Raw genomic sequence first — 119,077 nt, forward strand, 5'->3', positions numbered from 1 at the left:
TTTCTTCAATCTTCAGACACATTCCCAGTTTTTAAGGATTCTCACTAGAACACATCCAATTTCATGAGCAACTTCCCAATTATCCTGGGGCGTAAGCTGTCTGGACCCAGCACCTTGGCTTCCTTCAATGCCTTCAACCTGTATCACCATCCCTGGGTATGTCCACCGGCAGGACAGACCCACCAGAGGTCCCGGTAAAGTGATATACAGTCAGGAGGGAGTGGCCCTGGGAGTCCTCAACATTAACTCCAGACCCCATGAAATCTCATGGCATCAGGTCAAACATGGGGCAAGGAAACCTCCTGCTGATTACCACCAACAGCTGATGAATCAATCCTCCTCCATGTTGAGCACCACTTGGAGGAAGCACTGAGGGTAGCAAGGGCACAGAATGTACTCTGGGTGGAGAACTTCAATGTCTATCACCAAGAGTGGCTCGGTAGCACCACTACTAACCGAGCTGGCCGAGTCCAGAAGGACATAGCTACCAGACTGGGCCTACGGCAGCTGGTGAGCAAACCAACACCAGGGGAAAAACCTACTTGACCTTGTCCTCGCCAATCTACCTGGCACAGATGCATCTGTCCATGACAGTATTGGTAGGAGTGACCACTGCACTGACCTCATGGAGACAAAGTCCCGTCTTCGTACTGAGGATGCCATCCAACGTGTTGTGTGGCACTATCACCGTGCTAAGTAAAGAAATCAAGGATAGTATCCGACTAAAAACAAGGACATATAAGGTAGCCAAACTTAGTGGGAGGATAGAAGATTGGGAATTCTTCAAAAGACAGCAAAAAGTAACTAAAGGATTGATTAAGAAAGGGAAGTTAGATTATGAAAAGAAATTAGCAAAAAATATAAAAACAGATAGCAAGAGTTTCTATAGTTATATAAAAAGAAAAAGGGTGGCTAAGGCAAACATAGGTCCCTTAGAGGATGAGACCGGGAAATTAATGGTGGGAAACATGGAGATGGCAAAAATGCTGAACAAATATTTTGTTTCAGTCTTTACAGTAGAGGACACTAAGAATATCCCAACACTGGACAAACAGGGGACTCTCGGGGGGGGAGGAGCTAAATACGATTAAAATCACTCAGGAGATGGTACTCAGTAAAATAATGGGACTCAAGGCGGATAAATCCCCTGGACCTGATGGCTTCCATCCTAGGGTCTTGAGGGAAGTGGCAGTAGGGATTGTGGATGCTTTGGTGATAGTTTTCCAAAATTCCCTGGACTCAGGAGAGGTCCCGGCAGATTGGAAAACTGCTAATGTAACACCGTTATTTAAAAAGGGTAGTAGGCAGAAGGCTGGAAATTATAGGCCAGTTAGCTTAACATCTGTGGTGGGTAAAATTTTGGAGTCTATTATTAAGGAGACAGTAACGGAACATTTAGATAAGCATAATTTAATAGGACAAAGTCAGCATGGCTTTATGAAGGGGAAGTCATGTCTGACAAATTTGCTTGAGTTCTTCGAGGATATAACGTATAGGGTGGATAAAGGGGAACCAGTGGACATAGTGTATTTAGACTTCCAGAAGGCATTCGACAAGGTGCCACATAAAAGATTATTACTTAAGATAAAAAATCACGGGATTGGGGGTAATATTCTGGCATGGGTGGAGGATTGGTTATCGAACAGGAAGCAGAGAGTTGGGATAAATGGTTCATTTTCGGACTGGCAACCAGTAACCAGTGGTGTTCCACAGGGGTCGGTGCTGGGTCCCCAACTCTTTACAATCTATATTAACGATTTGGAGGAGGGGACCGAGTGCAACATATCAAAATTTGCAGATGATACAAAGATGGGAGGGAAAGTAGAGAGTGAGGAGGACATAAAAAACCTGCAAGGGGATATAGACAGGCTGGGTGAGTGGGCGGAGATTTGGCAGATGCAATATAATATTGGAAAATGTGAGGTTATGCACTTTGGCAGGAAAAATCAGAGAGCAAGTTATTTTCTTAATGGCGAGAGACTGGAAAGTACTGCAGTACAAAGGGATCTGGGGGTCCTAGTGCAAGAAAATCAAAAAGTTGGTTTGCAGGTGCAGCAGGTGATCAAGAAAGCCAACGGAATGTTGGCTTTTATTGCTAGGGGGATAGAATATAAAAACAAGGAGGTATTGCTGCAGTTATATAAGGTATTGGTGAGACCGCACCTGGAATACTGCATACAGTTTTGGTCTCCATACTTAAGAAAAGACATACTTGCTCTCGAGGCAGTACAAAGAAGGTTCACTCGGTTAATCCCGGGGATGAGGGGGCGGACATATGAGGAGAGGTTGAGTAGATTGGGACTCTACTCATTGGAGTTCAGAAGAATGAGAGGCGATCTTATTGAAACATATAAGATTGTGAAGGGTCTTGATCGGGTGGATGCAGTAAGGATGTTCCCAAAGATGGGTGAAACTAGAACTAGGGGGCATAATCTTAGAATAAGGGGCTGCTCTTTCAAAACTGAGATGAGGAGAAACTTCTTCACTCAGAGGGTGGTAGGTCTGTGGAATTTGCTGCCCCAGGAAGCTGTGGAAGCTACATCATTAGATAAATTTAAAACAGAAATAGACAGTTTCCTAGAAGTAAAGGGAATTAGGGGTTATGGGGAGCGGGCAGGAAATTGGACATGAAGCTGAGTTCGGATCGGTCAATGCCCTGTGGGTGGCGGAGAGGGCCCAGGGGCTATGTGGCCGGGTCCTGCTCCGACTTCTTGTGTTCTTTAGATTTGTGGTTGGGATCAGATCAGCCATGATCTTATTGAATGGCGGAGCAGGCTCGAGGGGCCGATTGGCCTACTCCTGCTCCAATTTCTTATGTTCTTATGTTCTTAGATTCAGAACAGATCCAGCAGCTCAAAACTGGGCATCCATGAGGCACTGTGGGCCATCAGCAGCAGCAGAATTGTATTCCAGCACAATCTGTAACCTCATAGCCCGGCATATTCCTCACTCTACCATTACCAACAAGCCAGGGGATCAACCCTGGTTCAATGAGTGTCGAAGAGCATGCCAGGAGCAGCACCAGGCATACTTAAAAATGAGGTGACAACCTGGTGAAGCTACAACACAGGACTACATGCATGCTAAACAGCAGAAACAACATGCTATAGACAGAGCTAAGCGATTCCACAACCAACGGATCAGATTAAAGCTCTGCAGTGCTCCCACATCCAGACGTGAATGGTGGTGGACAATTAAACAACTAACGGGAGGAGGAGGCTCGGTAAACATCCCCATCCTCACTGATGGCGGAGTCCAGCACGTGAGTGCAAAAGACAAGGCTGAAGCGTTTGCAACCATCTTCAGCCAGAAGTGCCGAGTGGATGATCCATCTCTGCCTCCTCTTGATATCCCCACCATCACAGAAGCCAGTCTTCAGCCAATTCGATTCACTCAACGTGGTATCAACAAACGGCCGAGTGCACTGGATACAGCAACGGCTATGGGCCCCGACAACATCCCAGCTGTAGTGCTGAAGACTTGTGCTCCAGAACTAGCTGCGCCTTTAACCAAAGTACAGCTACAACACTGGCATCTACCAGACAATGTGGAAAATTGCCCAGGTATGTTGTCCTGACCACAAAAAGCAGGACAAATCCAATCCGGCCAATTACCGCCCCATCAGTCTACTCTCAATCATCAGCAAAGTGATGGAAGGTGTCCTCACCAGTGCTATCAAGCAGCACTTACTCACCAATAACCAGCTCACTGATGCTCAGTTTGGGTTCTGCCAGGACCACTCGGCTCCAGACCTCTTTACAGCCTTGGTCCAAACATGGACAAAGGAGCTGAATTCCAGAGGTGAAGTGAGAGTGACTGCCCTTGACATCAAAGCAGCATTTGACCGAATGTGGCACCAAGGAGCCCTAGTAAAATTGAAGTCAACGGGAATCAGAGGGAAATCTCCCCAGTGGCTGGAGTCATACCTAGCTCAAAGGAAGATGGTAGTGGCTGTTGGAGGCCAATCATCTCAGCCCCTGGACATTGCTGCAGGAGTTCCTCAGGGCAGTGTCCTAGGCCCAAACATCTTCAGCTGCTTCATCAATGACCTTCCTGCCACTCAGCCAATTTCCTAACCAGGTCAATAATTTGCCCTCAATTCCATGAAATAGGAGGGGGCCAATATTAGATTGTTGGGCGAACTCCAGAGATAACGGTGTGGGAGTGGGAAGAGAAGCCATTGCAGGTGATTCTCGGACTACTGGATAGGAATGGAACCAAGTGAGGGCAGTCCCATCCAGCTGGATGACGGAAGAGAGGCATTAAACCAAGGCTCCATCTGCCCTCAGGTGGATATGAAAGATGCCATGACAGATTTCGAATAACAACCGGGGACCTCTCCCCTGGGTCTTGGCCATATTTTTGCCTCAACCAACATCACTAAAAAAAAAATTCTGGTCATTATCACATTCCAAATTTTTTTCAGCCATGTGCTGAATGAATTAGGGTTTGTGCACTGATATAAAGGCTGTGTGCGCCACTGTTTAAAAAAAATCACAACTTTGAATAGAACATCTTTTTAGAAAACATTATTCAGGGTATATAACAAATATACAAAATAATGGATAATTGTAACAATTTAAATGTTATATTGGCTGATATTTATATAATTTATGAAATAGGTTTCTTAAGTTGCACTAGGATGGAGCAGACCAGTCTTGTTATATTTTTAATAAAATTATCTGATGGGAATGATTCCAATCAGCTTTTTGTTGAAACAGCTTAATGACTGATTCAAACAGAAATAAATTGTGTGCAATCAGAATTTTTAAATCGAGTCAGAAATACAAAACAGCTGTCAATTCAGTCAGTGTGAATTTGGGGATCGGGAACAGTTTACTTAAAGCTCCCCTCCCCCTCCCCCACCACCACCATTGCATCCTCAGCAGGGTTAAAAAAAGTTATTGCATTACAGTTGTACACCTTACAGGTCTCATTAGTTTTGGCTGCCTCTGTGTAAGGCAGGGAGCAGTTTGGTCATGAAGAATCTGAACTGAGGGAGGCAATGGACAAAGATAAAAAGAGACAATCCTTAGAGCAACTGAGGGCTTTTGGATAGCTGTTGTATAAACCAATTTAAATCAACTTCATTGTTTTGATTACAATGTACCAATGTGATTGAAAAGTATATTTTAGCACAATTGTAGAAAGATCTTTAATAACAGTATTACATATGATGTCAGATTTAATTTGTAAATATGAACTAATTGAAATTGATAAATGATTATTACAATGTCACATAATTTGGGTTCATTTGTAGTTTACTTCAGAAGCTAACGTCGAATAGGATGGTGACAAAAACTGTTAATTGCACTAATCGTAGATTCCCTCCAATGCTATTTGCTACTAATGCCTTAAATAAGTTTGTCTTTAGACTAAAGTAACAGTTCTCAACAATTTGCACTAGAGGTGAAAAGCTTTCATTTAATTGAACGCATCTCCTCACGCTTTACTGAATCCTCGTGTGCTGAGGTTTTCTGATTGAAAACTCAAAGCAGTTATATCATGAAGGGATGGAAATGTATATATACACTATTTGTCGTGTGTGTGTGTGTCCATCCATTGGACACTATACTATTTGTGGACACCGGTCTCTGAGCATCTGTACCACTGACCCACACTAGAAGCTGACATCCGCAGTACAAAGCTCCTGTCCAACCTAACTTTAACTCGCACCCTTGCTGCAAAGTGATCGGTTGCTGACATCACCTCAGCAGCGTCTCCACCAGAAAGCACTGATTTGGTGCGCGGACGGAATGATGACCTGTGCGGCGTACAACAAACTGCTGTGCAGCCGCACACGCGCGCAGCTTAGAGGGAACAGTGGGTCTCTTGTCTTTTTCTCTCTCTCAGCCTGACTCGTATCAACTTTTAGTCAAACTGCCTACCCCTTCCTCCCATAGATCAAAATCCACCAGCCTAACTTGGCAATGATCTCTGCTAAATCCAAATGAACAGAATTGTTACAGCAGCAATGAGTCTGAACAATCACTAGAACGTTAAAACTCTTTCATGGTCTTCAGTACCCTGGTTCAGATGCCCCATCAAAAGCCCAATCCTAATCTTCCAGCCCTGCTGTCCTGTGAATTTAATCCCGTAAGAAGAAAGTTTAGCTCAATGGTAGCATTTTTAAAACATTATAGAAGGTTCTCCCTCAGGATGCTGGATCAATTGAAATTTTCAAGACTTGGATTGATAGATTCTTGTTGGATAATGGTATCTAGGGATATGGAGCAAAGGTGGGCAATTGGATTGAGGTACAGATCAGCCATGATCTAACTGAATGGAAGAAAAGGCTCAAGGGGTTCAATGATCTACTTCTGTTCCTATATTCTGTGGTAGCACAAGTCAAAAATCATAAAACATGACCCCTTATTATAGTAGCTGAAAATAGTCTTATTGCTCAGTAGTGAAACCTGGAAAGTAAAATCCGTTTTATATACAAAAGATACTTGGATCTCCAGAGATAAATCTGTCTTCTTGCAACTTCATTTATTTTTGTACAAAATGTTTTATACTTGGAAATATTTAAACATGCACTTTTGTCTCACTGTGATGTGAACTTTATAAATATACAAATAAAATCATATAATAAATCCTTTAAATTCGTTCATTCCAAAAGGTTGGATCATGAATTAAACTAGTTAATAGATTTGTTAGCAACACAAAAAGGCTCTTCAGAAATAACTTTTAAGATAGAAATCTTTTGGTATTTTTTCAATACTGGTATATGGAGTACAATCTTCCATCATCACAAAGGTTCGGGTCCAAATTATGGAATATACAGTCCATGTCTGTTCTTGATCATTCAATTTGGTTGCTTATTCAGTATATTCTCCATTGTTTTCTTGAGATGGACCTGGATGGTTTGTGAAGGTCATGAGGAAGACGTGGGTCTCAGAAATTGCACACTTAGTTTCTCTTCGGAATGACTGTTGCAATAAGCCTGCAACTTTTTAGAAACGGCTTCTTCCTCTGAAGTACTTATTTTTTTGAGGTAAGAAACCAAGAATAATGGGAATTTTCTGAAAAAGAAAACAGGAGTTTTGTTTTGTAATCCCAAGATGGCAGTACTGGGGAATGGGATATTTTTCTAGTTTGATGCCCACCTTCAGCACTGAACACTAGGGTTAGGTGCATCACAGACCAGATGCAGACTAAGCATCCCTGCACATTGCCTCAACAATGAGTGGAGACCTCAACCTTAGAAGAGTATCCTTTACTGATCAGTATAAATTTTTCTCTTTCCCTCATAAGCCAATTTTGTCTCAATCCTGTGCCCCTAAGAACTGGGTTGAAACTGCCCAAACTCACTTTGATGAAAAAGACTCTCACGCCATTAGGCTACTGGATTTAAATTGAGCTCCGATAGGTGAAAGTACTTTCTCATATCTCAGGGCCAAAATGAACCGTTTATTTAAGTTTTCATGTTTTGGCCCTTTACATTGAAGAGATTAGTCTATGAAAACATGAAAACCTTATTAGTATGTATTTTCCCAAAGAAAGCTACGGACTAATAATTAATACATTAAATGTTTTGTTTTGGCAATCAACAAAAAACTTGGGAAAAAAATCAGGTGAATTTTGTGTTCACAAAGGATGGGGAGTGGAACATTCCCCTGCCACCTCACCTCAACTTTTATCATCCAACGTCAGCATCAAGGATGCCCAGATCAGGTATCGCACAGCCAGCTGCACAGTAAAGCTCCTTTTACTCCATCCTAGAAATGCATCTTAGTCTAAATTTTACAAAGCACCCCCTTACTTCAAAAGGTGTGACTGTTTTTTCCTGCTTCCATGCCTCTGAGCGAGATTCCCAATTTAGTGCTGAATTCAGAACAGTTCTAGGGGTTCACACCGATCAGGAATTGGATTGAGACTGACCAAACATTTCAGTGGATCCTATAGCCCATAGAGACAGGATGGAATCAGACTCCGACTCCTGAGGTGAAAGGACAATGTGCTAATCCACTGCTTCACCCACTCTTTTTTTAATTCATTCTCTGGATGTGGGCATCACTGGTGAGGCTGGCATTTATTGCCCATTTCTAGTTACCCTTGAGAAGGTGGTGTTTTTTTTTTTGCTTACTAGGCCACTTCAGAGGGCAGTTAAGAGTCGACCACATTGGTGCAGGACTGAAGATACATAGAAGCCAGACTAGGTATGAACAGCAGGTTTTCTCCCCTAAAGGGCATTAGTGAACCAGTTGGGTTCTTAAAACAATCCAACAGCTTCGTGGTCATTTCTAAAAATGGTACAAAATGATTTTTTTTTAAAATCTGGATATAAAAATTTCATAAGACTGAATTCAATTTCTCAAACTGCCATGGTGGGATTTAAACTCAAGTTCTCTGCATTATTAGTCCATGCCTCTGAATTACTAGTCAAGTAACATAAACACCACTGATAATTAAAAAAAATAAAATTCTCATAATGCATAAGCTCTCAAATGCAGAGTTTCATCCCATCAGTCTTGACTGAACTCAGAGCTAGGTCCTTGAGATAAAACTGCTCTAGATCCTTCTGATTTCATCATTAACTCTTCCATTTGCAATGTTAATGGTTATTTTAAAATAAGGGAATCTTAGGATTCCTAAAGTAAAACTTCATGCTGCAAGGTGCTTTTGACTTTTCTTTTATCGCAATGTTACTTACTTTAAGGAATTCTCTTGCTGCCTTTTTTCTGCTGTTGCTTTTGTTCCTGAACTGTGGAATTTTAGCCAATAAGAGACAGCTTCCTGCTTCCTTTCAAGCTGCCACAGAACTTGCACCAGATTATATATAGCTTCAAGACTATCTGCAATGAAAAAATCAAAGATTTTACAAGATATACTCGGGATATTAGACAAAAGACAAATGTGGATTTACAGAGTTAAGCAGGCATTTTTCTTTAGGGATTTACAAAATGCTTACATCTCAGGCATTTTTTGTATTTTACTCGCTGCTGGCAACTGGTTTGCTATCCACTATTAATGAGTTGTGCCAAATGTTGCAACCCAACTTAGAGACCACCTCCACCACAAGCACCACACTGTCAGTAACTACAAAGATCACATTTGCCCTGAACGTTTGTGAGACTAGGTCATTCCAGGCTGTCACTGGGAACATAATGTAACATTAGCAATCAAATGTGCACAGATAAATAAAAGGAAGTCACAGATGCATTGTTTACTAGAGTTAGTAATTTGATCCAATTCCCCATGGAGAACCGGCGACAGTATGATAGGGCATTATAAATTTTACAAAATGGCAGGATTCCTTAAGGTCCAAGGAGTCTTAAATTAAACCCATCCAGCCAGATATTCTCCCTTGCTCAATGCCATCAGCTATGTCAACAGGAAATGATTCCACTCTCATGCAGCGGGGCACAACAAATCACACAGCTCCCATACATGTCACCTAATGAAAGCAACACACCTTTCCAAAAACAATGTATGCACACAACAATGTTCAATATCTCCATGATTTTAATCAAAATCACATGTAGGTATGTGCCCAGTGCTTCGTACCATCTTGCTTCCCTTAGAGTGACACATGCACTTAGAATCTGGTCTCTGAATCAGAAGATTGTGGATAGCTTGGGGCTGCAAAAATTATGATGCCTAGCCCTGCAGTAATATGGGTACAATTACCGACTGGGTACGGTATTGGACTAGCAACCAGAATTCATGAGTTCAAATCCTACCATGGTAAGTTGTGAAATTGGATTCAATAAATTTGGTAACTTGTGGGCTAGCAGCAAAAAAATGACCATGAAAACTACTGGACTGTGACAAAAACCCTACTGGTTCACAAATGTCCTTCAGAGTGACTCTTAACACACTCTAACAAAGTCTTGACTTCAGTGAGGACAAACTTCATCGTGTCGCGCAGCACTACAAGTGTGGCTGTGCTAAGTGGGAGATATCAACCCAAAACCGGGCATCCGTGAGGCACTGTAGGCCATCCGCAGCAGAACTGTGCATCACCACAATCTGTAACATCATGGCCTGGCACATCCCTCACTCCTCAATCACCAACAAGCCAGGAGACCAACCTTGGTTCAATGCAACATACAGAAGGGTGTGCCAGAAGTAGCACTAGGCATAATTTAGAATGAAGTATGAACCTCGTGTAGCTACTGCACAGGGTTATCTGCATACCAAACACAAAGCAGCAGATTACAGACAGGGTTAAGTGATCCCACAACCAATCAGAGCAAAGCTTTGTAGCACAAACCATATCCAGTCAAGATTGATAGTGGATAAGTAGGCAACTCACATGAGGAGGCTCCATGAACATCTCCATCCTTAACCATGGTAGAGCATAGCAGATGAGAACAAGAGACACATGCTGAAGTGTTTGCAAGCATTTTCTGCCAAAGTGGCTACTCAGCCTCTTAAAGCACCTACCATCATAGACACCAGTGACCAGCCAATTCAGTTCATTCCATGGGACATTAAGAAGCAGCTGAGTGCACTTGACAAAGCAAAGGCTATAGGCCCTGACAACATCCCAGCTTTAGGCCCACGATCTGTGCACCAGAGCTAGCTGCTCCCTAGCCAAGCTCTTCCACTACAGCTATAACACTGGTGTCTGCATGATTGTCCAGATATGTCCTCACCACAAGAAAATAGGATAAATCTAACATGGGCAATTAGACCCTATCAGCCTCTTCCCAGTCATTAGTGAAGTGATGGAAGGAATCATCAATACTGCCATCAAGCGACACCTACTCACTAATAGCCTGCTCACAGATGCTCAGTTCAGGTTTTGCTAGTGCCATCTCAGCTCCAGATCTCATCACAGCCTTGATCCTAACATAGATTCAAGAGCTGATTGCCAGCGGAGAAGAGTGAGTAATTGCACTCGAGATCAAGGCAGCATTTGACCGGTAAGGCAACCTAGCAAAACTGAAAGAAATGAGGGTAAAAGAGAAAACCATCCAGTGACTGGAGTCAAACCTGACGCAAAGGGGAGACAGTCATGGTTGTCGGAGGCCAATCATAGCAGCCCCAGGATGTCACTGCAGGAGTCCCTCAGGGAAATGTCCTCGGCCCAACCACCTTCATCTGCTTCATCAATGATCTTCCCTCTGTCATAAGGTCAGCAGTAGGGCTGTTCACTGATGATTCAGTGTTCAGCTCCATTCACAAACTCTTCTAATACTGAAGCAACCCATTCCAGCCTACAGGAGAATGTGGATAACATTTAGTCTTGGACTGGCAAGTGACAGGTAACATTCATGCCATATAAATGGTGGGTAATGACAATTTTTAACGAGAAAGCCCAGCCATCTCTCCCTTCAACTGCACGACCATCACTGTGGCCCCCCCTTGTTAATGCCTAGGGGATTACCACTGACCGGAAGCTGAACTGGACCAGTCATATTAACACCATGGCTACAAGATCAGGCAGAGCCTGGGTACTCTGTAGCTAACCTCCTGACCCTTCAAAGCCTAACCACCTTCGATAGAGGTCAGGAGTGTAATGGAATACTCACCACTCATTTGGATGGATGCAGCGACAGCAACGCTCAAGATGCTAAACATCATCCAGGACAGAGCAGTTCACTGGATCGCCCCCATATCACTGGACTTAATATCCACCCTCTCTACCAGCAGAGCACTGTAGCTGCAGCACACTTGTTCTACAGGATGCACTTCAGCAACTCACTAAGGTTACAGCACCTCCCTCCTCTGTGACCCCAACTACTGAGAAGAACAAACAGTAGCAATGTCGTGGAAACACTATCACTTCCAAGTTCTCCTTCAATTCACACACCATCCTGTCTTGGACACACGTCGCTGTTCCTTCATAGTCACTGGGTCAATATCCTGGAATTCCCTAACTAACACCATCATGGGAACACCAGCACAACAGGAACTACAGCAGGTCCAGGAGAAGACCACCACCACCACCTTCTCAGAGCAACTAGAGATGGGCAATAAATGCAACCGTACCAACGACATCCACATCCCACAAATAAAAATGAAACACGCTGCTTCCCCGTCCCCATTCAGAGGCACTTCAAATGCCTGGAGCTTGCGGACAATATTTTAACAAGGTTGACCCTCGAGATTATGGTGGGGTCAGCACTCAGGACATCAGCCCAGCACAAATCTCACTCCACTGTGCTTCCGGTTGGGCATCGCCTGATCAGAAAATCCAGGTTAGAATTCAGGTTATCCAACAGATGCTGTATAAAAACAATGTTATTGTGTTAGTTGGGTTGCTAGGTAGACGTGGATAGGTGTCAATGTTGCTTTACTAACCTATGGAACTTGTAGGGGGGGGGGGGCCTCACTCTCTGCATTCCTTCAAGAGAGCTGGACTGGTTCCTGGCTGGGGCAGAGATCACATCATATAGAAGGTAAGTGTCTTTATAGATAACACTGGGTCCATGTGATCTCCTGGACTGGTTTTGATCAACTGAGTAGGTCGGAGAGGAATTTTAGAGTATTTTCTCCCTTATTGGCCCTGGGCTTTTTCTGTTTTTTGCCTCCCCAGGAAATTACATGGCTGCCAGGGGGGGGGGGGGGGGGGGGGGGGGGAGAGGAGCGCGAAGTGTTTAGCCATGATGATCCCACCATCATGGCATGGGGCAGGCTTGATGGACCAGCTGATCTTCTACTGCCCATCGTTTCTGTATGTTCATAAAAACAACGGGTGCCTGCATAAACCTTGGGGGGGGGGGGGGGGGGAAGTAAGTGTCAGTTCTTCATTATTTCAGGCAATAAGAAAGATACTTGGGTATGTTGAACTTATTGAACACTGTCCAAAAATTAATTAACACCTACCCTTATATAAACAGTTAAAAGCAAATGCTGCTCAGACAGACATTCAGATTGAGAGCTGTGGACAGTTTCCATATCCATCTAGAAGAAAAAGCTGACACAACCTTTTTAAAAAGCTGACAATTCGAGATCAGCCTTCAGAATAAGATTATGATATGTGGAAACAAATAGCTAGCTGTGCTTTGTAATTTAATTTATAGGTATACTCTTCACTTGCATTGGGATTGAAAAAAAACCAACATAAGTACACAAAAGCCTGAAAAACAAAAGTTGAAGGCACAAAGTTGGTGGTGTATTTCCAGGGGTTAGGGGGTACAGAAAGACAATGCATCACAGGCATGCTCCCCTGAAAATGCTGAATTTTATGCATTAAACTGATGCATTCTGGTTATTTTTAAACACTTCAATACTTCACAATTGATTGGTTTTTAATCTAAAGAAAAAGTAATATTTGAATTTTGCATCACTTGTCCAAAAGTTACCTTATCTGTCACTCTAACCCCTCCAAACCATGGTCAGAGAGAGAAACACTCCAGCTCATCCAGTTGCCCATCCTTTCACATTGGCTCCTCCTCCAACCCACTCAGTTCATACTTGCACTCTCCTTCAATTCAACCTGACACTATTCTTCTCCTGCATCCCCATTCAAGCTGGCACTCTCATCCTCCACTGCCTGCAGTAAGCAGTGGTCTGAATCACTTCCATTTGTAGCAGGACTCCATCAGAAGCAGCACCGAGTAAGGCCGGGTTAATGCTGATCTTTGTCAGCAAAAGCATACACTAACGGACCGGACCCACAAAACACTGTTGGCATGCATGGGACAATGGTTATTGTTTAATCACTGAAAACACAACCCTCAGTTCTAAAAATAATGTACCAGGATAAGCTTGTAGACTCAGCTGGAAATTTTGTAGAGCGTCTCGGTCCTGACCCCTTTCTGCCAGCTGCATTCCTCTTCCAGCAAAAGCCAAAGATTTCAGCTTTTGCAAGGTATTAATTTCTGTCAAGTTCTCTTTCAAGGTTTCAAGCTGATCGCCAGGTTCTCCTGTAAGAAATATTTAGAACCATTTACATCTGCAAATTTTATGCCAGTGTATTTTGTTATATTTGCATGTTTTTACTGGCAGATCTCCTGTGGCATTGCTTATGGTGAGCGAGTGTATTTGCTGTTGCATAATATTAGAGGCATTTATACCAGTGGTGGTGGTGGTGGTGGTGGATGATACAGAACATCGGGGCCATTGATTTACGGTGATGGAATATTTTTATTAAATGGTATTATGGGATTTTTACTGGAGCTTTGAGGATTTAATTTCACAACTCTGTCCATTGTTCCATTTATTACACAAATTGGGGTTGTATTCTCTGGAGTTTCGAAGGTTAAGGGGTGATCTGATCGAAGTTTCTAAGATATTAAGGGGAACAGATAGGGTGGATCGAGAGAAACTATTTCTGCTGGTTGGGGATTCTAGGAGTAGGACGCACAGTCTAAAAATTAGAGCCAGGCCTTTCAGGAGCGAGATTAGAAAACATTTCTACACACAAAGGGTTGTAGAAGTTTGGAACTCTCTTCCGCAAACGGCAATTGATACTAGCTCAATTGCTAAATTTAAATCTGAGATAGATAGCTTTTTGGCAACCAAAGGTATTAAGGGATATGGGCCAAAGGCAGGTATATGGAGTTAGATCACAGATCAGCCATGATGGCAGAGCAGGCACAAGGGGCTGAATGGCCTACTCCTGTTCCTATGTTCTGTGAAGTCTGCATTTAATTTTTATCCATTACCATTTTCAAAGTTAAGAATACACAACAAGACTGTATACAAGATGCAAAGTTAGAGACAGATGTCTGATATTCAGCAGTACTGGAGAGGGTGAGTGAAATTCAGCTGTACATCAGGGCAGTCCGGGGCTTTGGTAGATGTTGAGTAGGACCCTGGAATTTGGCAGTATCTTTTGGTTGTTTGGTTGGACGTCACCATCCATGGAGTGGGAACTTAACACACACACATAACTTTGTTTACGTTCTTGATCAAGATAGCTCCTGGGCTGGCAGTTCCCCTTGGAGCTCCTTTGATGTACAACTCTATGGTTGGCCATCCATTGCCATCCTTAGCCCTTTCTCCCCGTTCCTACTGCTTAAGTTCCCTTGGCTCTAATAGTGGGTGCATTTTAGCTCTAACTACAAGTTCAAGCTGCAAGTTTAAAGTTACCTGGGCCCACTGCCCATTCCCCGACCATGCCTGCTCTTTCTTTTCGTCAGTGAGCACTGGATCTTTGCTCAAATTTGGCCTCCAAATTCCTGGACTTCTCTTGACGTCAAGACTATGCTTCTCCACTGGACTACACTGTAAGACGCATCTGCTGTGACTATGATCTGCTATTCAGTTGCTTAAGTTTCTATGGTAACTTTGTCTAGTCTACAGCCCAACTCCCACCACTGCTGTTACCTGCTAAGCTTATGATGGTAAGCAACTGGTTTTTCAGCTTTATTTTGCTAGTGTGGTTCCTGGCCAGAAATTCACTTTCCTGGGACATAGTCCATTTTTCCACCGCTTCTGGATCTTATAGCGACCTCCAACTTCACCACCTTTTTTCTACCCTGCAATCGATTCTGTAGACGTCCTGGCTCTTCATTCCCACGGATATACCTCCAGCAGTGTGTCCTCTGATACTCTACCCTTCAAATAGCTTCTGGACTCATTTGCCCTCCACACCCGTCTCCGAACCTGGACATCAGTTCGTCGATGCTCCAAGCTGACTCCATCCTATCTACGTCAACTTTATCCTACCTTGGGACCTCTGACTTTAACTTTGGACTCCCTCCTATGGTCTTCTCTGTATTCCCCGTTTATTACGAGGACATATTTAACCTAATCTTGCTACGTAACCACGCCTACGTAACTTGAGTTTCCCTGGCCAATCATGTGCACGTTTTGGCTGCCGCTCCAGACCCGAGCTCATCACTTCTATTACCCCTTCACCCCCCCACCTCCCATTTTTTTTTCTTTTCTCTTTACCCATCCTAGTCCCCTCTCTCTCCTGTCATCATGCCTCCTTTCATTTATCCCCTCGGGTACTCTGTCCCCCCAAATCCCTAATCCAACCCTTCAGCACTCCTCGACCGTCCTACTCTCCTGCCACTGACCCAGGCTTGATTCCCTCTTGGATAAGCCTACAGCTTCCCTCTGTACCTCTTGGCATCCTCCGAAGGGCCCATCGAAGCACTCGTCGCTGCCTGCTTACGAGCGGGAACCCCAATTGCCCCATCCTACTCTCTCGCCGGCCTTCATGCGTACTAGGGACTAATCTTGCCAATCTCCTTCCCTGTCCAACTCACCCCACCCAACGCTGACCTTGTGGACTTTGCCAGTGCATCAGCTATCACCGCCTCTCTCTGCATCTCCCTCCAGAATGTCCGTTCACTTGTGAATAAGGCCCTTGCCATCCATGAGCTTATTGTGGGTGATTGCATCGACGTATGGACTTGCGGGAAACCTGGCTGATGGGTGATGACGCCTTTCCCCCTTAATGAAGTCCCCTGCCTGGCTATGCCATCCACCACTTGCACCCCCCTCACCCCATCCCAGACTGCCGCGGTGGTGGTGGTGTGGTCCTTATCACCAAATCCTCCGACTTCTCTGGCACCTTCTCCTCCTTTGAGTATCTCACCTCGTTCCACCCCTGCACCTCTCCTTTAAAAATTATCATTCTCTACCACCCACCCAAGTACCACACCAAGTTTCACACCGAGATATCATCATTGCTTTCCTCCCTCAGCCTCTGCACCGAGCGACTTCTGATCCTCGGTGATTTCAACCTCCATCTCAACTCATCATGCGCTCTCTCCTCTGAGTTCACTACCCTCCTATCCTTCCTTAATCTCTGCCTGCAGATAAACTCCCCTACCCATATTCACGGCTACCCGTTTGACGGTACCATCTCATGGGGCTTCTCTACTCCCATCCTGTCAATAAGGCTATCGCTGTTCACTTCCTTGTATCACTCTCCACCCACAGCCCCTTTCCCCCTCCCAATCCCACTCCCTCCTGTGTCTGCCCCTAGAAAAAACTCTCCCCCAACATCACTTACAACGGCACTTTCAAATTCCCAACTGTCTAACCTTTGGCCCTCCATTCACCACATTTTTGCAGCTACCGATCCGCTCAAATCACACTCACCTCCACCTTTGACGCCCTTGTCCCCATTAAAACCATTACTTTCTCTCTCACCCTGGTCATTCCCCCTGGTACGGCCCTCTTATCTGCTTCCTGAAGTCCAAGCGACGCAGACGTGAACATTTATGGCAGACAACTGGTTTAGTCATTCATCGCCAGATCTGGCTGAACCATATAAAGCACTATCGGGTTCAGCTCTCCTCTCCCGAAATTGCTCATTATTCCAGGATCATCCTGGGATGCAAAGATAACCCTGGCTTCTCTTCACTACAAACAGTCTTAAACTCCTCTCCCCTTTCTCCTCCAACAACAAATACGAGGAGCTCATGGACTACTTTGTCACTAAGATTGAGACCATCCGTTCAGCTGCTTCTGCAGATTCCCTCCCTTCCCCTAGCCCACCAAATCAAACAACCCCTATGGTTCCCCCCTGCCCTAGCCCTGAACTTGCATCTTTCTCTAGTTTCTCTCCTATCTCCCCTCATGACTTCTCTGAGCTCAACTTGACCATGAGACCCACCTCCTGCTCCCTCAACCCCATTCCTACCAAACTGTTGACCATCCAATTTCCCTTCCTGGCCCCCATCTTAGCTGATATTGTTAACGGTTCCCTCTCCTCACTTAATGTCCCCCTCCATTTTAAATCTGCCGCCTCCTCAAAAAACTCACCCATGACCCCTCTGTTCTTGTAAACCACCGCCCATCTCCAACTTCAATTTCCTCTCCAATGTCCTTGAACGTGTTGTCACCTCCCTAATCCGTGCCCATCTTTTCCACAAGTCCATATTTGAATCTCTCCAGTCAGGTTTCCGCCCCTGCCACAGAACTGAAATGGCCCTTATCGAAGTCACAAATGATGTCCTATGTGACTGTGACCATGGGAATCTATCTCTTCTCAACCTTATCGACCTGTCTGCAGCCTTTGACACGGTTGACTACACCATTCTCCTCCAATGCCTCGTCTCTGTCGTCCAGCTGGGTGGGACTGCCCTCACCGGGTCCCATTCTTATCTATCCAGTCGTAGCCAGAGAATCTCCTGCAATGGCTACTCTTCCAATTCCCGCACCGTTACCTCTGGAGTCCTGCAAGGATCTATCCTTGGCCCCCTACTATTTCTCATCTACATGCTGCCGCTCGGCCACATCATCTGAAAACACATCATCAGGTTCCACATGTTCGCTGATGACATCCAGCCCTACCTCATCACCACCTCTCGACCCCTCCACTGTCTCTGAATTGTCACAATGCTTCTCCAACATCCAGTACTGGATGAGCAGAAATTTCCTCCAACTAAATATTAGGAAGACTGAAGCCATTGTCTTCCATCCCCACCACAAACTCCGTTCCCCAGCCAACAATTCCATCCCTCTACCTGGCCACTGTCTGAGGCCAAACCAGACCGTTCGCAACCTTGGTGTCACATCTGACCCCGAGATAAGCTTCCGATCACATATCCGCTCTATTACCAAGACCACCTCCATAATTGCCAGTCTCCATCCCTGACGCAGCTCATCTGCTGCTGAAACCCTCGTCCATGCCTTTGTTACCTCTAGATTTGACTATTCCAATGCTCTCCTGGCCAGCCTTCCATTTTCCATCCTCCATAAACTTGAGCTTGTCCAAAACTCTGCTGCCCGTATCCTAACTCGCACCAAGTCCCGTTCACCCATCACCCCTGTGCTCGCTGACCTACACTGGCTCCCAAACCAGCAACCCCTCGATTTTAAGATTCTCAACCTTGTTTTCAAATCCTTCCATGGCCTTGCCCCTCTCTATCTCTAACCGCCTCCAGCCCCTACAACTCTCAGAGATCTCTGCGCTTCTCCAATTCTTGCTTCTTGCGCATCCCCGATTTTAATCGCTCCACCACTGGCGGCCGTGCCTTCAGCTCCCTAGGCCCTAAGCTCTGGAATTCCCTCCCTAAAACCTCTCAGCCTCTCTACCTCCTTTAAGACGCTCCTTAAAACCTGTCCTAATATCTCATGTGGCTCGGTGTCAAATTTTGTTTAATAACACTCTTGTGAAACGCCTTGGGAGGTTTTACTACGTTAAATGTACTTTTATAAATGCAAGTTGTTGTTGTCATGTTTTGGGTCAACTTTCTCCTATTATAAATTCCAATATCCACATTTATAATGGGTTTTACCTATGTGAACCTGTCACTCTGATTGTAGATTCTGGTCACGAGGTTCTGAACAAATTGCTCAAAGTGCTTTCTAAAATTCTTTTTCATCTGCTATTTTTTTTTCCCTCAGTAAGTGACATTTCTAGTGTCCAAAAAAAATTTAAAATGTCATATTTCACAATAACTTGATTACATTTATCCACTAAATTATCTTTTGTGTTTTTCATGCCTTCATTAAAGCTTAGCCACTCCCAAAAGCCTGGACTTAATATTTCAGCACTGTGACTCAGAGCTGAATTTAGATTGTGACATCTGACCATTTGCAATGTACCTAATTTCCTAGCATGCATTAGTATTGTTCAATTAGCTGTCCTGATGGAATATTCCAGCACTTTCTGCTCAAAAGCTTTTCAGAATTAATTGAGGTCAAATTTCAAAATCTTTATTCTGGTAAACATTATATTGATTTTTTTTTAAAGTGTGTGTGCATGTGCGTTTTTCAGAAAGTCCAATAAGCTCAGAGAGAGAATGCATTTTATTGTAAATTAGGTCTTTTTTCAAATAAAAAAGTTTAATTTTGATTCAAACAGCCTCTAATTATCTCACCTGATTATCCTGTTATGCTGATAGTAATTATAATATTTATATTTTCTAACGAACAGGTATCAGATAGAGTGAGAAGGAAGGAGCAGGAAGAGATGGGGGAAGAGAGAGGTGCTGACAGACAAATATAAAGAAAGGCACACAGGCAGTTTCTTCACTCAGTATTTTTTTTTAAAGTTGAATTTTGAAAGCAAACCAAACCTCTTCAAGGAAACTATGAAGGATGGGGAGGGAAACTAGTTAAGGATGAGGTGGGGGGGCTCGGGCTTCTCATCACCTGCCCTTGGGGAGAGTGAGTGTGAGTGGGGCAGAGGTGGATGGAGCATTAAGGGTGAGGTGAGTGACAACAGAGTAAAGGGGAGGGGAGAATACAGGAATTGAAAGTGTAGTTCAAACTGGAAAAGGTAGGGGTCGTGATGGGGATAACGGGGTGGTAGAAGGGGGAAGTGCTAGCAGGAAGAGGTAGGGGGCGCAATGGGAGAAAGAATGAGAAGCAGAGTAATTGGGAGGAATGGGAAAGGAGCCGCCGAGGCCACATTTTCCCCCAAACCCCTACCCCAAATACAGCCTGCAGCAATTGCTGACACCTTTCTCTGCCACACCACCCACCATCCCCCATCCAAAAAGAATGGCTGCAAAAGAATGGAAAAAAAGAGAAGCAAAAGATGAGAGTAAGAATGAGACAGAAACAGAAACAGAGAGAAAGAGGAACAAGACAACATCAGAGATAGTTAAGAGAGTGACTATGGTCTGCAACACCACAGAAGATGGACTATTGCAAAATTAAATAATCTATTATATAGTAAAAATGGTTAGTCGTCTCAAAATTGTAATGGCACTGTACCTTCGGGGGCACTATAAGCATAGCGTTAGGTGACAAATTGATAACAATGGGGTTGGTTACCAAACAAATGCACAGAAATCAAAACCATAATTGGCCTTCATTATTATTTGTTTCTTTATCTGTGTTTTTTAAAAATCATATATCCTTTTTAAAGTTGAGGATACATAGGAATATAGTAGGGAAGATGCAGATGATTGGTGGTAGATATGTGAGGCTTAGCAGTTGAGGGGACAGGACTGTAAGGTTTTGGAAGTTTTGAGAAAGTGTTGGAATGGTTCGAGGATTTGGCTATACTGTGGAGATGGAACCAATTTTAATTAATAACCAATTTTAGAGGTACATTTAGGTGATTTCATGCTTGTGTTAATTTTTTTTTAATAGATTAAGTTATTTTTTAGCTATACACACTGACCTGAGTGAGAGAAAAAGATGGCCAAAAACAGCAAGATATAATTTGAGCAATTTGCTTAGTTACTTTTATGGTACAAGTTTCGAAAAAAAGTTGAGGGGTTTGATTACTCCATTTTCTGCTGGTTATTTGTTCCTCAGTGTTACTTTTTGCTACTTTTGATTTGTTCATATTCAGTCAGTCAATCAAATATTTGCTTGGAAACTGAACAGATAAGTCAATGTTTCAGCCAATCACATTTTGTGCTTTGGAAGTATAGCACTTGTGAGGCTACGCTTTGTTATGATGCTATGGATGCAGGCTAGGCATAAGACTTACTTGATTCTACTGTCAACAAATTATGACCTTGGTAGAAAGGTTCCTTTAAGCAATGTACACACAAACGCAGCCCTGCACTTTGCCACAGAACATCACAAGTATTTTGATTTCAAGAATAGGTCGATCTCCATACAGTCAAAAATCAAAATCAAAAACTGTACCAAACTAGACTGCACTTTTGGTGGGTGCTCAGACTATTTTCTGTTACACTTTGATAATTTACTCACTGAACATTTTTAAACTTTAAAAAAAAAGTTAATTAACAAAATTTATTTCTAACTATAAGTATAGAATATCATTTACCTGAATCAGGAGGATACACAACTTGAACTTTAAGGAGCAAATTTGCACATCTGCAGAAAAATTACACACCATATCACTAATCTGGTCTTCTTGATAACACAATACTCAGCAATCAATACAGAAGTAACACACGAAATCCAAAGTATGGATATCCTCAATAGAAGCATCAATAAGTTCCTCCCACAAACACTGTACAATCAAAATGTATAACAGCTTCATTAAATATACATGGCAATGTACACTTAAATGTAAAAAGGCTTCATGAAATATGTGTGTGAATGTACTTTCTTGAGAATCCAACTTAAAAAAAAGTAGAAGAAAAGGCCATTTGGTCCATCAAATTCATACTCTCCAGCAGAACCTGTACAATTTGCATTGTCGTGGACTCTCACCCTCTGAATTAGGTGAATAATCACAGGGGAAAACTCAAAGATTATTACAAAATAATAATGAAATGCTTGTAGAAGGAAGATAAAAAACTCAAAACACTGCAAAAGACATTTGAATTACTACCAACTGTGAAAAAGATTGCAAAAAGCTGCAAAATTATCCCATTTATCCAAGATAAATACTGTAAGCTTTCAAAAAAATTATACACTATTCACAAACGAGAGACAATCAGTAAATGTTGCAGAATTGTACCAAATGCTGCCGAAAGGCAGAAATATGAGTGAAAACTAATGAATCTCCACTTATGGATTTAAAAAAATTGAGGGCATAAATCAAGGGGGAAAACAGTGCCACTCTGACCCTGCAACAGCATTCACCACCAACATGAAAGAGGCCACGAGACAGACCCAGAACAAGATGGGATGACAACATAAAAGTGCTCAACAGCATGGGCCTTACTCCCAATGAGGCACAAGTGAGAGCCCTGAACCATAATGGTTGCAAGAAGTTAGTAGGTGGCAACGTCCTGTTATGAATAAGGCCTTAGACAACGACAGTGGGACCCACACAGTGACCCTGAAGAGGGCAGGCAGGGAGAGATTGAGTGAGGAACTGAGCAGAGCGACTTCCAGCACATTCACTGCGGTACAAGCTCTTCCTTTAAAAATATGCCTTTTTTTGTTTTCTCTCTTCCTGTATTGGGAAGGAGAGAAAAAGAGCGCGAGAGAGAAGAAGGGCGCAGGGAAACGCCGCGCGAGGGGAAAAGTAGAGAGGAAGGGGGCAAAGAGGAGAGTAGGAGGAAGAAAAAGGGGAGAGGAGCAGGCAGAGGATAGGGGAAGGAGAAAAAGGAGGCAAATATTTTGGTTGGAGTATTACAGAAAGGATATCATGACACTGGAAAGGATGCAAACAGCTACCCATCTGATACCTGGTATCAGGCACCTGAACTACAGGAGGGATGACAGCAACTGAGCTTGTTTGCGCTTAAGAGAAGACCAGGAGGCGTTGAACCCTAAGAACTGTATACCATGCCCTCAAAAACGAGGTTGTATGGGATAAGGTCAGAAAAGGGAAGGTGAGTGAACAGGTCAGATATAACTATTTCACAGAGGGAAATGGTTGCCTTCCTGGTCAGTCCAAGGCTGATAGCAGCAGAAGTTTTAAGAATAAATTGGACAGGCATTTTCAAAGAAACATCAATGGAGGAAGTGAATTGTGTTGTTCAATCTTCAAACTCTGAGGCCGGCTAGTTGGACGGAAATAACCTTTTCCACCCCTGTATATTTCTATTTTCCTAGTGTACAATGTAAAATCTGCTATGACACAGTATGGAATATCAGCAAATGCTTTCTGTTTAGTTGGATTGGGTTTGATCAGTTTATGAATGCAAAACATGATATAACTTGCAATCCTGTAAAGCATAATGTTCTTATAACAGTAACTCACCGGCTAAAATTAGTAATTGATTCCTTATTATTTTTCATGAGAGCAAATGCTTGTCCTTGATATAAAAATGCAGTTGCTGACCATAAAATATAATTGAGGGTTTCTTTCTTCTTTGCCCGAAGTGTTTGTGACTCATTAAAGCATTTCGAAAGAGAACTCTGACAACTGGTGTTAATTTCCGGAACTTCAGTCCTTTCTGAGCAATCACCGGACAGCCATTCATTAACTCTAATTTCAACTGTTAATTTTTCTGAAAGCAAACTTGACATTTTGCAGGCAATTTCCTCACAAACAGTGATGACATCATTAAATCTGTGACATCGCAAGAGAGCTACTGCTGCTTCCAAATAGATTTCAGGAATTCTAGGAACGGTGTGGTCTGCTACCAGAACTATCTACGAAAGAACACAATACAATCAAAAACAATATATTCAAAAATTGGAAACAATTATGGGTTTCTAGCCCCAGATAGAGCAATGTTTGTTAAATTGCAGCCTGCAGTCAATGATAGCTCATTTCCCTACCAGAAAGACAGAGGGATGCAAATTAGAGAGAGATGTAAGAAAGTCATACGGAGAAAAGCAGGAGAGAGAGGGAGAGATAAGCAATAACAGGAAGACAGCAAACAGGTGAGAGAGTAAACATAGTCCATGACTTAAACAAAAACAGAAAATGCTAGAAAAGCTCAGCAAGTGAGGCAGCATCTGTGGAGAAAGAAACAGTTAATGTTTCAGGTCGAAGGCCTATCGTCAGAGCTGAAGTCTATGACTTAATGGCCCCAACATTTACGGGGAGGTGGGGAGGGTGCGGGGAAAACCCGACACAGCCAAGGACGCGGAGGTTCTGCTGAATTTAACGGCAGGCCCTCACTATAATTCTTTTCTTCCGTTACCACCTGGCAGCCATACAAATTGACAGGCTGGCCTGCTGCCTTGCGGGAAAACCAGTGGCAGGAGGCCGCAACCGGGGACCCTGAGGGGAGGTCGGGACAGGGAGGGAGCGAGAGATTGGGGCTGGAGGGGGAGAAGGTCAGCGATCGCGGAAGCAGGGAGAGAGAGGCTGTGTTTGGCAGAGGGGAGGGCGTAGACTTCCTCGAGGGGCCGGGGGAGCACTCCTGCTCCTCCTGGCCCACAAGGAGTGCTGTAAAAGGCACTTACTCTCTTGAGCTGGCAGCTCCCACCTCCCTTTCGCTGCCGGGTTTCCAGAGCCTTGGAAAATCCGGCCGGCAACTGTTAAATTTAAATCAGGCTCCCAATTGCACTGTGGGAGCCTGATTTAAATATGTTAATGAAGTTAGAATGGCAACGGGCGCATAAGCGGCGGGTTGGTGACGCATTTCCGCTTTAAAATTCTAACCCCCCCGCCACCTGTCGTGGGGGGAGGGGGGTCAACATTAAGGCTAAGGTGTGCAACTCAACAGGAGATCAACTAGTATATTATTAAAAGTGGATGTTTTCAGGGCTCCTCTACTTCATTGCTGCTACAGGCCATGTCCTGGCTTTGATGCAGCCATCACAGCCACGTTCTTGCATCCCCAGCTTAAGAAACCTAATCCGACACTTCCTGCATCCTGATTCGGCCAACCTGGGCGATATCACACCTTCCCCACTTGCTGCTTCACCATCTAGTAATCACCTAAAAGCTCCTTGTCCCAGCCTGGCCCAACCCCAGCTGCAAATGTGGGCTCTACCTTTGGCTTCCAAAGCAGACTCTCCACGTCCCAGTTCTATCATTGAGCTCTTAGCCTGTCCCTGGCCAGCGACGTTCCTCCGCCCTAACCCAACCCAACTAAAATCCTTGCCCATTATCGGCCCTTATTACTACTCAGTCCACTGGCAGCACCAATCTGACTGTCTGACCCTTGTCTGAAGCACCTCTTTGCTGATCGGCCTCTGTTCTGCCTGCCTTGCTGCCCCGCTCCCAAAAAGGAAATTACGTTCTGGGACAGTATGCTCCTAAGATCAACACGACCAAGTCAAAATATGCTAATTTATTGTCTGTCAGCCCTGCAATCAGTGCTCATGGACATCAAATGTATTTCTGAATTTAATTCATCCTCATGTTCAATTGTTATGTTCCCCCTTCCCTCCTGCCCCACCTTACGCAACTAGTCATCCTCTCCCACTTGACCCCCTCCTCCTTCACCTTTCCTGATTTCCCCTCCCTCTGCTCTCTCTCTCCCTCCCTTCGCTCTCCTCCATGGATCACACTCCTCATACCGGTCCTCACTAGTTGCACCACAAGCCACTCCCTGTGCGTTTCAGTTCTCCTCTGGTGGCCTCTTATCTTCCTTCTGGTCTTTCATGATGCTCAATCTTTTCTCTGACTGCCACCCCCCCGCGCTCAGTCTCTACCCCTGTTTTTCTTTCCTTCTCCCTCCTCGAATGTTGCTTCATCTTCTCTACTGGTTGACCTGTACCCCTCTTCTGCCTCCTCCCCACATCCCTCTGCACCCGCCTCTAATCTTGTTCTACTTATCCTCTACCTTCCCCTGCTGGTGCTCCTACCTCTTGACTCTACACCTCCTCTGTCTTCCTCTAACTCCCACTCCACTCTGCCTTCAATATTCAGTACTTTCTTAGTGCTACTCGAGTTATTCCCCCTCCCCCAATTAACGTCACTTGACCTCAAGACTTGGTCATGACTTCCTGTGTACAATACCAAGCAAGATCTACTGCCATTAATGATAAGGGCAGAAATTACTACAGTCCATTCGGAATGAGGTCTGGGCTTATAATCTCACACAATAGTATATTTTGGACTCAACATTTAACACTGAATCCACTTGAGCACCATCTCTCTTCACAGGGACCTTGTTTTCTAAAACCGTAAAAAAAGCCATGCAAACATCTTGTGTATGAAGATCAGCAAATATTTTTAAAATTACACTCACCTCCTGTTGGGATCCCTCAAGAAATGAAGCCAGTAGATCAAGATAGTGTTCCGCTGCCTCTTCAGCTCTAAACAAAACAATAGTTAAATTGCAGAAAGTGAAACTGAATCTAAAAATTGTCAAAATAAATTTGTGCTTCAGTCTCAAGATACAAAAACATTCCCTAGATGGCTCAACGAACTTGTTCAGCGAGTAGCTGAGCCAAAACAGACGGGGAAGATCCCAGGTTGAATTCCTCAGCTATGTCAAGTTAGTTAGTCTCAGCCAGGGCACCAATAAGGACATATAATTGATCTCAGTGCTTCTGAATTGAAGATTGGAAAGTCAGCCAGGGCTCCTGTTCCTGATCACTCTTGGTGACCTTTTAGTGAGGACAGGATCAATCAGGCCCCTGTATTCAAAACAGCTGATACACCCAGGCTTACACATTGATAACTACAACTTGGACAAGGAATCAAAGAATACCCTTTGGAATTGTAACCTAGCAAGGCATCAACGTCTCCAGGAAAAGAGGAGAAAACTGGCAAGATAAAGCAGAAAAAACGTGAAAATTTACTTTGATTTTGAGTTGCAATACTGAAGAATATTTCAGGCCAACCACCCTTCTCCACAGAAAAAAGGTTTAGCACCTCATATTTCACCTTTTCAAAAAAAAAATCTATTCTCAGGATGTGGATGTCACTGCCAAGCCTGGCATTAATTGCCCATCCCTAGTTGCCCTGAGAAGGTACTTGTGGGCCACCTTCCTGAACCATTGCAATCCATTTGTTTTCCATATGCCGTCTATACAGTGGGTATTTTGTAAATAATACCTTCCTATTTGGAGAAACCTTCTTGCGAGGGTGTGTTTCACATGCACCTGGTTTACACTGGTCAACAGGTGACATGTTGAAGGAATCCGTACCAGCTGTTCAGGTCTAATCAGAACTTCAGGATCAACATGGTTGCCATCTTCAAACTGATCCCAACTTTCCAAAGCCTACAAAAGAAAATTTAAACATATTCTGCATTTCAGTTCACTAGCACCTATTTAAAATTCTATAAACGTTATGCTAAGTTCGAATTAGTGCTTCTTAAGTTAGAAGATGGGAGGGAATTATTAATTGGATATACAAACTGGGTATTGAGTAAAAGGGCTGGACCGTCTATATTATATATCGATATCCTAATCACAGCTCCATGCCACAATCATGTATTAATTAGCTACTCATAACTAGACATTTTTCTTAAACTTTAAAGCAAATAGAATGAGAGTTCATTTTAGAGTTACTGAAACAAAATTTCATAGTCATAGTATATTGCACCATATAAAAAGAGGCCATTCATAAGAACATAAGAAATTGGAGCAGGAGTAGGCCAATCGGCCCCTCGAGCCTGCTCCACCATTCAATAAGATCATGGCTGATCTGATCCCAACCACAAATCTAAAGAACACAAGAAGTCGGAGCAGGATCCGGCCACATAGCCCCTGGGCCCTCTCCGCCACCCACCGGGCATTGACCGATCCGAACTCAGCTTCATGTCCAATTTCCTGCCCGCTCCCCATAACCCCTAATTCCCTTTGCTTCTAGGAAACTGTCTATTTCTGTTTTAAATTTATCTAATGATGTAGCTTCCACAGCTTCCTGGGGCAGCAAATTCCACAGACCTACCACCCTCTGAGTGAAGAAGTTTCTCCTCATCTCAGTTTTGAAAGAGCAGCCCCTTATTCTAAGATTATGCCCCCTAGTTCTAGTTTCACCCATCTTTGGGAACATCCTTACTGCATCCAACCGATCAAGACCCTTCACAATCTTATATGTTTCAATAAGATCGCCTCTCATTCTTCTGAACTCCAATGAGTAGAGTCCCAATCTACTCAACCTCTCCTCATATGTCCGCCCCCTCATCCCCGGGATTAACCGAGTGAACCTTCTTTGTACTGCCTCGAGAGCAAGTATGTCTTTTCTTAAGTATGGAGACCAAAACTGTATGCAGTATTCCAGGTGCGGTCTCACCAATACCTTATATAACTGCAGCAATACCTCCTTGTTTTTATATTCTATCCCCCTAGCAATAAAAGCCAACATTCCGTTGGCTTTCTTGATCACCTGCTGCACCTGCATACCAACTTTTTGATTTTCTTGCACTAGGACCCCCAGATCCCTTTGTACTGCAGTACTTTCCAGTCTCTCGCCATTAAGAAAATAACTTGCTCTCTGATTTTTCCTGCCAAAGTGCATAACCTCACATTTTCCAATATTATATTGCATCTGCCAAATCTCCGCCCACTCAACCAGCCTGTCTATATCCCCTTGCAGGTTTTTTATGTCCTCCTCACTCTCTACTTTCCCTCCCATCTTTGTATCATCTGCAAATTTTGATATGTTGCACTCGGTCCCCTCCTCCAAATCGTTAATATAGATTGTAAAGAGTTGGGGACCCAGCACCGACCCCTGTGGAACACCACTGGTTACCAGTCCGAAAATGAACCATTTATCCCAACTCTCTGCTTCCTGTTCGATAACCAATCCTCCACCCATGCCAGAATATTACCCCCAATCCCGTGATTTTTTATCTTAAGTAATAATCTTTTATGTGGCACTTTGTCGAATGCCTTCTGGAAGTCTAAATACACTATGTCCACTGGTTCCCCTTTATCCACCCTATACGTTATATCCTCGAAGAACTCAAGCAAATTTGTCAGACATGACTTCCCCTTCATAAAGCCATGCTGACTTTGTCCTATTAAAGCCAAATGCACCTGTGCCAGCTCTCTGAAAGTCCCAATTCCCTGCCCTTTTATCATACTTCTTTTGGACATTTTTTTCAAATATTTATCTATCTCCCTTTTAAAAGTTATTTATGGATTCTGCTTCCACTACTGTTTCTGATAGGGCTTCTCTTATTTATGGAAATAGTTGCTGCTTTCTAAGGATGTGAATCAATTGAGAGTTGGTCACTCGTCTCAGTTGATAGCCCACTACTTCCGATTCAGAGAGTCGTGGGTTCAAGCCGCAATCCAGGATTTGTACACATCATCTTGGCAGGTACTCCAGTGCAGTATTGTCACATTATATGGGGCATCGCTGACATTTTTAGGCTTTATTCCCAGATAAGGAAGAAGTGTCTAGTCATGATGGTTTGGCAATCATGCTGTGGGGCAAGCTTGATGGACCATCTTGTCTTTTCCTGCCCATCAATTTTGTATGTTCGTATGTTACCGCCATAGCTTACTGACACTGACAGGAGTCCCATCATATTCTCCTGGTCTTTGGATAGAAGAATAAACACCATAAGACCATGTGATGTACACCATAAAGGCACAGATTCAATTTATTAAAAGTTAAAGAGCAGCATGAATCCAAAATGGCAGAATCTACTTAATTAACAGAACTTTTAATTTACACCTCCTCATGGTCAAAAATTACAAAATCCACAACATTTTGCTCACTCTCTTAATAATATTAAATCTGGACCAGCATCGGGAACACAACATTTGAACAAGGTTAAGCCTAACCAAGGTTGTGTCTTTAAGGTGTTCACCTCTTATCTCGATAATCTAGAAGGATGGACAAGCTGAGAGCATGTTGCTTGGTGTTTACCTCCTGTATTTATCAAGTTGAATACTGGAGTAAAAGAAAACAAAATGGTGTCTTTCATAGTTGAATCAAGTTTATTAAACTAATGTGATGGTTCCATGAACTTCATACTCCCGCCAGATAAAAGGCCCCAGCAAGTGTTAGTCAGCACTTCACCAAAAATTTGATTAATTTCAGGACAAAGCAAGCAGTCTGTGTTCAGTGATTTCTACTTGCTTCGTAATCAAAACGTATTTGCACAGGAGTAACACTTTTAAAGTGACATTTTATATACTAGTCAGCAGCATATATCCTCTCCAACGTGTAAAAATAAGTTAGCAGTGAACAAATTTAAAGTGACCATCCAGGTCTCATAAATAAATAGGTAATAAAAATATGAAGACTTTCTCACAATTTAAATTATGACCAAACTCCTATTTGTTACAGTGCCTTCAGACGAAACATAACACGTATCCCCCATTTGACTGTTCTGCTGGTTTGTGTGGGTATTATTCAAAGATGCCTGATGCCCCGGCCGACAATCCTTCCCCAACCACCGCCAAAAACTGATGAATTGGAATACTGTTGTGTGCAAAGTGACCGCCACATTGCCTGCACTTTTAATGTGAAATAAATCTGTGAAATGCTTGAAGATGTTTCCGAGATACTAAATTGGGTTCCATTCTTATCTATCCAGTCGTAGCCAGAGAATCACCTACAATGGCTTCTCTTCCCACTCCATTACCTCTGGAGTCCCCCAAGGATCTATCCTTGGCCCCTTCCTATTTCTCACCTACATGCTGCCCCTCGGCAACATCATCCGAAAACACGTCAGGTTTCACACGTACGCTGACGACACCCAGCTCTACCTCACCACCACCTCCCTCGACCCCTCCACTGTATCTGGTTTATCACACTGCTTGTCTGAGCAAAAATTTCCTCCAACTAAATATTGGGAAGACCAAAGCCATTGTCTTTGGTCCCCGCCACAAACTCCATTCCCTAGCCACCGACTCCATCCCTGGCCGCTGTCTGAGGCTGAACCAAACCGTTTGCAACCTTGGCGTCCTATTTGACCCTGAAACCAGCTTCCGACCACATATTTGCTCCATCACCAAGACCACCTACTTCCACCTCCGTAGCATTGCCCATCTCAGCTCATCTGCTGCTGAAACCCCCATCCAGGCCTTTGTTACCTCCAGACTCGACTATTCCAATGCTCTGCTGGCTGCCCTCCCATCCTCCTTAACCTTGAGCTCATCCAAAACTCTGCTGCCCGAATCCTAACTCGCACCAGGTCCCGTTCACCCATCACTCCTGTACTCGCTGAACTACATTGGCTCCTGGCCCTGTTTTAAAATTCTCATCCTTGTTTTCAAATCCCTCCATGGCCTCGCCCACCCTATCTCTGTAAACCCTCCAAAATCTCTGCACTCCAATTCTTGCTTCTTGCGCATTCCCAATTTTAATCGCTCCACTATTGGCAGCCATGCTTTCAACTGCCCAGGCCCTAAGCTCTGGAATTCCGTCCCAAAACCTCTCCGCCTCTCTATCTCATTTAAGATGCTCCTTAAAACCTACCTCTGTCCTAATGTCTCCTTATGTGGCTCTGTCAAATTTTGTTTGATAATCGCTCCTGCGAAGTGCTTTTGAACGTTTTTCTACATTAAAAAAGGTGCTATAGAAATGCAAGTAGTTGTTGTTGTATATAAATCCAACTTTCTTTCAATACAAAAGATACTACTCAAACACCTGTACAATTACTTTGCCCTCACATTCTAAATTTAAAATGAAAATTTCCCTGAAATGCAGAGAAGTTGGATGAGTATCTCATTAAAAACAGCACAGAAGATTCCATGGAAAAGTAATGAACATGGGCGGTTAAAAACAAGACTAAATGCGGAACATTGTGGTTATGATTAAAATATTGACAACTTTTTTTATATATATATAAAACACAAATTATGTTTCTTTTAATCCATATGCAGCATCTGGACTACTTCACCAGCATGCAGAGAACAGTTCAATGTCTAACTGTATCGTGCAAACGGATGGTCATCAGCATCGCTAGGTCTTCCAGGATAAATGAATTCAGTGCAGAACCTGGTGCACGCCTTCAAAAAGCATAAACAAACATCGGCAAACAATTCTTTCGATAATATCCACCAGAGTGCAACTAGCTCCACACAGCAATGATTTTTAGCCCACACTGACTTGTTTAAAAGTTAAAGGAATGTAATCAACACAATGGCTCACCACATAGAGATGGTTAAGGGCTTCAAGCTCAGCTTCCACCATGTCGAGCTGTCGATACACCGTGGCAGCATGATACAACGCAGAAAGGCACTGGATGTCTGCTTGCAGAGCCCACCTGAAATATTGCAAGGCAGTTTGTGGTCTGTCCTAAAACAGATCAATTAAAAAAAATCACTTTGGTGCAAATCTAATCTGTTTATAAAATCTTACCCTTAAATATAAAACTGAAATATCTTTGAAATAAATCAAGTTTGTTGAAATTTTAAAAAATAAACACTTTGGCTAGGCTGCTGCGTTCAACACAATTTGCAGAGTAAACTGAAACAGGGATGAATACTGCTTTCATCTTTGGAAGGAAATTAAATTTAAGGAGGTTTCAAGGAGGACAGAGATTAAATGCAAGCTGTTCTTGGTGATGCTATGAGTGCAGATGTTGCCTAGACTGGGGTCCAAACATGGATCATGCAAATAATGTGGTTGGCAACACTCATTTCAGATCCTGTGTACTCAGTTATCATTTAAAAACTGCAAAGTAGCGTGGCCAAGATTGTGCCCCTATTTATAAAACTCAAATTGCCAGAGGCATTTTTTATGGCTTTATCTACTTGCACTTACACTTCAACAAATGGTATACTTCAACCCCTAGGTATCTCTGTTCCTCCATACCTTTTTAGTAAAGAAGCAGATGTTTTTGTTTCTAGATTTGATTGGTTCGGTGATTTAAATCGCTAATGAGAACATCAATGTAGAAATGACTTCCTGTAATCTGAATGAGCTAATTGTGTGTACATTGTGTATGGGAGATAAGGTCCGATTACAGGAACTGCTGTTCAATCATGATTCTATGTATAAACAAAATTAAAACAATTGCGCTTTATCAAAATTAATTCTCAGTTTAGCTTTTAGTATTCCTCAGATATTTTCCTTCACTCTTCCTTAAAAAACATTTTGTTTGCTGGTTAAATACAATGCAATCTAATTATTGATTTTGGGTACCATTTGGACTGAACTATAACCGATCAGAGTATAGATCTCCGCCAGAATTCTCTTGGAGCAAAGTCCCTCAGCTGCTTGCTGCAAGATATCAATGGCTTCCAGGTAATTATCTTCTTCCATTTTACGAAAACCTAACAAGGACACAAGAATCAAACAATACTTAGCAATCTCTCTGCTTGACAACAAACATCAAATCTGCTTGCTCTCAAATTTACTTCAAAAGGATCATCTGCATTGATAGTGTAGTCACTAAACCACTGTTTAAAATTAAAAAGGGAAAAATATCAATTCTTTTTGCAAGCAAGGACCACTTGTACCTCTATTTAGGAGGGAATATATATATAAACCGCATCAATCAACCAAATTTATTAAGTCTTTAAACTTCTAAAATGACTGCCAATGAGTCAACCAAAGCAGCAGGACAATATGGACAGGATGCACTCCAGAGCTGGGACCAACGTCCTCACAGGGAGATTAACTAGTGTTGGGGAGGGTTTAAACTAATTTGGCAGGGGGTGGGCAACAGAATGAAACACGAGAGAGAGGAGAAACAAGGTCCACAGAGGACTGGGAGGGACAAGTAACACTAGAGTAAAGAACAGTTCAGAAATAGGAGGGATCAGATAGAGGGCAAATGCAAGGCAGTCTAGGGTGAGTTAGGAGTGCATGTGCGTAAATGCATGCAGCGTGGTAAATAAGATTGGTGAGCTGCAGGCTCAAGTCGCCAAATGGGACTATTATATAGTGGCAATAACAGAGGTCTGGCTCAAAAGGGAGGATTGGGTACTTAATATTCCTGGCTACAAGGTATTCACAAAAGACAGGGAAGGAAAGAAAGTGTGGGTGGGGGGGTGGAGAGTGACAATATTGATCAAAGAAATTATTATAGGACTGGAAAGAGAGGACAGAGTTGAGGGTCAAAGACTGAATCTATTTGGTTAGAGTTAAGGAACAATAGAGGAGCTATTACTCTACTGGGTGTATACTATAGACCACCAAATAGTAGGAAGGAGATAAAGGAGAACATTTGCAGGCAAATTACAGAAAGATGCAAGAACTATAGAGTAGTGATAATGGGGGGCTTTAATTATCCCAATATAGACTGGGATATAACAGTGTAAAGGGCAAAGAGGGGGAGGAATTGCTGAAATTTTTACAAGAGAACTTTCTGGAACAGTGTTTCTCCAGCCCAACGAGGAAGAAAACAGTGTTGGATCTAGTTCTGGGGAATGAAGTGGGGAAGGTGGAGCATGTTTCAGTGGGGGAGCATTTGGGGAACATTAGATTTATAATAGTTTATGGAAAAGGACAAGGAACAATCAAATGTGAAAATACTTGACTGGAAGTGGGCAAATTTCAGTGAGTTAAAAAGGGATCTTGCCCAGGTGGATTGGAATCAAAAATTGGCAGGCAAAACAATAATTGAACAATAGGAGGCTTTCAAGGAGGTGGTTGTTTGGGTACAGAGTAGACACATTCCTACAGTGGGGAAAGGAAGGACATCCTAAGCTAGAGCTCCCTGGCTGACTAAAGATATAGAGATTAAAATGAAACAGAAAAAGGAGGCTTATGACAAATGTAAGGTTCATTATACAGTACAGAACCAGGCTGAATACAGAAATTAGAGGAGATCTAAAAAAAGGGAATAAGAGGGGCAAAGCGGAGTATGTGAATAGATTAGCGGCTAACATAAAAGGAAACCCAAAAGTCTTATAAACATATATAGTAAAAGGGTAGTCAAAGGAAGGATGGGACCAATTAGGGACAAAAGAGGAGATCTTCTTGTGGAGGAAGATGGCATGGCTGAGGTACTAAATGAATACTTTGCATCAGTCTTCACTAGAGAAAAGGATGCTGCCATTGTAGCAGTAAAGGAGGAGTGGTAGTGATATTGGATAGGATAAAAATAGATAAAGAGGAGGTACCTAAAAAATTGGCAGTACTCAGTAGAAAAGTCACCTGGTCCAGAAGGGATCAAATATATACTGAAGCAACTGGCATGTTGTGCACACATTGCTGTTTATACGATCTTGATGTGCACAATCTATCTGTTGTATTTGCCTACATCCTGCACTTCAAGGTAATTAACTGTATGTGGAGCAGTTTAGGATATTTCTAAGATGTGATATGGTGCTATAGAGATGTAAGTTTTTCGTTTCACAGGGAAGATTCTCAGAAGCAAATGTTGAAGAGGTCATAAAATGATTGAAGTATCTTAACAAATACATCAGTGCATTCATAAACGTGCTTCTTAGCAACTATTCGACTCATCTGGAAGAAGGACAACTCTGGTCAGCCCTTAAGGAACATATAGGTGAAGAGATACTGACAACGTTAATATTTTCCAGCCCACTCAATAAACTAAGTTTTTAAAAAAATGTAAAATCTAATCAAATTTTACTAATTTAGAATGTACTTCTTTTCGTTTAGAAAATTGTTTTAAAAACAGTCAGTTGTATGATATTGCAAAACACTTGCACCACAAGGTGCAATAAGAAATACTTTCCAAACAGTTATACAAGAACAAGTCTTAACACTTACACCAAATTTCAGCAAGAGCACTAAACTACATTTTCTGCACCAGATATCATACCACAAAAATATAAAAATAAAACGTGCGTGTGCACACACGCTGCTTGGTGGGGTGGGGTGGGGAGAAAGAGAGAAAGAGAAGAAACAGTTAAATTGCAGCAATTTTATTTTAAAGTATCACTGCAATGGGCTTAGTCAGGCAATAGAAAATATTTCTTAAGTCAGTAAACATTTTTTACTTGTTAAAAGAAACAGACTGTTTGGTTCAGCCTGTCGCACTGTCACCTCAGTCAGCAGGTTGTTCCTTCAAGCCCCACTCCAGGACTTGAACCTATAATCCAGGCTGACACTTCAGTGGTACGCTGAGAAATGCTGTCTTTCAAATGAGATGTTAAAACAGAGGCTCTCCTGCCTGCCCAGCTGGACATTAAAGAAAAACCCCGCAGTACTATTGGAAGAACACCAGGGAGCTTTCTGGGTGGTGGCCTGGCCAATATTTGCCTCTCAACCAACATCACCAAAACATCTGCTGTTTGTGGCACTTTGCACAAATTGGCTACCATAGTTTCCTACGTAGCAGCGACTACACTAGAAAAATAACTCATTGGCTGTGAAGCACTTTGAGATGTCACAACAGGTGCTATACAAATAAAAGTTATTCTTACAGGGAAAGATAGTGATACAGTACCACACAGTGGTGAGACAGAAGTTCACACCTACAATCATCCCAAACCTAAGTTTTCTATCTGTGCTGTCTCACTGCAGAAGTGGGAAGAAAAGAAAAAGAGAGATAAACTCACCCCAAGCAGTCCACAACAGTCTTTACAGGGTGCTATTGGCAAAAGTACACGAAGAACACTGGCAGAAAAATGATATAGGGCACAGAAAGAACAAAAAAAAACTTAATCTCTGATGAGAGAGAATAAATTTAGGATAGTGGAGAAATGGATCGAAACTTCTGTGCTAAAGGCTGTTTCTCAATCAATGGCTAAGTTTCAAAACTGTAGCCTGTAGTAGATCAACACATGGATGGAACGTAAAGCGTAATGTCATAAATAGTGTCACTCATTAATGTAATTCAATACTGCAGAAACCAACACATTGTCACTCAAACACAAAAACCTATTACTGGTCTCATATCATCTAATGAATTTAAAATTAGGCCCATAACTGGTTAGGCCGGTACCTCGAATAAACGTAGTACAGGTGTATATCAACTCTCCCAGACTGCTGAGACTCTGAACCAACATAAGATGACTTCCACTTCTATCTTTCAATAGGTCACCAGTTTTAATGCATTGCAACAAATCATCAGAATGTGTATTCAAGCCAGGGGCTGAGGAGCTCTAAAAAAGAGAAAAGATAAGTGGAACAACGGCAGTTTAAATTTTCTTTTACATTATTAAAGAACTATTTCCGAGACTGAAGATAGCATGCTCAATATCTACATTTCACAGACAAATATTGTTTTAACCAATTATTATATTTTATTTATATTTTTAACCAATTCTTATATTTCATCAACTGATTATAGAACAGTCTTCTAAAATGCAGGTCCATGTGGCCTACAAGGCAAATAACCAGCTCCAGCAGAAGAATGTTGAATTTGGCTAGATTAAAAGGAGATAAACCTTTGAATCCTAGACTGGAATGATATTTGAACTTAGTTGCCTCCTTCAGTCAGGTTCATCAATTTTTAGCTGGGTCACTGGAGTGCACCTGTTCTCCTTCTGCTAAACAATACTAAGTGAGACTGGGTCATCCCATCCACAAATCAGCAAAAATAACATTGAGTCAGAATTTACTGGAGCCAGCGAACGAATGACACTGCCCATGCCCATTTAACTTCCATGAGCTTTTGCACGGCAAGTTGCTGTAAGTGAAAGATCAAAACAGTGTGGCGCCCTCTCCAGGACATCTGGGATCTGTGTGAACAGGGCAAGCGACTGTGTATCTCCTTAACCAATCACTCTGAAGCACTGTTAATGAACAGCGCAGTCTGAACCAGGAAGTGTAAGTTAGAATTGTGAATTCAACGTCAAATCAGGTACAGAAAGCAAGAGAGGGAAAGAAAGATTGGATTAAGAGAGAGAGAAAAATGTGACGAAGAAAAAGCAAAATTAAAATTTTAATTTACTCTTTTAAAAAATCTCCAACAACAAATAAAAGCTGAAAGAAAGAGACTCTACACTTGTAAAAGTTAATTTTCAGTGTCAGAGGGGTTGTTTGGCAGTAATTAAGACGTATCACGCCGTCAAAAAGGGTACTTAGACTGAAATGGACAAGCCCTAGCTTTAGTTTAGTTCCTATCTACCATGTAAGTACAGGAACTTCACAGCGTTCAATGGTGAGGCAGACAACGAGATGCCGCTTTTGGGAAGCTAACGGCGGAGCAGGGCATCTCAGACAGCAACTTCCGGATTTTCACGTTTAACTGCACATCTGCGCTCGGCTGAAGTTGCTGTGCGATTTGGCATAAGTAACGGTGAGCATCATTAGCCTCACCGTTATTTTGACAGTAAATTCTGGCCCAATGGATCAAGAAAATGGTCATTAGTCTGTGTGCAGAGTAACAAACACTATTTCAAAGTTTCACTATCAGTTTAATTTTTAAGAAAACTGGTCACAATGAATTTTAATTAAGTTTAAAATATATTTGTACTTCCTTCAAGTTATTTTGTATTGATTTTCTAAATGAATCTTTTTAAACTGGATGTTGAAGCAGTGCAGCACAATGGAGCCCCACTGCATGGTGCAGCAGAGAAGCAAGACACGAGTTCCATCAACCGCATCTTCATAGGGAGATACAAAATGTTCCAGAGTCCAGGCCATCCTATTTCAGATTATTAACAATTTGAAAATTGCCTTCTTCTGTGACTGTTTCTGGGAGAGTTGCCTGTACTTCTCTGTGAGGAATGGTGTGAAATACACAATCTGCTGAGGCGAGGACAACAGCATCCCTGAACCCTAAGTATTCAAATTACTGGTATAACTCTGCATTTCTTTTCTTCTCCAATGTCTCTAGTGAGATTTAAAGATTTAAGCATGGGTATGGACTAGCTATGTGAAATGAATATTTTCAAGTCTACTGTTTACAAGATGATACTCAAGATAAGTGGTCTCCATTAACCATGCCGGGTTGTCTACTCTAGTCATAAATTAGACAATGGACAGAAGACAAACAACTGGCTGTTCTCACTCTGTCCAGGACAGTCACTGGGCTATTAATGGCCTATTCCTACAGTCCAGGGCTTTGAAATCTATTTTGATTGACATCTTTGATCAATTGTGAACAATATCTGTCCATTTTCCCTTTTACCAGCCTGAATTAAAGGGAGTATAACAGACTGGCAGCATATGTTCTTCAGTTCCCTCACTGCACCACTATAATTGGCCTGAAGCTATAGGGACTTCATGAAGTATCTGTCTTATGTAAGAAAAAACTCTTCAAGGACATGTGGTCCAAGCTACAAACTTTACTGCGGAGTTTTTGTTTTATTCGTTCATGGGATGTGGGCATCGCTGGCGAGGCCGGCATTTATTGCCCATCCCTAATTGCCCTTAAGGTGGTGGTGAGCCGCCTTCTTGAACCACTGCAGTCCGTGTGGTGAAGGTTCTCCCACAGTGCTGTTAGGAAGGGAGTTCCAGAATTTTGACCCAGCGATGATGAAGGAACGGCGATATATTTCCAAGTAAGGATGGTGTGTGACTTGGAGGGGAACGTGCAGGAGGTGTTGTTCCCATGTACCTGCTGCTCTTGTCCTTCTAGGTGGTAGAGGTCGCGGGTTTGGGAGGTGCTGTCGAAGAAGCCTTAGAGAGTTGGGGCAGGCATCCTGTGGATGGTGCACACTGCAGCCACTGTGCGCCGATGGTGGAGGGAGTGAATGTTTAGGGTGGTGGACGGGGTGCCAATCAAGCGGGCTGCTTTGTCCTGGATGGTGTCGAGCTTCTTGGAGTTGCACTCATCCAGGCAAGTGGAGAGTATTCCATCACACTCCTGACTTGTGGCTTGTAGATGGTGGAAAGGCTTTGGGGAGTCAGGAGGTGAGTCACTCGCCACAGAATTCCCAGCCTCTGACCTGCTCTTGTAGCCACAGTATTTATATGGCTGGTCCAGTTAAGTTTCTGGTCAATGGTGACCCCCCAGGATGTTGATGGTGGGGGAATTCGGCGATGGTAATGCCGTTGAATGTCATGGGGAGGTGGTTAGACTCTCTCTTGTTGGAGATGGTCATTGCCTGGCACGAATGTTACTTGCTACTTATGAGCCCAAGCCTGGATGTTGTTCAGGTCTTGCTGCATGCAGGCCCAGACTGCTTCATTATCTGAGAGGTTGCGAATGGAACTGAATACTGTGCAATCGTCAGTGAACATCCCCATTTCTGACCTGATGATGGAGGGAAGGTCATTGATGAAGCAGCTGAAGATGGTTGGGCCCAGGACACTGCCCTGAGGAACTCCTGCAGCAATGTCCTGGGGCTGAGATGATTGGCCTCCAACAACCACTACCATCTTCCTTTGTGCTAGGTATGACTCCAGCCACTGGAGAGTTTTCCCCCGATTCTCATTGACTTCAATTTTACTAGGGCTCCTTGGTGCCACACTCGGTCAAATGCTGCCTTGACGTCAAGGGCAGTCACTCTCACCTCACCTCTGGAATTCAGCTCTTTTGTCCATGTTTGGACCATGGCTGTAATGAGGTTTGAAACCGAATGGTCCTGGCGGAACCCAAACTGAGCATCGATGAGCAGGTTTTTGGTGAGTAAGAGCCGCTTGATAGCACTGTCGACGACACCTTCTATCACTTTGCTGATGATCGAGAGTAGACTGATGGGGCGGTAATTGAATAACCCTGATAATGACTTTCGTCGTTTTGAAATTATTTTAAATTACTGGTGAAAAATCAAGCATTCTACTACTGTACTCATGCCCACTCCGCGCTCATCTTGACAGTGAAATCCACCTCCTGCACTCTCGACCCTATTCCCACCAAACTGCTGAACACCCAACTTCCTTTCCTGGCCCCCATGTTAGCTGATATTGTTAACGGTTCCCTCGCCTCAGGTAGTATCCCCCTCCCTTTCAAAGCTATCATCATCATCATCATCATCCCCTTCCTCAAAAAAACACACTTGACCCCTCTGCCCTTGCAAACTACCACCCCATCTCCAACCTGAACTTCCTCGCCAAAGTCGTTGAACGTGTTATCGCCTTCCAAATCCGTGCCCATCTTTCCCGCAACTCCATATTTGAATCCCTCCAATCAGGTTTCCAACTCACCACAGTACCGAAACAGTCCTCATCAAAGTCACAAATAACATTCTACGTGACTGTGACCATAGTAAACTATCCCTCCTCATCCTTCTCGACTTGTCTGCAGTCATTGACGTGGTTGACCATACCATCCTCCTCCAACGCCTCTCCTCCGTCGTCCAGCTGGGTGGGGCTGCACTCGCCTGATTCCATTCTTATCCATCCAGTCGTAGCCAGAGAATCACCTGCAATAGCTTCTCTTCCTGCTCCTACACAGTTACCTCTGGAGTCCCCCGAGAATCTATCCTTGGCACCCTCCTATTTCTCATCTACTTGCTGCTGCTCAGTGACATCATCAGAAAACATGCCAGGTTCCACATATACGCTGACGACTCCGAGCTCTACCTCATCACCACCTCTCTTGACCCCTCCTCAGTCTCTGAGTTGACACGCTGCTTGTCCGACATCCAGTACTGGATGAGCAAAACATTCCTCCAACTAAATATTGGGAAGACCGAAGCCATTGTCTTCGGTCCCCGCCACAAACGCTGTTCCCTAGCCACTGACTCCATCCTTCTCCCTGGCAGCTGTCCGAGGCTGAACCAGACCGTTCGCAACCTTGGAATCCTATTTGACCCAGAGATGAGCTTCCGACCACATATTCGTTCCAGCACCAAGACCACCTACTTCCACCTCCGTAATATCGCCCGTCTCTGCCTCAGCCCATCTGCAGCTGAAACCTTCATCCATGCTGTTGCTACCTCTAGACTTGACTATTCCAATGGTCTCCTGGCTGGCCTCCCATCTTCCACCCTCCATAAACTTGAGCTCGTCCAAAACTCTGCTGCCCGTATCCTAACTCGCACCAAGTGCCATTCACTCATCACCCATGCTCGCTGACCTACATTGGCTTCCGGTCCAGGAATGCCTCTATTTTAGAATTCTCATCCTTGTTTTCAAATCCCTCCATAGCCTCGCCCCTTCCCTATCTCGCTAACCTCCACCAGCCCTACAACCCTCAGATCTCTGCACTCCTCCAATTCTGGCCTCGTGCATTCCCGATTTTAACCATTTCACTGTTGGTGGCTGTGCCTTCAGCTGCCTAGGCCCCAAGGTCTAGAATTTCCTCCCTGAACCTCTCCACCTCCTTTAAGACGCTCCTTAAGACCTACCTCTTTGACCAAGCTTTTGGTCACCTGTCCTAATATCTCATTACAGGGCTCACTGTCAAATTTTGCTTGATAATGCTTCGGAGAAGCGCCTTGGAAAGTTTTACTACATTAGAGGCAAAATTTATAAATGCAAGTTGTTGCACTTATTTTGTTGATGGATCTATTTGGCTGCTGTGGTATTTGTTTTCTAATAAAAAATTAATAGCTTCTAAGTCTGAACCTTATGTTACGCCGGTATGTTACTTTCTGCTGATTTTGAGAAGATCAGAAGTACAAAATTTGCAGCCTGTACCATTTCCAATGCATACCCCAATCATAAAAAGGTTTACTGAAAGCCCACAATGCCAGATATGTTTGAGTTTCAGTTAATTGGAAGTGCTTGCCTTGGAAGCTCACTTTTGCATTGAGTACGAGTAAAAGTTACCTGGAAGGCACCTAAATCCTATCAAAAAGCTAATATTTATTTTCCTTTACAGAAACAAAAAAAAAGACTCCTAAAAGCAGTCTCTTTCATTTAGCTTTTCTAAGCTACAAAACTAAATCCACTCACTCAATCTACACAGACTGACTTTTATTAGGAAATATTCTATGGCAGCAAAGATAAAAAGCTTGAGTCATGATGCAAACTATACTGTGTCAACACTGGCAAAATAATCCAATAAAACATAAAAAGAATCACATGCTGTTCTGTTTTACAACACACTTCTGAAGACTGTTATCCAAAATCAATACACCAGGTCTCTGCCAAATCATGCACCTTCCGTTCAACAATATAAACTACCTGCTCAGGGAGCCTTATGCTCAAATATAGAGGAGCACAAATTTTTTTTTTAAATTGCAGCTGCACATCCTGGTAAACTATTCATGGACAGTGAAAGCGACCATACCTACTTTACCTAGGCACAGCGTTAGAGTTACAAATTTAGATCTGCCGCAGATATTTACTCAGGTTCAGTGGAGTCAGCTACTCCCTTAAGCAGTCTGTTCATCTGCTTCTTACGAAAGCCGACTCCCACAGCCCTATGTCTACTAGCACGGTAGCAAACAACACCACCTGCACGTTCCCCTCCATGTCACACACCATCCCGACTTGGAAATATATCGCCATTCCTTCGTCGTCACTGGGTCAAAATCCTGGAACTCCCTACCGAACAGCACCGCGGGAGAACCTTCACCACATGGACTGCAGTGGTTCAAGGCAGTGGCGGCTCAGCACCACCTTCTCAAGGGCAATTAGGGATGGGCAATAAATGCTGCCCTTGCCACGGCGTCCACATCCCATGAACAAATAAAAAAAAAATCCAGGAGTGCAACAATGAAAGTCCCTCGTGTTCAGGTGTGGATCTCCACGGCAAATGATGTTCAATTTGATTTATAAGCTACTTAATTCCATAGAAGGCAAAACATACAGAACACTGCCTATAACGAGAGGCACTTGGTACGATCAGTATAACTTCTGTTCACACGCTATTCCAAAATACACTAGCCTGCTTTGGTGCACTGCTTACTTAACATATTGTAAACAATTTTACAACACCAAGTTATAGTCCAACAAATTTATTTTAAATTCCACAAGCTTTCGGAGGCTTCCTCCTTCGTCAGGTGAACGGTGTGGGTGGTTGGTTCATAATCAGCTGGATTTGTAGTTTATATTGTTGAACGGAAGGTGCATGATTTGGCAGAGACCTGGTGTATTGATTTTGGATAACAGTCTTCAGAAGTGTGTTGTAAAACAGAAGAGCATGTGATTCTTTTTATGTTTTATTGGATTATTTTGCCACACCGTTCACCTGACGAAGGAGGAAGCCTCCGAAAGCTTGTGGAATTTAAAATAAATTTGTTGGACTATAACTTGGTGTTGTAAAATTGTTTACAATTGTCAACCCCAGTCCATCACCGGCATCTCCACATCATACTTAACATATCACCATGACCTATCCCTGACCAGGGCATAGGTTCTTGCCTTGCATCCTGCCTCTTTGGTGTCTTTGTGTTCTAGTTTTTAAAAGCATCTCTCTCAGCCCCCCCAGAGATCAAAAAAGGTTTCCAACACCAAGGTGCGATGTGTTTCTCTGAATAACCAAACATGACTAATGAATCGTCCATTGTTTTGGTCTCAGAGAAGCAACTTCCCATCTCGCATTGTAATCAACATTCGTCAGCAGATCAATCTACAACTCAGCATGGAGGCTGCCTTGGGAAGCTAATCCCTCTTCGGCAAGCTTTTTGCTAAAAGAAAACACGTTAACATAGCTCACATCCAAGTCCTTTCCATGATAAAATGGTCAAAGTATCCTGAACCATGACAATAAACAATGAATCTCTAGCGTCTTGCCACACTTACTCTGTCTCTTAGTATGTGAAGTGCAGCATCAATCTTCTCCAGCTGATTATGAACCAGCCACAGCACACACTGTAAGTAAATCAGCTGATCAACTGACTGAATAAAAGCTGGGTCATGGATGCTCTGAAATATCATTCTCCACAATTTCATGATGTCCAGTCCATCAAAATGACTGCCATAAGCTTCTAATCCTGTTTTAAAAAATTACAAAGAGCCATGAAACACCAAGCAATTTTAAAAGTCTTGAATTGATAACATAATAAGCAAGCTTTCCTATCAAAAAAACTCAAGATTTAAGGTCAAGTGGAATCCAAAAGGAAAAAAGTATGTTTACAATGGTCATCACAAAATGAAACATAAAAGTTCAGTCTCACGCATCTTGTAAAGACTGCTTTAAGAACCTCATCAACAGATGTCAGCCTTGGTTCAGTGCATTCTCGCCTCTGAGTTAGAAGGCCATAGGTTCAAGCTCCAGAGACTTGAGCACATAATCTAGGTTGATATAAATGTGAGGTGGTGCATTTTGGTAGGAAGAACAAGGAGGACACATATTGCTTGGATAGTAAGAGTCTAAACGAGGTACAGGAGCAAAGGGATCTTGGGGTACAGATACACAAATTACGAAAAGTAGCGATGCAGGTTAATAGGACCATAAAAAAGGCAAATCAAGCACTAGGGTTCATTTCTAGAGGGATAGAATTGAAAAGGGAAGTTATGTTAAACTTGTATAGAACCTTGGTTAGACCACACTTGGAGTATTGTGCACAGTTCTGGTCTCCATATTATAGAAAGGATATAGGAGGTTGAGGGGTGACCTGATAGAGGTCTTTAAGATCACGATAGGATTTGACAGATGTAGAAAATTGTTTCCACTTGTGGGAGAGTCCTAAACTAGAGATCATAAATATAAAATAGTCAATTATAAATCAAATAGAGAACTCAGGAGAAACTTTTTTTACCCTAAGAGTGGTAACAACGTGGAACACACTACCACAAGGAGTAGTTGAAGGGAATAGCATATATGTATTTAAGGGGAAGCTAGATAAGCACGAGGGAGAAAGGAACAGAAGGGTATGCTAACTGGGTTAGGGAGGGAGGAAGTTCATGTGGCACAAACGCCGGCATAGACCAGTTGGGCTGAATGGTCTGTTTCTGCCCTGTAGTTTCGATGTAATGTTTCAATGCTGTACTGAGGGAATGCTGCAACTGTCAGAGGTACCTTCTTTCAAATGAGACTTGAAACCGAGACCCCGTCTCCCCTCTCAGGTGGACGTAAAAGATCGCATGGCACTTTTCGAAGAGGAGGCAGGGGAGTTCTCCTGGTGTCCTGGCCAACATTTATCCTTCAACAATCATCACTAAAACAGATTATCTGGTCACTTATTTCATTGCTCTTCGTGGAACTGTGTTTCCCTACATTACAACAGTGACTATACTTCAAAAGTACTTTATTGGCTGTAAAATAAAGTACAGCTTTGGGAAATCACGAGGTCATGAAAGACACTAAATAAATGCAAATTCTTTCTTTCTTAACAGGACCTGGAAGCAGGTTATTTGGCCACCTTCTCAGCCAGGAATTAGTACATAACTGTTTACTGGAATAGATGGTTTCAGCTGCAATTTTTTGAATCTGGAAAATCATATGGCAACAAAGAATTTATTTAAAAATTTAAATCAGAAGGTTACCATATTGAAGAAAACATTGTGTTTATTGAGGGAGAAGCCCCATAAGTCATATTTATTACAATTGGATGTGCCTGTGGTGCAATTATATAATTTGTATTGGAATGCTTCAGTTTGCACACAAACTTAAAAAAATGTTTCATTAAGTTAATGCCCCTTTCACATTTGGCTATAAGGTAATGTGAAGGAACAATAAGTAACATCTTGCTGTGTGTGTCCATTTTAGGGGCGGGAGAGGGACAGTAAGCTACAAATATAAACACGGTAGTTATATCAAACTTACAACCAGTCCACTGTACTAAAAAGTTTATAACTTACCTCGGACAATTCCCTGATACATCAAGCAGTTGTCATTTTGACTGACGTCAGACAAACTGATATTTAAAACAACTGCATTGTACAGAATAGTCAGTTCCAAGGGAATGCTGGGTACAGTCGGTGGCAATCCTGCACAAAGACCATAAAGAATTGGTATGCACACAACAACAACAACAACAACAACTTGTATTTATATAGCGCCTTTAATGTAGTAAAATGTCGCAAGGCACTTCACAGGAGCGTTATTAAACAAAATTTGACACCGAGCCACACAAGGAGGTATTAGGACAGATGAGGTCAAAGAGGTAGGTTTTAAAGGAGAAGAGAGGGGTAGGGAGGCAGAGAGGTTTAGGGAGGGAATTCCAGAGCTTAGGGCTGAGGCAGCTGAAGGCACAGCCGCCAATAGTAGAGCAAGTAGAATTGGGGATACCCAAGAGGCAAGAATTGGAGGAGAGCAGAGATCTCGGAGGGTTGTGGGGCTGGAGGAGTTTACAGAGATAGGGAGCGGCGAGGCCATGGAGGGATTTGAAAACAAGGATGAGAATTTTTAAAAATCGAGGCGTTCCTGGATCAGGAGCCAATGTAGGTCAGTGAGCACAGGGGTGATGGGTGAACGGAATGAAAGAAAAGGTTACACACCTGATGAGCCATCAGACTCCAGAATATTTATCCATTGTATCAGCAATGAAGCAGGTGGCATAACATGCTGCCATTCTAAAATACTGTGCCACAGGACTCAATTACCATCAGCTATTCCACATATGGAGCAAGCTCCAACTTCAAATGGTTCCTCAGACAAGATATCAAGAGGTCATCAGTCAGTTCAGCAAAGAGAGAGAGAGAAACACACAAATCAACCAGAAGCACTCTCTTCCAGTGACCAGTTGATTTAACATCTGTGATAGGGAAATTTTTTAAGAGTGTCTAATTAAGGATGAAATCACCATGCATCTTGATAAAGACAAAATAGTTAGAAGTAGCCACCATGGCTTGCAAAAGGAACAATTCTTTGATGAGAGAAATGCAGTGGAGGTAGTGCACAAGCACTTTAGGAAAGTCTCTGACAAAGTGCCACACGGGAGATTATCAAGAGGATTAAGAGGTATGGAATTAAGGAGGAGGATAGTAAACTGGATTAAAAATTGTTTAGAAGGAAGAAAACAGGAGTTAAGGCTGCTTTTTCAGACTGTTTGGAAGTGGCTAGCGGTGTCCCACAGGGTTCAATTCTGGGATCACTTCGGTTCACTCTGTACATGAACAATTTGGATATAGGCTTAGAGGGAATGGTGTCAAAATTTGCACAATAAAAAAAGAGGTACAGTTAATTCTTTAGAAGACCAAAGGAACTGCAAAGGGATATTGATAAGATGAGGGAATGGGCTAATAAGTGGCAGATGGAATTCAATGTCAGTGAGAGGTGATACTAAATGTAATTATGCTCTAAATGGAAGTAAACTCAAGTGCTGTAGATGGGCAGGGGGATTTGGTTCACAGGACATTAAAAGGCAGCATCTCAGATTGATAAAGCCATAAAAAAAAACTAATGGTTTTATCATAAGAGGTGTAGAATATAAAATCCAACAAGTAATGATGAGCCTATATAAAACCTTAATAAGACCCCAGTTAGCGTACTGTCTGCAGTATTAGGCTGTAGACTAGAGGAAAGACATTGCCGCTTTAGACAGGGCACAATGCATATTCACTAGGATGCTGCCTGGTATGAGGAAATACTAAAGCAAAAAAAGACTTGAAAAATTGTTTTTTTTTAAATTAGAATAATGTAGCTTATGATAGAAATGTTTAAAATTATGAAAATATGGGACAGAGTAGACAGAAGCAGACTGTTTCCAGCAGTTAAGGGATCAAGAATGAGGGGCCATAGATATAAAATTACAAGTATGAGATTTGGAACAAAGGGCAGGAGAAACCTCTTTACAAAAAGAGTTGCGAGGTTGTGGAATTCATTTCCAGGGTTGGTGGTTGAGGTAGAAACTATGTCATCATTCATGATTAGATTGGATAGGTGGATGAAGAAAATGGGTTAAAGGGATACAGGAACAGGGTGAGTAAACAGGACAATTTGCTCACGTGGAGGGTAAATATGAACATACGAATTAAGAGGAGGAGGAAGCCATTCGGCCCCTCGAGCCTGCTCTGCCATTTGATAACATCATGGCTGATCCGATTGTAAACTCAATCCTACTTTCCCATCTACCTACTATGACCTTTGACTCCCTTGTTAACCAGGAATCTAACTAACTCAGCCTTAAAAATATTCAACGACCCTGCCTCCACTGCACTCTGGGGAAGGGAGTGCCACAGACTCACGACCCTCTAAAAGAAAAAATTTCTCATCTCCGTCTTAAATGGGAGACCCCTCATTTTTAAACTGTGGCCCCTAGTTCTAGTCTCTCCCTCAGCATCTACCCCTTCTAGTCCCCTCAGGATCTTATATGTTTCAATAAGATCACCTCTCATTCTCCTAAACTCCAGTGTATACAGGCCCCACTTGTCCAACCTTTCCTCATAAGATAACCCCCTCATCCCAGGAATCAGTCGAGTGAACCTTCTCTGAACAGCCTCCAAAGCAATTATGTCCTTTCTTAAATAAGGAGACCAAAACTGCTCACAGTATTCTAGATGTGATCTCACCAATGCCCTGAACAACTGTAGCAAAACATCTCTACTTTTATATTCCATTCCCCTTGCAATAAATGACAACATTCCATTTGCCTTCCTAATCACTTGCTGTACCTGCATACTAACTTTGTGATTCATGTACTAGGACACCCAGATGCCTCTCCATTTAAATATACTGCTTTTCTATTCCTCCTGCCAAAGTGGACAAGTTCACATTTTTCCACATTATACTCCATCTGCCAAATTTTTGCCCACTCACTTAACCTATCTATATCCCTTTGCAGACTCCTTAAGTCCTCTTCACAACTTACTTTCCTACTTACCTTCGTGTCATCAGCAAATTTAGCAACCATACATTCGGTCCCTTCATCCAAGTTATTGATATAGATTGTAAATAGTCGAGGCCCAAGCACTGATGCCTGTGGCACTCCACTCGTTACATGTTGCCAACCTGAAAATGACCAATTTATGCCTACTCTCTGTTTCCTGTTAGCTAACCAATCCTTTATCCATGCTAATATGTTACCCTCTACACCATGAGCTCTTATTTTGTGTAATAGCGCTTGATGTGGCACCTTGTCAAAAGCCTTGTGGAAATCCAAGTACACCACATCCACAGGATCCCCTTTATCCACGTTGCTTGTTACTTCCTCAAAGAATTCTAATAAATTAGTCAAACACGATTTCCCTTTCACAAAGCAGTGTTGACTCTGCCTGATTGCATTGAGACACTAAGTGCCCTGCTATAATCGCCATAATAATAGATTCTAGCATTTTCCCTATGAAAGATGTTAAGCTAACTGGCCTGTAGTTTCTTACTTTTTGTCTCCCTCCTTTCTTGAATAGAGGAATTACATTTGCTATCTTCCAATCTGATGGGACCCTTCCAGAATCTAGGGAATTTTGGAAAATTAATACCAATGCATCTACGATCTCTGCAGCCACTTCTTTTGAAGACCCTAGGATGAAGTCCGTCAGGACCTGGGGACTTGTCAGCTTTTAGTTCAAATATTTTTTTCAGAACCCTTTCCTTGGTGATTGTAAATGTTTTAAGTTCTTCCCTCCCTTTCACCTCTTGATTCTCAGTTATTTCTGGCATGTTATTTGTATCCGCTACAGTGAAGACGGACACAAAATATCTGTTCAATTCATCCGCCATTTCCTTATTCTCCACTATTCATTCCCCAGACACTCTCTCTAGAGGACCAACGCTCACTTTACTTACTCTTTTCCTTTTTAAGTACTTGTAGAAACTCTTACAATCTGCTTTTATATTTCTAGCTAGCTTTCTCTCGTACTCTAATTTCTCCCTCCTTATTATTCTTTTAGTCATTCTTTGCTGTTTTTCATATTATGACCAATCTTCCGACCTGCCACTAATCTTCGCAGAATTGTATGCTTTTTCTTTCAATTTGATACTATTTTTAACTTCCTTAGTTAGCCACAGATGGTACGTCCTTCCCCTAGAGCCTCTCTTTCGCACTGGAATGTATCTTTGCTGAGTGTTATGAAATATCTCATTAAATGACTGCCACTGCATCTCTACTGACATTTCCCTTAACCTAAGTTCCCAGTTCACTTCAGCCAGCTGTCTTCATGCCCTCATTATTGCCCTTATTTAAGTTTAAAGCACTAGTCTTAGACTTACTCTTCTCTCCCTCAAACTGAATGTGAAATTCAATCATATTGTGATCACTGCTACCTACAGGCTCCTTTACAATGAGGTCATTAATTAATCCTGTCTCATTACACATTACCAGATCTAGAATAGCCTGCTCTCTGGTTGGCTCTAGACGTGCTGCACTAAGAAACTGTCCCAAAAGCACTCTATGAACCCATCTTCCAGGCTACCTTTGTCAATCAGATTCTTCCAATCTATATGTAGATTAAAATCACCCATGATTATCGCTGTTCCTTTCTCACAAGCTCCATTATTTCTTCCTGTATACCCTGTCCTACAGTGTGGTTACTGTTAGGGGGCCTATAAAACTACTCCCACAAGTGACTTCTTGCCTTTACTATTTCTTATCTCTACCCAAACTGATTCTACATCTTGGTCTTTAGAACTAAGGTCATTTCTCTCTATTATACTCATATCATCCTTAATTAACAGAGCTACCCCTCCACCTTTTCCTAGCTTCCTGTCCTTCCGAAATGTCAAGTACCTTGAATATTCAGGTTCCAGCCTTTGTCATCTTGCAGCCATGTCGACACAAACTAGTTAATTAAATTCTATATATAAAGCTGTAAACATAAAAGTTAATTGATAGAATCAATAAACATAGCAATACCTTGGATTTTCTCCAGTAGTTTGCTGAAAGAAACATGGCTCTGACGCAAAATCTCTGTCCTATTTGCAGTTAGGGTAGAAATACTCTGGGGGGGAAAAAAAATTGGCATTGTAGCATTGGATATAATAAATGGTGCACCCTGTGCAGAGATGTAGAGGTAAAAGCTTCAGGCTGAAAAAGATGCAAGGAGAGCATTTCCATGGGGGTTCTCCCAATCATTTGCCATAGCTTTTAAAACAAAATGTTTCAACTGAAATTTTTCTACAACTTCTAAAACAGCCTTTGGCACAATACTGCATTAGCGTGTTGCATCCATTCTGTTGCTGTTTTTGTCATTCTTCTTTACATCAGCATCTACTATTTATTAGGCAGACAGCCAACTGTCAAAACGCTCAGGTCCGAATGCAAATCATAAAATGATTAGTGCTCAGCAAATGTAACGGGCAATTTCCCTTTACGACTGAGCTGCTACTTTGTCAGATAAGGGTGGTGTATTGATAAAACGTATTGTGTCATAGACATAGAATCAGAGAGTGGTTACAGCACAGGAGACGGCCATTCGGCCCATCATGTCCATGCCGGCTTTCTGCAAGAGTAATCCAGCTAGTCCCACTCACCTGCCCTATGGCAGGAGCCCTGCAAATTTTTTCCTTTCAAGTACTTATCCAATTCCCTTTTGAAAGACTCGACTGAATCTGCCTCCACCACCCCCTCAAGCAGTGCATTCCAAATCATAACCACTCGATGTGTAAAAAGTTTTTTCTCATGTCGCCTTTGGTTCTTTTGCCAATCATCTTAAATCTATGTCCTCTGGTCCTTGACCCTTCCGCCTATGGGAACAGCTTCTCTCTATCTATTCTGTCTACAACCTTCATGATTTTGAATACCTCTATCAAATCTCCTCTCAATCTTCTCTGTTCCAAGGAGAATAGCCCCAGCTTCTCCAGTCTATCCATGTAACTGAAGTCCCTCATCCCTGGAATCATTCTAGTAAATCTCTTCTGCACCCTCTCTAAGGCCTTCACATCCTTACGAAAGTGCGGTGCCCAGAACTGGACACAATACTCCAGTTGTGGCCGAACCAGTGTTTATTAAAGATTTATCATAACTTCTTTGCTTTTGTACTCTATGCCTCTATTAAGCCCAGAATCCCGTATGCTTTTTTAACCACTTTCTCAACCTGCTCTTCCACCTTTAAAGATTTGTGCACATATACCCCCAGATTTCTCTGTTCTTGTACCCCTTTAGTTTATATTGCTTCTCCTCGTTCTTCCTACCAAAATGTATCACTTAGCACTTTTCTGTATTAAATTTCATCTGCCACATGTCCGCCCAATCATCAACCTGTCTTATGCCCTCTTGAAGTCTATCACTATCCTCCTCAATGTTCACTAGCCTTCCAAGTTTTGTGTCATCTGCAAATTTTGAAATTGTGCCCTGTACACCCAAGTCCAAGTCATTAATATATATCAAGAAAAGCAGTGGTCCTAGTACTGACCCCTGGGGAACACCACAGTACACCTCCCTCCAGTCAAAAGAAAAACCATTCACCACTACTCTCTGTTTCCTGTTACTTAGCCAATTTCGTATCCTGCTTCCATTGGCCCTTTTATTCCATGGGCTTCAACTTTGATGACAAACCTATTATGCGGCACTTTATCAAACGCATTTTGGAAGTCCATATACATGTCAACCGCATTGCCCTCATCTACCTTCTCTCTTACCTCATCAAAAAAACTCAGTCAAGTTAATTAAACATGATTTGCCTTTAACAAATCCATGCTGGCTTTCCTTAATTAATCCACACTTGTCCAAGTGACTATTAACTTTGTCCTGGATTATCATTTCTAAAAGTTACCCCACCACTAAGGCTAAACTGACTGGCCTGTAGTTGCTGGGTTTATCCTTATACCCTTTTTTTAACAAGGGTGTAACAATTACAATTCTCCAGTCCTCTGGCACCACTCCCATATCGAAGGAGGATTGGAAGATTATGGCCATTATCTCGGCAATTTCCACCCTTACTTCCCTCAATTTCCCAAAGTGAATTCCTGAACTTAACTATACCAGAGAAGTGGAGGAAAGACAAGAGCAGCAGTGCAAACTCAAGACACCATTTACGATGGTCAATATTTATCCCTCAACCAACATCACTGAAACACATTACCTGGTCATGTATCTCACTCCAGTTTGTGGGACCTTGCTGTGCCCAAATTAGCTGACTCGTTTCCCTACATTACAACAATGACGTACTTAATTGGCTGTAATGTGCTTTGGGAAGTCCTAAAGTCGTGAAAGGCGCTATATAAATGCAAGTTCGTTGGTCTTTCTGATAAATAAGAATGAAAGTCTTCGTTTTCAACCCCCCCGTCATATACTGTGCTCTCTTTCCACTGACTCCATCCACCTCCCTATCCACTTGTTCAAGGTAAGCCAGACCGTGCAAAACTTGTGTCCTATTTCAACCAGCACTAATCGTCAAACCCCACATCCTATTCATCACTATGACCACTTATTTGCATCTCCGTTACATGCCTTACCTCCGTTCTACCTCAGCTCCACCATCACTAACACCCTCATCCACATTTTTTGTCACCTCTAGACTCAATTTCTCCAAACTCCATCTTGCACCTTTCATAAGCTCAAACTTATCCACAGCTCTGCTCCACTCTCTCTGAAACCTCCTGTGGCTTTAAATTGCCTCCCACATCCTTCCATCTTCCAACTCTAGCCTTTTGTGCATCCCCTCTCCTTTCATCTCACCACTGATGGCAAAACCTTCAGCTGCATCAGCCCTAACCACTGAACAACCGTTGCTAAAACCATCGAGCTCTCTCAACCTTTAAAAACTCATCTTTTTGACCAAGCTTTCAATCACCTCTCCTAACTTTCCTACAATTGGTGTCAAAGTACTCATATTTCTCTACATGAAAAGTAGAGAAATCTAAGTTGATGTTAATCGCCTGTGGCATTGTGCATTAACAGAAAAAAAAAATGTCTGGTCACCTCCCACCCTAATTCTTTGACGCTCTCCGGCTTTGTTTCTTTCTCTTTCTGTATAGTAACTCTTACACACTAAGCTTGTCTCCGTATCTTCGCATGACAGTTTTTCCTCACTTTTTGTAAGTATCTATATATGTCTCTACTCTGTGTGCCTTCATAAACACATTGTTTCTTTCGGTGTGTTTCAAATACACTTTCTCTCTGTATTCATCTTGCTCTTTTTCCTCTCACTTCCCACATCAACCTGGAGCCAGATTCAGGGCATCAAAAAGCCACTGAACACTTACGTCTCCTTACATACAAAGTGGGCGGGGCAGGAAGCTGGGCTTGATGAGGAAAAAGGGGCAAAGTGAGAGGGGGTCCTCAGGCTGGGAGGGAGGAGTCTGTTAGCTAGTCCCTGAAGCTGGAAGGGTGTCAGGATCTCGGGCATAGACTGATAAATGGCTCAAATGGACAAAAAGATGGCGACAATTCTTGCGAGAAACCTGAATGAACTGTAGCTGCACAGACTTGGAAAGTTTCACTCATTTTGCTTTTATATGAAAAAGAGTGAACGCCTTTAACTCAGCATAAAGACAAGAATGCACCAAAGCATATGAGAATCACATCCTAAAGAGCAAGTTTTCCATGGTTTGTAAATTCACAACCTGCGGGTCTGCAACCTATATTTTCATTAAGCCATATAAAGCCCGAATCCTGCTTCCACGCTTATCGCTGTTAGGCAACTCCAAAATACTCTCTACCTTCAGCTGTGCCACGAGATTGCGGTTTTCTTCTGTCCACAGCTCCAAACAGCCTTTACCACCGACACCGTCCATCACTCCCGGTTTATCCTTTACCACCGACACCGTCCATCACTCCCGGTTTATCCTTTACCACCGACACCGTCCATCACTCCCGGTTTATCCTTTACCACCGACACCGTCCATCACTCCCGGTTTATCCTTTACCACCGACACCGTCCATCACTCCCGGTTTATCCTTTTCCACTAAAACCAGATTAGAACCTAAAGTAACAAAGTCTCGGAATTTCCGAGAATAAACAGCAGGAAGTCCCGCCTCTCCACAATCCAACGGTTCCATTGGACGGAGCGCGCCCACTAATTGGTTTAAGGGCCCGTCAATCAAGAACACGCAGTACTTTGACCTTCGAAGAGCGCGGGAAACGTATAAACTGCGATCTTTGGTGGGTGTGGATGGTGCTCTCTTCATACTGTTAAATGTTACGCATTTAGACTTAATTCTGAGTTTCATAGAATTTAAAGATACATACAGTTCAATGTAAAAAGACACAATTGCAAGCAGTGCAGTTCAAACCAATACCCTGGTTAGACAGCACCTGGAGTACTGTGAGCAGGTCTGGGCACCGCACCTTCGGAAGGACATATTGGCCTTGGAGGGAGTGCAGCATAGGTTTACTAGAATGATACCCGGACTTCAAGGGTTAAGTTACGAGGAGAGATTACACAAATTGGGGTTGTATTCTCTAGAGTTTCGAAGGTTAAGGGGTGATCTGATCGAAGTTTATAAGATATTAAGGGGAACGGATAGGGTGGATAGAGAGAAACTATTTCTGCTGGTTGGGGATTCTAGGAGTAGGAGGCACAGTCTAAAAATTAGAGCCAGACCTTTCAGGAGCGAGATTAGAAAACATTTCTACACACAAAGGGTTGTAGAAGTTTGGAACTCTCTTCCGCAAACGGCAACTGATACTAGCTCAATTGCTAAATTTAAATCTGAGATAGATAGCTTTTTGGCAAAGGTATTAAGGGATTTGGGCCAAAGGCAGGTATATGGAGTTAGATCACAGATCAGCCATGATCTTATCAAATGGCGGAGCAGGCACGAGGGGCTGAATGGCCTACTCCTGTTCCTATGTTATGCAGACCTTATATACTATGATTCCCATTATTACAATTCCAAACACAGTATATATCTTCTAATACATTCTGTACAATACAAAGTGGGGTGGACTTACATGGTGGCCTTCCCCATACAGCCTTTGTGTAGGCCACACCTTGCTTCAGTGCGCCCCGCAGCACATACTCCTGGACCCTGGAGTGTGCCAGTTGGCAACACTCGGTTGTGGACAGCTCCTTCAGCTGGAAGACCAGTAGGTTTCGGGTGGACTAAAGGGCCTCCTTCACCGAGTAGATGGTCTTCCAGAAGCAGTTGACATATCTCGGTGTGCGTCCTGGGGAACAGCCCATAGAGCACAGCATCCTGTGTTACCGAACTGTTCGGGATGAACCAGGACAGATACCGACGCATCTCCCGTCACACCTTCTGCGCGAAGGGGCAGTCCACCAGGACGTGGACGACAATCTTGTCCCCGCCACAGCCTCGAGGGCAGCTTGTGGAGGCGCTGAGATTCCATGCGTGTTGGAAGGACCGCACTGGGAGGGCCCTTTCTCACCACTATCCAGGCTACATCCTGGTGCCTGTTGGTCAGTTCCGGCGACAAGACGTTCTGCCAAACAGCATCGACCGTCTAGTTGGGGAACTGTTCGATTAGATCCACCCTCTCCTTTCCCTGCAGGAATCCCAGAACGTTCCATGCCGACCACTGTCTGACGGCCTTGTGGTGGAAGGGGTTCCTCCTCAGGAACTTCTCCACCTGTGACAGGTGGTGAGGTACGGTCTAGCTGGACGGGATGTCCTGCGTCTGCTCAGCCAGACCCAGTCTTCAGAGTTTGGTAGACAGGTAGAACCTCAGCACATAGTGACACTTGGTGTTTGCGTACTGAGGCTCCACACACATCCTGAGGCAGCCACACACAAAGGTGGCCATCAGGATCAGAGCGGCATTGCAGACGCCCTTCCTCCCTTTATCTGGGGCTTGTACGTGCTGTCCCTGCGGATGCGTTTTAACTTGGATATCCAGACAAAGTGGAAGATAGCTCCGGTCATTGTGACGGCGGAGCATGGGCCAGACCGTGGCCACGTAGAGCAACACCGTGAGTACCTCACACCTAACCAGTAGGAACCTGATGATAAAGGAGGGAGCGCCCCCCCGCCTCCCTACATACCAAGCTTCATGTTTGGCCTTGGTGACCTGCTCCTTCCAGTTCTTGGTGCAGGCTGGGGCCCCCTGAACCAGATCCCCAGCACCTTCAGGTAGTCAGACCTGATGGTGAAGGGGACAAAGGATCGGGTCTCCCACCTGCCAAAGAACGTGGCCTCACTGTTACTTCGGTTCACTATGGCCCCCGAGGCCAGCTCGAACAGTCGCAGATGTCCATCAGTCTGTATACCGACCGCTAATCAGAGCAAAAGACAGTGACGTCGTTCGCATACAGGGAAGCCTTGAGAGCCTCCGCTGCCTGGGATAGTCACCCGCCCCCCCCCCCCAACTACTTGTGTCCTTCCTGATGGACACGGCAAACGGCTCAATACAGCATACAAACAAGACCGCAGAGAGGGGACAGCCGTGCCTGACTCCAGATCTGATCGGAAAGCTCTCCGACACCCAACTGTCGATTAGGACTGCACTACGGATGTCTGCGTGGAGTAGTCGGATCAAATCGCGGATTTCCTCCCCAAAACTCATTTGAGAGCACGTCAATCGTGTACATGTGGGATACTCTGTCGAAGGCCTTCTCCTGGTCCAAGCTGATGAGGCAGGTGTTCACACCACCCCCCCCCCCCCCCCCCAACGTCCTGCACATAGGCGATCGTATTCCTGAGCAGCACGAGGGTTTCAGAGATCTTCCTGCCAGGTACAGCGCTGGTCTGATCGGGGTGGATCACCAGTTCCAGAGCAGACTTGAGCCTGTTAGTGATGACCTTCAACAGAATCTTGTAGTCGACAATTAGCAAGGAAATGGATTGCCAATTTCTGATTTCTTCCCTCTTCCACTTCTGCTTGTAGATGAGGATGATGCTGCCTGCCAGAAGCATACCCCCATACACTTCCAGTAGGTCTGGGCCTATCCAGTCCCACAGAACAGAGTACAACTCAACCAATAAGCCATCGTTTCCACTCATCTCAAAAGGACCGGATGGCCTTTGTCAGCTCGTCCAAAGTCAGCGGCCAATCCATGCTCTCCGTCCTTTAAGACTTCCGTGATAGAGGACAGGAAGGTCTGGGAGGTTATGCTGTCTGTGGGCTTCGCATCATACAATCTGGCAAAAAAAGGACTAAAAACTGTTACCTACTTTGTTTACCCTTTCTTAAAAATGAACACAACTCTATATCTTTAAGAGGATTCTATCACTTGGGCTGATCGTATCGCGTTTTGTTAAACCATTTTTAGTACAAAGCTTAAAGCCACCCGCATTGCTGAAACTAGGAAGTTACATTCACTTTGTTAAAATCACATGAAGTGTTTCCAATTTTGTTTCATAACACTACAAACCATCATAGATCTACAAAAGTAAAATTTAACTTCAGCTCCACTTTGTTCATTATATTGTCATTTCGAAGCAATCAGCTAGATCCCCATTGGCCAAATACTAATTCTCTAGGTCCGAAATTGGCATTTATACAGAGTCTTTAAAATAGAAAAACGTCCCAATGCACTTCACAGGAGCATTATCAAACAAAATTTGACACTGAGCCACATAAGATATTAGGACAGGTGACCAAGGTCAAAGAAGGAGGTTTTAAGGAGCGTCTTAAAGGAAGAGAGTTAGGTAGAGAGGCGGAGAGGTTTAAGGAGGTAATTTCAGAGCTTAGGGCCTAGGCAATTGAAGGAACAGCCACCAATGGAGCGATTAAACGGGGATAGGCAAAAAGAAAGAGTTAGAGGAGTGCAGAGACCTCAGGGGCTTGTAGGGCTGGAGGAGGTTACAGAGATCGGGAGGGGCGAGGTCATGGAGGGGTTTTGAAAACAAGAATGACAAATTTAAAATCGAGGCATTGCCTGACCGGGAGCCAACGTATGTCAGGAGGACAGGGGTGATGGGTGAACAGGACTTGATGCGAATTAGGATACGGGCAGCAGAGTTTTGGATGAACTCAAGTTTATGGAGGGTGGAAAATGGGAGGCCGGCCAGTAGAAAGCATTGGAATAGTCAAATCTAGAGGTACAAAGGCATGGATGAAAGTTTCAGCAACAGATGAGCTGAGGCAGGGGTGGAGACGGGTGATGTTACAGAGGCGGAAGTAGGCGGTCTTGGTGATGGAACGGATATGTGGTTGGTATTTCAAATAGGACACCAAGGTTGCAGACAGTCTGGTTTAGCCTCAGGCAGTGGCCAGGGAGAGGGATGGAGTCAGTGGCTAGGGAATGGAGTTTGCAGTGGGGACCAAAGACAATGGCTTCATTCTTCCCAATGTTTAGTTGGAGGAAAGTTTTGCTCATCCAGTACTAGATGTCGGACAAGCAGTGTGACAAATCAGGAACAGTGGAGGGGTCGAGGGAGGTGGTGGTGAGGGTAGAGCTGGGTGTCGCCATGGTACATGTGGAACCTGACGTGTTTTCGGATGATGTCGCCGAGGGGCAGCATGTAGATGAGAAATAGGAGGGGGGGGCAAGGATAGATCCTTGGGGGACTCGAGGTAACGGTGCCGGAGCAGGAAGAGAAGCCATTGCTGGTGATTCTCTGGCTACGACTGGCTAGATAGCTGGACGACTGAGGAGAATGGTGTGGTCACCCATGTCAAAGGCTGCAGACAGGTTTTGACGTACTTTCAGCCCTCCTCAATTCTTACTTCCACTACCTCCACCCACCTCCAATAATGTTGTTTGTCATCAAGCATAATCCTCAAGAATGAGCACTACTCAATTTCCCAATAACCCCAACTTCTTTCTCAAAAAGGAAGTTCTCTCTGCAGAGATAAATGCAGCTCCTGAAGTGGAGACCTCTTGTCAGAACAGAATGCTGGCAGAGGGTATTGCACCCTGTGTGTTCCTCTTTTTCCTCTCTTAGGAACTGGCAGCATTTTGGTTTTAATTTCAGACCACATATGCTGCTTTTCTGGGTTTTCAATTTCTCACCTTTTACATGGGGCCGTTTTCGTTAGAACAGATTTTTTTTTATTCGTTCATGGGATGTGGGCATCACTGGCGAGGCCAGCATTTATTGCTCATCCTAATTGCCCTTGAGGAGATGGTGGTGAGCTGCCTTCTTGATTGAGAGGTGTTTTAAATTATTACAGGATGAGACAGAATAGAAACAGACTGAAACAGGTTAAGTGTAAGTGACAGCAGGAGAAACTTTTTACACAGGGGAAGAAAAGGATATGGGAACAGAGCAGGCACGTGGAATTAAGACTACTGTTTGTGTGGAAGATAAACACCAACACGGACTAGTTGGGCTGAACGGCTTGTTTTCGTGTTGTAATCTCTATGTAGTGCCTCTCCTTGCTATAGCTATTCATATGTTCTTTGTTTAGTGCTTATTTTCATTGCCTGACTATGTTGATCTATTACATTAAATATTAAACTGATACCCTCTTTCATCAAAATGTTCCTTCCATCTTTCATTTTTCAATTCTAAAGGGCCCAGTCCAGAACACTGACCAGTGTTCTTACCACAGCTGCTAATTATGTTGCTGTGTATTTCCAGCATTTTCCGTTTGTTTCAGATGCGCCAGCATTTGTTTATTTTTTACTGCAAGTAAAAAAAATCGATGTTGTGCTGAGTTGCATTTGTTCAATTTGTAGCTGGGGTAGAACATGTGTTAACGCTAACTGAAATTAGTGCATGAACATATACACTAAAATTGTTAGCAAAGTTCAGCAATTTTTTTATTTAAAAGTAATCGATAAGTTCATACGTGTGATTAGGTGGTAAAAATTACACATAGTCCTGATCACTTGGAAGAGATTTAGTGTGTTTAATGTGGTACGGTGCTACATTTGGGGGTCAGGTTAGAGTAGGAGGAAAATTAATGGAGGTGGCCAAAGGCACCATCAGAAAGCAATTTTTTTTTAAAAACGAGGCTTGTGAAGCTGCAGAGATCTAATGTGGCAGAGGGGGTTAGGGAGAGTTCCAAAGTGTGATGAAAGATGATAATGCTTTGATAGTAGGGCAGAGGGAGAGACGCACAGTAAACCAGAGATGGAAGAGTGAGTGCAAGAGCGGAACTAGAGGAAATTGCAGAATAAGGAAGGAACAAGGCCACAGGGGGATTTGTAATTGAGAATTTTGAAGATGAGCTGGGGAACCAGTGGAAGTCAGGAAGAACAGGGGCGATAGGTGAGAGGATACTGGCAGGGGGGTCTGAATGAGTTGCAAAAATTAATACTCTTAACAAAATATAGGATTCTGTTTTTGTAAATTAACTAATGGTTCGAATGGACAACAGAGTGTGGTTCCAACGTGGCATGCCTAGAATTAGCAACCACAATTACACATCTTAGCGATACCATTAGCTAAGGCACTGAATGAAGGCCACACACTTCCCTGCACAGAAAGGGAAAAAACACAATGGAAAGGCCACCAAGCCAAGCTCCAGTAGTTCAATTACAAAAGGGATGATGTGTGGCAGACAGGTGGTAAATAACGTAAAAGAATTGTAGCCCAAATCATCATGCAAAAATTTAATATTTACCAGAAATAAACACAGCAAACAAATCCTGTATTCAACTTTTATTTTTGAATTTGATGAAAAATATGCTGACATTATGGAATTTCAAAAACAAGCAAGTAATTCAACATTAAATTTGCAACACAAAAAAGCAACACACTACTATAGCTCTAAGTGAACAGCTACTCACCATTATCTACAGCAATCATGTTGTCTCATTGATTTCTGGGGGAGAAACTATTTAATATACACTGCCACAGTAAATCCTTAATATAATGCAGCTTTTTCCAAGTATTCCTTTGTAATCAATAAGTTGTTCATTGCTAACCATATTCACAAACCTTTTATTAAAAAAATAATTAAGCCTAAACACCAACATAAGGAGATGTTTGTGTTATGGTAACATAATTTAAGGTTACAGTAGGTATTTTGTCTTTTAAAATTGGCTGGGGGCAAAAATCACACATCCTTCAACATAAACCAGTTCCGCATTCTAGGATGAATTCTCTGCTCATGTAACAGGGAATAATTGAGGTATAAAAGAAAGCAAAGTACCTCCCTACATAAAAATCAACTGTTTCATTTCTCCAGGATTTAGTGATCCTCTTAGGCATTCCAAAAATTGATGCATATATTGCTATGAAACCCAGAATGTGATTTATTCAAACGAATGAAATTGCTATGCTACATAGCTTACAAGGATTCCACAAAATACGTATATGCATTCGGCTTTAGTCGTACAAAGTACGGCACGATATTTAAATGTGGAGCAATTCTCTAACAGGTTTACAATCTGGCCATCATTAATAACCATGTTAAAATGTAGTACTTGCATATTAAAAGTTCTGCACCACTTGTTTTTATTTTGTAATTAAATCTGATAGGCAATAAGAATTTGGCACTCTAGAAAAACCTACACTTTGACAGAAATGTAAGCCCCTTCCATTCCACAAGATGGGAACAGTTCTTAAATAACTAAATAAAATTATGACAGATACAAAATATACAAACAGAAGTGATATAGTTGACAGTAATTTTAATTGTCTCCATTTTTTGCAGTGATGTACTTTATGCATAAAAGTAGCAGACCCAACACAAGTAGTCTACATGCTTTTGTACTGGAACCATTTCTGCTAATTCTGTTAAGAATTTATCACCAAGCCTACAAAGTGTTAAATGCACACTTATCTAGTACAAATAAATTCTCAAGTAATCACTTGTCAACCCTAAGAAATGGCAAAAAGTTCTACTTTTCATTCACAGTGGTTCAACCTCTTTTTCACTAGTGTGTACAATGAAACTTCAGCATGTGTTTGTTGGGTACACAAGGCATTAAGGTAAATTGTGCTTCTTTTACAGCAGCAACTTCTGATGTCCAGAGATACAGTTCATAAAAGTTAAGGTTCATTTTCTCTTAGTATGCAATTTAGTTGAAATCTGTCCCATTTTAACTATCTCCAACAGTCCCTGCTGAGCCCTGTTGTAGTAGTGTTAATAACTACCTTGATTGTTTCAGAAGGAGCTCTTTAAACCACTTGTTGACAGCAACATCCACACGCATCATGAAGCAAAAAGTGATAAGAAGGTAGATACTTGTCACAACAAAGGCCAAAGCCTCGAAAAGAAACCTGGGAAGGTAAAGGAAAGAAAAAAAAAATCGCAACTTAATAAACCTGAGAAATGATCAGTACCCCTACTTTACCACAGAATGGACAAGTGAGAATACTTGATTGTTAACTACTGCATATGGGAATTATAACAAGTGGTGGTCTAGAAACAATTCATGCGTGCCACAGTTACAAGAGAGTTGTGCAAGTCTCACATTTGTATTTAAATAGCCTGTTTACTGTGGTCAAATATTGTAATACTTTCATATCACATCACCCTTATATTAGTATGGGCTACTGCAAATGCTGAGAACACTTTTACACTTTCTGTATCTCTGAAATGGCTTTCACCCATCTCCAAGAAATATTTTTCCAGCATCTTAAAATTATGAAATGGAGAAGGGGGGAGAGGGGGGGAAAGAGAAGGAAATAAATTTGTGGGTGAACCTGCAGAAAGGAAGGATAGTTTCACATTCCATTAAATATACTCCAAGCTTCCTAATTTGTACATCAAGTGCGACAGCCCTGCCCTGAATAATTATCTAGCACATCAATCATCTGAGAAGTAACTGGCATCCTTCCTGATCCTGAATAAAAAGCCAAGTCCAAGATTTGGTAAATGTTGAGAGTCTAACCAACCTATGGCTAGCCTCAAAATTGGTGCTGGAATCAAAAAAGATGTCAATTCCCATTCAGATGGCCAACACTCAACCCAAGCTGTCACTTAGGGCTTACATTCCACCCACTCCGATCCAGATAACCCTGTAAGCCAATGCCTGAAATGATAGGGTTGTCCTGGCTGGTTAAGCAATGGGAAACTTACCCGTGCACATGCTGGTTTTATTTATATAATTATATATATTATACATGTACACACATACATTTAATAATTTTTCTGGAGAAAATGCTCAAAGAGTGAACTTCTTGCACTCTCTCTCCTCTTCTGTTTCTTTCCACTCTTTCCAAGTGGCATTTTCCTTTACTGCACAGTTTTTCTATGACCTCATCATTTTAAAAGTGTATATTAATACAACTTCCTCATTTTGTCAGGTTCAGTAAATCCTCCACACCAGTTGTCCAGATGAAGTCATCAGCTCACTGTTGACCCAATCTTCAACAGTCATAATAAAAAATGTGTATCACTCTGTATTTCAAATTTTGTCCAAAAACATTACACAGAGTTTATAAAGATATGGAAGTTTTTTGAGCCCATACTGGTATAAAGGTGAGAATGTAAACCATTAAAACACTACACCATAACATCATTTCAATTTCTAACACGACATTGTCCTTAATAGAATTATAGAAAATTTACGGCAGAGAAGGAGGCCATTCGGCCCACTGTGTCCGCACCAACTGTGAAACGAGCCACCCAGCTGCATCCCACTTTCCCACATTTGGTCTGTGGCCCTGCAGGTCACGGCTCTTCAGGTGCACATCCAGGTATTTTTTAAATGAGTTGAGAGTTTCTACCTCCAACACCCTCTCAGGCAATGAGTTCCAAACCCCAACACCCTTTGGGTGAAAATTATTTTCCTAATTTCTACTCTAATCCTTCTACCAATCACTTTAAATCTATGCCCCCTGGTTACTAACCCCTCCGCTAAGGGAAATAGGTCCTTCCTATCCACTCTATCTTGGCCCCTCATAATTTTGGACACCTCAGTCAAATCACCCCTCAGCCTCCTCTGTTCCAAGGAAATCAACCCCAGCCTATCCAATCTTTCATCACAGCTAAAATTCTCCAGTCCTGGCAACATCCTCTTAAATCTCCTCTGCACCCTCTCTAGTGCAATTGCATCCTTCCTGTAATGTGACGACCAGAACTGTGCGCAGTACTCAAGCTAAGGCCTAGTGTTATATACAGTTCCAGCATAACATCCCTGCTTTTATATTCTGTGCCTCGGCTAATAAAAGAAAGCATTCCATAAGAACATAAGAAATAGGAGCAGGAGTAGGCCAATCGGCCCCTCGAGCCTGCTCCGCCATTCAATAAGATCATGGCTGATCTGATCCTAACCTCAAATCTAAATTCATGTCCAATTTCCTGCCCGCTCCCCGTAACCCCTAATTCCCTTTACTTCTAGGAAACTGTCTATTTCTGTTTTAAATTTATTTAATGATTTAATGCCTTCTTAACCACCTTATCTACCTGTCCTGCTACCTTCAGGGATCCGTGAATATGTACTTCAAGGTCCCTCATTTCCTCTACACCTTTCAGTATCCTCTCATTTATTGTGTATTCCCTTGCCTTGTTTGCTCTCCCCAACTGCATTACCTCACACTTCTCCGGATTGAACTCCATTTGCCACTTTTCTGCCCATCGAATCAGTCCATGGATATCTTCCTGCAATCTATAGCTTTCCTCCTCACTATCAACCGCACGGCCTATCTTTGTGTCATCTGAAAATTTCTTAATCATGCCCCCTACGTTTAAGTCCAAATCGTTAATGTGTACCACAAAAAGCAAAGGACCAAGTACCAAGTACCAAGTCCTGCGGCACCCCACTGGAAACAGCCTTCCTGTCGCAAAAACACCCATTGACCATTACCCTTTGCTTCCTGCCACTGAGCCAACTTTGGATCCAATTTGCCACATTCCCTTGGATCCCATGGGCCTTTACTTTTTTGACCAATCTGCCATGTGGGACCTTGTCAAAAGCCTTGGTAAAATCCATGTAGACTACATCATTTGCGCTACCCTTATCGATCCTCCTTGTCACCGCCTTGAAAAATTCAATCAAGTTAGTCAGACACGACCTCTCCTTAACAAATCCGTGCTGACTATCCTTGATTAGTCCGTGCCTTTCTAAGTGACAGTTTATCCTGTCCCTCAGAATTGATTCCAATAATTTGCCCACCACCGACTGGCCTGTAATCACTCGGTCTATCCTTCGCTCGCTTTTTAAACAACGCTACAACGTTAGCAGTCCTCCATTCCTCCGGCACTACGCCAGTATCAAATGAAGTTTGGAAAATGATTGTTTAAGCCTCCGCTATTTCCTCCCTGCCTTCTTTTAACAGGCTGGGATACATTTCATTCGGCCCTGATGATTTATCCACTTTCAAAGATGCTAATCCCCTTAATACTTCCTCTCACACTATGTTTATCCTATCCAATATTTCACACTCCTCCTCCTCAACTTCAATCCCAGTATCATCCCTCTCCTTTGTGAAGACAGACACAAAGTATTCATTAAGAACCATACCCACATCTTCCGCCTCCACACATAGTTTACCTTTTTGGTCTCTAATAGGCCCTACTCTTTCCTTAGTTATCCTCTTGCTCTTAATGTATTTATAAAACATCTTTGGGTTTTCTTGGATTTTACCTGCCAGTATTTTTTCATGCCCTCTCCTTGCTTTCCTAATTTCCTTTTTAACTTCACACCTGCACTTTGTATACTCCTCTAAGCTTTCCATAGTTAAAACAATATAATGAACCAATCCTACCCAGTATCTCATCTAAAGTAATTGCAGCAGCAATAAAACAGTCAAACAACTGTTATGTCAGAAGCACAGTAGGAGAAATGAAAAAGCAATAAGTTGCATAAAACATCCAGCTATAATTTTTTCTTTATTTTGGTTGGCCTTCATGTGTCATAAATAACCAGATTCAAAAAGGACATGCATTCATTTCCATTGGGGAAAAAAAACCTAAATTGGCTCCTTTTATTAAGTGTGAAATTGATTAATTTAAAATGTATGAAAAGATGGTGCTGAATTTGTACACACTTTTCTCCATTTCTGTGAAAAGTTCCACATAATGCACTTGCACAAAACAGACACCTGAGTCTAACGTTTACTCTACATTGTAAAATGGTTTACATTATATGAAAAGTTACAGCATCTAAATTCTTGATATCTGTACAATGATACAATAATGATAAATTATACCGAGGGCTTCTAAGCACGTTCTAATGCAAGAATAGTAAAAATCAATGCGTCGCCTTAAAAAAAAATTCTTGGAAATTGTGTAATTCAAGTCCTATGCTTCCTAATTGCTATTAGTTAACTACTCACTTCGGTGCAAAGATCTTCCACACCATTAAGTGTCTCCTCAATACAGCAGCAGCACACACAGAAGCAAGGAGCTGTGTAGAGAAAGAAAATAAAACAGCTTATTCTATTTTTCCTTAAAATCTCAAAAGAACGCTTTGAAGACAGACTGATTACAATTAAATGTAATGTACAAAGAATGTAAAACATTTAATTGTAAGCAGTCTGTCTTCAAAGGCAAAGCAGTTTTTTTGTTAAGGGCATCCTCTTGTCTACTGTTTTTCAATGTCGTTCACAAGATTTGTAGCAAGTAAAATCTAATAACTACGACTTGGTCAATTAGTTTAAACATTTCTATTTAATTAAAGCCAGTGCCCCCCAGTTGGTACTTAACTCAATATTTCCAATCTACACATACAAGCTATCTATTAAACAGAAACATTTTCTTCCCAGCATTATCAATAATGAAAATATTTATTTTTTCCCTTGTGGTAGATTTTAGAAGCATGCCATTTGTGTACTCACACTATTAACTTCTATTTTTCACCTCCAGATTCTAGTTATGGAATTTGCAGGAACTCTGGTGAACAGCAATGGTGTATGTGCACAAATCACACAACTTCTCTCCAATGCAAAGACTCAAACACTTTTTTTTTTAAAAACAGGATATTTCCTAGTTACTAAATGCAATAGTCATCTCAATCTTTAATACTTCAGTGTGAACACCATCACATAGCAACTGCATCAAGCAGCTTATCCACTGTCCGCCATGACACTTGCCTTGGGTGAAAAGTAAGATTAGAACAAAACTGCCCCCTCCCAATTGCACAGTACATAACTATTAAAAATAAATATAAAAGTAATTTTGAGGTAGTAACCTCATTTCACTGTTCAGATGAACAATGGCAATGCTAATGCTAATGGAACACTTTTGGTCACAGAACATCTAGTGTTCGAATCAAGTCCTCACAGTCCATTGGAGCATGATAAGAAGGGATAGTAGCTCCCTCTCCTCTCCCCTAACAATGTGCCTTTGTCTATATCCCAGAGCAGCAGCTCCGAATGCATCACTTCCCACATCAACCACTTTTATGCTGTCTCTAATTGAGATTGATAATTTAGTAACAATTTGTACAATGGTCCATGCCACAGACCTTGAGGCTTTCCAAACTCTTTCATATAGAGCCCTTACAGGTTTTAGAAACAGGATAATTAATTTCCACTGGTCTGAGCTGGATTCAAAACCAAGTCCAAGAGATGGATTGGCATTATGCCAATCCAGCTCAGTTTGTGCTAAGATTATTGTTTTGCAATTACTCCCAATTTATTTCTTGTAATAAAATAGATATTAGGAAATCAGTTAAAAGACAGTTACATTTCTTCAATACAAAGCTGCATGTCTTAAAAATATAATTATGGGCAAACTGTAGTGTATTGGAACAAATTTAAAATGCTATGTAAGAAGAGTATCTGAACATAACACAAAGGACAAAAACAAGAACACAACCATTGCACTGTGAACTGTATACTGCAGTGTTAGAGAATGCTTTAGTCTATGGGAATCTCTGGCTTACCTATTGATGAGTATAAATTATCTTGGTATTTTTAAGCTCCGAGCAACCAGAGGGTCAAATTAATTAGACATCTATTATCATTAATTGCTGACTACACCCTATTATTACATTACCTAATATTTAAAATATTTGCAATCTAATATATATTATGCAGTTCGTCAAATTTTATGGCAGTGGCTAATTCAGTATTTACTGACAGCACTATTGCAGAAGTACTGTAACTCAATGACTTTTGTATTGAACAGATAATATAAAAGTACCTGCACACCGTAGACAAACAAGTATCGCATTCCCAGTTGCAGCATGGCTACAGAAAACATCTGAGGATTTTCTCGCAACCTCATCTCCATCACCTGATCCTCATCTCCAGATTCCTTTTTGGTGCTCTTATTTTTAGAGTTTTTCACTTCACGAACAAATGGCCAAAGCAGCAACAAGGGACATCCAACTACCGCAAGAATATAACTGAAAAGTCAGTTAAAAGTTTCAATGCATTTATTGCAAGGCTGATATTTTCTCATTAATGTGCTTTTAGCCACCAGTTCTTTCTCTTTTATATAAGTTCATGCCTAGTAATCCTGTTACCCAAGAAGCTAGTGTTATGGGCAAACTGTAGTGTATTGGAACAAATTTAAAATGCTATATAAGAAAAGAGTATCTGAACATAACACAAAGGACAAAAACAAGAACACTACCAAATATGGTCACATGATATGCAGTATACCTTCAGGTGGCTTTCTATAATCATTTTTTTCCCCTTCTTTCCACTTCTAGAGATGTTGACTGAGAGTGGAGTATGGTTCCACAGATGCTAGCAGCCTGCTGGTGCCTCATTCAGTCTTGCAATTCTGGATGAGAAGCACTGGCAGGTGATCAGACTGTGGGAATATCACTGTCTTCACCCAATGTCCACAAAGAGATACTTTCCAGAAGGAGTCAATGGAAAGCAAGCAGGAACTATACCGATGCAATTTTTTGCTCTTCCTAGCCAAAAGGCGCTAATGCCTCTATTGCAGTGCCTCTATTGCAGCCCCAATTAAGATCAGTTAATTCAGTACAGTAGAAGGATCAAATCTGGTCAGTATGCCTGAGCTACACAGTGAGTAGCAAATTTACCAACTCCATCATGATCACCTTTATTATCTTTTCATTTGTCACACCACCTTGAATGCTCCCACTGGATAATTATAAAAGAAACAAACTTTACTTATTTTAAACTGTACTATAAAAGATAAAAATTGTTGGGAGTTTAACGCACTAATTTAATCTCAGTTCTGTTCATGTTTGTAAACAGCTTAAATACTTTTGCAGTTTATGACATCACCCTATCTACTTGACTGAATCACTGCCTTGTAACTCATGACCAAATCCTCCATTCATTCTAACCCCAGAACACAACATACCAGAAGAGTGATGTATAAGTAAAACCATTTCAGTGGGTTTAGAGCGGATCTGGCCCGGGTAAATTGAAATCAAAAATTGGCAGGCAAAACTGTTATCGAACAATGGATGGCCTTTAAAGAGGAGATGGTTCAAGTACAGTCCAGGTACATTCCCATGAGGGGGAAAGGTAGGGCAACCAAAGCCAGAGCTCCCTGGAGGATGAAAGAGATAGAGAGTAAGATGAAGCAGAAAAAGGGAGCGTATGATAGATGTCAGGTTGATAATACAAGTGAGAACCAGGATGAATATAGAAAGTACAGAGAAGTGAGAAAGGAAAGAAGAGGGGCAAAGAGAGAGTATGAGAATAGACTGGTGGCTAACATAAAAGGGAATCCAAAAGTCTTCTACAACCATGTAAACAGTAAATGGATAGTAAAAGGTGGGGTGGGGCCAACTAGGGACCAAAAAGGAGACCTATGCATGGAGGCAGAGGGCATGGCTGAGGTACTAAATGAGTACTTTGCATCTGTCTTTACCAAGGAAGAAGATCCTGCCAAAGTCACAGTAAAAGGGGGAGGTAGTTGAGATACTGGATGGAGTGAAAATTGGTAAGAGGAGGTACTAGAAAGGCTGGCTATGCTGAAAGTAGATAAGTCACCCAGTCTGGATGGGATGACTCTAGGTTGCTGAGGGAAGGGTGGAAATTGCAGAGGTGCTGGCCATAATCTTCCAATCCTCCTAAGATGTAAGGGTAGTGCCAAAGGACTGGAGAATTGCAAATGTTACATCCTTGTTCAAAAAAAGGGTGTAAGGATAAACCTGGCAACTACAAGCCAGTCAGTTTAACTTTTGTGGTGGGGAAGCTTTTAGAAACAATAATCCGGGACAAAATTAAGAGTCACTTGGATGGGTGTGGATTAATAAAGGAAAGCCAGCAGGGATTTGTTAACAGCAAAAGTTGATTGAGTTTTTTGATGAGGTAACAGAAAGGGTTGATGAGGGCCCTGCAGTTGATGAGGGCCCTGCAGTTGATGTTGTGTATTGACTTTCAAAAGGCATTTGATAAAGTACTGCACAATAGGCTTGTCAGCAAAATTGAAGCCAATGGAATAAAAGGGGCAGTGGCAGCATGGATATGAAATTGGCTAAGTGACAGGAAACAGAGTGTGAACGGTTGTTTTTCAGACTGGAGGAAGGCAGAAAGTGGTGTCCCCCAGGGCTTGGTACTAGGACTGCTGCTTTTTTTAATATATATTGATGACTTGGGTGTACAGGGCACAATTTCAAAATTTGCAGATGACACAAAACTTGGAAATGTAAACAGTGAGGAGGATAGTAATAGACTTCAAGAGGACACTGACAGGCTGGTGGAATGGCGGACCACGGCAGATGAAATTTAATGCAGAGAAATGCAAAATGATACATTTAGGCAGGATGAACGAGGAGAGGCAATATAAACTAAATGGTACAATTCTAAAGGGGGTGCAGGAACAGAGAGACCTGGGGTATATGTGCACAAATCTTTGAAGGTGGCAGGACAAGTTGAGAAAGTGTTTAAAAAAGCAAACGGGACCTTGGGCTTTATAAGTAGAGGCATAGAGTACAAAAGCAAGGAAGTTATGTTGAACCTTTATAAAACACTGCTTCGGCCACAACTGGAGTACTGTGTCCAATTCTGGGCACCGCACTTTAGAAAAGGCGTGAAGGCCTTAGCGAGGGTACAGAAAAGATTTACTAGAATGGTTCCAGGGATGAGGGACTTCAGTTACGTGGATAGATTGGAGAAGCTGGGGTTGTTCTCCTTAGAGCAGGGAAGGTTGAGAGGAGATTTGATAGAAGTGTTCAAAATCATGACAGGTTTAGATAAAGTAAATAAAGAGAAACTGTTCCCATTGGTGAAAGGGTCGAAAACCAGAGGACCCAGATTTAAGGTGATTGGCAAAAGAACCAAAGGTGACATGAGGAAAAACTTTTTTATGCAGCATATAGTTATGATCTGGAATGCAGTGCGTGAAAAGGGTGGTGGATGCAGATTCAATCGTGACTTCCAAAAAAGAATTGGATAAATATTTGAAGGGGAAAAATTTGCAGGGCTACAGGGAAAAGAGTGGGGGAATGGGACTAACTGGATTGCTCTTACAAAAAGAGCTAGAACAGGTTCGATGGGCCGAATGGCTTCCTTCTGTGCTGTAAAGATTGTATGACTCCTGCCACTGTTTGGTAGACGGCTTGGCCAAAAGTGATTAAGTTGCGCCAGTTTAAGTCCAGCTGTTCCATTAGTGGTGAACCAGTTAAAAATGAATACAACTTAGTTTAACTAGCAGCCAGCATTACTATATTTGAGATCACACATTCAAGTTTCAGAGCAATCTGACAGGTCAATGTACAAGCTACAAGTCTGAAGAATAGTATCAATTCTTATCCAATCATTTATGGTGGATTACATCTCTGCAGCAAATAAGCGCACCTTGGAGAAGTAGAAGCACAGAGCCTTTCATCTATGTACCAAGGCAGTTTCCAAAAAGCTAACTATGATCAACAACACAGGTTCAAGCAGTAAGTAGATGAGATGGACATACAAGGAAGATCCCAAATTCGATTCCTGATGTGTATTAAGTTAGCTGATCTCAGTTAGGCAAAAAGGTGGCGGGGGGGGCGATGGGGAGAGTTCTTACTCCTGATCACTATCCAGAACATAGGAACAGGAGTAGGCCATTTAGCCCCTCGAGCCCGTTCCACCATTCAATGAGATCATGACTCATCTGTGACCTAACTCTATGGGCTCGATGCTACCAGGGCTGCGGGTTCGCGGCGGGGGGGCTATTGGGCGCGTGGGTAACGCGCCCGGTGAAATTAGTCAGCCACCCGCGCGATCACAGCCCAATTGGATCCACTTACCTGGTCTTCCGGGTTCCCCACTGCTGATCTGCGCATCGGGCGGGCTGTGCATGCGCAGTAAGATCTGTCAGCTGGAGGAGCTCTATTTAAAGGGGCAGTCCTCCACTGACAGATGCTGCAACAAATAGAAAAAATTACAGCATGGAGCAGCCCAGGGGGAAGGCTGCTCCCAGTTTAATGATGCCTCACTCCAGGTATCAATACATGGGGTGAGGAGGAGGGGGAGGACAGAGATCTTCCCCCCGGCGGGCGGGAGGAAGCGGCCTGCCTCTGCCACCAAGGCCTGGCTCGAGGTGGCAGAGGAGGTCACCTGCACCACCAACATATCGTCCACCTGCATACAATGCAGGAGGCGCTCCAATGACCTCAGTAGGTCAGCCAAAGTGAGTACACTTACTCATTCCCGTACATTCCATCTGCCACATCACCGCCCCCACCCCACACCTCCTTCTGCATTGCCAACACTACTCTGTCACATCACCCCTCATACCCACTCAAACCTCATCCTCATCTTACCTGCACTTACTCACCTCGCCAGTACTCATCCCGCCACTACCACTCAACCCAATCCTCATATAATCTCATGGCTCTATCTCATACTCACCCTCTCGTGCATCTCTTTCACGCTCAGCCTCACTCAACCTGCCACTACCTGTGCTGCAGCCACAGGGCATGCATCACATATGTGCAGTAGGCAGCGTAAGGCAAACATGTCGTGAGCACGAAGGGGATGCACAAGGGTGTTTGAGGGTTTGTCATGGTTGTTACTTATATTGAATTTCTGACTAACTCACATTACATATTATATTGGCACCACTACTGCCATGTCTTTGCGAATCTTGTCTGGTTTGTGCAATAATGCCCTTTCCTGAGGATCGCTATGAAGACCCACAACTGATGCCACCCATTGTGTCACTGCAGAGTGGGTGTAGGTGCATTTGCAGGCATCTTTTGTGCAGACGGCTGAGAGACGTTGGCGATGTCCCCGGTGGCACCCTGGAAGAATGCGGAGGAGAAGTTGTTGAGGGCAGTGGTGACTTTGACAGCGACAGGTAAGAAGATGGTGCTCGGGCCAGCCAGGAGCAGCTTGGCATGAAGGAGGCTGCAGATGTCCACAACTACATGTCGAGTGACTCTGAGCCTCCGTGTGCACTGCTGCTCCAAGAGGTCCAGGAAGCTGAGCCTCGGTCTGTGGACCCTGTGGCGAGGGTAGTGCCCTCTGCGACGTATCTCTCTCTGCGGTAGCCCTTCCTCCTGCTGTACAGGTGGATGTGTCACAGCACTCTGTTGTGGAGCTCCATGTGTCAGAGGTGGACGGCGTGGATGGCGAGGCTGGTGATGCTGTTCGCCCTCCGAGGAGGTCATGACTGCAGCTACGGCGGCCCCCATCTGGAAGATGTACATCTGAGGGGGTCCGCAAGGTAGGTACATGTCTCTGGACCCCGGGGTAAGTGTGCAGGTTGGTGACTTTGATTGTCAGGAGGAGGGTGCTGGAGGCCAAACTTTGTCCCAAGTGACAGAGTGGTCTCCTGCAATGAGTGAGGGTCTCTCCCCACCTGTCAAATGGACCTTTGCAGCTGCCACAGGCTGACAGCTGCAACAGGTCCATTTGAACTGGGAGTGTTTCCCCCAGTATGGGAAACAGTCCCAGTTTGCTATAAAATCCCACCCCACCTCACATAATCCCTTAATCAGGTCAGTTAATGACCTGAACAAGCAAAATAAATACCTTCAAGTGGAACCCCGCTGGCTTTAATTGCCTGCGGGATTCCCACCAGCGGGGGATGCGCGCGCACCCCGGCGCGTCAGTGGGGAACCCGGAAGTGGGCGGGTTGGAGCCGGGCTCCGGTCCCGCTCCGGGATTCTCCGATTTTCAGAGCCCCCCCCGCCAGGAACACACCCAATAGCGGGTGCTAAAATGATGCCCTATATATCCGCCTTAGCCCCATATCCCTTAATACCTGTGGTTAACAAAAATCTATCAATCTCAGATTTAAAATTAACAATTGAGCTAGCATCAACTGCCATTTGCGGAAGAGAGTTCCAAACTTCTACCACCCTTTGCATATAGAAGTGTTTCCTAATTTCACTTCTGCAAGTTCTGGCTCTAAATTTTAGGCTACGTCCCCTAGTCCTCGACTCCCCAACCAGCGGAAATAGTTTCTCTCTATCTACCCTATCAGTTCCCCTTAATACCTTGAAAACTTAAATCAAATCACCCCTTAATCTTCGAAATTCCAGAAAATACAACCCTAGTTTGTGTAATCTATTCTCGTAATTTAACCATTGGAGTCTAGGTATCATTCTAATTAATCTATACTGCACTCCCTCCAAGGTCAATATATCCTTCATAAGGTGCAGTGTCCAGAACTGAACACAGTATTCCAGGTGTGGTCTAACCAGAGCTTTGTATAGCTGTAGCTTAACTTCTACCCCTTGTATTCTAGTCCTCCATATATAAAGGCCAGCATTCCATTAGCCTTTCTGATTATTTTCTGTACCTGTCCATGACATTTTAATGATCTATGTACATGGACCCCTAAGTCTCTTTGGATCTCCACTGTTTCGAGCTTTTTACCATTTAGAAAGTACACTGATGTATCCTTTTTAGGTCCAAAGTGGATGACCTCACACTTGCCTATAATAAAATCCATTTGCCACAGTTTTGCCCATTCACTTGATCTATCAATATCTCTGAAATTTTATGCTTCCATCTACACTGCTTACAATGCTGCCTATCTTTGTGTCATCGGCAAACTTGGATATGTGGCGCTCCATCCCGTCATCAAAGTCATTAATAAATACAGTGAACAGTTGAGGCCCCAACACAGATCCCTGTAGTCACATCCTGCCAATTTGAGTACCTGCCCATTATCTCTACTCCATTTGAACAGCAGGAGACAATTTCCTAACCAGGTCAATAACATGCCCTCAATTCCATAAGCTTCAACTTTAGCTAAGTCTCTTATGAGGGACTTCATCGAATGCCTTCTGGAAGTCCATATAAGCAACATCCATAGACATTCCCCCGACCACTACTTTAGTCACCTCTTCAAAAAATTCAATCAGGTTCGTCAGGCTTAACCTACCCTTTACAAATTCATGCTGGCTCTCTCTCTGATCAGCTGAAAATTTTCAAGGTGTTCAGTCGCTCTATCCTTAATTATAGACTCTAGTACTTTCCCGACTACAGACGTTAGGCTAACTGGTCTCCTTCTCACCTTCCTTAAATAGCGGAGTGACGTGCAATTTTCCAATCTAAAGGGAAGGTTCCTGAATTGAGAGAACATTGGAAGATTATAGTTAGGGCATCTGCAATGTTCTCACATACTTCCTTTAAAACCCTGGGATGGAAACCATCTGGTCCTGGGGATTTGTCACTCTTTAGTGCCATTATTTTCTTCATTTGCTCACGTCAATTATGGTGAGTCCCCAGTTCCTAATGCAAAATTAGTTTCCTTGGGTGTCCAGCATGCTACCCTCTTCCTCTACTGTAAATACTGAGGCATGTCTGCCATTTCCTTATTTTCATTTACAATATCACCATTATCAGTTTTTAAGGGGCCCACATTGCTCTTGAACACCCTCTTTTTCCTAATATAATTGTAAATTTTTTTTGTGTTGATTTTGCAAGTTTCTTTTCATGCTCCCCTTTTGTAGCTCTTACTATGTTTTGTCAGCTTTTGCTGTTCTTTCTGTCTCTCCCAGTCGCCAGGGTCTGTGCTATTTTTTTGCATTTTTGTATGCTTTTTCTTTCAGTTTTTTTGTCCCTTACCTCTTGTCGTCCATGGTTGGTTTTTTTTGGCAAGTGGAGCTCTTGTCCCTTAGCGGTATAAACTGGTTCTGTACCACGTAAAAAAATTTTTTGAACACCTCCCACTGATCTTCTGTCGTTTTACCCTATAAATAGATTTGCCCAGTTTACTGTAGACAGTCTCTGTCTCATTCCGTTGAAATCGGCCTTACCTAAATTTAGAAAAAACTGCTTGAGGTGCTGATGGGAAGGACAGGGTCAGGTTCAATTGTAATGCACCCAATGGTGGAATAGCCCATTAACACTGTCTAGCCTCAAACAAGAATGACTGTTAGAAACATAGAAGTTTACAGCACAAAAGGAGACCATTCAGTCCATTGTGTCTGTGCTGGCTCTTTGCAAGAACAATCCAGAACTAATCCCATGCCCTGATCTCTTCCAATTGCCCTGACCTCTTCCCCTGCTTCAAATGTTTATCCACTTTTCCCTTAATGGTCTCTGCCTCAACTATTCCTCGTGCTAAAGCATTCCATGCTGCACTAGCTCTCTGCATAAAGGTACTATGGATAACTAGAGCTGATGAAATCGTATCCCCAGCAAAGAGTCAACATCTTCAGAAATAGCAGAAGAGCAACATTTAAAAAAAACTCAAGTTCACAAAGTACTACAATTAGCTTCAAATTTACAACATGTTCAATCACTTCTTGAAAAATCAGCAATTTTTCTTAAACAAGGCATTTAGTTATTATTTTAGTCTCATGGAGACTATTTGTGAACTTGCTCCAGCAGATTTGTTTGAAATACTTCAGGAAATTATGAGATAGATTTTTGAAGGCACCCATAACCAGCCAATTAGCTGGTGACTTCGATAGCAGCTCTCATATTTCATGCCACAGTATTCTTTGCAAATATTCATTTAAAAATAGACTGTTGAACACTGTCAATGTTTTGAAAGCAATAAAGTAATTACCTGCAAACAGAATATGAGAAGCAAAGGTGTTCATTCCCACCAATAGTGCTGGCAGTATATTGGTGCTATGTCCTTCAACAAACCCAACAAAAGCTGCATTCCATTGGATAGCTGGGAATGTTGGCTGATGTCCAGTGGCATAAAAGAACTGCGTAGCTGAAAAGGCCCAGGCTGTAACTGCATACCAAGGGACAGAGAAATAGCCTTCAAAAAAATAATATTAATCAGTACCAAACATTGGTGGGGTTACCTATCAAAACCCAGTAGTAACTAATGATTAGTTTGAAAAGCAATTTCTCAGCCACCTGCTGAAACCAGTTTAAATACCAACATTTAAAAAGTTATGTAGGCAGGTTTGAACTATATAACTCATGAATTTTCACTATATTTAATAACAAGTTATGCATGAATATACCAATGCTCAACAATATACTTGTCTAAGAAAAGGCAAGTCACCCAACTATTTGGAGGATCCACTGCAGAAACAATTCAAGACAATTACAATTAAAGAGAGGAACTTCAAAAGTTAGTAGGTATTCTGTTCTTGGGATGTGGGAGACACTGGCAGCACAATATTTATTACCCATTCCTAGTTGCCCTGAGGACATTAACAGTTACCCATGTAGTGTGGAACTGGGGTTATATCTAGGCAAGAGTCAGAAAGGGTGACTGATTCGTTCCATGAAGGCCATTAGTGTACCAGTTGGGTTTTTAAACAACAACCTGGCTGCTTTCATGGTCATTTTCCTTCCTGATGCTAGCCCACAAATTACCAGATTGATTGAATTCAATTTCACAGTTGGACAAAATGAGAATTTAGAGTCACGATCTCTAGGTTACTGGTCTCATACCATTTAAACTACATTTAGAATGAGTAGAATTTTATGAACAGTTTAAGACTTGGGTTTGGATAACATTTTAAACACAGTATACAAATAACAGTAGATTATATCTGTTCCAAATGCCCACTAACAAATGATTGTAAACATTGGTCAACCGTAGCACACTAGTGCTTGAACATGAGGCATCTAACAATCTCCAACATGTAATCTATCGTTCTCCAGATGACATGTTAAGAGATTGGCAAGCTCATTCTCCTAAAACATTCAAGTGAGGATGTTAAGACTGGGATTCTTCTTGTTAAACGCCTCGTGCTCAAGCATTGTTGTGTTACCTGTTTTTTTTAAAAAATTTGTTCATGGGATGAGGGAATCGCTGGCAAGGCCAGCATTTATTGCCCATTCCTAATTGCTCTTAAGGTGGTGGTGGTGGGCCGCCTTCTTGACCCGCTGCAGTTTGTGTGGTGAAGGTTCTGCCACAGTGCTGTTAGGTAGGGAGTTCCAGGATTTTGACCCAGTGACAATGAAGGAACGGCGATATATTTCCAAGTCGGGATGGTGTGACTTGGAGGGGAACATGCAGGTGGTGTTGTTCCCATGTGCCTGCTGCCCTTGTCCTTCTAGGTGGAAGAGGTCATGGGTTTCGGAGGTGCTGTCGAAGAAGCCTGGGCGAGTTGCTACAGTGCATCCCGTGGCTGTTACATACTGCAGCCACTAAGCGCCAGTGGTGGAGGGAGTGAATGTTTAGGGTGGTGGATGGGGTGCCAATCAAGCAGGCTGCTTTGTCCTGGATAGTAGCGAGCTTCTTGAGTGTTGTTGGAGCTACACTCATCCAGGCAATGTAGAGCATTCCATCACGCTCCTGGCTTGTGCCTTGTAGATGGTGGAAAGGCTTTGGGGCATCAGGAGGTAAGTCACTCGCTGCAGAATACCCAGCCTCTGACCTGCTCTTGTAGCCACAGTATTTATGTGGCTGTTCCAGTTAACTTTCTGGTCAATGGTGACCCCCAGGATGTTGATGGTGGGGGATTCAGCAATGGTAATGCCATTGAATGTCAAGGGGAGGTGGTTAGATTCTCTCTTGTTGGAGATGGTCATTGCCTGGCACGAATGTTACTTGCCACTTATGAGCCCAAGCCTGGATGTTGTCCAGGTCTTGCTGCATGCGGGCACGGACTGCTTCATTATCTGAGGGGTCGCGAATGGAACTGAACGCTGAGCAATCAGTGAACATCCCCATTTCTGACCTGATGATGGAGGGAAGGTCATTGATGAAGCAGCTGAAGGTGGTTGGGCCTTGGACACTGCCCTGAGGAACTCCTGCAGCAATGTCTTGGGGCTGAGATGATTGGCCTACAACAACCACTCCCATCTTCCTTTGTGCTCGATATGACTCTAGCCACTGGAGAGTTTCCCCCGATTCCCATTGACTTTAATTTTTACTGATGTGGAGATGCGGTGATGGACTGGGGTTGACAATTGTAAACAATTTTACAACACCAAGTTATAGTCCAGCAATTTTATTTTAAATTCACAAGCTTTCGGAGGCTTCCTCCTTCGTCATTTTCACATCGTTCACCTGACGAAGGAGGAAGCCTCCGAAAGCTTGTGAATTTTTACTAGGGCTCCTCGATGCCACACTCGGTCAAATGCTGCCTTGATGTCAAGGGCACTCACTCTCAACCTCACCTCTGGAATCCAGCTCTTTTGTCCATGTTTGGACCAAGGCTGTAATGAGGTCTGGAGCCGAGTGGTCCTGGCAGAACCCAAACTGAGCATCGGTGAGCAGGTTATTGGTAAGTGCTGCTTGACAGCACTGTCGACGATACCTTCCATCACTTTGCTGATGATTGAGAGTAGGCTGATGGGGCGGTAATTGGCCGGATTGGATTTGTCCTGCTTTTTGTGGACAGGACATCCCTGGGCAATTTTCCACATTGTTGGGTAGATGCCAGTGTTGTAGCTGTACTGGAACAGTTTGGCTAGAAGCGCGGCTAGTTCTGGAGCATAAGTCTTCAGCATTACAGCCGGGGTGTTGTCAGGGCCCACAGCCTTTGTTGTATCCAGTGTCCAGTTTTTACAATCATTTGTTAGTGACTGAGATGTGCTACTATTTTTAAGGCTGAATTAGATAAATTCCTGATTAACAAGGGAGTCAAAGGTTATAGTAGGTAGATGGGAAAGTAGGGTTGAGGTCACAATCCGATCAGCCACGATCTTATCAAATGGTAGAGCCGGCTCGAGGGGCCGAATGGCCTACTCCTGCTTTTAATTCGTATGTTCGTATGTACTCCATGGTTGAAAGCCTGGCCACTTGTGTGAAGTACAAGAGAGGGACTAGTCCTTGGAGAACTGCATCCCAGCATGAGTCAACAACAAAACTTGCATTTATATAGTGTCTTCAATGTAGAAAAATGTCCCACAGTTCTTCACACAGGTGTAAAGAGAAAAAAATGGATATCTAGTCAAAAAAAGGTATTAGCAGGGGTAACCAAAAGCTTATTCAAAGGGTGAGTTTCAAGGAGGGTTTTGCAGGAGATAGGAGTAGTGGGAGATAGGGGTGATGGGATTCCAGTCCGTATCTCCAGGAAAGGATTGAGAAAACTGGGCAGATTTAAAAACAATACAAAATTCTCAGAATCAAAACTTTACAGCATAGAAGGAAGTCATTCACCCCATGTTTGTACCAGCTCTTTAAAAGAGCTGACCACTTAGAAAAAATTTAAATGGTATGGAACTATTTCAAATATTTATCCACTTGCCTTCAAGAAACTATATTATGGATTCTGCTTCAACCACTGTTTCTGCTAGGGCATGCCACGTTCTAAACAACCATAAAAAATTCTCCTAACCTCTCCACCTTTTGGTGGTGATAAATTTATGTTCTCTAGATACCAACTGACTCACCGGTGAAAATATTTTCTCCTTTTTATCTTATCAAAATCTATCATAATTTTGAACACGGATCAGATCTGCTCTTAACCTTCTGTTTAAATGAGAACAGCCCCAGTTTCTCTAGTCTCTCCCTACAGCTATAAGTCTCTTGTGCCTGGTTTCTTCTTTATGAAATTAAAACAGAAAGTGCTGGAAATACTCAGCAAGTCAGGCAGCATCTGTGGAGAAGGATATAGAGTTAACGTTTCAGGTCGTCGATGACCCTTCGTCAGAACTCACAAAGGGTCATCGAGCTGAAACAGATGCTGCCTGACTTGCTGAGTATTTCCAGCATTTTCTCTTATTTCAGATTTCCAGCATCTGCAGTATTTTGCTTTTGATTTTCCTCTGTATGAATCTCTTCTGCAACCTCTCCATGGATTTGACATCCTTCCTGAAGTAAGGCATCTTGATCATCCTGCACCATGGTGCACTTAAGGGCTGTGGGATCTCTTTGGGATGATTGGAATTTTTGATGCTCGAGCACATGTACACAATGCAATAGAAATATAAAATCCACATACAGGTTTTCACAGTTTTGAGGACATTCTGTTCCAATATAAAATCTGAATAAAGTGTTGTCACTTACTCAACAAATGTCTTTAATGACACATCTGTTGGACCAACTACATACCAGTGTTATCGGACTGTAATGAAAGGTTCCTTGCTGTACCATGTATCTCAAGGAAAGAAAATCCCTCCAAGAATAGCAGCAGGAAAGCCAGTGACATTCTCTCATTATGGAGCATGATAAGCAACAACGTCAAAAGAGCAAGGACGGTGAGAAGTGCAGCAGAATACACAGTTCCCAATCCATAAGCAGCCACTGTCTGAGTCTCAGTGCGGTTGGCATTAAAATATATTTTCATTGATTGTTGCATTTTACGGTATATCAGTGGGATTACATGTAGAGAATCAACTTCCATTTCAGGAGGACCTTTGTAAGAAGGGACAAGAGTTTCATCAGACTGCCTGCTGTCTTTTACAAACACAGTGATTGGATTCCATAGGACGATAAGGAAGCCTGTTATTATCAGCCCAAAGACAATGCCTGGGACCATTACTGCAATCTTCTTTGTCAGATCTTGAAGTTTAATGGAGGTTTCTTCTGGAGCAGCGCTCACAGCCCAATAGCAGCATAAGCAAAACACAATAAATGGGAAGCCCAAACGTACAAAAAACACAACCAAGTGGGAGCTGTTGAGGTTCCCATAATGAAGGAACCATTTTCGTATGAGGTAGACCAAGACTGCAAGTGATGATACTGACAGAATATAATGGAAGTTCCTTTCCTGACTATTATTTAAGCTTGACAAAGGTTTCAGGAAAGAGGAGGGCTCACAGTTTGCAAGTTCTTCACGACAGTTATAAAAGTTGTTGGAGAAAAGAACACACAGCAGGAAGGCCACCAGGAACCCAATTAAGTAAAAACATTCTCGTTTATATGAAATGGAACCAGGATTCTTTTGCATCTCTGGCACAAATGGTGTATTTAAACTATAACTAGTAAGTTTTCCATCCCATTTTAGTTTTAGAACAGTAAAAGTCACAACAGATTTCAAAAGGAATGATACTACTTGCCCTTCAGTTACTATAAAGCTATTGGAAAACATAGCTACACACCGTAATAGGGGAATTCCCAAAGGTACCAAGAACTTCAACCAACTTCTCCACTTCTGCTGAATACCAGCATTGGAGCTTTGGGTCAGTTTATTTGCAACGTGATCGTTATTGCGTTTAGATCTCCAGAAGTTCCAATGGAAGCCCACATGTGACCCAATAGCTATCCAACAACATATTATCAGAGGCTCCACCATAATGCCAGATATCAGCATCCAGATGTTAACTGTTAATCCTGCAGTCAGACCCCAGATAACTGGATATAAAAGAAGTCTTTTGTACAAAGATTCAAATGTGGATGCAGTTTCAGATACCAGAAAACAATGTACACAGGTTGCTGCTAGAAGTATAATACCACACAGCATGTATGCAGGGTTGAACCGTGCCCATGATTCTTGACAAATTTCCTTGGTTTCTCTCAAGTAACGCTGCAGGGTGATTAAGAGCTTTTGAAACCTTATGCGATGATCTTGGTCAGGAACAAATTTTTCAGAAAGCTCCTTGTTTGTAACCAGGTCGTTATACTCAGCCATTGCAGTGGAAAACAATTCCTTCAAATATTTCAGCTTTTCCGTGGAGAGATCCTTGGCAGCATAAGAGTAGGATTCCAAAAATCGATTCACCTATAAAACAAAACAAGATGGTGTAAAAAAAAAATCTACCACAGTACCAAATGTGATGTAGCATTCTGTTAGTTTATTAAAAACTCCTGCATTTTTCCAGTACTTTAGCAGCAATTATATGCTATGAATAGTTTGATTTAACTTTCACTGCCAAAAAAAGGAACACTTAAAAAAAGGCACAAAACTATAGGTCACTGTTTGATTTAAAAACAGAAATTTAATTCCTAGCAAATTATTCCAACATTACCACACTATTACAGCTCTTTATTAACTTGGATGGCCAAGTAATAATGGGCCTTCCAATCATTTAGCTATAGGTTTGGCAGTTAAACACTGCAATTAGTCTCACCACCTCTGAGGTTTGGGAAAGAGAAAAAAAAGAGTAATGATTTCCATTCCCGAATGCTATCCAGTGTCCAGTTTCCAGTGCTGTAAAGTATGCTTTTGGATATCAGAGGAGGATAGAATCCAGGCACACACATGATGCCCTTGGGTAAAGCACCAGAAGGTTGCGAACAGCCCTGGAACCATAGCCCAAGAAAGGAAATCAGTGAGGGGGGAAAAAAAAGTTATAGATTCAAACCCACAGATTACTGTTATTTAGGATCTCTGCTGGATTACCAGATTAAACAATTCACTATGAAGGATTGCACTTCTCTATGGAGGATTTCTTTACCTTGGGGAAGGGGAAAATTGCCCTGCCTCATCCTGATGAAGACAATTATAACAGCAGTCCATAGAAGTTCTAATCTTCCCACTTCGCAGCTTATATAACAGCAGAGATCCCTGTGAAAAGGGCTGGCATACGATACACACACAAATCTCTTTTTTTACAAAAAAATTTGTACAAAATTATACATAATTTTACATACAGCAGCATGATACTGGCTAATGCAGAAGCTTCGATTTTCCAGAATGAGAACATCAGTACTATAATTTTGATCACTAAAAATTGAAGACTTCACCCCTTTATCTGAAAAGTTTGTTTGATGCAATAGCTACAGGGACAATCAGTTTCCAATATAGATGTGTTTTTCACATCACACACACTGTTGGCATAATTTTAATCAAGGCTCACATTACCACACCAGCCATTTATAAAATGTATTTATCCCTTCCCAAGTCTCCCTGTATTTTGTACTTTACTGGCAAACGTGACAAGCTAGGGACCTTATCCCAACTAATGTCATCTATGCAGTCACCAGTAGGTGGACAAAAGCAGTTGTGATAACTGCCTCTCCAACCTTCCTTCCTCTCTATTCAGAAGCACCTGGGCTACTCTATTCTGTGTGTCCATGCAACACCAAGGATTCACCATGGTCAATGCAAAATCATAACATGCCACCGTCCATGGTTGAATATTTTTCTGAAATTTGAAATGGAGTTCTCATTTAGTCAAATTTCCAAACCAACAGCAGACTGTTAACCTAAAAATTGCCTATTCACTGCAGAAAACAATAATCTGGATCGGAGAGATGTGCAATTTATGCAAAAGACTTTTGTACACATTTTAATGAGGCATCTAAGTCACTCTCGCCTCTTAACAATTGATTACAGATTGACACTATGGTCTAGGATTAAGCTGGGTAGAATTTCGGACAGAGGCAAGAACACGAGAGAAAAGAAAACATAATAAATGCAGTAAAAAGTGACACCCTGCAAATCTTGCAGTACTGTACCTGTATAGCATTGATGTGAAGTGCTTTAGCCTGTTCAAGATACTGATTATCATCCAGCTTTGGTTCAGAAGTAAATATGTCCACCATCACCATGCCAATATTACTGTATGGAATAGGAACCCCAAGTAGAAGAGCCAGGGTTGGTACAAGATCTATCTGAGACACAGCTTCTGGGTCCTAATTGCACAGAGATTTTAGGGATGAACAGAAGTAAAGAAAATTAATGGAATGACTACCTAAACACTGCCCCCAATGTGTACATATTAGAGGAATAAAAAATTGCCCATCTCCATGTTGGAACTATTTAAATGGAAAAAAAGCATATTCGAAACTTTCCATACTATATTCAACTATTTCGAATTGCACCTCACTGAATAGCTCTGTCAGTTTTTTTTCTCAAATTAAAATGCTTACTTTGCTGTTAATAGGTGATAAATGCAAGTTTTTTCTTTTATTTCATTACATCAGGCAATTCCATTGCAGAATGAGAACACAAACCACAATCTCTTAACTGAAGAAACAATTAGATTATACCACCTTTTAAAATAAAGTTTATTTGAAAGTCATTGCCAGAAGTTTAGCAGTCTCTACAATTCACCAATAAATCCCTACACAAAAATTTTGTGGTTAAGTTTGCATTCGGTTGAATTCACTCAAGGATATGCTGCTTGCTAATGGCAATTTGCATTTGCATGGAAAGCCACAAACAGTGCAAGAAGCTTGGCTGAATACAGGCATGTTAAAATGCATTAGCATACAAAGGTGGATAAATTCTGCAAATGCATAGCATATTATATATATATAAAAAAATATTAAAAAGATCTCCTGTAGTGTTGCTCACAGGAAGTCAGATATGTTATTTTATAAAGGAGGGGAGGATTATGTGATTCAATGGAGAATATGTTGTTGTGGTGTGATATAGATATTGTAATAAAATGTGTGCAAGTAATTGGAAATTAAAATAAAAATTGTGCATTATATAATTGTAAAGATTTAGGAATACAGGAAATGAGTTAAAATACATTGTGAAAATGAATTTATACATCAATATTTTCATAGTTTTTTTATATAATGCACCTAAAATGAACATAATTTATATGTTTTGGACTATACATAAATCAAAGTATTCAGAAAATGTTATAATTTGTCAGTTTGCAACTGAATCAAATCTAAATGTGAAGTTGGATATGCGATGATCATTGGGGGGGGGGGGGGGCGGGGGCAGGTTGTGAAGTAAGAAACATTGGAGCAGGAAACAGTGCACCTGCACAGACTTAGCATTAGTGAGTGGGAAAGAGGTTGCGGTGGTAAGTGGGTGATAAAAGGCTCAATGACAGCAAGTGTTAACAAATGAGAAGGAGAGTTAGGGGTTTCAGAGAATTTGGTGGTGGTAAATGCTCAACACAGGGAGATAGTAGGATGAGGTTTGAGCAGGAAAGAGGAGGATGATGCAGATATAATGGAGAATGGTGAGGGAAAAGGTAGGGATTAAAATATATTTACATAAACACTGAGGAGGGAAGTCTTGGAATGTTTCAGGGTGCACGGACTTTTAAAAAAATGAAGCATATAATCAGTTGCAAGACTAAAGTCATAATTTAAAAAAAAACACACTTGGGAGTAAGACTGAAAAATACAGAACACCAAGAGCAGGAAATTAATAAAAATCAGAGGGAGAGCACAACGAAAAGAAACAAACACTAGGAGTGGGTCTTAAAAGGAAAGAGCAGAACTGCACTTAAAAGTACAAGCACTGGGAATGGCACTGAAAAAGAACACACCAGGAATGGGACTAAAAAAGAACAAACCACTGTCCATCGCGACTCGCACTTGAACCAGTTCTGAACATTCTGCTCTTTCAGCTTCAGTCTTATAAATTTGGGACAGCGCAGGCCAGGCAGAAATGGGACAGTAGCCCAGGGGGAGGGGAAGTGGAACTGGAACTTCAACTGTCCTTTTTTAAAAAAAAGTTTTGAACAAAGCCAGGGGACATCGCAAAGGAGCCTGAAGTGGGCAGGGCGGAGTCAGCAGCAGAATCAAAATAAACCAAGTATTTTAAACGTGGGGGCAGGGAGAGAGATTGCAGCACTGCTCATGGTGAGTCAAAGGAATGTTTCGCTTTCCTGTCTGCTGCAAAAATGTTGCTGCTTCTCTCTCCCTTTATCTCCTCTTATTTCTGTCTGTGTCAATGAAATTGGAGAATGCAGGGTATTGTTGCTGGAGAACTGTGGAGGGAGGGGTGGAGGCAAATGGATGAGGGGGAAAGGTAATGGGCCAGGTGGGGCCAGCAGTTAAGAGACAGCAGGCCTTCATGGTGGAGCAACAAGGTAAGGTAGGAGGTGAGTGGGGAAATCAACATCGGAGGCAGCAGGTCCTGGCCCAACAGTGCAGCAGCTAGAGCTTGAAACAGGGTCTATAGTTGCCTTAAGTGAGGTTTGCATCAATCCTGGGACCTCTGTGCAAAAAGAAAGCCTGGATGAAATGTATCCCAGGCTGTTAAAAGAAGCAAGGGAGGAAATAGCAGAGGCTCTGACCATCATTTTCCAATCCTCCCTGGCTATAGGTGTGGTGCCGGAGGATTGGAGGACTGGTAACGTTGTTTAAAAAGGGAGTCATGATGTGGAGATGCCGGTGATGGACTGGGGTTGACAATTGTAAACAATTTTACAACACCAAGTTATAGTCCAGCAATTTTATTTTAAATTCACAAGCTTTCGGAGGCTACCTCCTTCCTCAGGTGAACGATGTTTCCACATCGTTCACCTGAGGAAGGAGGTAGCCTCCGAAAGCTTGTGAATTTAAAATAAAATTGCTGGACTATAACTTGGTGTTGTAAAATTGTTTACAATTAAAAAGGGAGAAGGAGCGAGACTAGTCAGTCTAACCTCGGTGGTGGGCAAATTATTGGAATCGATTCCGAGACAGCATAAATCATCATTTAGAAAGGTATGGGTTAATCAAGGACAGTCAGCATAGATTTGTTAAGGGAAGATCGTGTCTGACTAACTTGATTGAATTTTTTGAGGAGGTAACAAGGAGGGTAGATGACGGTAGTGCGTTTGATGTAGTGTACGTGGATTTTAGCAAGACTTTTGACAAGGTCCCACATGGCAGACTGGTCAAAAAAGTAAAAGCCCATGGGATCCAAGGGAAAGGGGCTAGTTGGATCCAAAATTGTCTTAGTGACAGGAAGCAAAGGGTAATAATTGATGGGTATTTTTGCGACTGGAAGGCTGTTTCCAGTGGGGTCCCGCAAGGTTCAGTACTAGATCCCTTGCTTTTTGTGGTACATGTTAATGATTTGGACTTGAATGTGGGGGGGCTTGAACAAGACGTTTGCAGATAATACAAAAATTGGCCATGTGGTAGATAGTGAGGAGGAAAGCTGTAGACTGCAGGAAGACATCAATGGACTGGTCAGGTGGGCAGAAAAGTGGTAAATGGAATTTAATCTACAGAAGTGTGAGGTAATGCATTTGAGGAGGGCAAACAAGGCAAGAGAATTCACAATAAAAGAGAGGGTACTGAGAAGTGTAGAAGTGAGGGACCTTGGAGTGCATGTCCACAGATCCCTGAAGGTAGCAGGACAGGTAGATAAGGTGATTAAAAAGGTATACGGGATACTTTCCTTTATTAGCCGAGGCATAGAACATAAGAGCAGGGAGGTTATGCTAGTACTGTATAAAACATTGGTTAGGCCACAGCTTGAGTACTGCGTATAGTTCTGGTCACCACATTACAGCAAATATGTGATTGCACTAGAGAGGGTACAGGGGAGGTTTACGAGGATGTTGCCAGGGCTGGAGAATTTTAGCTATGAGGAGAGATTGGATAGGCTGGGGTTGTTTTCTTTGGAACAAACAAGGCTGAGGGGAGATTTAATTGAAGTATATAAAATTATGACGGGACTAGTTAGAGTGGATATGGAGGACCTATTTCCCTCAGCAGATGGGTCAGTGACCAGAGGGCATAGATTTGAAATGATTGGTAGAAGGATTAAAGGGGAGCTGAGGAGAAATATTTTCACCTAGAGGGTGGTGGGAGTCTGGAACTCACTGCCTGAAAGGGTGGTAGAGGCAGAACCCTCGACTCATGTAAAAAGTACCTGGTTTTGCAATTGAAGTGCCATAACCTACAGGGCTACAGACCAAGTGCTGGAAAGTGGGAATAAGCTGGATAACTCTTTCGACCAGCACGGACACAATGGGCTGAATGGCGGCCTTCTGTGCCATAACTTTCTATGATTCTATGAAAGAGTTAATGTTAAGAACCAAAGACTGTATTTTAAGAACACAGGATCTCAGAGTTATCATCTGGTTATATTTATTCTCAGAGTTAGCTACACACTGGCTTGTCAAGGTTGAATGGAGGGGTATGTTGTTGTTTGACCAGGGTAAGTGTACCAGAGTCTTTTAGGAAAAAGGCACCCTTACCTCAATTGTTATTTATGACCAAAGAAAAGGATAGGAGTTTTTACAGCTAATGATCAGATCTGATTTCAATTAGGTAATTAAAATTTGCTCACCTTTACATGTGTCTAAGGTATTGACACCGGAAAGAGAAATCCTTCCAATAAAACGGATCACCCAATTGGTCAGCTACATAAATTGATGGGAAAATGGGTTTTTATCTTGTGAGGTTAAAAGATGGAGAAATATATAGAGATATTGATTAATTAAAAGGAGTTCAGAGAGGCTTGTATAATTCTGGTGAAGATTAAAGTAATGCATAGCTTGTGAAGCACGACTTCAAGCTGAAGTGTTATCTATGAGATTTCAAGCTAAAGAAGTCTAGCCAAAGAAAGGGAAATCTGCATTACTGGTATGTAAGTTAAGTTTGAGAACTTAAGCAAGGTTACCCGAGAACAGATATCAGAAGAAGAAACACTATGATGATGTCAGAGAATGATTGCTCCAATATCCTGAACATTCTAGAGGAAGGCAAGACAGTCAGCTCTACTACACCGACTCTGAAAGATGAGGTTGTATAAAATCGAGGAATGATTGTGAAAAGCTTATGATCAATAAGCCGAACCAACTAAAAACTTTAAACATATCTGGTAGACTAGTTATTATTTTAAACTGCTAACTTATCAGTTATACAAGCAGTCTAACCTTCAACGTGCCAAATGTCAATTTCGTAATAAGTACAGTAATGCTGAATTAACGCAATACATTTGAACTGAATTTGTAAACCGAAGCTTCTAAAAGCAATCAGTTAATAACATTTACGCAAGCATCTTGCATACTTCCAATGTTTAATATTAAAATGCTAATTTGTATCATAAATGTTAAGATATTAAGATATTTCGTTGTCTAACGTCTTTGTTGATTTGGCAAGAAGAGGTTAACTCATTCTCACCAGGAGTCCTGATAAGGGGTTGATTTGCATAACTGTTCATGTAATTTGGACCAGTTAATCTAAGACAATTCACATAAGCTACATTTTAGATATCTAATAATCCCTAAACGGTTCTTAGGTGAGGTACGGTAGCATAGTGGTTATGTTACTGGGCTAGTAATCCAGAGTCCTGGACTAAAATCCAGAGTCATGAGTTCAAATCCCGCCACGGCAGCTGGCGAATTTAAATTCAATTAATTAATTAAATTCAATTAATTAAATAAAAATCTGGAATTAAAATACTAGTATCAGTGATGATGGCCATGTAGCTACCGGATTGTCGTAAAAACCCATCTGGTTCACTAATGTCCTTTAGGGAAGGAAGCCTGCCGTCCTTACCCGGTCTGGCCTATATGTGACTCCAGACCCACAGCAATGTGGTTGATTCTTAATTGCCCTCTGAAATGGCCCAGCAAGCCACTCAGTTGTAAAATATCGCTACGAAAAGTCATAATAAGAATAAAACCGGACGGACCACCCGGCATCGGACCACGAGGCACCGGACACGACAACGGCAAAACACCAAGCCCAGTCGACCCTGCAAGGTCCTCCTTACTAACATCTGGGGACTTGTGCCAAAATTGGGAGAGCTGTCCCACAGACTAGTCAAGCAACAGCCTGACATAGCCATACTCACAGAATCATACCTTTCAGCCAACGTCCCAGACTCTTCCATCACCATCCCTGGGTATGTCCTGTCCCACCGGCAGGACAGACCCACCAGAGGTGGCGGTACAGTGATATACAGTCAGGAGGGAGTGGCCCTGGGAGTCCTCAACATTGACTCTGGACCCCATGAAATCTCATGGCATCAGGTCAAACATGGGCAAGGAAACCTCCTGCTGATTACCACCTACCGTCCTCCCTCAGCTAATGAATCAGTCCTCCTCCATGTTGAGCACCACTTGGAGGAAACACTGAGGGTAGCAAGGGCACAAAATGTACTCTGGATGGGGGACTTCAATGTCCATCACCAAGAGTGGCTCGGTAGCACCACTACTGGCCGAGCCCTGAAGGACATAGCTGCTAGACTGGGCCTGCGGCAGGTGGTGAGCGAACCAACACGAGGGAAAAACTTACTTGACCTTGTCCTCACCAATCTCCCTGTCGCAAATGCATCTGTCCATGACAGTATTGGTAGGAGTGACCACCGCACAGTCCTCGTGGAGATGAAGTCCCGTCTTCGCACTGAGGACACCATCCAACGTGTTGTGTGGCACTACCACCGTGCTAAATGGGATAGATTCAGAACGGATCTAGCAGCTCAAAATTGGGCATCCATGAGGCGCTGTGGGCCATCGGCAGCTGAATTGTATTCCACCACAATCTGTAACCTCATGGCCCGGCATATTCCTCACTCTACCATTACCAACAAGCCAGGGGATCAACCCTGGTTCAATGAGGAGTGTAGAAGAGCATGCCAGGAGCAGCACCAGGCGTACCTAAAAATGAGGTACCAACCTGGTGAAGCTACAACTCAGGACTACATGCATGCTAAACAGCGGAAGCAACATGCTATAGACAGAGCTAAGCGATTCCACAACCAACGGATCAGATCAAAGCTCTGCAGTCCTGCCACATCCAGTCGTGAATGGTGGTGGACAATTAAACAACTAACGGGAGGAGGAGGCTCTGCAAACATCCCCATTCTCAATGATGGCGGAGTCCAGCACGTGAGTGCAAAAGACAAGGCTGAAGCATTTGCAACCATCTTCAGCCAGAAGTGCCGAGTGGATGATCCATCTCAGCCTCCTCCCGATATCCCCACCATCACGGAAGCCAGTCTTCGGCCAATTCGATTCACTCCACGTGATATCAAGAAACGGCTGAGTGCACTGGATACAGCAAAGGCTATGGGCCCCGACAACATCCCAGCTGTAGTGCTGATGACTTGTGCTCCAGAACTAGCTGCGCCTCTAACCAAGCTGTTCCAGTACAGCTACAACACTGGCATCCACCCGACAATGTGGAAAATTGCCCAGGTATGTCCTGTCCACAAAAAGCAGGACAAATCCAATCCGGCCAATTACCGCCCCATCAGTCTACTCTCAATCATCAGCAAAGTGATGGAAGGTGTCGTCGACAGTGCTATCAAGCGGCACTTACTCACCAATAACCTGCTCACCGATGCTCAGTTTGGGTTCCGCCAGGACCACTCGGCTCCAGACCTCATTACAGCCTTGGTCCAAACATGGACAAAAGAGCTGAATTCCAGAGGTGAGGTGAGAGTGACTGCCCTTGACATCAAGGCAGCATTTGACCGAGTGTGGCACCAAGGAGCCCTAGTAAAATTGAAGTCAATGGGAATCAGGGGGAAAACTCTCCAGTGGCTGGAGTCATACCTAGCACAAAGGAAGATGGTAGTGGTTGTTGGAGGCCAATCATCTCAGCCCCAGGGCATTGCTGCAGGAGTTCCTCAGGGCAGTGTCCTAGGCCCAACCATCTTCAGCTGCTTCATCAATGACCTTCCCTCCATCATAAGGTCAGAAATGGGGATGTTCGCTGATGACTGCACAGTGTTCAGTTCCATTCGCAACCCCTCAGATAATGAAGCAGTCCGAGCCCGCATGCAGCAAGACCTGGACAACATCCAGGCTTGGGCTCATAAGTGGCAAGTAACATTCGCGCCAGATAAGTGCCAGGCAATGACCATCTCCAACAAGAGAAAGTCTAACCACCTCCCCTTGACATTCAACGGCATTACCATCGCCGAATCCCCCACCATCAACATCCTGGGGGTCACCATTGACCAGAAACTGAACTGGACCAGCCACATAAATACTGTGGCTACGAGAGCAGGTCAGAGTCTGGATGTTCTGCGGCGAGTGACTCACCTCCTGACTCCCCAAAGCCTTTCCACCATCTACAAGGCACAAGTCAGGAGTGTGATGGAATACTCTCCACTTGCCTGGATGAGTGCAGCTCCAACAACACTCAAGAAGCTCGACACCATCCAAGATAAAGCAGCCCGCTTGATTGGCACCCCATCCACCACCCTAAACATTCACTCCCTTCACCACCGGCGCACTGTGGCTGCAGTGTGTACCATCCACAGGATGCACTGCAGCAACTCGCCAAGGCTTCTTCGACAGCACCTCCCAAACCCGCGACCTCTACCACCTAGAAGGACAAGAGCAGCAGGCACATGGGAACAACACCACCTGCACGTTCCCCTCCAAGTCACACACCATCCCGACTTGGAAATATATCGCCGTTCCTTCATCGTCGCTGGGTCAAAATCCTGGAACTCCCTTCCTAACAGCACTGTGGGAGAACCGTCACCACACGGACTGCAGCGGTTCAAGAAGGCGGCTCACCACCACCTTCGAGGGCAATTAGGGATGGGCAATAAATGCTGGCCTCGCCAGCGACGCCCACATCCCGTGAACGAATAAAAAAAAATAAAATAAAAAAATAAAGACGAAGGGGTCGAAGATTTGTTTGGTGCCTTTATAAGTAATATAATTTGTATGGTTTATGAATTTACAAATCAGGTGTCCTTACAAGTAAGAAGACAAAACTGGACCAAGAGGACTGGAAACAGCCCAAAACACAAATATTTAAAAATGCAAAAGGTGAACTTTAAAACTTAGAGTCAAACTGCCAAAATTTATAAAAGGAGAAAAAATAAAATGGCTGAGTGACTTGGCCACAGCACCACCGTGACACGCAATGTTTTACACTGCATTCCTATAGCATTTTACATGGTCAATGTTGATATTGAAGAATAGTGAAAGAAGTTACAACACACTATGAACTTTGTGACAGGAAGGGCAACCATATGCAAGTTGTTTAATATATTATGTAAAAAAAGGAATTATACAAGCACATAACATATTAAAAAGAGCAAAAATTTAAAGCTATAACAAAAGCTTTGCATCATTTCTATTTGAAACTGCAGGAAAAGTTATGACATACTGCATATGTAATGCAGTTTAGGTTACCACTGGCCCAAGAATTATATATCAAGTGGAGTGAATGGAAAACAATTGAGATAATTCTGTTTTTATTGGGGATAAATCATACTCTATGAAGTATGAGTTCACCTGAAGTCACCTATACGTCATGTCTAAGAAACTACGATGTGTTTTATCTGCATTCCTATTAGTCAGCATGCAGCAGAATCACATCTCTAGCAATACAACAGGGAGATGAATAAAACATTCTTTCGAGCAGTACTTACTCCAGCAGGTTTTATCTCAAACAGGGGAAGTGGGCTATAAATAAATAATGCTGCATTAACTTCCCCTTCACTGTCACCCCCATGATCTCCCGTATCCGTCATTCCATGATCCCCCAGGACCACCAGCAATGTATCATTCTGAAGTTGCCCAATCACTGACCTATCAAAGAATGCAGAAAAATTTGTATTAAGTAGAAAAGGCAATTTTACAACTATATTGAGAACTGTCATTCTGTGCACTCACAGCAGAAACAAAGAAAATAATTATATATATGTTTTCATTTTTTTTAGGATTTTCATAAGCTTAAGACAATTAAGGTCCCTGATGCACTTAACTTTTGTAAATCATGTGACTTTGATTTTAAACACAACATGGTCAAACATTTGCACAAGCAATAAAGCTGTTATTTTGCATCCTACATTCTGGAACAAAACTTCCCAGTTCACCATAGGTTACTTACTACAGCAACTCACCAACACTGCTACCAGCAGGAAGATAACCTGCTCCAATGCCTTTATGACTTTGCAGCTATTACAAAGTGGGCACTGTTTGATCTCTCATTTTTCACCTCTCCCCCAATGCAGGAAAGTGACTCACCTCCCCTTTGTGCCTCACTCATACAGTCCAAATAAGAACAGGAAAACAATGTGGAGAACAGAGACCAAAAAGACAAACACTATTCCTCTATAGTGCAGCGCAATGACATACAATTTGTTACATGAGACCACCCACCAGGCTGCCTCTGTACCCTTTAAGGCTATTTAAAAGCAATGATGCTAAAAACTGCAGTCATGTATCACCACTATGCAATTTATAGCTTCCCTTTATATTTTTGTTTGCTCCCATTTTAGGTGTCACACAAACAGCTGTGCAACAGCAGCCCGTCGGGACTGATCTTGCCTCCCTAAAAAAATTAGTTGTCTAATAGGACACTCCAGCCTGGATGTTAACAGAGGCACGTTCCGAGCCCAGGGGGAAAAGAGGGAGGGAAATGCATGCGCGAAACCCAGAAGAAAATTTAACAGGCCGGAATGTCCAATTTCAACATGGCTGCCTAATTATAATTTTACTTCCTGGCTTCGCGCCTCCAAGCTGCGACAGCAAGCAAGATGCGCACCCGCATGACGCAATCTAAACTCCAATATTTAATGGGCCAATGCAAAAATGGCATTTGGAGGAGCTAGGAGGTTTTGGAAGGAGACAGTGGGCGTTATTGAAGATGGATTCAGGACGAGCAAGGGTAGCACCGAGATTTAATGATGCTTCCGTGGAGTTACTGATGGGTGCAATCAGGAACAGGAGGAAGATAATTTACCCCAGCAACAGGAGAAAGAAACCTGTTGCTCTCACTAAGAGGACATGGTTGGAGGTGGCTGAGAAGGTGAGCAGCAGGAGCACTGTATCCCATTCTTGGATACAGTGCAGGAAGCAGTTTAAGACCTAACCAGGTCAGGAAAAGGGAGTACAGTTGCTGATTTACGTACCGATACACGCCTGGTGACAGAATTAAAAATATCTGACACACGTTGACTTTATTTCATCAATGATTGAACTATGAGAAGCAGGAGTATGCTGATTGGCAAGATTGTTACTAAGCCAGAACTAATTCATTTCCGTTTCTTCTGTCTCCCAGGGCCTTCACGGGCGGAGCAAAAGTTTATGAATATGCCTGACAATTCCTCAGAGAAGCTCATTCCTCCTGAGGGTGTCCCGCCACAGGAGCTACAGCCATGCACCAGCGGAAATACTCACACTTTGGTGGATCCAGTTAGACAGTTAGTTGGGTTTAGCTGGTGATTCACAATTCACAAGTGAACTCGAACAGATACTGGTGGGCAAGGAGTTATGGCGAGTCCGCATCGGGGGTGGCGGGGTGGGGGGGGGGGGGGGGCCACACTCCTCTCCAAGTTCTGCTCAGCTGGACACAGATGCTGAACCCCGGGGGCCATCACTGAAAATGAGAATGATAGAGGGACAGCAGGCATGCCACACATTCTCCACGACAGCAGAGAGTATGGAGGAGTCCAGCTACAGCATTAGTGGATTGGTGTCACAGGTAATTGCGAGATTATCTGTCACTGAAGAGTGGCCACCTCTGTAGAGCTACAAGCACAGCTTTCAAATAAGTCTATGCAGACCACGACTACAGCAGTGCAGGAGATGTCTGCCGCCTTAAACAGGATGACAGATAGTTTATCCGTGGCCTTGCAACAAGTCACTGCTGGGAAGCAGCTTGGTGCAGATCAGAGTGGTAGGAGTGATGTGGCACTGGCCCAGGAGAGGGATGAAGAAGAAAGGGAACATGGAAGTGGGATCTCCACTGAAAGCGCTTCCATTGTCTCACCTGTTGCCCCCCCGCACCATCTCAGCCAGTACCCGACATGCTGCCTTATCTCCCAATGGTTGAATCTGCCCCTGCACAGGTGCAGGTGGAGTAGTCTTTGGTGGGGCCCTCACGGGCTCCCAAACCTAGTAGGCCAAGAGCATCTCGGCAGTCAAAGCAGGGATCTGAGCAGCCAGCCTCTTCTGGTGTTGAAGCAGTAGGAAGTGTAAGAGAAAGCAACTACAATTCACCAAGGGAATGCTCGAGTGTTTAACAAAATGTTACGTTATGAAGTTTCCTTCAAAATTTAAAGATGTGCAACACTTCCCAGTTTTAGCCATTATTGCGTGCAGAGTGCCAGCTCACCCTGCCAGTTGTTCCATGATGATTGTAACTACGTGACGGGACCTATTGGGGGATGTGCAATAGGTGTATGTTTGGTTGCAGGAGCGTCCTGTGCAGTACGGACAGACTGGGCTGCTTGTTCTTGTACCTCACCAGAAGATGATTGACGAGCGCCTTGGTCGTCCTCCACCTCTAATCCTCTCTGCTGTGCAATGTCGTGGAAAACGCAGCACACCACTATGATCACGGACAGCCCGACTGGCGAGTATTGAAGGGCGCCTCCAGACCCCTCTCGGCACCTAAATCACATTTTCAACATGCCGATGGCTTGATCAATGACACTTCTGGTGGTCATGTGGCTCTCACGCCTCATTGGTGGGGTTCCTCCATGAGCGGAGTTTGAAGGGGGTATCCTTTGTCTCCTATGAGCCACCTCTTAAGTCTGTTTCCTGGTACGAAGAGGTCTGGGATGTTGGACTGCCACAGTATAAAAGCATCATGGGTAGCTCTCAGGGAATCTAGCGCACACCTGCACGAACCTCTTCTTGTGATTGCACATCAGCTGTACATTGGTGGAATGAAATCCCTTGCGGTTGATAAATACTCTTGGTTGCTTTGGTGGTCCTCTGATTGCCACGTGTGTGCCCCAGTGCCCGAGGGAAGCCAGTCAGAGAGGCAAACCCGACAGTCTGCTCATTATGGTTATTGTCGTCGCAGGGGAATTTGACGCCAGTTGACACCCTAGAAAACAACCCATCCTTGACCTGCCTTATACATTTATGTGCAGCTGACTGAGATCCTCAAGATGTCTCCAGTGGCGCCCTAGAAATTGAAGGCAGTGGTCACTTTGACAGCGACTGGCAGGTCCGGCGGGGAGCAGCTCTTCCAGGAGGCTGCAGATGTCTGCAACCACCTTCCGTATTAATCTGAGCCTGCAGGTGCATTGCTTTTCAGATAGGTCAACGAAGCTGACCCTCTGTCTGTGCACACTGTTGTGGGTAGTGCCTCCTGTGACCTCGGCCTCTCTCTGCTGCTCCTGCAGCTCTCACCACAGCAAGACCTTGCTGCTGTGGATAGTGATTGGAATTCAGACGAGGAAGACAATCGAAAGCACTCATGTCGCCCGATTTTGTCCATTTGAAAGCCTCAAAACATCTGCAACAAGTGTCTCACCACACGAAATCTTAGCAAAAAGTTTGCCAGAGGAAATGGAGAAAGCACTGAGCCTTTATTCATAATCAGGGAATAAGAAGTGTAAACATCCCCATGAAGTGCCAATCATCCTCGCCTCCATTTCACTGACGAGTTTCCGAACCCTGAATCCCTGTTGAAATCTCTTCAAATGAGCTTTATCACTATGATAATGGGCAACCCGCCTCTAGCGAACAGGTTACACGCACACGCCCAATTGCGCCTCCGTTAAAACCGGAAGTGGGCAGGTTGGAGGCGGATTGGGATCGGGCACGAGAATGTTGAAATTTTTACCTTCCCCATCCGCCTCCAACCCATCCATCCTTGGGGATTAAACCCCCCACCCCCGCCCCCGCCGTTGAAATCAGGAATTCATTGTGAGGAATTACGGGCCTCAATTGGTATCCTACTACACTGTTGCAATTATGTCACGTTAGCTCAGCTCACTTTGTAACAATGTTACATATTAGTCATAAATTTGTAGGTTCAAGCGCCATTCTAAAACTATTCATAACCTAGGCTTACACTGCAGTGCATTACTAAAGGAATGTTGCATTGTCAAATGTGGCTTCCTTTGGTGAGATGTTAAATTGAGGCCTGTTGCAGTGGTTCAGGTGAATGTTAAAGATCACACGACACAACTTAAGGAGCGAAGAGTTCTCCTGAGTGCCCCTGTGAGACAATGGTTTTTATTTATGATTAGTTGTTCTATTCATTCCACAAAACCAATAAACATCATGAAATATTGAAGTCAAGCGTTCATAGATTTAATAAGCATATAGTATTGAAAGCATATAGTACTTGCGGAAGCAACATGCTATAGACAGAGCTAAGCGAATCCACAGCCAACGGATCAGGTCAAAGCTCTGCAGTCCTGCCACATCCAGTCGTGAATGGTGCTGGACAATTAAATAACTAACGGGAAGAGGAGGCTCTGTGAACATCCCCATCCTCAATGATGGCAGAGTCCAGTACATGACTGCAAAAAACAAGGCGTTTGCAACCATCTTCAGCCAGAAGTGCTGAGTGGATGATCCATCTCGGCCTCATCCCGATATCCCCACCATCACAGAAGCCAGTCTTCAGCCAATTCGATTCCCACGTGATATCAAGAAATGGCTGAGTGCACTGGATACAACAAAGGCTATGGGCCCCAATAACATCCCGGCTGTAATGCTGAAGACTTGTCCTCCAGAACTAGCCACGCCTCTAGCCAAAATGTTCTAGTACAACTACAACACTGGCATCTACCCGACAAAGTGGAAAATTGCCCAGGGATGTCCTGTCCACAAAACGCAGGACAAATCGAATCCACCCAAATTACTGCCCCACCAGTCTACTCAATCATCAGCAAAGTAATCGAAGGTGTCATCGACAGTGCTATCAAGCGGCACTTACTCACCAATAACCTGCTCACCGATGCTCAGTTTGGATTCTGCCAGGACCACTCGGCTCCAGACCTCATTACAGCTTTGGTCCAAACATGGACAAAAGAACGGAATTCCAGAGGTGATGAGAGTGACTGCCCTTGACATCAAGGCAGCCTTTGACCGAATGTGGCACCAAGGAGCCCTAGTAAAATTGAAGTCAATGGGAATCAGGGGGAAAACTCTCCAGTGGCTGGAATCATACATAGCACAAAGGAAGGTGATAGTGGTTGTTGGAGGCCAATCATATCAGCCCCAGGACATTGCTTCAGGAGTTCCTCAGGGCAGAATCCTGGGCCCAACCATCTTCAGCTGCTTCATCAATGACCTTCCCTCCATCATAAAAGGTCAGAAATGGGGATGTTCGCTGACAATTGCACAGTGTTCAGTACCAAACGCAGCCCCTCAGACAATGAAGCAATCCGTGCCCACATGCAGAAAGACCTGGACAACATCCAGGCTTGGGCTCATAAGTAACAAGCAATAACCATCTCCAACAAGAGAGTCTAACCACCCCTCCTTGACATTCAACAGCATTACCATCGCCAAATTCTCCCAAAATCAACATCCTGGGGGTCACCATTGACCAGAAACTGAACTGGACCAGCCACATAAATACTGTGGCTACGAGAGCAGGTCAGAGGCTGGGTATTCTGCGGCGAGTGACTCACCTCCTGACTCCCCAAGGCCTTTCCACCATCTACAAGGCACAAGTCAGGAGTGTGATGGAATACTCTCCACTTGCCTGGATGAATGCAGCTCCAACAACACAAGAAGCTTGACGCCATCCAGGACAAAGCAGCCCGCTTGATTGGCACCCCATCCACCACCCTAAACATTCACTCCATTCCACCACCGGCGTACCATGGCTGCAGTGTGTACCATCCACAGGATGCATTGCAGCAACTCGCCAAGGCTTCTTCGACAGCATCTCCCCAACCCACGACCTCTACCACCTGGAAGGACAAGGGCAGCAGGCACATGGGAACAACACCACCTGCACGTTCCCCTCCAAATCACACACCACCCCGACTTGGAAACATAATCACCATTCCTTCATCGTTGCTGGGTCAAAATCCTGGAACTCCCGATGTAACAGCATTGTGGGAGAACCTTCACCACACAGACTGCAGCGGGTCAAGGCGGCGGCTCACCATCACCTTCTCAAGGGCAATTAGGGATGGGCAATAAATGCTGGCCTTGCCAGCGATGCCCACATCCCATGAACGAATAAATAAAGTGTTTAAGCATACACTTAATATACTTACAACCACACCTGATGATTGAGGACTCAAACATGTTCCAGTTCTGAGCTCAGTATTCACGTTGAGCGAATCCTCCAAATCCTCATTACAGTGTGTCACATTTTATACCTTTCTGAGCTACATGTTCATTATCAAAATATCCATATATGGCAAGATATATAGACCTGCTCATGATTTGTTTGCATGTGTAGCTTTACATCTTTGAACAGCACAATAGTGACTCATGGGTAATTTTACAATACTTCTATTGATCAACATGGATGAAGATGTAAACATCTTGCTTTCCACTTTATCGGGTTTCTTATCTCTTACCTCTAACTACGTGACAATTTGCGCGTTTCAACACGTGATTATACCAAAAGTTAAAATACAACTCCATATAAGCAGAAACTAATTGCAAGCATTTAGGAAGGCAAATGGTATGTTGGCCTTCATTACAAGAGGATTTGAGTACAGGAGCAAGGATGTCTTACTGCAGTTATACAGGGCCTTGGTGAGACCACACCTGGAGTATGAGTATTGTGCACAGTTTTGGTCTCCTTACCTAAGAAAGGATATACTTGCCATAGAGGGAGTGCAGGAAGGTTCACCACTGATTCCTGGGATGGCAGGACTGCCGTATGAGGAGAGATTGGGTCAACTTGGCCTGTATTCACTCGAGTTTAGAAGAATGAGAGGGGATCTCATTGAAACGTATAAAATTCTGACAGGGTTAGACAGACTGGATGCAGGGAGGATGTTTCCCCTGGCTGAGGGGTCCAGAACTAGGGGTCTCAGGATACGGGGTAGGACATTTAGGACTGAGATGAGGAGAAATTTCTTCACTCGGAGGGTGGTGAACCTGCGAAATTCTCTACCACAGTAGGCTGTGGAGGCCAAGTCACTGAATATATTTAAGAAGGCGCTAGATAGATTTCTGGACACAAAAGGCATCGAGGGGTATGGGGAGAGCAGAAATATGGTATTGAGATAAAGGATCAGTCATGATCAAAGTGAATGGCGGAGCAGGCTCGAAGGGCCGAATGGCCTACTCCTGCTCCTATTTTCTATGTTTCTTTGTTACCCATGCCATATCAATTTTTTCAGTTAATAAGCTGATTTTCTTACTAACAAGATTATAAGAACATAAGAAATAAGAGCAGGAGTAGGCCATACAGCCCCTCGAGCTTGCTCCGCCATTCAATCAGATCATGGCTGATCTTCAACCTCAACTCCGCTTTCCTGCCCGATCCCCATATCCCTTGAATCCCCTAGAGTCTAAAAATCTATCCATCTCAGCCTTGAATATATTCAATGACTCAGCATCCACAGCCCTCTGGGATAGAGAATTCCAAAGATTCACAACCTCATCTCAATCTTGAATGGCCGACCCCATAATCTGCAATTATGCTCCCTAGTTCTAGACTCTCTAGCCAGGGGAAACAATCTCTCAGGATCTACCCGGTCAAGCTCCCTCATAATCTTACATGTTTCAATAAGATCACCTCTCATTTTTCTAAACTCCAGAGAGTATTGGCCCATTCTACTCAACTTCGCCTCATAGGACAACCCTCTCATCCCAGGAATTAATCTTTGTTGCACCGCCTCCAAGGCGAGTATATCCTTCCTTAGATAAGGAGACCAACATTGTACGCAGTACAGCAAGTGAGGTCTCACCAATGCCATATACAACTGTAGTAAGACTTCCTTACTCTTGTACTCCAAACCCCCTTGCAATAAAGGCCAACATACCATTTGCCTTCCTAATTGCTCGCTGTACCTGCATACTAACTTTTTGTGTTTCGTGTATGAGGACACCCAAGTCTCTCTGAACACCAACATTTAATAGTTTCTCACCATTTAAAAAATATTCTGTTTTTCTATTCTTCCTACCAAAGTGAATAACCTCACATTTCCCCACATTACACTCCATCTGCCACCTTATTGCCCACTCACTTACCCTGGCTATATCCCTTTGCAGATTCTGTCGTCCTCACAGCTTACTTTCCCACCAGCAAACTTGGATAAATTACACTCTGTCCCTTCATCTAAGTCATTAATATAGATTGTAAATAGCTGAGGCCCAAGCACCGATCCTTGCGGCACCCCACTAGTTACAGCCTGCCAACCTGAAGATGATCCGTTTATCCCTACTCTCTGTTTTTTGTCCTTTAACCAATCCTCCATCCAAGCTAATATATTACCCCCAACCCCACGAGCCCTTACCTTGTGTAACAACCTTTCATGTGGCACCTTATCGAATGCCTTTTGAAAATCCAAATATATATCCACTGGTTCTCCTTTACCTAACCTGCTAGTTACATTTTCAAAAAAGTAATAAATTTGTCAAACACGATTTCTCTTTCATAAAATCATGTTGACTCTGCCTAATCATTTTATGATTTTCTAAGTGCCCCGTTACCGCATCCTTAATAATGGATTGCAGCATTTTCTCGACGACCGATGTCAGGCTAACTGGCCTGTAGATCCCTGTTTTCTCTCTCCCTCCCTTCTTGAATAGCAGGGTAACATTTGCTACCTTCCAATCCACTGGGACTGTTCCAGAATCTAGAGAATTTTGTAAGATCATAACCAATGCATCCACTATCTCAGCAGCCACCTCTTTTAGAACCCTCGGATGTAGGCCATCAGGTCCAGGGGATTTGTCGGCTTTTAGTCCCATTAGTTTGTCCAGTACTTTTTCTGTAGTGATAGTAATAGTTTTACGATCCTCACTCTCATTTACCCCTTGGTTCCCCACTATTTTTGGTATGCTTGTGTCTTCTACTGTGAAGACAGATACAAAATATTTGTTTAACACATCTGCCATTTCCTGATCCCCCATTATATCAGTATAATGGGGGATTTCTCTTGTTACATATAATTGCTATTCCATCAAGTCAAACTTTTAATTATAAGTCTGCATTTGAGCACCAGTTGATTCCCCCATTCTACAGAAACCTTAATTAAAAAGACTATTCTACACAGATGTTTTCCTTTTGCAGGACCAATGGTGTCTTTGCACCCATATTATTGATTACAGCTCCTTGAAACTTGGGAGCTAGTATGCAATTCCACATGTCCAATTAACTTCTCTCATTACACAGGTGGTTACTTCATATTTAAATCTGACGTTCTGTAAGAGTCAGTCTCAGTTCAAAATTTTAGTGGTCACCTCCATAGTACACTTCTAACTATTTTAAGATATTACAATTTAAGAATCATACTTCCCTATTTAACAAAGACTAAAACTAACATTACTACAATAATCAATAGTATTACTTTAGCACACTTCAAGTCAGTTTGATTAACCCTTTCATTACACCCTGGCCAACATTCATCTCAACCAACACCGCCAAAAATAACTACTCATTCAACACATTGATATTTGTGTGGGAACTTGCAGTACACAAAATGGCTGCTACATTTGTGTACATAAATGCAAGTCTTATATTTAATTTTAGTGTTTGTCAACTTTGTCAATTCAAAAAAAATGAATCTCTACTTCCTGAATATATACACCCAAATACTATCAAAGTAAACACATGAAACTTCAGCTCACACCAAAGTTTTCATAAACATCAGTACCAACAAACATTTAGCTCACTGAATATTTTTTTCTCTGGGAGATAACATTCAGAATATCAAAATATTTTTTAAAAGTCAACTAAAAGAGTAGCACGCATGTTAAAAACATCAGTTTCATCTTGTTAAACACTTCCATCAGATCTTTTGTAATTTTTTAAAACATTGCTTTCAGCGACACATTCTAAATGCACCCTATCTCAAGGAAATGCCAAAATAAATTCCATCCTGACATTGAAAAAACACTGGAATAAGCAAACTGAGTAATTCAGACTAGTGCAAGGCAGACAAGAAAAAGTATGGACATCTTTTCAAACTTTAATGGACTCTCATGCTGAAAATAGCTTATTAATATTAAAAACTTGATTTCTGAGTTTGTTATCTTCCAAGCAACAAACACCATTTTTCTCAACTGATGTAGTTTTAATATACTGTGCTGTACCCAGGACACAAACACAGTAAATACTTAAAAATTACTCATTTCAGGTTATCACAAATGTCCCACATATGCACATAAAACAGTAACTAATTAGATTTTAAAAAACAATATTTTTTGCTTCAATGGGGAATTGCGAACGAACGAACACACGAACACACTTGTGTGCTGCAACCTTCCAAATGCCTGTTTTTTGTAACACTTCAGTAACTTGGTCACTGAGTCTTTTCAAAAAAAAACATTAAAATGCTAAATTGTGTTTGAGCATTCTTATCCGATGCACTTTGGTACTTTCAGTTCTGAAAAAAATAAAGGCAGTATATTCCATTATCCATCGTAATCCCTTCAAAGAGTTGTAATGAAATACTACCAAGAAGCTTCAGATTTTTTTTATTCCTCACGTCACTGCAGGTACATTTTATGTACCTTATAGATTACTTTCACGTCTTTAGTATGCAAACAAGATTTTTAAATTACAGTGCCATACAAGGGATCAAGATTCAAATCCCAGCATAAACTTCCATTCACTTATTTGTATCCTCCACTGAGGATACAAAAATCAGAGGGACCCACTTTGCCTAACCAAGTACACCTTTTGTCAGCTGATAGAGTGACAACAGAGAAGTACCAGCAAGTTAACTGATTTGCTATTTGTGGGATCTTGTGTGCAAACTGGTTGCCACATCTGCCTACATAACAGTAACTGTACTTCAAAAGCACTTTGGGAAATCCTAAAGAAATGAGGTTCTAAATAAATGTACGTTTGTTCTTTTAATTTTGTATTGATTAACTTCTTGCAAAAAGAGCTAGATAAATGTCTACTTATGAACAGAGTTGAAGGTTATAAAGACAAGTAAATGTCAAATTCTCTATGCTGGGATCAGGAAATGTTGAGATGTTACCTGTCGGAGATGAACATTTTATGTTAAACTAACAACCTCAAATTCCATTAGGTTATCCTAGGGTTCAGGGAGAAATTCTAGATCTTTATCTAGGAAGTTTTACCTGCAGTTATTGATTGACTATTTTGAGTGAAGTCTACAATGGGACAAATTTTTCATTCTTTATGGAAAGAAGACTCAATGGTCCAAATGGCACTTTTGTAATCCATATTGTATTATGTTTTTAATTGCCCAAGTCAAGAAAGCAATTGGCAATTTACTCTCAGGTCTTTGCAACTCAAACTAGTAGCTAGAAGATACTCGAGAGCAGCCCTAGGTGATTCATCATTCAATTTGCCCCTTTCTTTGGGCAAAATGCTTTCCAATTAATTTGATGCTTCACCCTAGTCAAGACAGTAAACTTACTTTGTGAGGGATTAACGGTGCAAAATATCAGAGAATTTTAATAATCAGTAAAGAGTCACAATCTACTTCCTAAACTATTTTTTCAAGTTTTTAATTTTTTTCTCCCTTTATTGTCTTTTGTCTCCATTCCTCAAAACTCTGCCCGATAGTGGGTTATAGATTTAAGGATGCCAGACACTCAGCCCTACTGAGAATCTAGAGACGATGAGTTTTCACAGACTGTTTGATCATGGCGCCATCACAGCCAACCCGAACCCGAATCCTGTCCTCATCCCTTACACACTTCCAGTAGGGGTTGCTGCATAGCAATCTGGAGCAGGAACTCAGTTTAATCTTTCCCTCTCTAACCCAAAGTACTGAGGCCAATAGTAGACCATTACAAATGCCTAGCTGAAATTTTCTAACAGAGCCCTGATCGAGCATTAGTGTTGGGATATTGCTGCTCTGTGTAGCTCAGTGTACTACATATGGTTGTCTATTTACCAGACAGCCATTGCAACAGCCTTCATACATTTCTAACTGCAGACTTCTGACATCAAGCATACCTCAGCATCTTGTTCATCTGGCTGAGCTTTTCTGCCATCGCTGGATGATGAGGGCCATATCTATGTCCACAGTGGTCAACTCCTAGGAAGTGTGCAATAACTACATCCCATTCACTCCCTTGCACTGAAAGTAAAGAACAAACTTGTATTTAAGAGTAGAATTCATAACATTAACTATCAAAACAATAGCCAAAATTGAATCATATTTCACATGATCAAAGGCAGAGTTGAATGAATAAAATACAATAAACCATTACTTCTATTACCTTCATGCCTGGACACTACTCTTACGAATCCATAAAAAACTTGTTAAAGTGACTTATAATTGAAAAATGTAAAGTCACTACAATGCCAAAATGACCACAAATGGAAATCTACATGAGGACAACTGGGTACTGTAGCATAGTGGTTATGTTACTGGACTAGTAATCCAGTGACCTGGACTAATAATCCGGAATCATGAGTTCAAATCCTGCCACGGCAGCTGGGGAATTTAAATTCAATTAATTAAATAAAATCTGGAATTAAAATACTAGTATCAGTAATGGTGGCCATGAAACTACCAGATTGTCGTAAAAACCCATCTGGTTCACGAATGTCCTTTAGGGAAAGAAACCTGCCGTCCTTACCCGGTCTGGCCTCTATGTGACTCCAGACCCATAGCAATGTGGTTGATTCTTAATCGCCCTCTGAAATGGCCAAGCAAGCCACCCAAGAAGGCGGCTCACCACCACCTTCTCAAGGGCATTTAGGGATGGGCAACAAATGCTGGCCTTGCCAGCAATGCCCACATCCCATGAACGAATAAAAAAAAACCTGAACAATATGACATCAGATAATCCAAAAAAATGAATCTTCTACTTTCCAGATTAAAAACTACAGGGCTATTTTAAAGAATTTATGACAAGCATGGAGCTTCACTTAGAGTACATATTAAGAACTCAGGTACGTGCCCTCCATGATTGGGTACGGTAACCTAGTGTTATGGTACTGGACTAGCTATCCAGAGGTGGTGAGTTCAAATCCCACCATAGAAAAGTTGGGAAATTGAATGGCACCAAATAAAACAATGAAAGCGGTCATAAGAATCCAACTGGTTCATTGAAGTCCTTCAGGGAAGGGAACCTACCTGGTGTGGCCTACATGTGACTCCAGTGTCACACTACATGGTTCACTCAATGCCCTCTGGGCATCTAGGGATAGTCAATAAATGGGGACTTGCCTGTGTCACCCACATCCAGAGAACAAATATTTTACATAACTTCCTGTCCATTAAAATTAATAGATGGAAAAGTTATGCCTGAATTCCCAATGACCAAGATTACAGAAATTAAGTCTGGAAATGGCCTGTATAACTCTCTCTCTCTCAACTTAAATTGCTCATTTAGTAAAAGGAACCATTCCATTCAACATGCTTATATTATAAATTTATAAAAGGTACCTCAGTGGCACACTAATGTGCGACAGAGTGGTAGGATAAGAATTTGCCATGGAAAGATTATGAACACCAATTCATGTTCCAAATCTATTGTGAAAATAAATATATAGCAGCAACACTATAAAAAAAACTTCTCAGATATTCTTTATTCTATTTAACAAAAAAGTGACATTTAAAATATTTGATCCCTAGGGCAAAACAACCATTTGTTCCACTAATTTACATAGAGACCAACCCACCCCCCTGCAATAAGTTATGCCATTTGTGTGAAGGCACTTCTATAAGAGGATGGAAAATTATTTGTTGACATGTCAACCCAACATCTCCTTTCTGGGTGCCCAGGGAGGACGGCTTTCAAAACCTGACTGTGAATTGATTGACTTTGAGCAACAGTTCAGTTGACAGACTAACGAGCCAAACTTTCCTATAATCCGCACAAAACTAATCCAGCAGCACAAACATAAAATAGCTTGCCCCCTCAACAAGCACGATTCAGCAATCAAATAACAAAGTGATTTTGTTTTGTATATAAAGATTATTATTCGAAGCAGAGTCAACCTGCTCAATGATTGCTCCTTTAAATACTAATTTAACAATGGAGCATTCTTAGCTATTGGGATACTTAACTCCCACATTGCAAGTTACAATAAGTCCTTACTTATTACCTGTTGTGTAGATGTGTTGAAGGATACCATTGTCCACTGTGTGAAGATCTTTCACATTAAAAGAAGGAAAGGGGAATGATTTGAAAAACTTATTTGGAAACAGGCCTTCCCAAGTGTCATCTCCCATAAAAACCACTTTCTTCTCTAAGGGAGCAAAATGCAGACAAAGAAAGAATAGGTACCTGTTCACTGTGGTTCATATAGTAAAATGCTCAAATCCACATTTTCTTATACTGTACTTATATTACTTAGGTAGCGTTAGATTGTCACGGTATTTAAAATGCTTTAACAGTACATAACTTGCATAACATTATTTGTTGGCCGTCAATAAATACAATTGCACTAGTAACACACACAAAGCATATGGCACTCCCTGGAATCAGGCAAAAAAAAAATTCAATGCCGCTGATCAGCTTCATTACCTCGTATGCTTTCAAATGTCTTTTTCTAGAAATTATTTTAATTTTTACAAGTACAATAACATTTAAGGTCATAATCCAAGACAAACAGGGCCATAGTACAAAAAAACGTTAAGATGTCTAAAAATGTTAAAAAGACAGATCTAAAAGCACTGTATCTGAATGCACGAAGCATTCGTAATAAGGTAGACTAATTAACAGCGCAAATAGATGGAAACGGATAAGATATAATTGCGATTATGGAGACATGGCTGCAGGGTGACCAAGGCCGGGAGCTGAATATCCAAGGGTATTCGATATTTAGGAAGGACAGGCAAAAAGGAAAAGGAGGTGGGGTGGCGTTATCAGTAAAGGATGAAATCAGAGCAAGAGTGAGAAAAGATATTGGCTCAGAAAATCAAGATGTAGAATCAGTCTGGGTGGAGTTAAGAAGCACCAAGGGGCAGAAAACACTGGTGGGAGTCGTCCATCGGCCTCCAAACAGTAGTGGTAATGTAGGGGACGGCATCAAACAGGAAATTAGAGATGCATGTAACAAGGGTACTACAGTAATCATGGGTGACTTTAATCTACATATAGACTGGCCAAACCAAAGTAGCAATAATACTGTGGAGGATGAATTCCTGGATTGTGTTCGAGATGGTTTTTGAGACAGTATGTTGAGGAGCCAACCAGGGAACAGGCTATCCTAGATTGGGTATTGTGCAATGAGAAGGGTCTAATTAATAATCTTGTTGTGCGAGGTACTTTAGGGAAGAGTGACCATAACATGATAGAATTCTTCATTAAGGTAGAAAGTGAATTAGTCCAATCCAAAACTAGGGTCCTAAATCTAAACAAAGGAAACTATGAAGGTATGAGGAGTGAGTTGGCTATGATAGATTGGGAAGCTTCTTTAAAAAGGCATGATGGTGGATAGGCAATGGCTAACATTTAAGGAACGAATGCATGAATTGCAAAAATTATACATTTCTTTCTGGTGCAAAAACACAAAAGAAAAAGCAGCCCAACCAAGGCTAACAAAAGAAATTAAGAATAGTATTAGATCCAAAGAGGAGTCATATAAAGTTGCCAGAAAAAGTAGCAAGCCTGAGGATTGGGAGCAGTTTAGAATTCAGCAAAAAAGGACCAAGAGATTGATTAAGAGGGGAAAAATAGAATGAGAGTAAACTTGCAAGGAACATAAAAGCGGATTGTAAAAGCTTCTACAAGTATGCAAAAAGAAAAAGATTAGTGAAGACAAATGTAGGTCCCTTATTGTCAGAAACGGGAGAATTTATAAATCGGGAACAAGGGAATGGCTGAGCAATTAAACAAATACTTCGGTTCTGTCTTCACGGAAGAGGACACAAATAACTTCCCAGAAATGCTAGGGAACCAAGGGACTAGTGAGAAGGAGGAATTAAAGGAAATTAGTATTAGTAAAAAAAAGTGCTGGAGAAATTAATGGGACTGAGAGCTGATAAATCCCCAGGGCCTGATAATCTGCATCCCAGAGTACTAAAAGAGGTAGCCATGGAAATAGTGGATGCATTGGTTGTCATCTCTCAAAATTCTATAGATTATGGAACAATTCCTACAGATTGGAGGGTGGCAAATGTAACCCCACTATTTTAAAAAAGGAGAGAGAGAGAAAACAGGGAACTACAGACCGGTTAGCCTAACATCAGTAGTAGGGAAAATGCTAGAATCTATTCTAAAGGATGTGATAACAGGACACTTAGAAAATATCAACGGGATTAGACAAAATCAACATGGATTTATGAAAGGGAAATCATGTTTGACAAACCTACTGGAGTTTTTTGAGGATGTAACTGGCAGAATAGATGAGGGAGAACCAGTGGATGTGGTTTACTTGGATTTTCAGAAGGCCTTTGATAAAGTCCAACATAAGAGGTTAGTGTGCAAGATTAAAGCACATGGGATTGGGGGTAATATACTGGCATGGATTGAAAATTGGTTAACAGACAGGAAACAGAGAGTAGGAATAAATGGGTCTTTTTCGGGTGGCAGGCGGTGAGTAGTGGGGTACCGCAGGGATCAGTGCTTGGGCCCCAGCTATTCACTATATATAATCGATGATTTGGATGAGGGAACAAAATGTAATATTTCCAAATTTGCTGATGACACAAAACTAGGTGGGATCGTGAGTTGTGAAGAGGATGCAAAGAGGCTTCAAGGCGATTTAGACAAGTTGAGTGAGTGGGCAAATACATGGCAAATGCAGTATAATGTGGATAAATGTGACGTTATCCACTTCGGAAGCAAAAACAGAAAGGCTGAGCATTATTTAAATGGTGATAGATTGGGGAATGTTGATGTACAAAGGGACCTGGTGTCCTTGTACACCAGTCACTGAAAGTAAACATGCAGGTGCAGCAAGCAGTTAGGAAGGCAAATGGTATGTTGGCCTTCATTGCAAGAGGATTTGAGTACAGGAGCAGGGATGTCTTACTGCAGTTATACAGGGCCTTGGTGAGACCACACCTGGAGTATTGTGAGAGATTTGGTCTCCTTATCTGAGGAAGGATATACTTGCCATGGAGGGAGTGCAGCAAAGGTTCACTAGACTGATTCCTGGGATGGCAGGACTCACGTATGAGGAGATTGGGTCGACTCAGCCTGTATTCACTCGAGTTTAGAAGAATGAGAGGGGGTCTCATCGAAACATATAAAATTCAGACATGGCTAGACAGACTAGATACAGGGGAGGATGTTTCCCCTGGCTGGGGGTCCAGGACAAGGGGGTCACAGTCTCAGGATTTGGGATAGGACATTTAGGACTGAGATGAGGAGAAATTTCTTCACTCAGAGGGTGGTGAACCTGTGGAATTCTCTACCGCAGAAGGGTGTGGAGGCCAAGTCACTGAATATATTTAAGAAGGAGCTAGATAGATTTCTAGACACAAAAGGCATCAAGGGGTATGGGGAGAGCAGGAATATGGTATTGAGATAGAGGATCAGCCATGATCATACTGAATGGCGGAGCAGGCTCGAAGGGCCGAATCCTGATCCTATTTTCTATGTTTCTAATCCACTTATCTCCAGCTCAGAGAACTTAGACACAGGTTGGTAGAAGTCAAGGCTTTGGCACTCCCAATTATGCACAGGGATACTGCTAGATTTAACCAGCTAAAGCTGTGCAGCTTATCAGCACTTGGTAAGCATCCAAGCATAACATGTCCAACTGAGACCACATTATTGCTGGGACACTAGTTTGTTGGGTTATCTGGAACCAAGTAGGAAGAATTCCAGCCCCAACTCACAGCTCCACCCCTCCAGGTTAGCTGGTCCGGAGTACTGCAGACCTGTCTGGCTCAGATATCAAGTTACAGAGCTGTCACGGAGGAATAACTTGATTCCAATCTCCCAACCCCAAGCCAATGTGACCCCAAAGAAGCCGTGCTTACAAGGCTAACTTGGAAATGAAAGAGGAAGATATTATTTGCCAGATATTTGAAAGCTGTCCAATTTTGGTTCTAATTATTGGGGGGGGGGGGGGGGAAGAAATGGGGGAAAAAAGTTTTCAAAAAATATACAACCGCGTTTAATTCACAAATGATCCAAAATAACGACCCTCCCTCCCGTTTTGTCTAACTTACTGTTTTGCACAAATTGCTGAATTAAGTTATCTTCTTGAATTGCAGAAGATGCAAAGTTGCTGCCGATATCTATAAAGGTGGGTAAGGTGCCAGTAGTCATGCCTTTAATCCGCTGCATGGTGGTTGTGGGAGGATCAGCTCTGAACTGGAAAAGCCTGGCGTGTTCAGGTTTAGAAACGACATGTTGATGGATCACCTCCAGTTTATTCTCGTACGGTTTGGGATTCTTGTTCTCTGGGTTGTATTTGGCGAAGTCAAACCTCAAAGCGTCTATAACGAGCACGACCGCCCTGGAAAACCGTCTCGACATCCAACACGAGTTCAAATCTTGGCTAAAGCGCGGCTCGTCGCCGCCGCCTCCGCCTCCGCCTCCGGCCGCGGTGAACGGTGTGTCCTGGCACGAACTGCGGCTGCGGAGCTCCACTCGAACCAACAGAAAACCGCTCAGGAAAAGGCCGAGCCCGGCATAGAAGAGCAGGCAGGTCCAGCAAAGGGACAGCACGATCACCATCCTCGGCATGGCGGCACCTACAACTGGAACTGACCGTGCAAACTTCAATGCTGCAAATAATCGACTTGTGGGTTTAAAACGCGCCAATATCTGTGCGAACTGTATTTAAAATCGAGATTATAAACCGCGGGCAGCCCGGCACATTGTCTTTTTCTTCTTCTTTCCTTGTGGGTTCACTCTGCAAAGAGGTTCACACCTGAACAAGATCCGCGGTGTCAGCAAACACTGAACAGCCCCACCGCCGTCCCAACGTTTAAAATCTCCGATTAAAAGCCAGCGGATTAATGAAAAGGCGCCTTTAAAACAGTCCTGGCTTTACCGGTGCGGCTGGGCCCAGGTGAACCTCCGTGCTCCGCGCTGGAGTTGCTTAAAGCCAAGGTCAGACAGCCCGCCTGTGGGCCCTCGCCTCACTCTGTTCTTCAGCCGTTGGGCTCGCTCTCCCCGCGAGCGACAAACCGCAACCGCCGCGGGACAGGTACCCGGAGCGAGCAGCTTCCGGCCCGCACGGACTCTCCCGCCACAGCGCCATCTACAGCACAGGCAGGCGGCAGCATTTTGTGCTTGTACCCCGGGGGTGGCTTTAACTGCCAGTCTTATCAGAGGAAACATACCAACCACAGCTTGCATTTGTCACAGCGCCTTTAAGTAGGACGACGGCCCAAAGTGCTTCACGGAGGCAGAACGAAAAAGACATGGATCCGTGCCAAACAAAATGTAAGGAATCTTACAACACCAGGTTATAGTCCAGCTGTTTTATTTGAAAATCACAAGCTTTCGGAGACTTTCTCCTTCATCAGGTGAGTGTGGGATTCCATGGAAGGTTACCGCATTTATAGTCCGAGAACAATACCTGGTGATTACAGATAATCTTTCCAACTGCCCGTTGTCAAGGCAATCGAAGTGTTCAGACAGAGAGATGTTACCTACAGGACCACTGAATACACAACAATCGCCAGACAGGAGGGTTCCCTCCCAGTCGGGGAACACTTCAGCAGTCAAGGACATTCAGCCACCGATCTTCGGGTAAGCGTTCTCCAAGGCGGCCTTCGAGACACACGACAACGCAAAATCGTCGAACAGAAATTGATAGCCAAGTTCCGCACCCATGAGGACGGCCTCAACCGGGATCTTGGGTTCATGTCACGCTACACGTAACCCCACCAGCGAAAAAAAGTTATCTGTTTTTAACACAACGGGTCATTCTCTGTCTTTCTCTTCCTTTCGGATGTTTCTCTCCCTCTCTCACTCTCTGTTTTGTGTTCTGGCCGTTTGTGTATTCGGTGGTCCTGTAGGTAACATCACTCTGTCTGAACACTTTGATTGCCTTGACAACGGGCAGTTGGAAAGATTATCTGTAATCACCAGGTATTGTTCTCTGAATATAAATGTGGCAACCTTCCATGGAATCCCATGGAAGGTTGCCACATTTATAGTCAGAGAACAATACGGAGAAGGAGAAAGCCTCCGAAAGCTTGTGATTTTCAAATAAAACAGTTGGACTATAACCTGGTGTTGTAAGATTCCTTCCATTTGTCAACCCCAGTCCATCACCGGCATCTCCACATCAAACATAATGTTTGCCGAATCTAAGTTTGCCGATGACACAAAGATTGGTAGGATTGTAAGCAGTGTGGATGAAAACATAAAATTACAAAGTGATATTGATAGATTAGGTGAATGGGAAAAACTGTGGCAAATGGAATTCAGTGGAGACAAATGTGAGGTCATCCACTTTGGATCAAAAAAGGATAGAACGGGGTACTTTCTAAATGGTAAAAAGTTAAAAACTGTGGATGTCCAAAGGGACTTAGGGGTTCAGGTACATAGATCATTGAAGTGTCATGAACAGGTGCAGAAAATAATCAAGAAGGCTAATGGAATGCTGGCCTTTATATCTAGAAGACTAGAGTAGAAGGGGGCAGAAGTTATGCTGCAGCTATACAAAACCCTGGTTAGACCGCACCTGGAGTACTGTAAGCAGTTCTGGGCACCGCAGCTTCGGAAGGACACATTGGCCTTGGAGGGAGTGCAGCGTAGGTTTACTAGAATGATACCCAGACTTCAAGGGTTAAGTTACGAGGAGAGATTACACAAATTGGGGTTGTATTCTCTGGAGTTTCGAAGGTTAAGGGGTGATCTGATCGAAGTTTATAAGATATTAAGGGGAACAGATAGGGTGGATAGAGAGAAATTATTTCTGCTGGTTGGAGATTTTAGGAGTAGGGGCACAGTCTAAAAATTAGAGCCAGACCTTTCAGGAGCGAGATTAGAAAACATTTCTACACACATAGGGTTGCAGAAGTTTGGAACTCTCTTCCGCAAACAGCAATTGATACTAGCTCAATTGCTAAATTTAAATCTGAGATAGATAGCTTTTTGGCAACCAAAGATATTAAGGGATATGGGCCAAAGGCAGGTATATGGAGTTCGATCACAGATCAGCCATGATCTTATCAAATGGCGGAGCAGGCACGAGGGGCTGAATGGCCTACTCCTGTTCCTATGTTCCTATGATCAAAAAGCTTCAGGTGGAACACAAAGAGTGATTGGGAGGCCGAGGTGGAAGGCCTAGAAGACTGATGACATGGGCACGAATGCGGGTGAAGGGGTTAGGGGAAGGCTAGAGTCATGGGAATGGAGAATTCAAGGAGGGTTATAGTGCTGGAGGAGGTTACAGACATAGGAAGGGGTGAAGCCATGGAGGGATTTAAACACAAGGATGAGAATTTGAAATTTGAGGCTTTGTTGGACCAGGAACCAAGGTATGGTAGTGAGGACAAGGGTAATGGGCAAGTAGGATCTGGTACAGAACAGGATATGGGCAGCAGAGTTTTGGATAAGCTGAAGTTTACTAAGGCTGGCCAGCAGTATATAATGGAATCGTCAAGTCTGGAGGTTACAAGGGCATTTTTTTTTATTCGTTCATGGGATGTGGGCGTCGCTGGCAAGGCCAGCATTTATTGCCCATCCCTAATTGCCCTTGAGAAGGTGATGGCGTAGCCACCTTAATAAACTGCTGCAGTCCGTGTGGTGAAGGTTCTCCCACAGTGCTGTTAGGGAGTTCCAGGATTTTGACCCAGCGACAATGAAGGAACAGAGATATATTTCCAAGTCGGGATGGTGTGTGACTTGGAGGGGAATGTGCAGGTGATGTTGTTCCCATGTGCCTGCTGCTCTTGTCCTTCTAGGTGGTAGAGGTCGCGGGTTTGGGAGGTGCTGTTGAAGAAGCCTTGGCGAGTTACTGCAGTGCATCCTGTGGATGGTGCACACTGCAGCCACGGTGCGCCGGTGAAGGGAGTGAATGTTTAGGGTGGTGGATGGGGTGCCAATCAAGCGGGTTGCTTTGTCCTGGACGGTGTCGAGCTTCTTGAGTGTTGTTGGAGCTGCACTCATCCAGGCAAGTGGAGAGTATTCCATCACACTCCTGACTTGTGCCTTGTAGATGGTGGAAAGGCTTTGGGGAGTCAGGAGGTGAGTCACTCGCCACAGAATACCCAGCCTGTGACCTGCTCTTATAGCCACAGTATTTATGTGGCTGGTCCAGTTAAGTTTCTAGTCAATGGTGACCCCCAGGATGTTGATGGTGGGGATTCGGCAATGGTAATGCCGTTGAATATCAAGGGAGGTGGTTAGACTCTCTCTTGTTGGAGATGGTCATTGCCTGTCACTTGTCTGGCGTGAATGTTACTTGCCACTTATCAGCCCAAGCCTGGATGTTGTCCAGATCTTGCTGCATGCGGGCACGTACTGCTTCATTATCTGAGGGGTTGCGAATGGAACTGAACACTGTGCAATCATCAGCGAACATCTCCATTTCTGACCTTATGATGGAGGGAAGGTCATTGATGAAGCAGCTGTGATGTGATAGCAGCATGTGATAGTTTGAGCAGCAGGTGAGATGAAGTAGGGGCGGAGTTGGGCAACCGCCTTCATACACTTACCAAGGTCAGCCCTTTGAAAATTATGAGTTTTATGATAGGTTGTGATGCTCATACCATGCCACTCAAGAGGAGTTCCTGATTCTTCCTTTGCAAGTGCTGAATTGCTTACAAACATACAAAAAACAAGTACAGGTAAAGACCAGCTGGTTCATCAAGCTTGTCCCATTCCAACATAGTGCAACCTACGCAAACCATCAACCCCAACCTCCATGGTCACACAATCTCCTGAGAGAAGTAATAGGAAAGGGATTCAATAGGGTAGATACAGAAAAACTATTTCATCTGGTGGGGGGATCCAGAACAAAAGGGCATAATCTTAAAATTAGAGCTAGACCATTTAGGAGTGAAATCAGGAACTCACTCCCCCAGAAGGCTGTGGATGCCTTTGAAATTTTTAAGACTGAGATCAATAGATTTTTGTTAGGTAAGGGTGTCAAGGAATATGGAACAAAGGTGGGTAAACGGAATTGAGGGACAGATCAGCTATGATCTAATTCAATGATGGAACAGGCTCGAGGCGCTAAATGTCCTACTCCTGTTTCTATAAACAAAAAGCAAAAAACTGCCATTGATGGAAATCTGAAACAAAAATAGGCTCCTCGGCCACTGGAGTTTGCTCCACTTTGCCAACTTTTCATTATTCCATTTTTACCTGCCTTACCCCCCACCTCCTCAGCTATTCACACACTCTGTGTCTCATAAATATCTTTTAATTCTTTGGCTTCTCTCATTATGTCTCCTATTGCCTCATGCTAATATCACTTCTGCTCTTACCCATCTCCTGTTTTCCACTTAAGCACTTTACAGGTTTGTACTATTTC

General features: G+C 42.9%; 2 protein-coding genes across 7 annotated transcripts; both read right to left on the reverse strand.

The window, feature by feature from the left end:
• Positions 1 to 6,437: 6,437 nt before the first annotated feature.
• On the reverse strand, positions 6,438 to 55,365 carry fancg (FA complementation group G). Of its 3 annotated transcripts, XM_067985365.1 has the most exons (14): positions 55,080 to 55,365; positions 51,334 to 51,418; positions 46,403 to 46,531; positions 44,402 to 44,592; positions 36,819 to 36,978; positions 33,101 to 33,231; positions 32,105 to 32,251; positions 27,101 to 27,267; positions 26,289 to 26,355; positions 23,396 to 23,790; positions 21,560 to 21,609; positions 13,656 to 13,823; positions 8,657 to 8,798; positions 6,438 to 7,025 (listed from the first exon to the last, which is right to left on the reverse strand). In XM_067985365.1, the coding sequence occupies exons 1-14, from the start codon at positions 55,152 to 55,154 to the stop codon at positions 6,878 to 6,880; spliced, it is 2,055 nt and encodes a 684-aa protein (XP_067841466.1). In that variant the 5' UTR covers positions 55,155 to 55,365; the 3' UTR covers positions 6,438 to 6,877. The 3 variants fall into 3 exon arrangements, with proteins under 3 accessions (XP_067841466.1, XP_067841478.1, XP_067841471.1); XM_067985377.1 differs by lacking the exons at positions 46,403 to 46,531; positions 51,334 to 51,418; positions 55,080 to 55,365 and adding an exon at positions 45,621 to 45,716 and having other exon boundaries at positions 6,442 to 7,025; XM_067985370.1 differs by lacking the exons at positions 46,403 to 46,531; positions 51,334 to 51,418 and having other exon boundaries at positions 6,443 to 7,025; positions 55,080 to 55,147.
• Positions 55,366 to 61,862: 6,497 nt separating this feature from the next.
• Positions 61,863 to 114,847, reverse strand: pigo (phosphatidylinositol glycan anchor biosynthesis, class O). Of its 4 annotated transcripts, none has more exons than XM_067985394.1 (10): positions 113,805 to 114,846; positions 109,784 to 109,927; positions 107,681 to 107,804; positions 95,277 to 95,436; positions 85,694 to 85,870; positions 82,406 to 84,014; positions 77,999 to 78,175; positions 69,254 to 69,441; positions 67,444 to 67,514; positions 61,863 to 63,441 (listed from the first exon to the last, which is right to left on the reverse strand). In XM_067985394.1, the coding sequence occupies exons 1-10, from the start codon at positions 114,322 to 114,324 to the stop codon at positions 63,312 to 63,314; spliced, it is 3,300 nt and encodes a 1,099-aa protein (XP_067841495.1). In that variant the 5' UTR covers positions 114,325 to 114,846; the 3' UTR covers positions 61,863 to 63,311. The 4 variants fall into 4 exon arrangements, with proteins under 4 accessions (XP_067841495.1, XP_067841488.1, XP_067841502.1 ...); XM_067985387.1 differs by having other exon boundaries at positions 77,999 to 78,202; XM_067985401.1 differs by lacking the exons at positions 61,863 to 63,441; positions 67,444 to 67,514 and having other exon boundaries at positions 69,356 to 69,458; positions 77,999 to 78,202; positions 113,805 to 114,847.
• Positions 114,848 to 119,077: the final 4,230 nt, after the last annotated feature.

Source organism: Heptranchias perlo, chromosome 1 (genome assembly GCF_035084215.1).
Source record: "Heptranchias perlo isolate sHepPer1 chromosome 1, sHepPer1.hap1, whole genome shotgun sequence".
Taxonomy (NCBI): domain Eukaryota; kingdom Metazoa; phylum Chordata; class Chondrichthyes; order Hexanchiformes; family Hexanchidae; genus Heptranchias; species Heptranchias perlo.

What these genes read in the sequence shown, in the direction of transcription:
- fancg (XM_067985365.1), bottom strand. Translation starts at nt 55,154, where the DNA reads ATGGACGGTGTCGGTGGTAAAGGCTGTTTGGAGCTGTGGACAGAAGAA. An exon ending in GTATCAGGGAATTGTCCGAG is followed by an intron (nt 44,593 to 46,402) that starts GTAAGTTATAAA and finishes TTTTTAAAACAG; the next exon opens with GATTAGAAGCTTATGGCAGT. An exon ending in CTGTACTACGTTTATTCGAG is followed by an intron (nt 33,232 to 36,818) that starts GTACCGGCCTAA and finishes TGTCCTTGTTAG; the next exon opens with GTTTTCGTAAAATGGAAGAA.
- pigo (XM_067985387.1), bottom strand. Translation starts at nt 114,324, where the DNA reads ATGCCGAGGATGGTGATCGTGCTGTCCCTTTGCTGGACCTGCCTGCTC. An exon ending in TTCACATCAATGCTATACAG is followed by an intron (nt 84,015 to 85,693) that starts GTACAGTACTGC and finishes TTTGTTTTATAG; the next exon opens with GTGAATCGATTTTTGGAATC. An exon ending in TTCTCATATTCTGTTTGCAG is followed by an intron (nt 69,442 to 77,998) that starts GTAATTACTTTA and finishes TTCTTGCGGTAG; the next exon opens with TTGGATGTCCCTTGTTGCTG.